General features: G+C 41.9%; 1 protein-coding gene and 1 pseudogene across 1 annotated transcript; one reads left to right on the plus strand and one right to left on the minus strand.

The window, feature by feature from the left end:
* The first annotated feature begins 2,943 nt into the window (after positions 1-2,943).
* Positions 2,944-102,589, plus strand: ADGRG4 (adhesion G protein-coupled receptor G4). Its single transcript, XM_072744321.1, has 23 exons — positions 2,944-3,016; positions 19,954-20,568; positions 34,389-40,253; positions 41,223-41,317; positions 43,371-43,435; positions 44,526-44,565; positions 45,835-45,878; positions 47,761-47,921; positions 49,666-49,798; positions 51,717-51,835; positions 61,368-61,584; positions 63,051-63,213; positions 71,273-71,407; positions 76,411-76,530; positions 80,464-80,509; positions 82,059-82,162; positions 84,120-84,241; positions 86,708-86,976; positions 90,439-90,517; positions 93,395-93,675; positions 98,664-98,765; positions 99,713-99,880; positions 102,307-102,589. The coding sequence occupies exons 1-23, from the start codon at positions 2,947-2,949 to the stop codon at positions 102,432-102,434; spliced, it is 9,141 nt and encodes a 3,046-aa protein (XP_072600422.1). The 5' UTR covers positions 2,944-2,946; the 3' UTR covers positions 102,435-102,589.
* LOC112911358 (protein SET-like) lies at positions 78,920-79,631 on the minus strand (annotated as a pseudogene).
* Positions 102,590-144,179: the final 41,590 nt, after the last annotated feature.

Genomic DNA, 144,179 nt, shown 5'->3' on the forward strand with positions numbered 1-144,179 from the left:
TGAGAGACACACAGAGAGAGGCAGAGACACAGGCAGAGGAAGAAGCAGGCTCCATGCCAGGAGCCTGATGTGGGACTCTATCCCAGGACCCCAGGATCACACCCTGAGCTGAAGGCAGATGCTCAACTGCTGAGCCACCCAGGTATCGCTATTTTGTAAAAATTTTAAAAGTAATGCACGTTCAGTATAAAATACTCAAACAGTACAGAATGGTATTAGCCATAGAGAAAACCTATTTAGTATGCATTCTTCCTCTTATCTTGTCTTCTTCCTCTCTTACTCCCTCCCTTCCTGTCTCCTTTACTTCAGTTTTAAAAATTACATAGGTAATGGATGATAATCATAAAAGAACCAAGCAGTACAGAGCTGTATGGTATATAAAGGAAAGTCCTCAGTGCCCATCCCCCTTCCCCACTCACTTTTTTCATACCTGACAGACATATAGACTTACCTAATTCCTTTTAATGGCTGCATAGTATTCTGTAGTGTGTCCTATGAGTTATTTATTGGGCGCCAGGTAAGTTTCTGAAACATACATTGGAATTATTATAAAAGTTTAGGGGAAATGCAAGACAGATATAAATTGGATTGTTTGCTACTGAAAATTCCATTTTATAGATAGCAATCATATCCATTTCTATAGCACTTTAGACTTTGAAAATTGCCTTTGAAATATCACCTCATTTGATCCTCTTCCATAGCAGCTCTGGGAAATAAGCAGATTATTATCTCCATTCTTACAGATAAGGAAACTGAGGCCCAGGGAAATGAAGGAACAGAAATACGGTCTCACAGCTAGTTATGGATTCTCAGTCTGGTCCTCCTACAGCACTGTAAATTTAAGCTGAATTTCATCTTGCAAGTCATAAAGATTTAGACATCCCTGACTTCTAAGCTTATAGTTTAGAAAATCCATCCAAGTCATACAAATTCTGTTATTATTCTAATGAGAATGGCAGTAGACCGCTTGGTAAATATGAAGAGCTGTATCAATGGCTGGCACTCATAGCAAGCCCAAGATTCATTTGATATCCTAATTAGTTCTGTTACTTTAAATGTAAAATGAGCCTATTCACTCCAAGTCCCACTTAGAAGTGGTAAGAAATACAATATGTTGCATTATCCTATAGGAAAAGAAATGTTTAAATCAGTAGTAAATCATTCAGAAGTATATTTTATTTAAAATCAGAAAAGGCTCATCAGCACCCTACTGCCAAGCTTCTGTAATACAGTTCTGTAAGATTTGTAGTTTTAACACTGTTTTGCCTGGAGAAAAGGGGATTTCCAGTGTATTTCCCAAATAAGCAGCTTTAATTACACTTTCAAAAAAATCACTTTTTTTTTAGAGAGAGAGAGTGAAGGGAGGGGCAGTGGGAAAGAATCTCAGACAGACTCCTTGCTGAGTATGCAGCCTGATGTGGGGCTTGATCTCACAACCCTGAGGTGAAACCAAGAGTTGGATGCTTAACCGACGGAGCCACCCAGGTGCCCCTAATTATACTTTTTATTTTATTTATAAATATTTTATTCATTTATTTGAGAAGAGCACGAGCAGGGAAGAGAGGGAGAAGGAGAAGCAGACTTCCTGCTGACCAAGGAGCCGGATGCAGGGCTCGATTCCAAGACCCTGAAATCATGACCTGAGCAGAAGGCAGACACTTAACCGACTGAGCCACCTAGGCACTCCCCTAATTACACTTTTTAAAGGAGAGGAGCTGGGTAAATGTAAAGAGATGATCAGGCTTCTCTAAACAGATCTACTTTATTTTTTAAAAGATTTTATTTATTTATTCATGAGAGATATATACTGAGAGAAGCAGAGATACAGGCAGAAGGAGAAGCAGGCTCCATGCAGGGAGCCCCACGTGGGACTCGATCCCGGGACTCCAGGATCACGCCCTGGGCCGAAGGCAGGCGCCAAACCGCTGAGCCACCCAGGGATCCCCTAAACAGATCTACTTTTAAAATAGAAATGATTTGATGGATTACTTTTACCAGTAAAGTCTTCTTGCATGGTGCTTTCTTCAAAATGTTTAGGATTGTTGGGGAATATAAAAAATAGTGAAAGGGAATAAAGGGGAAAGGAGAGAAAATGAGTGGGAAATATCAGTGAGGGTGACAACAAGAGAGACACCTAACTCTGGGAAATGAACAAGGGGTGGTGGAAAGGGAAGTGGGCGGGGGGTTGGGGTGACTGGGTGACAGGCACTGAGGGGGGCATTTGATGGGATGAGCACTGGGTGTTATGCTATATGTTGACAAATTGAATTCCAATAAAAATATATGAAAATCAATCAATCAATCAATCAAGGAAAGAAGTTTATAAAAAAAAGGAAAAAAGGGATCCCTGGGTGGCGCAGCGGTTTGGCGCCTGCCTTTGGCCCAGGGCACGATCCTGGAGACCCGGGATCGAATCCCACGTCAGGCTCCCGGTGCATGGAGCCTGCTTCTCCCTCTGCCTGTGTCTCTGCCTCTCTCTCTCTCTCTGTGTGTGACTATCATAAATAAATAAAAATTAAAAAAAATTTTAAAAAAAAGGAAAAAATGTTTAGGATTGTTAAATTTGCAAGTTGTTGGGTCGAAGTCGTGTGCATTAAGGTTGAATTCATCCCACTTTGTAATTATGCCTGCATTCAATGTCTGTCTTCCCCTCTGGGCTAACTTGTCTTCCCAGCACTGTACTCCCCGTGTGTAACACAGGGTCTGGCACATGTAGGCACTCAGCAAAGTTTGGTTGGAAGGATATGCAAATAAATCAATCAGTGAGGTTTCAGCAAGGCTGCATAACTCAGGCAAGCTTCAATATTGTGGCTGGCGGACATGGCTTTAAGCAATTGGAAAAAGCCTTGCATTGGATGGGAAGAAGTGTGGTCACATGCACTTAAAAATTGTTTGTTCTGATTCTCAGCTGGGCGTATTTCTGACTTTTGAACACAGGTTTACACAATGAAAGAATACATCAGATGTCAGAGGCTTTATGGATTGATTCTCATGTTGAGCTTTATCTTTCTCTCAGGTAAGAAAATGGATTCTTATGCTTTTTTTCAATGTCTCATATACCATAGTTAGAAATAAGCCATTTGAAAGGTTGTGAGGCTGTCTCTCCACAGCTTCCTTTTGATCAATTTGGCTGTAGGACAGGTTGAAACTTTAGTCAGTGAATCCATTCACTCAGGATTGTGTTAAGTCTTTTATTTATTTATTTATTTATTTATTTATTTATTTATTTATTTATTCATGAGAGACACGCACACAGAGAGAGAAAGAGAGAGAGAGAGGCAGAGACACAGGCAGAGGGAGAAGCAGGCTCCATGCAGGGAGCCTGATGCGGGACTCGACCCTCGGACTCCAGGATCACGTCCTGGGCCGAAGGCAGGCGCCAAACCGCTGAGCCACCCAGGGATCCCCAGGATTGTTGAAGTCTGATAGAAAACTGGCCTCAGGGATCCCTGGGTGGCACAGCGGTTTGGCGCCTGCCTTTGGCCCAGGGCACGATCCTGGAGACCCGGGATCGAATCCCACTTCGGGCTCCCTGCGTGGAGCCTGCTTCTCCCTCTGCCTGTGTCTCTCATGAGTAAATAAATAAAATCTTTTAAAAAATGAAATAAAAAAATAAAATAAAAAACCCTCTGCCTCTCTCTCTGTGTGTGTGACTATCATGAATAAATAAATAAAATCTTTAAAAAAAAAACTGGCCTCAAGTAGACAGTAATTTGGACTATTGTCTTTGACATTTGTTTGTTTCTTTTTTTTAAAGATTTATTTATTTAAAAAAAAGATTTATTTATTCATAAGAGACACACAGAAAGAGGCAGAGACATAGGCAGAGGGAGAAGACTCCTCGCTGGGAGCCGGATGCAGGACTTGATCGGGAATCCTGGGATCACGCCCTGAGCCAAAGGCGTCAGACGCTCAACTGCTGAGCCACCCAGGCGTCCCTCTTTCTTTCTTTCTTTCTTTCTTTCTTTCTTTCTTTCTTTCTTTCTTTCTTTCTTTCTTTCTTCTTTCTTTCTCTCTTTTTAAAACTAAGTAGACTCCACATCCAACATGGGGCTTGAACTCAGAACTGTGAGATCAAGAGTTGCATGCTCCACTAACTGACTTAGCCAGGCTCTGTTCTTAACATTTCTTTTTCTTTTTTAAAATTTTATTTATTAAAAAAAAAGATTTTATTTATTTATCTATTTATTTATTTATGATTTTATTTATTCATGAGAGGCAGAGAGAGAGAGAGAGAGAGAGAGAGAGAGAGAGGCAGAGACAGGCAGAGGGAGAAACAGGCTCACCGTGGGAAGCCCAATGTGGAACTCGATCCCAGGACACTGGGATCACAACCTGAGCTGAAGGCAGATGCTCAACCACTGAGCCACCCAGGTGCCCCGTCCGTGACAATTCTTTCTTTTCTTTCTTTCTTTCTTTCTTTCTTTCTTTCTTTCTTTCTTTCTTTCTTTCTTTTCTTTTCTTTCTTTCTTTCTTTCTTCTCTTTCTTTTTCTTTCTTTCTCTTTCTTTCTTTCTTTCTTTCTTTCTTTCTTTCTTTCTTAGATTTTATTTATTTATTTATGAAAGACACAGAGAGGCAGAGACATAGGTAAAGGGAGAGGGAGAGGCAGGCTCCTCCCAGGGATCCCAATATGGGACTCAATCCCAGGACTCCAGGATCATGCCCTGAGCCAAAGGCAGACACTCAACTGCTAAGCCACTCAGGAGTCCCGTCCTTGACATTTCTTAATGCAACTCTGAAATGTTATTTGGTAGACAATGCACACTTAATAAGTTTTGAGTTTTCTTTTGGGCTAGTTTCTCTCATGCAAATGCTTTATTTATTTCTTTATGAAAAATTGTATTTATTTGAGAGTGAGAGAGTGCGAGCACAAGTTGGCAGGGGGCAGAGGGAGAGGGACAAGCAGACTCCCTGCTGAGGAGGGAGCCTCCTGACACAGGACTTGATTCCAGGTCCTGGGATCATGACCTGAGCTGAAAGCAGACACTTAACTGACTGAGCCACCCAGGTACTTGTCATGCAAATTCTTTATTTAAACCTCCCTGGAGGGGCACCTGCATGGCTCAGTTGGTAAGCTTCAGACTCTTGATTTCAGCTCAGGTTATGATCTCAGGGTCCTGAGACCCAACCCCACATTGGGCTCTATACTCAACAGGGAGTCACTTGAGATTCTCCCTCCCCCTTTCCCTCTACCCCTTCCCGTGCTTACAAGAATATGCACTATCTCTCCCTCAAATAACTAAATAAATCTTTTAAAAAATAATGCTTCCCAGAACATGATGATATCATCTTTCTTTTCTTTCAAGATACATATTTAATTTTATTTTTTATTTTTTTAAAATTTTTTTTTAATTTTTATTTATTTATGATAGTCACAGAGAGAGAGAGAGAGAGAGAAAGGCAGAGGGAGAAGCAGGCTCCATGCCCTGGGAGCCCGATGTGGGACTCGATCCCGGGTCTCCAGGATCACGCTCTGGGCCAAAGACAGGCGCCAAACCACTGCGCCACCCAGGGATCCCCTAATTTTATTTTTTAAAGATTTATTTATTCATAGGAGACACACTGAGAGGCAGAGACTTAGGCAGAGGGAGAAGCAGGCTCCTCAATGGGAGCCTGATGTGGGATTTGATCCTGGATCTTGGGATCATGTCTTGAGCTGCAGGCAGACGCTCAACCGCTGAGCCACCCAGGCATCCCCATATTTTATTTTTTTAAAAAGGATTTATTTATTTATTTTGAGAGGGTGAGCACAGTGGCAGGGAGGGGCAGAGGGAGAAGGAGAGAGAATCTCAAGCAAACTCTGTGCTGACCAGGGAGCCAGTTGCAGTGCTCAATCTCACGACCCTGAGATCACAACCTGAGCCAAAACCAAGAGTCAGATGCTCCATCAACTGTGCCATCTGGGCACCCCTAAGATATATATTTTAAATCCAATAATTATTTTATTGTGTTATGTGGTCATTATTATTTTCTTGTATTTGACTTTATTTTATTATGGTATCATCTTTCTATATATGTATATAGCAACATTCATAGAACAGAGATGGGGAAACTGAGGTATGCCAAAAGCTGATCACTGATTCACAGGGACAAACAGGCATCTGTTCTTCAATGGCCCAGACCTTGCCTAGAATCTGTGACAAGAATGAAGATAGATTCTGTCTTTGTTTCGATTCTGCAGTGAATAGATGATTAAGATAGTTCAACTGAAGTAGCTGATAATTTGGAGACTTAAGGAAAAGGTTGCCTTGGAAAACTGCAATCTCATCCATATCAAGTAAATTCAGTTGATAACATTGTTCATTTAGCACATCAATCTTTAGCTAAAAGGTCATACATGCCAGTGAATGACAATCCCTGATGAAATAGACCTGGGGTTTAATTTGAATAGCCCTCAGATTGAGAGCTAATCTTCTGGAAAAATACCAAATCATCATCACCATCAACAACAAACACTGACTGGCTTCTTGCTGTGTGCAGGGCCTGATGGGAAACCACATTTCTCATAATAAAGCTTGAAATGGGACCTATGGGGCACAGTGGCAACTCTGTCACTTGGCCTTGACTACCTGCTAAGATGTTGATTTATCTTTCCCCCGTTTGCTTCCTCAAATGCAAAAAACTGTTTTCTCCATTTCTTTATCCAAACATCCAGCACAAGTCTTGACACACAGATTAGGCATTCAGTACACATTTGCTGATTTAATAGATTTGTTTTATTTAATAAATTGATGCAATTTAAAATTACAAATAAAAACTTTGAACACTTGTATGGTATCAGTATATGTGACACAGAGTCTAAGTGGGTTTTTTTTGAGAGCTCATGGGGCATGAAATAGAGGGATCTAAGAACAGAAGGATCTAGAAGTGTAGTGTAGTCATGAAAGAAAGAAGAAGTGTCATGGAAGAGTGTGTTATACTGGAAAATTAGAATGAGTTTGTGAGGAATGTCATTGGTCAATGGAAATTATGATAGATGTGCAGATTTGAATCCTGAAGAGGTCACTTTAAAACAGTCACAAGGTTTTACAGACTAAGTCTCAAAGCCATGGGTCAAAACAATGATTTTTCTAGGTTATCAGACAAATAATTCTAATTGTTCTTCACTCATCATTTTCGTCTAGAGGGGTGGGGAAGATTCTGTCCTTGAAACAACGGTATAACTAAGGTTTAGTCTCCTTCGGGCTTCAGATAAGTCACCAGCTTCCCAACTGTGAGAGTCGTTGTGGGACAGAGGGCTAGGGTCAACACTAGATCAGGCAGAGGGTGACTCAGATGCTCTAACTGGATGGAGCCAGAATGTGGAGCAAAACCATGTTCTTGGAAGAATATCAAGGGTCAAGAAGAAACCCAACTCTGTCATAAAGTCTAAGAATTGAGAACAGAGCCAGCAAGAAGGGATGAGGACGGGTCAGGAAGTGAATAGGTGCAGAAGGGAGCAGGAGGTAAGGATTTTTTTAGGACTTTATTCATGAGAGCCACAGAGAGAGAGAGGCATATACATAGTGGGAGAAACAGGTTCCATGCAAGGAATCTGATGTGGGACTCCATCTGGGGAGCCCAGGATTACGCCCTCGGCCTAAGGCAGGCACTAAACCACTAAGCCACCCAGGCATCCCAGGAGATAAGGATTGAAGCTCAAATAGCCTCCTCACTGGCCTCCCTGCCTCCACTCTTGCTCTGCTATAGCCCCTTCTCAACATAGTGGCCAGAGCAATCCTTTCATGTGTCAAGTCAGATCATGTCACTCTTCTACTCAAAACCTGCTGATAAGTTTCCATGACAGAATACAATCCAAACTCTTTAATAAGACCTAAAAACAGGGGCACCTGGGTGGCTCCATGGTTGAGCATCTGCCTTTGGCTCTGGTCATGGTCCAGGGTCCTGGGATAGAGTCCTGCATTGGATTCCCAGTAGGGAGCCTGCTTCTCCCTCTGCTTAGGTCTCTGCCTCTCTCTGTGTCTCTCATGAATAAACAAATAAAATCTTAAAAAAAAAAAGACCTAAAAAGTATTGCATGATCTGGTCTTCCACTACTTCTTGAGACTCGTTTCCTTTCATCCTATTCTCACTCCACTCCAGACACACTGGCTTCCTTCTTATTCCTTGTATATGCCAAGCACAGTCCTACTTTAAGACCTTTACGTATGCTTTCATATGCTACTACTCATGTCTGGGTCACTCTTACTCCATATCTTTGTAACCCTAGCTGTTTCTGTCTCCTAGAACTAAGTGCAAAGGACCCTCTCTCAGAGAGGTCTTCCTTAACTATCCTATCTAATATAGATATTCCCATTTACCTCATCCCTTCCATCCCATTAGGTAACTCATCAGCATATTAATTTCCTTCAGAGGGCTTTTCATAATTTTAAATTATTTTAATTCTTTCATTAGAAAAAGGTTTCATTTATTTATTTATTTGACAGAGAGATAGAGAGAGCCAGAGAGCACAAGTGAGGAGGGCCTGAGGAATGGCAGAGAGGGAGAAGCTCAACAGGGAGCCTGATGTGGGGCTCAATCCCAGGCCCCTGAGATCATGACCTGAGCTGAAGGCAGACGCTTAACCGACTGAGCCACCCAGGAGTCCCAGTTACTTTAGTTTTTAAGGTTTTATTTTTATTTTTTATTTTTTTATTTTTAAAGATTTTATTTATTTATTCATGAGACACACACACACACACACACACACACACACACACACACACGCAGAGAGAGAGAGAGGCAGAGACACAGGCCGAGGGAGAAGCAGGGTCCATGCAGGGAGCCCGATGTGGGACTTGATCCTAGGTCTCCAGGATCATACCCTGGACCGAAGGTGGCGCTAAACCACTGAGCTACCCGGGCTGCCCAGGTTTTATTTTTAAGTCACCTCTACACCCAATATGGAGCTCAAACTCACAACTCCAAGATCAAGAGTCCCATGCTCTACCGACTGAGCCAGCCAGGTACCCCACAATTTGTAATTCTTATATTTACTTGTTTATTGACTACCTTTCTCTCTGGAATGTAAAGCTGACTAGGGCCAAGGACCTGGTATGAACATGAGTTTACTCTATTGCTGGACTCTAGCACTGACACATAGTTGGTACTCAATGACCATCATTGTGGAGTAAATAAATTTTCCAGGGTGCTTCTGCTTTTATGAGTAAAGACATCCATTTTTTTTTTGAATGGACATGGGCCTTGGACCCAAAATTTGAAGGAACAATCACGTTACCTATGTGGAGATAATTCTTCTGCTTCCTATTCTGAGAAGAATGCCTGGCAAGCTACATATGTGGCCAATTGCCTAGGTCTTAAAGGAGGGGATGTGTTGGATAACTCAGTGACCAGTGAGACAGAAATGAAGCTCAAAGATGGATGCTTTTATAGATGCCAGATCTGGTTTATCTAAAATCAGATTAGCACAAAACAAAACAAAACAAAATAAAATAAAATCAGATTAGCTGGTTACCCACAAGACCAGTGGGAACTGTAGGCAGTAGGTGGCAGACAGTAACTCCAGTTCTCTGTGGCTATTCACATGATGACCACAGTGTTGTGGGTAATGGAGTTCCCAGTATCAATCACCTATCCATTATATGACCTCAGACGGCCATAGATCTGCTAGACCAGGACTGAGTCTACAAAATTTTTCAAAGCTCCTGATCATTCATTTGCAAGGATTTGTGATATTAAGAGCCAGAAGACCCCTTGTGCAGATATAGGTTTTGTGTACTATGGAAATGAGTGTCTGCCCACTGCCCCCTCTTTTTAAAAAATATTTTATTTATGAGAGAGAGAGCAAGCACAAGTAGGGGGCAGGGGAAGAGGAAGAATCAGAGTCTCTACTTGGCAGGGAGCCCAAAGTGGGGCTTGATCCCAGGACGCTGAGATCATGACCAAGCCAAAATCAAGATGTGGACATTTAACTGACTGAGCCACCCAGGTGCCCCTGCCCATTCCCCTTTTATGAGTGAGTGGTGACATTTCCCAGTTGAGGCAGGCATGTTGAGGTGTACCCTTGGCAGAATGCCCATCCTCAGAATGGCCAGATTCTTGACAGTATAAATGTAGCCAATGCCTCTGGTGGATCCCTTCCCCGAAACTTGCTCTGTTTTATCTCCCTCTTCTTTTTTTTTTTAGATTTTATTTATTTATTCATGAGAGACACACAGAGAGAGGCAGAGACACAGGAGAGGGAGAAGCAGGCTCCATGCAGTGAGCCCAATGCCGGACTTGATCCAGGGTCCCCAGGATCACACCCTGGCCTGAAGTCAGATGCTTAACCACTGAGCCACTCAGGCGTCCCTTATCTCCCTCTTCTAATAGGAGGTATTTCCAGGTGTTTAGCTGGGCCTTGAGCCTTATGCAGCATTATGAGTTGAATTGTGTCCCCCCAGATTCATCTGTGGAAGTCCTCTCCCTCAGCACCTCAGAAGGTAATCACATTTGGAAATGGGGTCATTACAAGTGTAAGTAGTTAAGGAAAGATGAGGTCAAGCTGGAATAGTGTGACCTGTAACCTGACATGACTGGTGTCCTTATAAAAGGTGAAAATGTGGACATAGCATACAAGGAGAAAGCCCTGTAGAGATAAAGGCTGAGAATGGGGAGGCTCAACAGAAGCCTCAGAACACCAAATATTGCCAGTGAACCAGAAACTAGGAGAGAGGCATGGGACACATCTTTCCTTCAGAGCCCTTTGAAGGAAAAGACCCTGCCGACACTTTAATCTCAGCTCGTATATTCCAGAACTGTGGGACAATATTTGTCTGTTGTTTAACCCAACCAGTCTGGGGTACTTCATGCAATGAATATATGCAGACACCCCTGCTTGGTCAGGCTTTCTGAATCAGAAATCTGGAGTAAAATAGAGGAAAGCAGGTGACCTCTGGGGGGAGAAACAGTGACCGGGTCACGCCTACATTGTCCAACCATTATGAACTTCATTTGTCTGCTCCTCCTGAGATGGTTCAGGGCAGCACATGCAGAATCTTGGTCCCCTAACCTTTGAAACACTTTAACATTGCAAGGAGAAACTTGACAGAGATGACAGAGAAACAAATGCAGAATATATCTGATGATTACTCAATGCTGTCTTCAGAAAATTAGGGACTTTGCTGAAAAAAAAAAAAAAACCCCACATCATTTGGATTGCCTATCTCTTAGGGTTCTAAACCTTTTCCTCACTGACTTTTTTCTTTTCTTTTCTTTTCTTTTTTTCTCACTGACTTTTAAAATGAATGTATTGGGACACCTAGGAGGCTCAGTGGTTAAGCATCTGCCTTTTGCTCAGATCATGATCCTGGGGTTCTGGGATCAAGCCACACGTCTGGCTCTCTGCCCAGCAGGCAGCCTGCTTTGCCTTCTCCCACTCCCCCTGCTTATGCTCTCTCTCTCTTTCTGTGTCAAATAAAGAAATTTTTTCAAAAAAATAAAATTTATGTATTTATTACTTTTGGGGTCTGAAACGAAGAGGAAACTTTCCCCCTGAACTTTTCCCCATTCTATGCCCAATGCTTCACTCACTTCAGAAAATAGTTATAAAGGACCCACTATGTGCCAACCATTATGCTGGGCACTAGAAACTGGCAGTAGGGGGGCCAAGACTCTGGTTAAACCACTGCCCTGAAAAATCAGAGAATATAAAAGTTGAAGCATTCTGGGAAAAACTGGCACTGTTGAATGCTCAATGAATTCAGTTCTGCTTAAAATTGTGTAAACATGGCATCACCAGGCAAAGCAGCTTGGGAACTTGGCAAAAGGAAAAATAAAATTACATACTGAGTAACCACTGTGGCAAGAGTTTTATTTTCCTATTCCCCAGGCTCTGCCAGAGATAGACCTGGAGCACAATGTTTTGCTATAGCAATCTGCTAGAGAGTTAAAAAATGTTAACTGGCAGACATAGACATCACAAGAAAAGAAATCTACATACCAATATCCCTTATGAATATAGATGCAAAATTCTTTTTCCTTGAGGATTTAAAAAAATCTTGTTTTGATTTTTAAAATGTTTAAGTAATCTCTAGACTCAACATGGGACTTGAACCCACAGCCCTGAGATCTAGAGTCATATGCTCCCCCAACTAAGCCAGCCAGGTGCCCCCCAAAATTCCTTTTTTTAAGTAAGCTAATATGACCAACATGGGGCTTGAACTCACAACCCCGAGATTAAGAGTTTCATGCTCGACCGACTGAGCCACTAGATGCAAAAATTATTTTTTTGATTGTTAGTTTTATTTATTTTTAAAATTTTTAAAGATTTTATTTATTTATTCATGAGAGACACAGAGAAAGGCAGAGACATAGGCAGAGGGAGAAGCAGGCTCCTTGCGGGGAGCCTGATGTGGGACTTGATCCCAGGACCCCAGGATCACGACCTGAGCCAAAGGCAGATGCTCAACCACTGAGCCACCCAGGTGCCCCTAGATGCAAAAATTCTTAACAAAATACTGGCAGACTGAATCCAGAAATATATTTAGAGGATTATATACTTTGAACAAGTAGAATTTATCCCACAAATGAATGCAAAGGTGGTTCAACATGTAAAAATTGATCAATTAAGTACTACATCACATTTATAGACCGAAGGGGGAAAAAACCACATGATCATCTCAATTGGTGAGGGAGAAGAGTATGAAAAACTTCAACACCCTTTCATGATAAAAACACTTGACACAGTAGAAATGGAAGGGAGGGCAGCCTGGGTGGCTCAGCGGTTTAGCGCTGCCTTCAGCCCAGGGCCTGATCCTGGAGACCTGAGATCGAGTCCCACGTCAGGTTTCCTGCGTGGAGCCTGCTTCTCCCTCTGCCTGTGTCTCTGCCTCTCTGTGTGTGTCTCTCATGAATGAATAAATTTTTAAAAATTAAAAAAAAAGAAATGGAAGGGAACTTCTTCAATCTGGTAAGAGCATCTATGAAAAACCCACAGTAAACATCATTCTTAATGGTGAAAAACTGAAAGCTTTCCCCTAAGATCAGGCATGAGACCAGAACACCCATATTCACCACTTGCACTCAGCATTATATTGGAAGTTCTAGCCAGAGTGCCTGGGCAAAAAGAAGATATAAAAGGCATCCAAAGTAGAAAGAAAAAATATACTATCTCTATTTGTACATGATATGATCTTACATATAGAACATCCTAAAGAATCCCCTCGATAAAGATATTTAAGTTAATAAATACATTTGGCAAAGTTGTAAGATACAAGATCAATACAACAATTAGTGGCATTTCTATGCACTGGCAACAAGCAATCTGAAATAAAGTTAAGAAAACAATTTCATTTACAATAACCTTTAAAAGAATAAAACACCTAGGAATAAATTTAACCAAGTAGTTGAAAGACTTCTACACTCAAATTGCCAACATTGCTGAAAGAAATTAAAGAAGACCTAAGTAAATGGAAAAGATCCTGTGTTCACGGGTTTAATAAAAGATAACAAGTTTTAATATTAAAATGTCAATATTCCTCCAAAGAGATCTACAGATTCAAATGCAAACCATATCAAAATCCAATGGCTTTTTTTTTTACAGATATGGAAAGGGTGATGTGCAATTCATATGGAATTGCAAGGGTCCCTGAATAGCCAAAACAATCTTGAAAAAGAACAAAGTTGGAGAAATCACATGTCTAGATTTCAAAACTTACTACAAAGCTATGATAATCAAAACTGTGTTATTGGCATAGGGATAGATGTAGATTAATGGGACAGAATTGAGAGTCCAGAAAGAAACTCATGCATATATGTATGGCCAATTAATTTTCCACAAGGATGCCAAGAACGTTCCATGGGAAGAAATAGTCTCTTCAACAAATGGTGCTGGCCCAACTGGACGTGTAAATACATATCCATGTACACATGTATACATGCATATACATATAAACACATAAAAAGAATGAAGTTGGACTCCCTCTATATACCAGGTACAAAAATTAAGTCAAAATCAATGAAATATAAAGAACTAAATATAAGAACTACATCTATAGAAATGAGAAGAAAGCACAGACACGTGTTTGGATTTGGTCTTGAATGACCTTTGGGCTTGGATGACCTTGGATTTGGCAATAGAGTCTTAGAACTGACACCAAAAGAATAAGCAGCAAAAGAACAAATAGATCAATTGGATTTTTATCAAAATTAAAGATGTGTGCATCAAAAGACACCATCAAGACAGTGAAAAAGCAGCCTAGAAAATGGGAGAAAGTATTTTCAGTTCACATGTCTTATAAGGTCCTAGTATCTAGAATATATAAAGAGTGTTTACAACTCAACAACAAAAACATGAAAGCTATTTATTTATTTATTTTTAAAAAGATTTTATTTATTTATTCATGAGAGACACACAGAGAGAGTCAGAGATAGAGACAGAGGGAGAAGCAGGCTCCTCACAGGGAGCCCAATGTGGGACTTGATTCCCAGACCCAGGATGATGCCCTGAGCCAAAGGCAGATGCTCAGACATCCTGAACAACACAATTTAGAAATAGGCAAAGGGCTTGCTTGAAAAGACATTTCTCCAAAGGAGATATGCAGATGGCCAACATGCACATGAAAAGATGTTCAATGTCGTTAGTCATTAGGGGAATTCAAATCAAAACCATGATGCGATACCACTCGACACCTTCTGTGATGGTTATAATACTAATTTAACAAATGGAATACAAGTGTTGGTGAAGAGATAGAGAAATTAGAATCCTTATAAACTGTTGGTGGGAATATTGAATGGCTCCTATGGAAAACAGTGGCTGTTACTCAGTAAGTGAAATACAGAATTACTAAATGACCTGTCCTAGATATATACCCCAAAGAAGTGCAAGTACGTTCAAACAAAACAAATAGCACAAATGTCCACAGCAGCACTGTTTCTAATAGCCAAAAGGTAGAAAAAAACTAAATGTCCATTAACAGATGAATCAGTGAACAAAATATAATCTATCCAAACAATGGAATATCATTCAGCCATTAAAAATAATGATGTGCTGGGGTGGCTGGATGGCTCAGTTGGTAGAGCATGCAACTCTTGATCTCAAGGTTGTTAGTTTGAGTCCCATGTTGGTTATAGAGGTTACTTAAAAAAAAGATCTTAAAAAAATAATGTACTGATGTGTGCTAAAACATGGATGAATTTGGAAACATTATGTGAAGTGAATGAAACTAGAAACAAAAGATGACTTGTATGTTCCCATTTATATGAAATGTCTAGAATACTCAAATCCATATAGACAGAAAGTAGATTAGTGGTTGCCAGTGGGAGGGTGGGGGGAAGGGCCGCTGCTGCTTAATGAATATGGTGCTTCCTTTTGGGATGATGAAAATATTCTGGAACTAGATAATGGTGATGGTCATACACCATCATGAATCTACTAAATAACACTGAATTGTATACCGTAAAATGATTAAATGGTGAATTTTGTGTTATGCGAACTTTCTCAGTGCAAATCAAATGGTGCCTGGCACTCTGAGGGCTGTAGCATAGCCATTTGAATGAGGCTTATGATAAGTTTTTCCTAACATGGAAAACACTTATGTCATCACGTTAAGTGAGAAAAGCAGGATACCAAATTTTCCATACAATATGGTCTCAGCCACGTAGAAACAAACAAAACCCATGCCCGGAAGAAAAGAAACGCCAAAGGAAATTTACCAAAATGTTGTCTATGGGTGGTAGGACTCTGGCTGACTTTGTTCTCATCTTTTTACTTTTCTAATATTTTCCTTTTTTAAAAAAAAAAATCATGTACAGTATCACTTTTATAGTGGAAGAAACACCTTTTTTTTTAAAGCGAGGACAACAATAAATGTAATTTAAAATAAAAGGAAGCAGGATAGAGGCGAGGAGACACAGAGGAGCCAAATCAAGAGAGAACACGCTTCAGGGGAGCAATCATGCAATTTGGACTTGAAAATTGCCAGGGAACAGATGGCAACGTCCAAGCAGACATCTGCAATGGATAGTTAAATCATATGCAAAGACACAAGTGGCCTTTGAAGCAGGCCCTGGAGAGGCCCAGCAGAGAACGCTGCTTGCCTGGCCAAACAGAAGGGCAAAGCCCTTGTCCTGCCTTGTCACAGCCTGGGCCCCTCTGAGCTCTGCTGGGGGCCCCGAGGGCTGCAGCAGAGCTCAATGCAGATGTGCTTGGCTGTGTAAGGGTACAAAAGAGGTTGTGGGAGAAGAAAGAGACTTCTAATCGTGATAGTGGTGAACATGCCAGCTGACATTTACCTGGGGCTTCACAGTTTATAAATGTTTCACATACATAACATAAATGGCAGTTGTATTACAGCCTCATCTTTCATGATGGCCCCGCCAGGAAGGTAATTACTATTCCTATCTTAGCATGGAGGAACAAGACACAGAGAAGTGACATGGGTTTATTTTTCATACAGTGCTCACTAAATGCCACTGTCCTAAAAGCTTTCTCGTGCATTAATTGCCCATGTTGATGCAGCTAGTAAGCTGCAGAACCAGGACTCAAAGGCAGCTTTTTGGATTCCACTACCCCATACTTCTGCTCACATCTATGTAGAAATTAGCTCTGCCCACAGAATCTCATATATGGCCACAAGTGGTTCTATCCATCCATCCATCCTTATTTTTCTGATTATAAATTTAACACAGGATTGTATAAAAAGTGCAAATATTACTGAAATAAGTAATATAGAAAGCAAGACCCCAGAACCCCCTAAATCTCACATCTAAGGATACTCATTCTTAACTGCTTGATGTGTGTTCTTCTAGATTTTTTCTATGCATGCTAATGCACATATTTTTCTCTATTGATAAAAAGCAGGATAATACTATATCTACACTTATGTAACTTCAATTTCATGTAGCATCAAGTCTTGGAAATCTCTTCATGACTATGTAGATCTACCTTATATGTTTAATTGTCCATTATATAGAGGTAAGAATTGCTTAACTAGTCACTTATGGATGGACATACAGATCTTACTTTTGCTCAATTACAAACAATACTGCAATGAATATCCTTGTACCTGCATCTTTGTATACATGTAGATTTGTCTAGAATAAATTGATAAGGAACAGAATTGCTATGTCAAAAGCATATACAGAGGGCAGCCCAGGTGGCTCAGTGGTTTAGTGCCGCCTTCGGCCCAGGGCGAGAACCTGGAGACCCGGGATCAAGTCCCACGTCGGGCTCCCTGCTTCTCCCTCTGCCTGTGTCTCTGCTACTTTCTGTGTGTCTCTCATGAATAAATAAATAAAATCTTTTAAAAAAGCATATACACAGCCATATACAATGAAAATGTTCATAGACACTGACAGATTGCCCTTCAGAAAAAAGACTACTGGGGTGCCTGGCTGGTGCAGTCGGTGAAGCACGTGACTCTTGATCTCGGGGGTCGGAGCCCCACATTGGGTGTAGAGAAGACTAAAAAGTAAATAAATAAGGTTTTAAAAAAGAGACTATACTAATTGGTCTTCCCACGGTGTATTAAAATGACTTGTTTCTTCACAAGTTTGTCCATGCTGGGTATTCTCCGTCTAAAATGCTATAATTTCAAAACGTAAAAATAGTATCTTATTGTAACTTGTGTTTTAAAAATAGTAAGAGGCCATCTTTTTGTATTTCTCATTTAGTAAGCTGCTTGTTTGTGTCCTTTGGCAACTGGCTTTATATTAGCGTATTGCAGAGAGAAGAAACCCAGTAGACAACATGGGATTATGATACATTCTCTTTTAAGGGACAAATAAGCCCTGGAGATTTATGCTCACCATAAAACTTGTTCTTAAACGTTGTATTTTATGCTCACCATGAAACTTGCTCTTAAACATTGTATTTGACGTCATTTTGGAGGACACCGTGAAACTCGTTCTTAAACATTGTATTTGACGTCATTTTGGAGGGCTGAACAGAAAAGCAGTTAGCCAACCATGATCGATATTGGGTTTCTTAGTGATTATCACCTTGTAGGGTTACCTTTTGATTTATTAGCCACATGAAAGATGATAAGATAATATAATCACATAAGCCAGGGACAGAAATAAACATTTGCTCATCTACCATGGACAGTTCAGAAATAGTTCCCTGGCAGGTGGATGGTAAGGGCTCCAGCACATGGGGGGGGGGGGGGGGTTGTGCATGCACACGCATGCGTGTGTGTGGGCAGGCATGTACTTGCTTGCCTTTGAAAGATATTCAGTGGAGGAATGAGGGAGAGAATATTGTAGGGCTAGAGAATATCTAGAAGCTTACACCTGGGGATATCTCTCAGAAGCAGGGAAGTGGTCACTTCCTGCCGGCCTTTGTAGTGTGCTGTCCTGGCTATCAGTTTTATAGTGGTGGTCCCAATGTCACATCCCTAATTTAGAGGGAGGTTGGAATTCAGTTCTGTCATAAAGCTCTTTTTGGTTTGTCTTGGGCTGTGCTGGCGCTGGAATTAGGTTGATGTTCAGCAGTTCTCAAGATATTTGCCTAGGGGCCTGGGGTGTGAGGTTTGTCATGATGATTGTATCACGATTCACCAATAGCTTCCTATTGAAACAAAGGGCATACTCCATTTAAATTTTCTTTTTTTTTTTTAAAGATTTTATTTATTTATTCACGAGAGACACACACACACACACACAGAGAGGCAGAGGGAGAAGCAGGACCCACGCAGGTAGCCCGATGTGGGACTTGATCCCAGGTCCTCAGGATCATGTCCTGGGCCGAAGGTGGCGCTAAACTGCTGAGCCACCCGGGCTGCCCCAATTTAAATTTTCATAGATATTGCCAAATTGCCCACCAAATGACTGTACTGATGGGCATGTTCTTCAGCAACGTTTGAGAGGGTTTTGCATGCATCATCTCACTTATTTTTCAAACAGTCTTGTATGATGAGTAGATAGGGCTATTATCTGGTATAAATTATAATATAAATAGTGATCCTCTGAGTTGTGTGTGCATACTGAGCAGACGTTGAGGCATGGGGAGATTAAGCTACTTGATCAAAGTTACACAGCTGACAAATGTCAGAGCTGAGGTTCCAACGCAGGCTTTTTGACTTCAGAGCTGGTGGTAACTGGGTCCATGGCCACCGGAACCTTTTTTTTTTATTTGAGAGAGAGAGAGAGAGAGAGAGAGAGAGAGAGAGAGAGAGAGTATGAGCAGGGGGAGGGGCAAATGGAGGGGAAACAAACCGATTCCCTGCTGGGTGGGAAGCCGATGTGGGGCTCAGTCTCAGGACCCTGAGATCACGCACGAACTGAACCAAAGTCAAGAGTCATTCAATCAGCTGAGCCACCCAGAAACCTGCCACCTAGAAGCTCTTAAAGACATACAGCTCCCTCGGTAATGTGTTGGAAGGAAGGCATCAGGGTACACTCAGGGCAGTGCCATTCCTCCCATTCCTGAGTGCAAACAGAAGCCTTGCAGCTTCACTATTGTCCAACTGGTCATCCCCCAGGTCCCTGTTGGTGCCTTCAGTGAGAAGGAGTCTCCAGAGACAGAATAAATCAAGTAATTTGGCTCAGGAAAAGGCATTGGAGAAATAAATTGCTGTTGCACCATGAATATAATAAGGCAGTTAGGTGGATGGAAATAGCTATCTTTTGATTAGACGAGTGAAGATTATGTGCAGCAGATTTTAAGTCCAAGCTGCCTTTTCCTTGGCCTCCTCCCTGCCAACTAGCTACACACTTCTAACTGCCTCCCCAAACTGTCCAGCTGGTGTGTGCTCTGGGAACACTAATCTGACTTTTAATATTAGCCCAGGCAAAATATAATTAGGAAGAAACTCTTCTGCCAGAAAATGTCACATGCCAATGTCAAATAGAGATGATTTGTGTATATCCAGTATTTGGGCTTTTTTTGTTGTTGTTGTTTTGCACCAGTATTGACTCATGATAGCATTGTGTAATCCGGAATTGACGATGTGGCTAAAGAAGATGATAAAATTGAATTTTTGTTACTGAAATTTCATTTGCTTTCTCTCTCCCCTTCTCCAAATGTGGACAGATGCACTTTCACTAAAAGGAAAAAGACTGGATTTTTATGGAAGAGCTGACACGTACGTGAGCCTGACCAACACGATTCCTGAACTCACTCGATTCACAGCATGCATTGACCTGGTATTCGCGGATGACAAATCAAGTAATTGGATGGCCTTCTCCTATATTACCAGTAATGCCTTCCTGGGCAGAGAAGACATAAACCTTGGACTTGGAGGAGACCATCAGCAGCTAATACTACACAGCTTGGGCAAGACCTTTTATATCCGTTACCACCTGACTCCGTTTCAATGGTATACAGTCTGTTTGATGTGGGATGGTGTGAAGGGCAGATTAGAGCTCTTCCTGAATACAGAAAGGATACTTGTAATGATGGATCAACCACAAAACCTGACACCTAATGGGACTCTGATTCTAGGACACTCTCTTATGAACTGGGACAGCCAGGTTGAAAGTGCACTGCCTGGCTTCACTGGCAGCTTGTACTACTTTCAACTTTGGGACCACATCGTGGAAAATGAGGAGTTTATGAAGTGTTTGGGTGGAAATGTTGTTAGTTGGGACGAAGATGTTTGGCTCATCAACAAGATCATTCCAACTGTTGACATGAGACTGCGCTGCTGTGAGTAACTTCTGAATTGTCCTCCTTAGCAAGGGTTGTCCTTGATGTGGTCTTCTGCTCTCTACTCTGGATAACTCATTGTGGTCCAAGGCTCTGTCTTCCTCAGAGGGGCCCAAGGTTGCCAATTTTGTCATCTGCTTTTTAATGTAGAGCAAATACCATTTTCTTTTTCTTTTCTTTCTTTTATTTTGATATGATTTAAAATTTGCAGAAAAATTACAACAGGACAAGGAACTTCTACATGTTTTTACCTGGGTTCACCGACTATTACATGTTCCCTGCATTTTAGTAGTCTTCCTCTCTCTCTCTCTTTCCTCCTCCCTACACACACACACACACACACACACACACACACACACACACACACATATACTGTTTCTTAATCATTTGAGAGTAAGTTGTGGACATAATGTTTCATTACCCCTACATATCTCAGTGAGTATTTCCTTAGAATAAGGACATTCTCTTACTATAATATAATCCCGGGGTCCTGGGATCAAGTCCCGCATGGGCCTCCCTGCTCAGCAGGGAGTCTGCTTCTCCCTCTTCCTTTACACCCCCCATCATGCTCTCTATCTCTCACTCTTTATCTAAAATAAATAAATAAAATCTTAAAAAATAACTAATTTCTGGGAAGGAGTGCATGGGGGGCTCAGTCGATTAAGCGTCCTACTCTTGGTTTCAGAACAGGTCATGATCTCATGAGTCGTGGGACTCTGCTCTGTGTTGAGCTCTGTGCTCATCCAGGAGTTTGCATGAGGATTCTCTCCCTCTGCCCTTCCCCATTCACCTTCTTTCTCTTTTTCCTAGATAAATGAATCAATCTTTAGAAAAGAACTAATTTCTGGGGAGGTATTTGGAAGCTATGTAAATACCCTGTTGTTATCAAACTTTCACCCAAAAGTTTTTCATCTATTGATGATACTTGCCTCAATGGTTTATACAATGGTCACAAAATGTTGATTTTTAAAACTCCATCAGTTTTCAGCATTTATTAGTTAGTATTCTATTGCAAGGAAGAGTGTTTTCTTCTTCCACATTTACTTCTATATTCCTTCAGTTGTTTATGTGTTTATACCAGCATGAACTCATGGAGTCCTACCTTATTCCATGGGTTACAATATGTTGCTTTTATTCTGATGTTCAAATTGGCCCAGTTTGGGCCAGTGGGAGTCCTTCCAACTGGCTCTAGTGTCCTTTTGACACATTCACATCATTTTTTGAGTACCCCCTTACTGTTAGCATAAGATGTTATAGGCTCATCTTGTACTTTTTCTTCTTGGCACAAGAATCAACAATTTTACCAGAGAGTTCTGGTTCCTTTTAGCAAGGAATGGGATTTATAAACCAATTCATTTTTCTTTCATGAGCAATGATGATGTTAGGAACTGTTTGGGATGGAGTTCTTATAAGAAAACTGGCTCTTTGGAATGACACATGTATTTTTCTCCTTCTTTCCAATTTCAACAGGAAAATATAGGATTGGTTTTCTCTGTACAACCCTGTTCTCTCCTCAAATCCAATCTTTTCCACCCTCAGCATCAGCAGTCCTGAGCATGGGTAAAATCAGTGATAATATCATCAAGATGGGATTTTTTTCTCATTTCCTGAAATGTTCACTCATTCTTAGGTTTTATGAATTTGGGGGGTGGTTATCGAAGAAATGAGGGCTAGATCCATGCCTAATAGGCTCCCACAGACTATGGAGATATATTTTCACCAGCAGTCTGGGTGCTGTTTGAATTAATGGCAAAGGTAGATTCCAGGGGGTTTCTGTGTTTCTTTGAGATCAGACTAATGCAAAGGAACAAGAAAGCAATTCCTTTGAGCAACTACCTAAAGGCATTTGGTTTTTCTCTTTTCTGAAGCCTTGAAAATAAAAGAGAATAGTCCTAGCTGGCTCCGATTACAAAACAGAGCTAGGGACTAGTAGGTTAAGCCTGAAAAGCTCACCCAAAGCAGTTTAAAGTAACTTTATCTTTGATCTAAAGAACCGGAAGCATGGCTCTATTAAATCCACATGCTTAGCAGTGGTCTTTGAAAACCTAATCTGGCCAGTGAATTGCCTTGGCCTTTCCTACTACTTTGCTGGTAACTAACTGATGTGTTAAAGTGCGAGACAACCCTCATTTACTTTACTCTTTTGTACACTCTTTAAATGTACAATGTATCCTCTTGGTCTGATTGGGACCCGGTAGGCACAACACACAAATAATCCAACATGGCAAAAAGGAAAAGAAAACACAACCTAAAATGACAACCAGCAAAAGGAGTAGAAAATGTTATTTTTACTGTTCAGGTTTCTTCATATGTTCGTTCTAAACCGTAGACCAGGGGTCCAGAATGGCCTTGATGGGTGTTCAAAGCCCTTGAAATTGCATGCAACATACTAAAAATGCAAGATGGATTCTTTTCTCTGAGGACAGCATCTACAGTTTCCATCATATTCAAAAATAATATGATAATTGCTACCTTTTATGAAGTTCTTGCCCCATGCCAGGCATTTTATTAAATGAGGAAAGAAAGGCTCCACAAGGTTAAGTAAATTGCTTAATGTCACCTATTAAATAAGCAGTGGAGCTAGGATTTGAGCAAAGATTTGTCCAGTTGCAAAGCTCATGTTCTTTGAACCCCCACACCATGCAGGACTACCTCTAGGGATCTGTGGCCCCCAAAAGATTATGACCACTGTTTTAGAAGCTTCCTTTGAAGGGATTTGCTGGTGCTAATAACCCACCTGGGGAAATTAGGCTACCAGCTGCAGTCACTGCTTGCTCACAACTGAAGGAGCTGTAACACCACAGAATTTCTTCTATCACAGTCCTAGCCTAGCCTTGTGACATCTGGGGAAAAGGGGGCAATTACATAAAAAAATAGGAGTGATTACAACATGTCTAGCTTCAGCTTTTGCCTAATAAATTGGTATTTGTGGTCCATAGAAGGATTATGACCTTTAAAAATAAATTTTAATGAGCACATTGCTAGGTTACAAATCTCAATAAATCTATTTACACGTAAATTATATATGTATATATTTATATATTCATGAGAACAAGGCTTTTGGGGGAACATTTGTTGAAAACCATGAACCCTACCTGGATTTAATAAACAAGTATTCACTATAGTTGGAGATGTCTCAGGAATATTTAAGCAACACAGTGATAAATAATAACAACAGCAAAGTTGCCAGTCATTAGTAATTTAGTTTTGGAGTTGTTTTTAAGCATCTTTTCTTTATTTTTACAACTTACGAATGCAGGGGGTGCCTGGCTGGCTCAGTCAGTGGAGCATGTGACTCTTGATCTCAGGGTTGTAAATTTGGTGTACACATTGGGTGTGGAGATTACTTGAAGACAAAATCTTTAGGGCCTCCTGGCTAGTTCAGTCAGTGGAGCATGTGACTCTTGATTTCAGGGTCGTGTATTCAATCCTCAAGTTGGGTGTAGAGCCTACCTAAAAGAAAAAAAATCTTTTAAAAATATTTTATTTGCTTATTTGAGATAGAGAGTGCTCACCACTTTGGGGAGGGGCACAGGGAGCTTGAGAAGGACAAGCAGACTCCCTGCTGAATGGGGAGACCTATATAAGGCTCCATCCCAGGATCCTGAGATCATGACCTGGGCCAAACACAGATGCTTAACTGACTGAGCCACCCAGGTGCCCCTTCAAAAAATAAAGTCTTGGGGATCCCTGGGTGGCTCAGCGGTTTAGCGCCTGCCTTTGGCCCAGGGCACTATCCTGGAGTCCCAGGATCGAGTCGTACATCAGGCTCCCGGCGTGGAGCCTGCTTCTTCCTCCTCCTGTGTCTCTGCCTCTCTCTCTCTATCATGAATAAATAAATAAATCTTTAAAAATTTTTTTTTAAAAATTCCAAGTGCAATACATCATGGTTGTTTTTTATACCGTGTTTACTATAATATAAAATCAAGGGCAGCCTGGGTGGCGGGGCGGTTTAGCGCCACCTTCAGCCCAGGGCGTGATCCTGGAGACCCAGGATCCAGTCCCACATTGGGCTCCCTGCATGGAGCCTGCTTCTCCCTCTGCCTGTGCCTCTGCCTCTCTGCCTCTCTCTCTGTCTCTCATGACTAAATAAAATCTTAAAAAAAAATAAATTGATTTATCATTTTTGCTATTTTGTTACTCTATTCATTAAAATGGATTTTTTAAAAAGTAAAAATAATAGATATGCTGGTAAAAATTCAAACAATGCATAAAGATATAAATTAAAAGTAAAAGCCTCCTTTCTCATCCAATCTCTTACCCTAAGCACCTCTCCATAAAAGTGATGATTGTCAACAATTTCTATGTATCATTGCAGGAACAATTTAAAACTTGGGTTTACGTGAAAATAGTCTTTGTTTTTCTTTTTCAAAGTTGGGATCATCATTATACACAAAGTCTTTTTTTTATTCACCTAATAATATATTTTTGAGGCATTCTCATATCAGAAAATACAGAAAATAGAACTACCTGATTATTGGGGTGGGGGGGTGGAGAATGCTGATTAGTATGATAGAGTGGGAATCTCCTGTAATTTATTCAGTGAGCTCCCTTTGAAGGATATTTAAGTTGTTTCCAGGTTTTAGCTGCGTCAAAAGTCTACAGTATTTTGAAAATAAATGGATGGTGACAAGAATTTCTTGAAGTGACCATTAGGGACTGATCAATCACAAGCTAAAATTCCTCTCTAGGTATGTTGAGCATAATTGCCTAATCTTAGCTCAGACACATGATCCAACAAAGGATTTGTTCTGACTTATGGATATATGAAGACGAAGTCTTCCTAAAGATACGCAGGTGAAATGACTCCTAGTTATGCATTTGAGAAATCCCCTTTGGAAAGAATGAAATGACATGAACTGAGTCCATCCTGGGAAATCTGCAGGGTCCCTGTATCTGTGGAGCTATTGATTTGCTAAGATTTATTAATGGATCTCATGCTCCAGCTGCTTTGGATTACTTTATGAACTAACCATTCTTCGAATATGGAGAGATTGATTATATAGTTTATGCACTTTCTAAGGCCTTTGTTTGGCCCACTAGGAAGCCCTCTAAGCAATTATCAGCTCTGATAGGAAAGGTTCCATAGCGATGAGCTCTACTAGGTAAAAGGTAATTTGGTTTGGCCCTTGTATGTAATTCTCTGTGCTATCCTCGTTTTTTATCACGAAAGATAAGCAGGAGCAGTTTGTAGTTTGCTCGAACCTCCTTATTTGTATTCCTCTGCATGGGGTGACATTCTCCTATAGATTCAGAGATGGAAGCTCTAGCCTGTCTCTCTTCCTATCTCAGAATTCATTTTTCATGTCCTTGCCTGGAAACAGAATACAGACACCATTTTGAAAAATACATATATATTTTCTCATCATCTTAAAGATACTCATTTCATATTTTTTCTGCCCGCAGGCAAATCTGTCTGTAGCAGTTTCTGGTCACTATTATCTCTAACAAATCTAATAAACACACTCTGAATTATATTTCCAAAGGTCATGATTGAGAGAAAAAAACAGATGCAATATGTAGGCTAGAAAAACACAAGGATTTAATATGAGGTGATATACCCAAATCACACGCAGAATTTGGTACCTTAGCAAATGTTCTACTTAATATTCTGTTGGCAGGTACATCTGCAACAAAATGCCTCATAAATATTCAGCTACTCTATACCTCTGTTCTCCAGCTCCCAATGATTACAATAATACAATTTTGTCTAGAGTGAAGGAGCAAATGGCAATTAAGCCCACAGGCCCCTGTGAATTAGCATGGATTATCCCCACTTTAAAATACAGAGATAGCAAAGCTCATGCAAATCATTTGTGCAAATGATCACGTGTTCACAAATGGGAAGAATGAATGTAGCAAAACATGTTTGCAAGTCCTTCAAAGATAGAGGCCAGACTCTATAGTTTCTGTGGTCCCTCCAGTAGGGATGGACATTCAGTTATCACTCAACTACTTTCATGATGTGGGCTTTTGCACTTGCTTATTTTTTAATTGAGATCATTGTAGATTCACATGTGGCTAGAGATCCCTGTACAATTTGTCCAGTTTCCTCCAAGACTAACATTTCACAAAACTACAGTATAACTATCAGAATATTGATATTGATACAACTCACCAATCTTATTCAGATTTCTCTAGTTTTACTTGTACTTATTTGCATGTGTGTATTAAATTCTATATAATTCTATCACCTGTATTGATTTGTGCATCTACCTCCACAGTCAAGGCAGTGAACACTTTCAATACTTTAGGGATCCCTCCTGTTGCCCTTTATAAACACAAGCATCTCCCCCCTGCTCTTTCTCTCCACTTCCCTTTGCTCCCCACATCTCTAACTCTTGACAACCACTAATCTGTCTGCCATTTCTAAAAGTCTGTTATTTCAAAAATGTTAGTAAATGGAATTAGATGGTATGTAATCTTTTGGCATTGACTTTTTTTTCACTCAGCATCATTCCCTTAAGATTCATCCAAGTTGTATGTATCCATAGTTTGTCCTTTTCCATTGCTGAGTAGGGTTCCATGGTATGGATGAACCACAGTTTGTTTAGACATTCACTTGTCAAAGGACATTTGGATTGATTCCAATTTGGGGCTATATCCACTCCCTCTCCCTAAAAGAAACCCACATTATGTTATGAATCTTTGTGTAGAGGTTTTTGTGTAAACAGAAATCTTCATTTCTCTGGGATAAGGACCCAAGCATGCAATTGCTGAGCTGTATGGTAGTTGCACATTTAGTTTTATATAAAACTGTCAGGCTGTGGCTGTGGCCAGCATTTGATGTTGCCACTACTTTTTATTTTAGCCATTCTGGTAAGTATGTAGTGCTGTTTCATTATGGTTTTCATTTGCGTTTCCTTGGTGCCTAATGACATTGAACATCTTTTTCGTTCTTCTTTTTTTTTTTTTAAAGATTTTATTTATTTGACAGAGAGAGAGAGAGATGGAACACAAGTAGGCAGAGTGGCAGGCAGAGGGAGAGGGAGAAGCAGACTCCCTGTGGAGAAGGGAGCCCAATGCAGGGCTCGATCCCAGGACCCTGTGATCATGACCTAAGCTGAAAGCAGATGTTTAATGGATTGAGCCACCCAGGTGCCCCTGAATATCTTTCCCTATGATTATTTTGCCATCTGTACATCGTCTTCAGTAAACTGTCTATTCATGTTTTTGCCCTCTTTTTTTTTTTAATTTTTATTTATTTATGATAGTCACACAGAGAGAGAGAGAGATGCAGAGACACAGGCAGAGGGAGAAGCAGGCTCCATGCACCGGGAGCCCGACGTGGGACTCGATCCCGGGTCTCCAGGATCACGCCCCGGGCCAAAGGCAGGCGCCAAACCGCTGCGCCACCCAGGGATCCCTGCCCTCTTTTTTTTTAAATTGCATTTGTTTTACTGTTGAGTCTTGAGAGCTCTTTATATATTCTAGTCCTTAGTTGGATATATGTTTTGCAAATATTTTCTCCTAGTCTCTATATTGCTTTTTAAAATCCTTTTCACATGGGCTTTCATGGAACAAAATCTTTTAGTTTTGGTAAAGTCCAATTTATCAGTTTTTCTTTTTGTGGATCATGCTTTTGGTGTCAAGTTGAAGAACTCTTTGTTTAGTGCTAATTTTGTACCCTCTAACCATATTGAACTCACTTCTAAGTTTCAAGAGGTTGGTTTTTTTAGATTACTTGGGATTTTCTACATGGACAATCATGTAATCTGCAATGATTTGAAGAATTTTTTTATTAAGTAAACTCTACCCCCAATGTGGGACTTGAATTCACAACCCTGAAATCAAGAGTTCCATTCTCAGTTGACTGAGCCAGCCTGGCACCCTTCCAATGCCTTTTATTTCTTTTCCTTTCCTGCTGGAATGCCTCTAACTTCCAGTACTATGTTGACTAAAAGTGGTGAGAGTGGGCATTCTTGCCTTGTTCCCAGTCTTGGAGGGAAGACATTCAGTCTTTTACTATTATGGTTGATTTTATTGCTCTTTTAAAAAGATTTAGTTATTTATTTGAGAGAGAGAGAGAGAGAGAGAGAGAGCAAGAAGGGGGAGGGACAGAGAGAGAGGGAGAGAGAGAATCTTAAGTAGACTTCCCACTGAATGCAGAGCTTAACTCATGGCTTGAACTCACAACGCTGAGATCATGACCTGAGCTGAAATCGAGTCATTTAACCGACTGAGCCACCCAGGCATCCCTGGTTGATTTTAAATGTAGGTTTCTTGGTGATGATCTTTATAAATTGACATAAATATCCCATGTTCCTAACTTGCTAAGGGATTTTATCATGGATGTACATGGGCTTTTTTAAAAAAAGATTTTATTTATTTATTTATGAGAGACAGAGAAAGAGAGGCAGACATAGACAGAGGGAGAAGCAGGCCCCTCACAGGGAGCCTGATGTGGGACTCCATACTGGATCCCAGAATCATGCCCTGAGCTGAAGGCAGATGCTCAATGGCTGAGCCACCCAGGCATCCCTGTACTTGGGATTTTTGTCAAGTGCTTTTTCTGTATCAGTTGAACGTGTTTCCTAACCCATGTAATTAATTGCGAGACTTGAGGTTTGAAAGAATCTTTAATTCCTATAAATCTTGGTTAAAAAGATACTGACACTTAATTGGATTGGCTTTATTTGAGATATGAATGATTCTTCAAGGCAGATATTGTTTTAGTGCATGGCTGTAATTTGGGATCCTCTTTGGGTTTCGATGCCTAGGCTTGCAAGAGCACCTTCACATTTTGTTTTATCACCGTGATACTCTCCTCTAGGGTTTATGTCTCATTATTTTGGATGATTACTTATTCTTGAGCTGTTCAGCACTTGCAGAACTTGGTTTTTATTATCTAAGTTTGTCTTTCCTTGTTTTTTTTAGGTAGAGTCTCTTCTTTCTCCTAGGTTTGTGGTGGTTCTGTGTAAATTGAGGGCATGCACTTATGGGTACTAGATAATTAAAACACTGGCACAGACAGAACATGAGAGACTCTTAACTCTGGGAAACGAACAAGGGGTGGTGGAAAGGGAGGTGGGCGGGGGGTGGGGGTGACTGGGTGACCGGCACTGAGGGGGGCACTTGATGGGATGAGCACTGGGTGTTATGCTATATGTTGTCAAATTGAACTCCAATTAAAAAAATGAATAAAAATAAGAACAAAAAAAATCAAAAATAACACTGGCACACACTGTCTTATGTCTCTACATGTTTTATCTTTGGAAATCTCATCCTATCAACACTGTATCTCTCTGGGCCTAGTCTCTAAATGAAAGGATTGAATATAATCTCCAAGACTTAGTTCTATGATTCTGTGATTTTGATTAAAAAATACTTGAGTCTTTGTTAATAAAGATGTTAGAGGAAAAACTTGGTACAGTAATCCCTCTGGAAAAAAACCTCTCATCTGAAAGATTCAAAAGGAGGTTTGCTGAAGTAGAGAAATCCAGGCTTTGGGTTAAAGTGAGGCAATGTAAGTTGCATTATTTTCTAAGAAATACTTGGTACTTAAAATACTACCTGCTTGGCAATTTTGTTCAACTCATTTATTTTTCCTTTTCTAAGCTTTTAAAAAGGATTTTATTTATTTATTTATTTATTTATTTATTTATTTATTTATTTATTTTACAGAGAGATAGAGAGAGAGAGTGGGAGGAGGGACAGAGAGGGGAGAAGGAGAGAATCTCAAGCAAACTGTCTTGAGTGTGGAGCCTGATGAGAGGCTGGATCTCATGACCCTGAAATCATGACTTGAGCTGAAACCAAGAGTCAAATGTTTAACCAACTGAGCCACCCAGGCACCCCTTAAGATTTTATTTCAGTTTTTTAAAGATTTTATTTATTTACTCATGAGAGACACAGAGAGAGACAGAGGCAGAGACACAGGCAGAGGGAGAAGCAGGCTCCATGCAGGGAGCCCTATGTGAGACTCGATCCTGGGACTCCAGGATCATGCCCTGGGCCGAAGGCAGTTGCCAAACTGCTGAGCCACCCAGAGATCCCAAGATTTTATTTTTAAGTAATCTCTACACCTAATGTGGGGCTTGAACTCAGAACCCTGAAATCAAGAGTCCCACACTCCCCTAAGACAGCCATGTGTCCCTCCTTTCCTAAGTTTTACGCTTCTTTTTGAGATGGTTACTGGAAATGTTAATAACAATTAACATCCACAACTCAGCCATCTTTAGATACAAATACCATACCTAACTCCCAACCTCTGTGTTCTGAGTTTCCAGTTACTCATTAGGACTCCTGTAATAGTGCTCTTTGAATATTGTATTAAATAAAATAACTTGGACTTTTGTGGCACTTGGTATTTTATTGTTTTCCAAAAATTTAGTGCAGTTCCATCATGAGTCTTTTGTAAAGGAGTGGGAATTATTGTATTCTTGGAGAGTGATTCAGGCTCTGGGATGCCATACTCCTCAAATGTGGCATAAGTGACCCTTTAACAGGTTTGCTAAGCCAGTTGGCTGTGTAAAGCCATCTGTAAAAATGGAAACTAAAATCCTGACAATTCTCCCTCTACTTGTAGTTTTGAAGGTAGAAAGCTTGAAACAAATTTTGTGCTGCAGAAATATAGCAGTTTCTTGATAAGGCCTAACAGAATACGAATCTCTGATTGTTGAAACTGTATTGTAAAATTCAGTGGGGGAGTACTTCTTATATAACTTTGACTTTTGCCCTTACATACATGTGTTGTGACTTTATGCATGTGTGACTTTCATTAACTCTATCTGTACAGTCAGTTGCAGGCTTCTGAGTGTCGTTCATCCCACTTGCTAATGGCTGCAAAATCCTAAAGAACATCCTACATACATCTCAGAATTTCTATATATGCAAATTAAAAGTAATTCTAATGCTCAAGACAGTGAAACAAGTTAGTAGATTGTCTACCACCATAATTATTTTTACATCTTAAGTAATATGCTTCTCGGGTGGATAAATTAAAAATGCTAATTTCCCAATGGTAAATATGCATGATTTCATTCTGGGTGATCTGCACTGGAGAAAAACTATGACTCAGTCTTGAATTTTACTCTGCACCATTTTCACTTGGATGTTCTATCACCCCAAATTCCACTTATCCAAGTCAGAAGTGCATGTTTTTCTCCTGAGAGAGGCCACCTTCCTAATTTTCCTATTTCCTATGAGTATCACTGCTATTCTCCCAGTTGTCCAAGAGCAAAATTTGAATCTTCTGAGATTTCTCTGTCTTCTTCATCTTGTAAGCTTCTTTGTTATCATAACCTGTCAATTCTTCCTTTAGGAATCCCCACACTACTCTTATTTCATTCCAAGCTCTCATCATCCACTTATTCAGTCAGCCTGCACATATTTACTGGACATCTACTGTGTGCCAGGCCCTATGCTAGGCACTAAGGATACACTGGTTATTAAAGAAAGGTGGGATCCCTGTGCATCCAGTGTAGTGGGGAAGACAGACAGTAATAAACATACACCAATGTAAACCTGCAGCTGTGACAACTACTATGAAGAAGAGGTATGGAGTGTCCAAAGAGCCTAGAATGCATTGGTTTTGTCCAATCATGGAACCTAAGGAAGGTAGTAGGCTTCTCTGAGGAAGCAATCCATGAGTTGAGATCTGAAGGATGAGGAGAAGTTAATCCGATGAAAAGGGACAGGAAGAACATTCCAAGTACAGCTAACAGTGTACGTAGTGGTCTTGTGGTAAGAAAGTGAATGCCAAGTACTAGAGGACTGAAATGAGGATGGAGGGTTGAAGCCCAAAAAACAAGGCAGAAACCTCACACAAAGTGAGGCCTGACAGGTGGGTAGGGACCAAACAGTTCATAGCTTTATAAGCTCTACTAAGAAGCACATTTTTTTTTTTCCTGGAGTAATGGAAGGCCACTAAAGGGAACTAAGTTTGTGTGTGTGTGTGTGTGTGTGTGTGTGTGTGTGTGTGTGTGTGTGACATGATCAAATTTGCATTTTGAAAAGATCATCCTGATTGAATTATGGAACAGATTGGAAGAGGAGCCAAGAGCAGAGGCAGAGAGTTCATTTGGGGGGCTACTGCAGAATCCAGGTAAGAAACTGATGCTGATTTGGTGAGGGCAATAAGTGATCAAGATGGAGAGAAACAGATGGAGTCAAGAGCTGTTTGGGAGATAAGAGTCATAGGACAAAATTATGGGTTGGCTATGACGGGTGAGACAGAAAAGGAAGGAGGTTGAGGAAGAGGGTTTTGGCTTGCATAATTGAATGTGTGATGATGCCATTCACTGAGTGAGAGCACTGAAAGAGGACCCAGTTTGGAGAGAAGACAATGAGTTCAAATTGGGGCATATTGAGTTTGAGGAGTTAATGAGATATCCAAGAGATGTCAAGTAAGTAATTGTGGAACTCAGAATAAGAGTTCTGGTCTAGAGATGTAACTTTGACATTCATCTGCATACAGGTGTAACTCAAATATGGAGGGGTGTGGAGGAACCACAGGGTAAGAAGAGAAGAGGTTCTGGGACCAAGCATTGAGGAACTCTAATATTTAATGACTGGGTTAAACAGGATGGGTCTGCCAAGAGGAAAAAAAGAGTGGCCAGAGGAGTAGGAGTAGGAGAAAGCCCAAGAGTGGGCTATGTCGTGGAAATCAATGAAAAGAGTTATTTTAAGAAGGATGGAGTGGTCAACATTGTCAAAGCCTATTGAGAGGTCAAGTAAGACAAAGACTGAAAAAGTATCCATAGTATATGTCCTCATGAAGGCCACTGGTGACACTAGTGGGTGCTGTGCAGTGGAATGATGACAAAACCCAGACTAGTGTGGGTTTAAGAATGGGGCTGAGGAAGGTGGAGACAGTGGATGTGATGGGAAGGAGGGAGATAGGGCGTGCCTGAAGAGATGTGGGACTCTTATTTTTTGTCGTAAAAGACTGGAAGATGTTTTAAATCAGGAAGGAAAGGCCCTTAGGGAAAAGAGAGATAATTATTGGTGAGGGATAACTGAGGTGGTAGCACAGCTAAGTTTCTGATAACTTCAATTGTTTTTTTCCTGTGAAGTAAGGGGCACAGTTCCTTAATAAACATGTGGGGGCAGAGTTCGATAATGAGAAGGTTTTAAATAGTTACTGCAGAGAGTAGTAGCAAAAATTGACCAGATAAAAGTAGTGGGATGGCTGGGCAGTATGAAAGGCTTATTTGGGGTTGGGGATCATGAATTTATAGGCATATGTGTGACTGTGTCCAGCAGTGCTTGACTGCTCAAGTGCAGGTATGGAGGTGATGGAAAGTCGGGTTGGCACAGAGTTGGTGGGAGCGAGGTGAGGAGGAGGAGTCTACCAGCCTCCTAAAAAGTCTCCTTGCTCTCAGTGTCTTCCCATTCCTACCCATCCTGTACACAAAATTCTTTTTTTTTTTCCGAGAGAGAGAGAGAGAAAGCATGCGAGTGGGGTTGGAAAGGGCATAGGAGAGAGCTAGAGAGAGAGAGAGAGACAGAGAGAGAGAGAGAATCTTAAGCAAGCTTCATGCCCAGTGTAGAGCCCAATGTAGGGCTTAATCTCATGATTCAGAGCATGAGCTGAGCCAAAATCAGGAGTTGGACACTTAACCAACTGAGCCACGCAGGCACCCCTGAAATGGATGTCCTTCTATTTGTTACATAATGAGAGCATTTTGAGAACCATATTGAGATTTTAGAAAGTAGAAAATCATCTTAAGAAAAACCAAGTAATCAAGTGGCTTGATTATATCTGATACTTATCACCTCTTAAAAACATGAGAAAAAATTATAGAGCTCTTTCTAACAGAATTGTCTCTGATTTCTAAAGCCAAATCCAAAGTAACACATACTTTCTAATTTTCCAGCTGTTTCTGAAAATATAACAATTCAAGAAATGAGTACAACTCTTTCACAACAAATAGATTTGACAACTCCATCCCAAGTTACTGGACTAAAACCACAAGAAACTATATACTCTTCTACAATGTTTAAAAGCATGCCTGTATTTGCAGCTGATTATACAGCCATATCATATTCCAACACAACATCTCCACCTCTGGAAGCAATAACTGCACCGAAGTTTTTAAAAACACCTGTAGCTGAGACAACCGGATTCACAGCAGACATTTTGTCTACTTCAGCAGCCATCACTCTGCCTACCAAAAATACCTCCATAGGCACTACTACCAATTTCATGAAAGTAACTAAACCTCCATCTTCAGACAGCACAAGAACGACAAAAATGGCTGAAGCCATTGCTACTGAGACCTTGCATCCGACTACAGCTGCTAATTTTCTATACACATCTGGACTTAGCAAGAATTCAATTATATCCAAAACTTCAGTGACTGAGTCTCAGTCGACCATTATGAAGACATCTTTATTCTCATCTGCTGAGTTGACATCCATATCTACAACATCTTGGCTCAAACACAAATCCACAGGTATTGAGCCACTTTCTATCTCCACAGCTAGACAGGACTTTCTTGCCTCTACAGCTGCTGGAACATTACCTTGGTCCACAGTGGAACATACTTCAGCTACAACCACTCATGTTGGGACTGCATCAGCATTCATACCTGAGTCTGTGCACATCTCCACAGTTGCTCCAGAAGATTCGGTATTTCCTAGAAATCAGACAGCATCCACGTTGGCAACAACCAACATGGAAATAGCATCTCCAGTTCATTCAAAAACGCTCCAAACCAGGCCTATTGAGATGATGCCTGTGCTAAGAACAACTGAAACAAAATTGACATCTACAAATTTCCAAGACGACTCTTCACCCAGGATGGAGGATACACTATCTACCTCCATACCAAAAAAGGCCTCTTCTGTGGCCCTTTCTTTCAGGACATCAACCCCATTCTCTGGAACTCAGAGTTTACAGCCAGTTATTGATGCTGAGACTACACATACAGCCTTGACTCTTGGGGTCACACTTGCCCCCATGGCAACTGACACTCTGCTTCCCCCCATAACACCTAGGCCAATATATACCCAGAATATACCCACAGGTGGCGGAAACATGCTTCCTTTGAATTCCACTAGATCAGCTTCCACATTCAAGGCCTCTGAGTCTGGTCCCACATCAATAACTGATGATGGTGCTCATCTGTTCTCCACCATTGAAACTACACAGACTTCCAGGCCAGACCAGACCCTGTTGACATCAGCATTCCATGCTTCTAATACAGGATATTCATCCACTACTAGCACTCCTATTATCCCACCAGAAGCCCCCCCAGAAAGCAAGGCTACCACTATCACTGGTGCTGGTATTACTGCTGGCACCACTACAGATAGATATGCAAAACCTCTATCCAAATTGACTACTTTGTGGTATGCTAATTTCTCCACAGTTTTGGGAACCACATCTATAACCCAACAGCCTGAGTCTAAACTTACCACTTTACAACTAAAACCTACCCCTCTGTCCATAGCAGCTGGAAGTGAACTTCCTTCAATGCCAAGGGAGACATTTGTTCCACCAGTAGGTGTAATATCTACCCTTGCTAACATTGAACCAAATGTTTCTACTGAAGAGAGTGCTTCTGAGACCACAGTAATAGAGACAAATGGCACAGTTGCATTTGGAGAGACAATAGCCCCTGTCCCAGAGTCTGCAACAACACAAAGGTGCAGTCATCCTGTGATAAGGATAGAAACAACTTCCCGTTATCTTGAGGGAAAATCAACTATAGCGGTGACAACTGAGCTTTCCCCATTTGCAACAATGCTGGAAGCAACAGATGAATCTGCGCAAATGGTAACAGCTTCTGTCACCGCTTCCCCTTTTCCTGACATTGAAAAGTTGACCACCCTGTTGGATAATAAAACTACAACTACTGAGGTGAGAGGAAGTTGGCTTTCTACAAAATTGATGGCAACCACACCTAAGAGCTCCTACGATGGAACCACAGAAATCTTTAATTCCACTCACACCCACACAGCACATTGGACTTCAGAGGCTCTACCTGTGGGGGATCCAACTCCATCTCCCATTTTTGGGAGCACACAGACATTCCCTGAACTCCTGGGAACTTCTACCACAAGGATAGTGGGGACCAGTTTTGCCACTGTCCTTACAGACATGATAGCCATGTCCTTGTCTGCTGGTGTCTCACCTCCACAGCCTACAGCTACCCATTCCTCAGCAACCCCTGCACCATCAGCTACGGTGACCACAACATCGGTGTCACCGTTGGATCAGACTGCTTCCACAACCAAGAATACCGTGCCTACCCGCAGACACTCGATTCACACCACTTCGGAAGTCACAGTGTTCCCTGTCGGGATGACACCCACAACAGTTCCTTCTCTGACAGATACTCCGGTCCCCTCGTGGAGACCTCCCGCTCCTGTGGCAACTATGGCTGAGACCACCTTTCTCTTCCCTTCGGCTGACACAGTAACCCCATTTACACCCACTCTTGTCTGCTCTAAATCTCTCCCTGACAACATTCCTGTTGTGTCCTCCACCCATGTGATCTCAACTGTGTTTACACCAGTAGCAACCCAACCCATGTCTCAAAGGGAGGAGACTTCTACCCATGCTCTTAGCCTTCCATACACTCTCAACAGCAGTGGAGATATTGTTAGCTTGGCTACTAGCACCATAGAAACTTCTGTTGTTGATGAAACCATGCCCTCACACACCTCTCCCAATAAGCTTACAGTAGATGGTCACATTTCTCAATCTTCAGCACGTCTTGGAAACACACTGGTCCCCACCCTATTAGTGACTGATGTTTCTACCTTATCTTCTGACAAAGAGCAGATGACCATATCCTTGGGAAACACCTCTAGAACTGTGGAGGTGACAGAAATGTCCCCATCAGAGAATCCTTTTATTTCAGACTCCCAGAGTACTTCATCCTTGGAAATGACACATTCAGGATTTGCTGAGACCACAACAATTTCCAGTCACCAAACACATTCACCTTCAGAGTTTCCACTTGCCACTTCACCTGACGGGATTTCAGCTTCATCTCCCATTTCTGGAACCACACAGACTATACCTACCTCTATCTTAAGTCACTCAGTAGATGCTCACAATCCAGAAATGTCTACCAGTCTTGGGAAAACAGCCCTCCCTTCACAAGCTCTGACAATCACTACACTTTTGTCTCCTGAAAAAGAAAGCATCAGTACACTTTCAGTATATACTCCCAGAACTGAGAAAATGATAGTAAGTGCCACCTCTATGACTCACCTTTTCTCATACCACCAGGATACCTCATTTGTAGACACCGTAACTTCCAGGACAACCAGAATATCCAATCCTGTAAATGTCAACACAACTCTTTCATACTTGCTTTCCCTGAAAACTCAAACTAAGATGACTTCAGTTGCCTCTTCCATTTCTGAAAGTACGCAGACCTCCCCTGAGTCCTTGTCTCTTTCCACGACTGGACTTTCTCATGCCAATTTTACAATTGTCTTTACTGATGGGATCACTACAGTCCTTTCTACTCCAAATGCACCTACAGCACTTCCTGAGAAAACCCCTGTGGCAACATCCACTCTTATTGACCAGGTGTCCTCACTGCCAGTTAGCGTCACTGCTGTCAGCTCCAAAAGAGTTTCTGCCACTCCCACAATACTAATAACTAAATATTCTAAAACAGCACACCCAGACTGTTTGAAAAGTCCCTCCATAGCCACTTCTGGGCCTGTGTCTGAGATGCCTTCAATGTCAGTTAATGGCTCTGCTTTCTCACCTCCTGCTGTTTCTATTGACACTTCCACAACAGTTGGACCATTCTCTTCGTTATTGTCTTCAACTACCCCTAGGACTACTATGGGCCTACAAGCATCTACATTGGATGTTGCACCTGGGCCTACTTCAAAAAGCACATTGTTTTCCTCTACTTCCATTACTTCAGAAATGACAGAGGTGTCCTCCAGGATCACACCTACATCCTTTTCCTCTCTGACACAGTCAACTTTTCCCTCTATGAAAACCATTCCAACCACTGTTACAGCGGGGATAGTGGCTCCATCCATAGGCACCACTGCCTCCTCTTTACTCAGTTCTAGGAACACTGGAGCTATTTCTTCCATTTCAAAGACCACATTTTCACCATTTCAATCAACAACTCAACAGTTGTCACAAAGAGATGAGACTACAACTCTGGGCATATTATCTGGGACTACTAATGGCTCCTTATCTCCTGTGAGCAGTAGTATAGTAACTGCTCTCACAAATACTTATTCCAGAACTGCTGCCCTAGAAAGTGTGCTTTCATCTACTCCATCAGATAATCTCCATACTTCGTTGAATATTGAGGTTTCTCCATCTTTGACTAGCTCCAAGAGCATTCCTGGACCCACAAAAAGTGTCAAAGCCACCACTTACCTTTCTTTGAATACAGAAAAGATGACTTCCTTGTCAGAAAATTCTTCAGCAGCTGAACTAACAAAAGGTGCTACATCTGTGGATACCCCTGTTTCATATCCTCTATGGACTCCATCCATTGCAACTCCACCCTCTTTGACATCGTTTCTTTTTTCACCTCATAGTACTGAAGCCAAGTTCTCTACTCCAGAGACTTTTCTTCTTCTTACATCCCAAATGGCTGAATTTCCAGTTCTGGGCACAAGAATCACATCTAGTAACACCAAATCTCTGCTTATGACTACCTGGGACACACCCACAGCTAAAGGTTCTCAACTTCCAATTTCTGCCACTACTCCTATACCTACACCCCACAAAGTGGAAACAGAGACTCCATACCTTGTTCCTGGGTCTTTGTTGACATTCACAGCCTCTCAGACTGGTCTTGTATCTGAAGATGTTACGGCAAAATCATCAATTTCCATGCCAGGAAGTCTTCCTACCTTGGGGATGTCTGACAGCCCTTCATCATCAATATCTTCAAGATCTATCCCTATCACGTTGGCTGACATTAAGCACACATTTGAGAAGACAGCTACATCTGTAACTCCTGGGACCAGACTCACACTGAATCCTTCTGTCGCCACTTCAGGATCTATGCTTTCAGAGGCTACCAGTTCACCCATACTGGCTTGGATTTTATCTACGCTCCCTTTGGGTCCTCCACTGGTGACTGTATCCAATAGTCCTCACATAACTTCTACAGTAGAAGTGTCAAAGTCCACATTTCTGACTTCTGACACTACACCAACGCACTCATTCACTAACTTTACAACACTACCCTTTGCTGCCATAAGCACGGCACTCACCAAAACCACTCCTGCACCTACAGTGGGCAGTATCACTGCTGGCTTCACAATTTCTCTCCCTATGTCTATAAAAATCACAAATGCCAGTACATACACTTCCAAATTCGCTGAGGCATCTTCCAGAACCACTGTGACTGCCAACTCCAGGACTGTGTCTCAACCTCTACCCTTTAGCAGAATGAGTAGGTTGCCTCCTACAACTGACCGCACCCTGTCTATTAGTTCCACGTTTCTGCCTAGCCCCACAGTAACATCTGCATGGAGTAAAATCTCACCTACATCATCATCCCCTACTTTAGTTCTTCCTAAGCCCACACTGGACTCCCTTCCAAACATAACCGCCAGTACACTTACTGCTACCACAGCCTCATTTCCACTCACATCCACTGGAGTAACACATCCTTCTACAGCAACTGTGTCTTCACTACTTTCTTCCTCTTCTGAGACAACCTGGCTGGACTCCACATCTTCTTTTCTACCTATGGAAACATCAACTTCACTTATTGCCACTAAGTCTACAGGTATGTTCCACAACATGTGCAGTTAATCACTAACAGAATGCATGCACAACAGGTCATGTGTTCTCTAAGGCGGCCAGTTCTCTGAAGGCAGAAAAGGATAAATGATACAGATGTTTCTTATCTCCTTCAGACAGTGGGTCCAGTGGATACCTTGTCCAAACAGAATTCTTTAGCCATCTTGCTTAGCTTTGCTTTATTGAAATACAATGCAAATATATCTTTTCATTCAACATGACATTTCTTAACACCCTTTCCATCCATTTTGTTCCTGATGCTCTGTCTCTGGCAATGTGAACATGGACCAGGAACTTCACTCTCTCCCAGTAGAGAATGATATGGCATAGCAGCAAACACCAGGAGATACTCTAGCCTGCCTTTTTTGAATTCCTCTTATACAGGCCTCAGCTTCTCCAGTCACCACTTCTTGCCAGCTTAGAATGCTGATCCATAGCCAGGGAGTATTTGGCTTCCATTTCACTCAAATACTGGATATACCTTCAACTTTTAACGTTCCCAAATTGAAATCTGATAGGATAGACAAGAGAAAGAGGAAAAGAGAGAAAACCTGAAGCAGAAAAAAAGGCACAGGAAAAAAAAAAGGCACAGGAAGAAATAAATATTTCCTCAGGGTGATCTTGTGAGATATTGTTCAGCTTGACCATTAAAAGGACTGGAAATGTGTTGGCTAATGAAAATTGAGGATTTGGGGGATTTGCAGAATGTCCATCAACTGTGTAGCAATCAGGAAACTGCCCAAATAATTAAAGCAAAAATGTAATGGTACATCTGTTTTGCTTTTGGATATGGAGCCAAAAGTGCTGGTTCTTGACCTTGGAGTTAAATTAAGCAAAATTTAAGAATGAGACTTCATTGTTAGTCTCTTTAAAATAACAAGCAATTTTGACCAAAATTATGGAAGTTAAGTTTCTTGGACTAAGTGAATGAAATTAATCTCATTTTTAATTACAGTTTCCTTCTACAATATTGAAATGAGCTTCTCTGTGTTTGATGAAGAGCCAAGGATCCCTATTATCAGTGTTGTAAATGAATTTGCAGAAAATTGGGTAAAATAATCTTTTAAATATTTATGGTACATATAAAATATGTGAAGATATATATATATATGATATGTATATATATTTAATATGAACTGAGTAGATTAAAACTAGGCTTTACTTTCTTCTACCCATTATACATTCCACAGCTAATTGGTTTTGATTTTTTTGCCACAAATTTATCTACTCTGTAAGTAACACCATAAGGATGTATGTGGTCTCTCTTTCACAGTGCCAATGCTGAAAGCTTTGATGGGATGTTATTATTTTAATTTGTTTAGAACTGTACATTTCCCTCCACTGACACAAATTCTGGGCCTTTGCCAAATTTTCCTATTTGGAGAAAGTAGGAGAACAGTGATAACAAAGTCTATGCTATTGTATTTACAAATGTTTGTTTCCTGCATTTTAAATTATTTCTCTCCTCCACAAGAAATGTTTTATTTATCTTTACTTCTTTTTGATAATAAGAGTAATACATACTTTCTGTAAAAATTTTTGACACTGAAATCTGAGACCCAGAAAGTAAATGTTTTCTCTAATACTGTTCCTTGTATTGACTCCTCTTCACAGTCTGAGTTATATTCATTCAGATTTTTTCCTATACCTGCAATAACACTGATTCATGTATGTTATTTTACAAAGATAACTGGAATCATATAATTATGCTATTCTGCAACTTGCTTTTTCTCACTTAACTGTATATCTTTTTTTTTTAAGATTTTATTTATTTATTCATGAGATATACAGAGAGAGAGAGGCAGAGACACAGGCAGAGGGAGAAGCAGACTCCATGCAGGGAGCCTGACGTGGGACTCGATCCCAGGTCTCCAGAATCATGCCCTGGGCTGAAGGTGGCGCTAAACCGCTGGGCCACCGGGGCTGCCCTAATCGTATTTCTTTGAGCATATTCATGCTGCAAATATTGACCTACCTCATATCCTTTAACAGATACAGAGGATTTCACTCAATGATTGTAATGTAGTATTTGTTTTTTTAGATCCAGCCATTCATTGGTGGACATCTGGATTGCTTTTATTTTTTTTCTCTATTTGTAAACAATGCTGACAATAATACCCTTGCAATAAATATTGGAGGCACTTGAGTTTTTCTATAGAATAAATACCCAGAACTGGAATTGCTAGATCAAAAGACAGGAGCATTTCACATTTTAAAAGCTAGAGCTAAGTGGCCTCCCAGACAGGTGATGTCATGTCTGTTTCCTCTCTTTCCCCACCAGCATTTCTTTGCAAGTATATATGACATGATTATAAGTGCTTGAAAATAGACAGGTATATTTGTCCACTAGGGCTGCCATAACAAAATACAATTCACTGAGGAGCTTAAACAATAGACGTTTCTTTTCTCACAGTTCTGAAGGTTGGTAGTCCAAGATCAAGGTGTTGGCAGGGTTGATTTCTCCTGAGATCTCTCTCCTTGGCTTGCAGATGGCCACTTTCTCATTGTGTCCTCACATACCATACACACACACACACACACACACACACAGATTGAGAGGGGGGGGAGAGATCTTGGGGTCTCTTCCTCTTCTTATAGGAACACGGGTCCTATCTGATTAGCGCTCCACCCTATGACCATATTTAGCCTGATTGCCTCTTTTAAAGGCCCTACTTCTGGGATCCCTGGGTGGCGCAGTGGTTTGGCGCTTGCCTTTGGCCCAGGGCGCGATCCTGGAGACCCGGGATCGAATCCCACATCAGGCTCCCGGTGCATGGAGCCTGCTTCTCCCTCTGCCTATGTCTCTGCCTCTCTCTCTCTCTCTCTGTGACTATCATAAATAAATAAAAAAAAATTAAAAAAAAAATAAAAATAAAGGCCCTACTTCCAAAAATAATCACATTAGGGGGTTTGGGCCTCAACATGTGAATTTGGCGGGGGACACAATCCAGCCCCAAAATTGAAAAACTGACTGGAGCAGATGGAAATGTTGAACTAACCAAAATAATAAATTCAACTTAATGATGACATTGTCTCAGGTAATTTTCCTGGGTTAAGACAGAGGAGGGAAAATACTAAAACTGATATGTTTTGTCTTTTACAGTTGAATTCTATATTTCAGGACAGTGAATTTGCTGTTGCTAATCTGGTTATTCAAATTAAAAGCAGGTATGTGAGTGTCATTTATTGTGGGAGGAAGGCAGTTTGAGGGCATTCTGGGTCTTTTTCTGAGATTTAGGGACTGCATTTTGAGTTGCATCTTCCCTTCTGAGTATAGATTCTCTTTAGAATATGGAAGAAATTTCTGTTATCTCTGTAGGGTGTAAAGCCAGTGGGAGAACAAAACAGAAGAAAATAAATAGAGGAAACGGTGGAATTGGATTCAGTTACCTTTAATGCCCCTCTTAGCTTTAAAATGCTATGATTCTGTGACTTTAGGGGAAAAATCATGCCTTAAAGGATGAAGGTTAGGAACGGCCAATGGTGAGTGAAGATTTATAAGACCCTTTATTTTCCGATAAATGCGCTTTCATTAAGAGTTAGAAATTCCAAAGGGAACTTGAAATGTTTAAAGTGAGGAATGCAAAAATAAATAAATAAATAAAATGAGGAATGCCGACTAGTCTAAGACTTGCCTGGGGCACAAATTTGGAGAGGTGATTGCAGTGCAACTGGCAGGAATTGAGTAGTATGAAGGAGTCCATGACAAAGAGGAGAACTGCCTTTCCCTACCCTGTCCAAGAACTCTGGTTTATACCTCTAGATTTGTTGCCATATATTTACTAAGAGGGTAGGATTCTACTCCACATATATTGTTTTAAAGCCTTCTTTTAAAAAAAAAATAAAGCCATCTTCTCTTGCTTTAAAGTACATCATGTACATCTTTTCAGGCCAATATGTACAGATTTAGCTTATTCGTTTTAATGACTACATGGGATTCTTTTGCATGGGTGTGCCACAATGTATATATCCAATTACCTAGTGAGGGACATTTCAGTTATTTCCACTCTTGTACATATATTTGTATGCACCCTTACTGTACTGTTATGGGATAGATTCCTGGAAGTGGGGTTGTTTAGTCAAATACTTACTACCATTTTGGTATGCAGATAATGACCAGGCTCTTTTGAAGTGTCTCCTTAAAGCCTTAGTATTTGAATTCCAAGCTGGGGGAATTCTTGTTCTTCCTCACAGTTGTCTTTCTCCTGAGCTTTTGTACTAATGCATTTGGCACCATTTTTTTATGCTTTTGATACAGAAGCACTTCTGAGGGAGAAATAACCACGGACCAAACTGTAGTAAGTAATTTTCAAAATGAATCTACCTGTGACTCCTTCAATACCTGAGTAGATGTAAGTAAAATAGTGCTTCTACCCAAGTGTACATCAAGCAAAGCTCAATTGTGGTCATTGAGGGTCAAATTACATTACTTTCTTTGGCATCTGCACAAGAACCCAGTAAGAAAACCATCTTCTGCTTTTCTGAACTCCCTGCAGGGCAGTTTTTTGAGGTACATTTTGTGGGCTATGGGAGTGTGGAGTGACTTGGAGATTATAAATGGCAAATGGAATTTCTTGGTTGTAGACATCTTGGACAAAAGCCTGGTTCTCCCAAGAATGACACAACTGTTTGCAAGACTGACATTCACATAATAAATCTACCATTTATCTGTATAGATTTGAAATCAGAGTGTGATAAAACTATCTCCCATCATTCTTGCCCCAGTACTCAGTACTTATTCCAGTGCCTCAAAGCTTTACTGTGATAGACTCTAAAAGGATCAGTAAGCACATACTTAGTAAGGTGTTTAGATATGAGATAAATATTTTTATTTTACAAAGTACAATCAATCCTACAATGCCTTCCAAATAATCTGCCAGCATTTAAAATGCTTTCTATAAAGAACTGAGTCTTAATTTCTTAATTTAACACATTATAGATAACTTGACCTAAGTCCTCTCAAATAAATAGGTGTAAAAAGCCTTTTGGTGACAACGTGGTCCCCAGAATCAGGCTGCCCGGATTATAATCCCTGTTCCTCCACTTCCTTACTGGGAGACCTTGGGCAACCTAATTAAACACTCTGTGCCTCAGTTTTCTCACCTGTAGAATGAGGATGACAATATTACCATTCCTCATAGGGCTGTTGGAAAGATGGGATGGGATGATTTATGCCAAGTACTTAGCACAGGAACATAGTAAATGCTTGATAGTGTTTACTATTATCATCATCATGTTAGGGTCCAGATCCAGAAGGCTCAGATTTTGCTCCCAGTTCTGTGACTCGCCAGTTGTGCGATACTAGGCACATCATTTAACTTCTCTGAGACTTAGCTTCATCATCTAGGAAATGGGGTGATAAACCCTGCATTGCCCACACTACATGGGTAATATGAGGACTAGGTGCATTGATTTTTTTGAGGGTGATTTGCAAATGGCAATGAGTTACATAAATGTAAAGCATAATTATGATTGCTGTTGTTAACAATAAGCCCTGTACTCAAATGTGATATTTGTTTAAAGATTTCAGTGACCATGTACTTTTGTTTTGCATTATTTTGGAACAGAGAGAAGGGCAAGGAATGGCTACAATTTCCCATGTACTATCCAGGTAGGAGCTGAGTTTATTCATAGCTGGTACATTTAGTTCTGATTTTCCTTCCATTTAATTCTGTATTTTCAGCCTGTCGGTCAGAGTTGTCAGAAGGAGATCAAAGTACATGCTGGTTATTTTACAGATGCTGTAATTGGGCTTTTGCCTTCAAGAAATAAGTTGTTTCAGTTGGTCATGGTGCAGCCTAGCAGCCTGCCTCCTGCCTCTTTGTAGTGAAGAGAAAATGGGGTTCAAAGAGGCCATAGTTTGGGGATGGGGAACAAAGTGTTGTCATCCAAAAAGTCCATGAAATAGCGAGCAGGGAAGTGGAAAAACAACATGGCAAGGAACCTTGGTCCTGTTCAGACCCATGGTCCAGCTCTTCCTAGAATGCTGGCTATTGGTGCCCCGCTTGGTGCAACTCAGAGGGGCTCACGGGAAGGTCACTGATATGTTCAGGGTTCTAAGAGTAAAGAGTCTGTTGCAGGAAAGGGAGAGGTTTAAAAGTGAGGAGTCCTCTTTAGATTGGCAAAATGAGAGCTGGGAAGAGATGGGCTCCACATGGAAAGGTGGGGCGACAAGGACTCTACTGACCGTGAATCAGTGGAGAGGGAAGCATGACTTAGATTGGACAAAGAGAAATTTTCAGTTAACACAGGCACGTCTAACTTTCAACAGCTGTAGGAAACGTAGGAAATGTGTGCTTCCAAAAGATGTATTGGCAAAAACAAATGGGGAAAAGGTCTAGGTAAGCTTGTAACTCCTTTTTTTAAAGATTTTATTTATTTGAGAGAGAAAGAGAGCATGAGCAGGGGGAGTGGCAAAGGGAGAGGGAGAAGTAGGCTCCCTGCTTAGTGGGGAGCCGGAAGCAGGGCTTGATCCCAGGATCCTGACCTGAGCCAGTCAGCTACTTAACCAACTGAACCGCCCAGGTGCCCCTAAGCTTTTGAATCTTAAAAAATGCTCCAAAATGGAATAGCAGAGAAAATTAGAATGTCTGAGGACCTTGCTCCAGCAGTTAAGGTCAAGCACAGCCCTATTTTTTCTCAATGTATCCTTTAGTGGACAGAATACTCTAGGGATATACTAGGTATTTGTGACCTTGGCTAAGTCTCAGCTCCCTCATCTGTGGAATGGGGACCATAATAGCGCTACTCATAAGGCTGTTGTGTAGGTAACATGAGTCAAAACACAGGGAGCGAGAGTGCTACAAATGTTAGCTACTATCACTACCATTATCTCCATTATTATTCTATTATAGAAATAGGCCTTCTGCAGAACACATCTTTAGAGACTAATTGAGCATGTGCCATTTGCCTTCTTGCAGTAATGATGGATAAATTGGAGACCAGAAGGATAAAAGGTTTTCTCCGAAGTAATAAATCCTGAGTACTCCATCTTCTCTATTAATTAGCACAAGCTCCTAGAGAACGAATGTCTAGTTCATTTTATTTCATTTTAGTTTGCTTTTTTAAAGATTTATTTATTTGAGCGGGGGAGGAGCAGAGGGATTGTGCAGACTCCCCACTGAGTGCAGAGCCTGAGAGTCCGGATTGATCCCAGGACCCTGAGATCCTGACCTGAGCCAAAACTAAGAGCCTGGCTTAACCGACTGAGCCACATAGGTGCCCCAAGTTGATTTTATTATAATGCAAATGTTGCTGACTGTTCTTCTGTTCTTTTGAAAATGCGTTTTGTTTTTTTTTGCATATGAAAATTTATCAGAAGATTTCAATATGTTGTCTTCCATCATTTCTTAAGATTTGCCACTTAATAGATGTAAAATGTTTGCTATTTATGGACTCTCAATTTAGTCATCTGTGTAGAATTTCAGCACCACGGGCCAAGTGGCACTATGTTGACTCACTGCAACATGGTTCTTTTCTGCTCTGCTCTTTAGCTATGTTTGTCGGGCTATCCTAAAGGCCAGCTCTTCTTTAGCAGCCATCGAATTGATGAGCAGGATCAAAAGTAAAATACATGACAACCTCACGCATGGAAACTTCACCCAAGGTCAACTAACGTTATTAGTGAAATCTGAACACGTTGTGGAAAAACTAGGTAACTGGGGGGGGGGGGAAGTATTCCATACATATTCACTCCCATTATTATAAAGGTCATAATGCATGCATAGTAACACATCCTGAGTTCTGACGAGGGGGGGGAGGAATTGTCTTCATGCTCCTTTCCACATTGTCAGTGCTCAGTTGCCCTGACAACCTTCCTACCCAGAAGAGCTGATGAAAAATACGGAGGGGTTACCAGAGACAATTGGTCAGCTCTGGCTATCAGCAGTGGCCAGTCTATCAACAGAGAGGGAAGATTGTCTCTCTTGCATAAATACCCAGAGGCCTGGGGAGCTTCCTCATTCCACACGATAGTTGTCCAATAGATGCTTGCTAATTTATTGATTGATATAGCCAGGCTATTCATCCAGTAAAGTGATTTGGGAACAATCCAGAATTTGTCTCACGGGCATTTCTTTCCTTTAATGGTAAAGAGGAAGGCTATTAGACCACTCCAATCTCCTTGCCCATGGCTGCCAGCTCTCTTACTTTTCCCCAGTGGACTGCAGGAAAAACATCAGGCTAACCCAGATAACACACAGAGGCATTAGAACACACAATCCTTGGCAACAAACTGATTAGGTAGCAGAGGGCAAGGCTGTGATCCCAAGTGACAGTGAGATGGGAGGCAGAGAAACATAGAAGCCACAGGCAGAGCCCACCTTGCAAATGGCTTTGATGGCTGTCCTCAGAGGAAGCTGACATTGCCAGACCAGGCTGACTGGGCCACTTCTCTTGGCCACTCTGTCAATACCTGAAGGAAAGATTTCCGGAATCAGGGTCACAAACCCAGTGGGTGGTCAGTAGAAACTGGAAACTTACCACACACACTTAGCCCAGGTCACTTCTCCCTTAATGTGACACTTGGCAGCAAAACCTTGCCTTTGGCACACCACCAGCAGAGCAGAGCTCTTGTGTCTAATATTGGCAATGGCAGATACATTGGGTTTACTAAAACCAAATCCACCCCAGAGTGCATTAGGAAGGGAGGAACTACCCAGAAGGAGAAGTCAGCCTTTGGTTTCCTGTCACTAACAGTGGATACCTCAGAAGGAGGGCAGTTGGCAGGTTGAGGACTTAAGATTTTTTGGGTGTGGCCTGAATTTTTTTCAATGCAAATGTAACATTTTTATTTTATTTTATTTTATTTAAAAGATTTTATTTATTCATTCATGAGAGACAGAGAGAGAAGCAGAGACACAGGGAGAGGGAGAAGCAGGCTCCACGCAGGGAGCCTGATGTGGGACTCAATCCCAGGACTCCAGGATCACGCCCTGAGTCGAAGGCAGAAGCTCAACCACTGAGTCACCCAGGTGTCCCAAAATGTAGCATTTTTAAAAAACCAAGACAAAAAAACTGTCCTGTCAACTTGTGGTTTTAATGAAAAGGGCCAAGTGTGAGTTTTTCCCAGGAGGCTTATTTTATTTTATTACATTTTTAAACATTTTATTTATTTACTTGAGAGAGCAAGCACAAGCAGTGGGGAGGGGCAGAGGGAGAGGGAGAAGCAGACTCTCCACTGAGCAGGGAGCCCAATGAGGGGCTGGATCCTAGGACCCTGGAATCATGACCTGAGTGGAAGGCTGATGCTCAACCTACTGAGCCACCCAGGCACCCCCTGGGAGGCTTTTTTTTTAAGGCAGCATTTCATGTATTTCAGTGAAGCCTGGTTTAAATGGCCTGGTAGAAAAAGTTTCCTCTTTTATTTGCTGGTGTTTACTTGTGGTGTTTCTCTGTAGAGCCGGGAAAGTGTGAAGCCCAGGAGACAGTCTCTAAATACAAAGGAACCTATAAATGGCACTTAACCAACCCTACTGAGACAGCCCAAACTAGATGCATAAAAAACAGGAATGGAAATGCTACTAGAATCTGGTACGTATTGGCCAAGTTCTAATTGCTGGTTCAGAGACTCAAAGATCCACTTAATTGGGGCCACGCTTCTGTCATTTGTCTGAGTGGGCTCCCGCCTTCCCCTCTACTCCATCCTGCCTTCTTTCACCCTTTGGACTGACTTAAGTATACGCAGGTAACATAAGAGCATTCTAGAAAAATATTCAAGAAGAAAAGAGAAAAAGTAACTTACAATCCCGCCACCTGAACACAGCTGGCTTTAGGTTGGCAGATTTTTTTTTTCACCTCTCTGTTCCCTGTGTGCCTTTAAGTTTTATGGAATTTTATGTAGCAGTAATCACTATCCTCATCTCAATAATGTGATTTACCTTTTCACTCAATAGTTGATCAAACATTTTCTATGTTTTATGTTCTTCTTCTTAATGACCATTTCGAAAAATTGCCTCAGAATCTACCTCGTTGATGGGCCATAATAATTTACTAAATCACCCTTCTATTGTTGCCTTATCATTTTCCTTCTTTAAATCATCAGTCTCTCTTCTCTGACTCTCTGCTGTTAATGGTTTATGCCATTAACTTAAGTAGGCAGACCAGAAGGGCAGCAGGTTTTGACAGAGGCTTAAAAGCTCTCTGTTGGAAGGCAATATCTTGGACTGGGTCCTACTCTCTTCATACATCTAATCAGTCAGCAAATCATGCTGGTTTTGTGATCACAATCAGAGCTCCCATGTAGCCTTTCCTTTCCATCCCCACTGCCACGACCCCAGTGCACACTCTTACTATTATCCCTTGTCTACTATTAGAGCAGTCTCCTCGCCTTCCCCCTGCTCTGGTTCCATGTTGCCCCAAGTATTAAGTCCAAACTCCAAAATACAGTGCTCAAGACCTGCAAGCTCCCTTTTTACCATGCATGCCGGCCAAAAAGGGCCATTTGCTATTCTGGACTCCAATGGGTGCCTCCTTGTGTCTCTTTCTCTGCTTGTGCTATTTGTTCTGCTTCAGGGCAGGGGAGCCTTTCTCCATCTCTGTTCTTTTTCTTTAAGATTTTATTTATTGGGATCCCTGGGTGGCGCAGCGGTTTGGCGCCTGCCTTTGGCCCAGGGCGCGATCCTGGAGACCTGGGATCGAATCCCACATCGGGCTCCTGGTGCATGGAGCCTGCTTCTCCCTCTGCCTGTGTCTCTGCCTCTCTCTCTCTCTGTGACTATCATAAGTAAATAAAAATTAAAAAAAAAAAAGATTTTATTTATGAGAGACACAGAGAGAGGGAGAGAAGCAGAGACACAGGCAGAGGGAGAAGCAAGCTCCATGCAAGGAGCCCGACACAGGATTCGATCCCGGGAATCCAGGATCACACCCTGGGTTGAAGGCAGGAGCCAAGCCGCCGAGCCACCCAGGGATCCCTCCGTCTCTGTTCTTTTAGCGTCCAGCTTGGCTCAAAAGTTGCAAATAAGTTCTCCTTGCTTGGTGGTTTGATAGATTCAGTTCTGTTGATACAGTGTTTCTTTTCTTTTTTTTTTTTTATTTATGATAGTCACACAGAGAGAGAGAGAGAGAGAGAGAGGCAGAGACATTGGCAGAGGGAGAGGGAGAAGCAGGCTCCATGCACTGGGAGCCCGACGCGGGATTCGATCCCGGGTCTCCAGGATCGCGCCCTGGGCCAAAGGCAGGCGCTAAACCACTGTGCCACCCAGGGTTCCCAGTGTTTCAACTTCTACCTTGCCTAATAAATGTAGTTACATTTACAGACTGGAACAACCAAGTTTCGAGAAGCTACTTCAGAGACCAGACTCTACCCTATCTCAGCCCAGAGGCGGGGAGTGGGCAGAGGCGAGGCATGCCAAGGCTACATGGTGTCCCTTCTTTGTTTACTTTAAGACTATTCTGGCCTCATTCTCCAATGAGAAGGCTTTTTGTGCCTCTCTCCTTTCTTTTTCAGCTCAATCAATATCAATACTGGCAAATCTCAGTGGGAAAAACCAAAGTTGAAACAATGCAAACTGCTTCAAGGACTTCCTGATAAGATCATGGATCTTGCTAACATTACTATCAGCGATGGTAAGACTGTTCTGTACACGTTAATGAAATAATGGAACCTTGGTTAGTTCGTCTGCTTGACCCGAGACGAAAGGGTACAGGCAAGCCTCATGGTAGGAAAATCTACCTTACAAAGATCCGATTTCAGAAACTAGGTACTTAATGTTGGTGGGAGTGGGGCATGCTAAGTTGGGACCATCAGTGTTTTTTGCTTTCTAGTGTTTTTTATTATATAATTTTTGGCTAATTATTATTTTTCATTTTAAAACCGTTTTTTTAAAAGATTTTATTTATTTATCCATGTAAGACTCTATTCCAGGACCCCAACCAAGATCATGACCTGAGCGGAGGGCACGTGCTCAACCACTGGGCCACCCAGGTGCCCCTAAAACAGTTTTAATAGGGGGGTGCCTGAGTGCATCTGACTCTTGGTTTCAGCTCAGGTCATGATCTCAGGGTGGTGAGAGAGAACCCACCTCGGGCTCCATGCTCAGCAGAGAGTCCGCTTAAGATTCTCTCTCTCTTTCTCCCTCTCCCTTAGCTCCTCTACCTGCTCACTTGCACACACACTCTCTCTCTTAAATAATAAATAAATCTTTACAAAAACAGTTTGGGGGTGCCTGGGTGGCTCAGTAGGTTAAGCATCTGTCTCTTGGTTTTGGCTCAGGTCACCATCTCAGGGTTGTGAGATTGAGCCCCAAGTGGGGCTCTGAGCTTCGTGTGGAGTCCGCTCTCCCTCTCGTCCTGCCCCTCCCTCCTTCTGTCTCTCAAATAAATAAATAAATAAATAAATAAATAAATAAATAAATAATCTATTTTAAAAACCAAAACTACTTTATTTTTATTTTTTTAGAAGATTTTTATTTATTTATTCCTGAGAGACAAAGAGAGAAGCAGAGACAGAGACAGAGAGAGAAGCAGGCTCCTCACAGGGAGCCCGATGTAGGACTTGATCCCCTGACTGGGATCACTCCCTGAGCCAAAGGCAGATGCTCAAACCGCTGAGCCACCCAGGCATCCTTCAAAACAATTTTAATAGGTAATTCTTCACATAGTTCAATGTTGCAAAACCAAAAAGGATATACAGTGAAACATCTTTCTATTGCTGACACCAGGCATTTAATAAATATCCACAGAAATATTTCATGTATCTATGAGAAAATTTACACATACGCACACCATATGTATGCATATACATATACATGTATATTCTCCCTCCCTCTTAGTACACAAAGTGGAGCTTGGTATCCATTGTACTCTGCACCTTGCTTTTTGTTAACAATATATTGCAGAAATTATCATTTTAGTATATAAAGAGCTTCCTCATGCTTTTTATCACTGCATTATATTATACTGCATGGATATGCCACAATTTATTTCTTTAACCTATTTCCTGTGGGTGGGCGTTTAAGCTATTAATAACCTTTTATTCTTACAAAACTGCTGTAATGGATATTGTACATATGTCATTTTGCAAAAGTGGGTTATACTTGAAACATAAATTCCTAAAAGTAGAATTGCTGGGTCAGTCATACTTTGATGGTGTCAAAATGCTCTCTGTAATGCTTGCACTAGTTCATACTCCCACTTGCAAGGTATGAAAGCACCTGTCTCCGGATACCTTCATCAACACAGTATGCTATCAGATTTTTGGATCTTTGCTGATTTGATAAGTAGAAATTGATATCTCATTGCAGTTTAAAAATTTTTTGGAAGATATTCACATATCATAAAATTTTACCCATTTAACAGGTATAATTCCATGGTTTTTAGCATATTCGCTAGACTGTTAGCAACAGTCACTGCTAATTCCAGAACATTTTGATCTCTCCAAAAAGAAACCCCATACACATCAGCAGGCACTCTCATTACCCCCTCCCTGCAGCCCCTGGAAACCTCTAATCCACTTTCTTTCTTCTTTTAATTTTATTTTATTGTAGTGAGAACACTTACCATGAGATCTATCCTCTTGACAAATTCTTAAAGTACAATGTTTTAAGGCTGACCTCCAGAACTTATTCATCTTGCTTAACTGAAACTTTATGCCTGTTGATTAGCAACTCCCCATTTCTCCTCTGCCAGCTCCCGGCAACCATGGTTCAACTCTATGCTTCTGGGAGTTTGACTGTGTTAGATTCCCCATATAGGTGAGATCATGCAATATTTGTCTTTCTGTGTCTGGCTTATTTCACTTAGCATAGTGTCTCCAGGTACATCCATGTTGTCGCAAGTGGCAGGATTTCCTCCTTTCTGAAGGTGAATGATATTCCAATGTGTGTGTATGTGTGTGACATTTTCTTTATCTCTAGATGGACACTTACATTATTTCCATATCTTGACTATTGTGTATAATGTTGTAATGAACACATGAGTGCAGATATCTCTTTGAGACAGTGATTTTAGTTCCTCTGAATATACATACACAAGTGAGATTACTGGATCATGTGGTAGTTCCATTTTTAATTTGTGAGGCACTTCCATACTGTCTTCCATAATGGCTGCACCAATTTACATTCCCACACACAGTGTACCAGCATACCCTTTTCTCCACACCCTTGACAATACTGTGCTATCTCTTGATTTCTGATAATAGTCATCCTGACAGTTGTGAAGTGATATCTCATTGTGTTTTTAATTTTTATTTTATTTTTAAAAGATTTTATTTATTTATTCATGAGAGACAGAGAAAGAGAGAAAGAGAGGGAGAGGCAGAGACACAGGCAGAAAGAAGCAGGCTCCATGCAGGGAGCCTGATGTGGGACTCGATCCCGGGACTGCAGGATCACGCCCTGGGCCGAAGGCAGGCACTAAACCACTGAGCCATCCAGGGATCCCCCAATAAGTAAAATCTTTATTAAAAAAACACAACAAGGGCTGCCCGGGTGGCTCAGCGGTTTAGTGCCGCCTTCGGCCCAGGGCGTGATCCTGCAGTCCCGGGATCGAGTCCCACGTCAGGCTCCCTGCATGGAGCCTGCTTCTTCCTCTGCCTGTGTCTCTGCCTCTCTCTCTCTCTCTCTCTCTCTCTCTCTCTCTCATTCTCTCATGAATAGATAAAATCTTTTTTTAAAAGATCTTTTTTTTTTAAAGATTTTATTTATTTATTTGAGTGAGAGTGAGAGAAAGAGAGAGCACGAGGAGGGAGAGGGAGAGGGCAAAGGGAGAGGGAGAAGCAGACTCCCCACTGAGCAGGGAGCCTGATGCAGGGCTCAATTCCTGGATGCTGGGATCATGATCTGAGCTGAAAGCAGACACTTCACCGACTGAGCCACCCAGGCACCCCAAGATTTTATTTATTTATTTGAGATAGAGAGAGAGAGTGAGAGAGAGCATAAGCAGGGGGCAGAAGGAGAAGGAGAAACAAGCTCCTCACTAAGCAGGGAGCCCAACATGGGGCTCAATCCCAGAACCCCAGGATCATGACCTGAGCTGAAGGCAGATGCTTAACCCACTGAGCCATCCAGGCATTCATCTGCTCTCTTATTGAAGATCAGTTGATGGTATATTGTGGATTTGTTTCTGGCTTCTCTATTCTGTTCCATTGTTTTATAGGTCTGTCTTTTTTTAAAAAAAAGATTTTATTTATTCATGAGAGAGAGAGAGGCAGAGACACAGGCAGAGGAAGAAGCAGGCTCCATACAGGGAGCCTGACATGGGACTCGATCCCAGGTCTCCCAGGATCACGCCCTGGGCTGAAGGCAGCGCTAAACCGTTGAGCCACCCGGGCTGCCTGGTCTGTCTTTATACCAGTACTATGCTGTTTTGATTACTGTAGCTTTGTATTTATCTTGATATCGAGGAGTTTGATGTCTTTGTTTGAATTGATTTGACTATTTGGTTTGTGTGTGCGTGTTTGTGTTTGTGGTTCCATATGAATTTCAGAATTGCCTTTTCTATTTCTACAAAAGATACCATTGGCTGGACTAGTTCAGTGAAGCCTGTTGTCCCTGAAGTGTACATCTTCTGATGTTTCTCCTTAGAAGATGCAGCTTTGGGCTTGTAAGCATTCTCCCTGGATGCCAGGGATGACTGTGGTCCTAGCTAGGTTCTCTCTGTTTCTTGGATCTCTCTGCTAAGCTTCTGGATGGTTCACTTGTCTCAGGATCACACCCAGCTGTTAGCCAGCCTCCTAATTGCTAGTTGATGGCTCTGGGTTTTTTTTTAAAGACTTTATTTATTCATGAGAGACACACAGAGAGAGGCAGAGACATAGGCAGAAGGAGAAGCAGGCTCCCTGTGGGGAGCCTGATGCAGGACTTGATCCTAGGATCCTGGGATCCACCCAGGTGTCTTGATGGCTTTGTTGTTTTTGACAAAGCCCTGGGGCATAATTTGCTCCAGAATCTGATCCCATTATAGCCCATCCCTTTGGCAGGGACAGAATATTGCCAGTCTTTGAGGCTTTCTCTTACCCTTCACTGTGAAAAAAATATCTGTCCTAAGGGGCAAGACCTTGGGAGATGGTGGGGTAATGAATGTTTCCTTCAAAAGATCCTCCACCTGGGTTTTCCCTGTGGAACAGGGGCTGTGTGTGAGTGTGAGGGGGATGGGGACTAATTGCTGGCAGTCAGCTGCTGCCACTGCCCAGTATGGATCTTCCATAGACTGGAGTCAGAAATATGGGAACTTTCAATGCTCACTGGCCCTCATAATCCACTGAGAATAGTTCTTCTACCCCAGGGACCTGGGGGAGATGGTAACTACCACTCAGCTGCCTAGCCCAGTGGAGCGATTTTTCCACCAGGCAGAGCTCTGGGAGACGGCCACAGTTCCTAGCTCAAAAGCTATGGTTTCCCACTATACTGACCAAGTTTCCAGAGATTTTATTGATTAAATACATCTCAATTGGTTGTAAGATCTCTAATCAACCTCCAGAGACTTTGTGGGGCTTTTTAAGATTATTTATTTATTTATTCATGAGAGACAGAGAGAGAGAGAGAGAGGGGCAGAGACACAGGCAGAGGGAGAAGCAGGCTCCATGCAGGGAGCCCGATGTGGGACTCGATCCCGGGACTCCAGGATCATGCCCTGGGCTGAAGGAGGCGCTAAACCGCTGAGCCACCTGGGCTGCCCACCTCCAGAGTCTTTGAATGATTGTCTTTGCTAATTTTGACCAGTGTAATAGATATAGCGCTTCGTGAACTTTCCCCCAACCTCCCCTTGCAGTCCTATTCTTAAAGTATTGCCCTTCCTTATCAGTGGTTTGAAAGCGTGGGTAAGTTTCCCTCATCGGATTTCAGTCTGTACATATCTTGTCAGACATTGCTCTATCGTGTGAAGCACCCCCCCCCCCCATACGACTAGTTGAAAAGTGAGGCGCAGGCATTCCAGTGCCTTGCAGGACAGGGAATTGTCTTGAGGCAGTGAACTCCTCGGACTTGTCTTCCTTGCAGAAGATGGAAATTTGAGATCCTTGCCAAGGAATATGTAGAAGAATTAGAAAAGTAAGCACAGGTCTGATGGTTTCTAGGTCTGAAATCATGAGTCAGGACACTAGGAAGGGTTGCAACGTGAAGTGAGTGCACAAAAAGTTAGAGAGGTCTGTGTTTTGTGCTGACCTCCCTCCTCTGGGCGACACGTTTTTCCTAGACACGATAATAGAATTTTCTCCATAGGAGAAAAAGTTAAACAACCATAACAATAGGAAAAGCATGGCACTGGGTTAGGATTTTTAGAAAATTAACTGTCCAAAGTCACTTTATTTAAAAAAATCTGCAGAGGATGAGAACAGTCGTGTGGTGGCTGTAATGTACCTAACTAAAAAATAAGTGATCAGATTTATTCACTTTGGAGGAATGCTTCTCCTTGTAAGTTAGGAAGTTAATGAAAAATGAGTACAATGTCAGAGAAAGAAAATGCATTCATGTTGTAACAATTTTTTTTTTAGCTTTCAATCTTGCTGACAAGCATAGATATCTTGGTTGGAGAAAAACTTGTCAGTTCCCCAGTTAAATGCTCATTTCATGTAACTCCTTAATATCACAGAGTTCAAAAAGGTATCTTATTTCAAAGGTCTGTGGATTCTTTGCCCAGTTTTTGTGACCTTCAAAATATTTAAGATGCATCACACTCTAATGAAGCTGCCTGGAGCTTTCCACAAAGCTGTCTCTTGTGTGTGTCCATCCCGCCCCTGGGGTAAGACAGTGCATGGTGGAGAGAGAACGATGACAGGGAGAACTGGGAAGCACAGCTGTTCCAACCCCCAAACTGTGGAGAAAAGGGACAAAGGCACAGATGCTGTAGTAGAAAGTGATATTTAGAAACGCTAGCTTTGGAATCAAAGAGGCCTGAGTTAGAATCTCTGTGTCATAATTTCTTATTTGTATAAAGGGAATAATATTAGTACCCATCACACAGGGCTATCGTGATGATTAAATTGGAGAATGTGTGTATAATGTCTTGGGGTATCTTGTCTCCAAAATGCCCACCATCAAAAAAAAAGGTAAAAAAACAAAACAAAACAAAACAAAATGCCCACCATCAATTCATTCCCTCCTTGTCAATTAGAAGTTGAATCAGGGCTGCCTTGTGACTACTTAGCCCAGTAGAATTTGGCAGTGGTGACACTGTGCCAATTTTGGGACTAACTTTTAAGGGGACTGGAAATTTCTGCTTCCTTTCTCTTGTATGCTCTCATTTGGGATTCTTCCTCTCAGAACCCAGACACCATGCTATAAGAAGCCTCAACAGTGGTGTGCTAGAAAATAGTTAACAACCATCTCTGCCAAAAAAGGTAATTTTGCTCCATTTGTTGATTTCCTTGGTGTAATATCCCCTGATGGCCGAATACAAACTACAACATGCAATTACTGAGCATGAAGTTGGTAAGAGATACACAGGAACCATAGATATAAATAATTACCAAAGCATAGATTATTAAGATGTAGCAGAATTATTAGGAAGTGATGATTCTTGAGTATCACCATTGTTTACCATAAAATTTATTTAATTAAAAGTTGATATAATTTAATTTTCAATAATGGTTGTGTTTAACAACCAGCTCACAAAATTCCTGAAAATTTACAATTCATTCTGACAAGTTGATAGCAGCTGGTTCCAGTATATCACAGGCTGGATCCAGCATACCACTGAGCCTAAGCCACTGGGAGAGGCCATGTGTCAGGAACAGCCTCAATTGACCCTCAAAGGACAACAGCCCCAAGTGACTGGTCCATGGGCATCAACTGCCAGCCATACGAGTGAGCTGTCTCAGACTTCCAGCCCAGTCTAGTATTCAGATGACTCTAATTCCAGCTACCATCTGACTGCAACCAGATGAGAGACTGTAAATCAGAACCACGCAGCTGAAACTGGTCAACACATAGAACCATGAGGGATAATAATGAATTCTTGTTTGAAGTTGTGATGTTTTGGGGTGGTTTGTTATGCAGCTGTAGACAATTGCAATACTGACTCATAGAAATTAATAAATAACAGATATTATTATTGTTTTGATTGCTGCAATTATTGGCAGATTAATTGAAACTATTTGAAGCAATGGGGGGGGGTCTATTTATTTTACAGCAAATAAGGGAGGATTGTTTTTGCTGCTTTTGCCTGAGGACTTAAAATTTTTACACAATGAGTAATTTGTCCTGAATTTGGCTTAAAAAACATATAACTCTACAATTACTTTCCACAATATAGTTAGTCTCCCATTGGCCTGTTGTTTACTTTCCTTCTGAGACAGGAAGGACTGCATGAAGTAAAGTCACACCACTGAGGCCCAAAGAATACTCCAGGTGGGCAGCTCTGGCTCTCCCATTTACAGGAAAGCCTGAAGATTTAATGAGAGTGATAGAAAGATCTGTGAATGGGCAGCCCCGGTGGCGCAGTGGTTTAGCGCCGCCTGCAGCCCGGGGTGTGATCCTGGAGACCTGGGATTGAGTCCCACATCAGGCTCCCTGCATGGAGCCTGCTTTCCCCTCTGCCTATGTCTCTGCCTCTCTCTCTGTGTCTCTTGTGAATAAATAAATAAAATCTTAAAAAAAAAAATCTGTGAATGAGAGTGCTACATTTTTCTTCCATTCCCTGTCTTCTTGTTTTCTGTTTCTTTAACTGACCAGAAGATAGATGTAACAAGGACAAAATATTAATTTAGAAGTAATTACAACCTTGTTCAACCTCCCTCTTTCTTCCATCTAAGTTCCTAGGGGAGGCCGTTGTTGGACAGATTGAAGTAAATTGTTAAGGGGGGGAAATTGATAGAATTTCAGTTAAGATTGCTTAATTTACATCGACAAGGACAGAGTTGTTTGGGGGAGAGAAGGGAGAGAGAAAAAGGAGGATGTTTATGGTAATTTATTTTTTATTTTATTTTATTTTGGTAATTTATTTTGTTCTCTCAAATAGACTTGGTTATTTGTTATTTGTTTTTTGGGGTTTTTTTAAAAAAGATTTTATTTATGTATTCATGAGAGACACACACACACAGAGAGGCAGAGACATAAGCAGAGGGAAAAGCAGGCTCCATGCTGGAAGCCTGATGTGGGACTCGATCCCGGATTCGGGATCATGCCCTGAGCCAAAGGCAGATGCTCAACCACTGAGCCAGCCAAGTGTCCCCAGACTTGGTTATTTGTAATGTAATCCAGGTTAAGTGTGTTATGAGTATAATCTCTCTCTGGACTTTTTCTCAATGCATTGTTATTTCTCGATTATTTTCCATTGTATTTTGGTTACTGGACTTAAGTGTGAATGCTTTAAGCTAAGAGGGCACCACAAGGAGCTTAGCTTTATATCGCTTATATTGAACTAGAATTTAATTTGTGTTGTATTAATTTAACAAATACTGGCACTATGGTTATGACAAACAGGTCTTTTGTTTTAGAGATGCACACTAAAGTATTTATGGATGAAATCATATGTCTGGGATTTGCTTTAAAATATTCTGGGGTTGGGGGAAGGTGGGTGAGAGTGTAGATAAAATAAGATTAGCTCTTCATTGACACTTGTTGAAGCTAGGTGATTCATGAGGTACATGGGGACTCATTATACTATTCTTTCTACTTTTGTGCATGTATGAAAATTTCCATAATAAAAAGTGAAGAAAAAAGTGGGCGAGTTAATATCTATTGTTCTTACTCTCTCTAAAAAAATCTAAATTAAGATGCTCTTTATTATATGTGGTCCATATTTGCTTTTCTTTTCTGTGGTTGCTGGTTCTTGACAGACAAATATCATCACCACCCTTGATTATGAAAACACAGACTGAGTGTTTGCTGATATTTTAGTACAGGTGGGATCTACTTAACTCAATCCAATACTCAAAAGTCTTAACTTAATTAGAATCTAATTGCAAGATGATCTTCAGTGACAAAAAGGTTTCCCTGGTGTATTTTAAAAAGGATTTAATGAATAAAAACTTGACTTATGTGCTATTTTCTGGGACTCTGCCTATTGTAGAAATTGAAGTCCAGCATTTTTTTACTGTAAATTTTGCTGCCTGGGTAGATATTTGCATTTGACTGCCTTTACTTTTTAAAGGGAAGGAAGTAGACCAGCATGGCCTCAAACTAAGTAATGCAGGTTTTCTATTACAATTTTCTTTCCCCAGAGAATGCGGATGATGTTGCAGAGCACATTTTAAATTTAATAAATGAATCCCCTCTTCTGGATGAAGAAGAAACAAAGATTATTGTTTCTAAAGTATCTGATGTTTCACAATGTCATGAGATAAGTATGAATCTAACCCAGGTTATATTACAAATAATCAATGCTGTTTTGGGAAAGCAAAACAATTCAGCATCTGATCTGCATGAAGTAAGAAATGAGTAAGTACTAATACTTTGGTAAAATAAGTTATTTCATAACATGTATAATATTTGTTATTCATTCCTTTGCATACAGTCCACCAAAATTTCAAGGTCAGGTGGAAAGCATAGAAAGCTGAGTTATTACAATGCAATGAGGACATCCACTCAAATCTCAATTGTGAAGAATGCATCACAAAATTCTTTTTTTTTAAGATTTTATTTATTTATTCATGAGAGACACAGAAAGAGAGAGAGAGAGACAGAGACAGAGACACAGGCAGAGGGAGAAGCAGGCTCCATGCGGGAAGCCTGAAGTGGGACTCGATCCCAGGTCTCCAGGATCACACCCCGGGCTGAAGGCAGATGCTCAACTGATGAGCCACCCAGGCGTCCCGCATCACAAAATTATAACTGATCCTTAATCACAGCAGCTTTTCAAATAGATAGTTGCCTCAAGCCAAACCTCCACTCTATTTTCCCAGTCCTGGTGGTCCCCCAACTTCTTTTTTTTAAAGATTTTGTTTATTCATGAAAGACACACACACACAGGGAGAGAGAGAGAGAGGCAGAGACACAGGCAGAGGGAGAAGCAGGCTCCATGCAGGGAGACTGATGTGGGACTTGATCCCGGGATTCCAGGATCATACCCTGGGCTGAAGGCAGGCGCTAAACCGCTGAGCCACCCAGGGATCCCTGGTCCCCCAATTTCTTTCAAATGCATCCACCCCATGCTCAAGCAAAAAGCTTGGGAATAATAAGTCACCTCCCTCTACCTCATAGCCAATCAAAAACCAAGTCTTGTAGGAGACATTGGATGTGACATTGGATGTGATATCACATTGGATGTGACATTGGATGTGTAGGAGACATTGGATGGATGGAATATTCCTGGAACCCATCTACTTGTGTCCATCCCCACCATCACCACCACCCTAGTCCCCAGCCTCATACCTCTCAGCTGACCTACAGTAACCTCATAATTGGGCTCCTTCCCCTCTATGCTTGCTTCTCTATGGTCTTTCTTCTATATGGCAGCCAGGAGGATATTTTAATGCACATATCAGATCATGTCATTCTTTTGCTTTTAAAGCCCCTCGGTGGCTTTCTGTTACACATAGAATAAAATCCAAATTTCTTGGCCTATGGGGCCATGCAGGATCTAGCTTTATATATAACAATGTCATTTAATCTTGAGAACCACCTTGTGAGAGGAGTGCTAGTATTACCTCCAGCTTGCAGGTGAAGAAACTGAAGCTCAACCACGTTATTTTATTGGCCCACGCAGTTAGAAATTAGAGGAGCTAAGATTTAGACCTCAGGTTGTCTGACTCCAAAGCCAGTGCTCTTATTTAATAATTCCTAAACAATATAAAGACAGTGAATAAACCTAAAGGAAAAATCTTTCATTGAGGAAATCTCATAAGGAGAATAGGTTTTATATTAAAGCAGTAGGAGTGCTCTTTTCTCCCTGCGGTTCCTTGCAGAATCCTGAGGATAATTGAGCGTGCTGGTCACAAGATGGAGTTTTCTGGGAGGACAGCTAATCTGATGGTAGCCAGGCTGGCATTGGCTGTCCTGCGGGTGGACCACACATTTGAAGGCATGGCCTTCAGCATTCACTCCTATGAAGAAGGCACAGACCCTGAGGTGAGTCCAGCCCAGGGAACTGAGAACGAATCAGGCAAGCACTATTGCAAAACTTCTTTGGGAGAGAGAGGAGATACTTTTTAAAGAGTTTAGTCTTCAAGGGACCCCTATGAAAATACAAATATCCCAGGGTAGATTCAGATAGAACCTTTAGTAGGCTAACACTTTGTTTTGAATGGTGTCCACAAGGTGTGCAATGACACCACCTTTGGCTCTGTGACCCAAAATCACCTCATGTTACTTTATTATTAGGTACTATTTCTCGAGTACTTATTATATGTTGGAGCATTGAGCTACGGTCTATACAGATAAGGAGATAGAGCAGTTAAGTAACATGCTCAAGGACACAGAGTCTAATGGCTGAGCCAAGATTCAACCTATGCCTGGCTTTAAAGTCTGGGCCCTTTCCATCACACCACAATCCCCACCAGCTACTACCTCCACTGGCAACCAAGTTCTGATATTTTCCACCATAGTTTTGCCTGTTCTAGAACTTTGTATAAATGGAATTATATAATATGTACTGTCTCATATAAGATTGCTTTCATGTAGCAGTCTTTTGTTTCTATAGTTTATTCTTTTTTATTGCTGAATAATATTCCATTGTATGGATTTACCAAAGATTATTTGTCTAGTCTCCTGTTGATGGCCATGGGGTTGTTTCCAGTTTTTGGCTATCATGAACAATAAATACTGCATTGAACATTCATATAAACATCTCTATATGGATATATATTTTCATATATCTTGAGTAAATACCTAGGAATGGGATTGCTGTTTCATAAGATATAAGTTTAAATTTGTAAGAACCTTTCATGTTGTTTTCTAAAGTGGATTGTGGAGTGATTTTTCTTTTTAAAAAAATCAAAGTATAGGATGCTTGGGTGGCTCAGTTGGTTAAGCATCTACCTTTGGCTCGGGTCATGGTCCCAGGGTCTGGCATCAAGTCTCACGTTGGGCTCTCTGCTCAGTGGGGAACCTGCTTCTCCTTCTCCCTCTGCCTGCCACTCTGTCTGCTTATGCTCTCTCTCTCTCTGTCAAATAAATAAATAAATAAATATCTTTTAAAAATTGAAAAAATAAAATCAAAGTACAGTTGACACACAGTGCTGCATTAGTTTGAGTTTTCATTTTTGTATTGACCATTTGGGTATTTTCTTCAGTGACATATCTGTTAAAATCTTTTGCCTACTTTTAAATTGGATTGTTGTCTTCTTATTGAGTTGTAAGTATTTTTTTTTTATATATTCTGGATACAAGGCATTTATCAGATATATGTTTTGAAAGTATTTTCTCTGTGACTTGCCTATTCATTTCTCAGTGTTATCTTTTTTGTTTTGGGAGACGGAGGGGGGGGAGCAGAGAGAGAAGGTGAGAATCTCAAGCCGACTCCATGCTGAGTGCAGAACCCAACATGGAGCTCCACTTCATGACCCTGAGGTCATGATCTGAGGTGAAGTCATGAGTTGGATGCTTAACAAACTGAGCCACCCAGGCACACCTTCAGTGGTGTCTTTTGATGAGCATAAGTTTTACCATTGATGGGGTATAATTTATCAGTTCTTTCTTTTATAAACAATCTGTGACTTGTCTAAGAAATCTTTGCCTACTAGTAGGTCATGAAAATATTCTATGCTTTCCTTTAAAAATCTATGGTTTCAGCTTTAATGGTTAGGGCTATAAACTTAATTGAATTAAATTTTATGTATGATGTGAGGAGATATAGTGTAGCATATGGTTTCAAGTTCATTTTGTTCCATATAGATACCCACTTATTCCAGCACTATTTATTCAAGACCTTTGTTTCCCCATTGGCTTGCTTTGGTGACAAAAAATCAAATACGCTTGCAGATGTAGGTCTGTTTCTGAACTTTCTACTCTGTTCCATTAATTCTTTTGTAGATGCTTATGCCATTATCATACTGTCCTGATTACTGTAGTCTTGAAGTCAGGTAGTGTGAGCCCTTCAACTTTGTTCTTTTTCAATATAGCTTTGGTTATTGTAGGCCTTTCCTGTGTCCGTAAGAATTTTCAAATGTGCTTATCAATGTGCGCAAAAAAGAAACATGTGAAAAGTGATTGGGGTTGAGTTGAAGCTATTGATGAACTTTGGGAGAATTGATTTCTTAGGAATATTAAGTCTTCTCATCCAGGAACATTTACTCAGGTTGATTTTAATTTCCCCTAGCAAAGTTTTGTACTTTATTTATTTATTATTTTAAGTTTTAATTTTCATTCTAGCTCATTAGCATACAGTGTTCTATTAGTTTCAGGTGTACAATAATGTGATCTAGTACTTCCATACATCACCTGGTGCTCATCACAAGTGTACTTACTCCTAGATGATAGAGATAGACATAGATATAGAATATCAACTTTATTTTTATATTCTTGCAGCAAACAATTGTAAAATTAAATTAACAAAAATTCCATTTGCAACAACATCAGAAAACATAAAATATTTAGGAATAAATTTATTTATTTATATCTAACATGGAGCCCAATGTGGGGCTTGGACTCATCACCATGAAATTGAGACCTGAGCTGAGATCAAGAGTTGGACAGTTAACGGAGCCACTCAGGTGTCCCTATGTTTTATAGTTTTAAGCAGAATAGTATCAAAATGTTTTATAGTTTAAGTGGAGTAGTATCACATGTATTTTGTTAAATATGAAAATAAAGTTGATATTCTATGTCTCTATCACCTAATTTTGGATCCTATGAATTTGGTAGTTGTAGCAGTTGTTTTAGAGATTCCTTAGGACATTCTATGTAATGTTATCTGGTAATAGAGACAGTTTAATGTCTTTCTTGTTTTTATTCCTTTCATTTCTTTCTTTTGGCCTTTTTGATATTAGTGTTTCCCAAAAAATGCTGAATTGTAGTAGTTAAATTGACATCCTTGTCTTGTTCTTGATATCACAGAAAAAGTATTCACTATTTTACCATTACTGTGATGTTAGGCATGATTTTTGTTTTGTTTTGTTTTTAGATGCCCTTTATTTGATTGAGGAAGTTACCTTCTGTTCCTAGTTTGCTGAAAGGTTTTATTGTGAATGGTTGACAAATTTTGTCATTTTTTTCTGTATCTCTTGAAGCAATCATTTGGCTTCTCTCCTTTATCCTTCTAATATGGTGAATTACATTGATTTTAGGATGTTAAGCCAATCTTGCATTTCTGGGAGAAAACCTACAGGTCATGATTAATTATCTGAATTATCGTGTTTGTATAATGCTATTTTCAACCTGCTTATATTTTAAGTATTTTTACACTTATGCTCATGAAGGTTGTTGGCCTGGAGTTTTTTCTAATTTTATCAGGCTTTAGATGAGGGTTGTGCCAACTTTAAAAGTGAGTTAAGAAATGGTCACTGTTCTACTTTTGGAAAGCATTTGTGTGACACTGGTGTTATTCCTTTATCAGAAGCTTGATAGGGTTCACTAGGAAACTCTCTGGGTCTGGAATTTCTTTGTGGGAAGTATGTTGATAGCAAACCCAATTAATTTAATGGATGTAGAGCCATTCAGGTGTTCTGATTCATCTTGTGTCTGTTTTGGTAATTATATTTTTCTAATGCTTTATTTGATCTAACTTGCCAAGCTCGTTGACAATAGTTGTTCATAATATTTCCTAATTATTTCTTAATGTCTATAGGATTTATAGGGGTGGTCAGCAAAGGGTTTCTGTAAAAGGTCGTAAATATTTCAGGCTTTGTATGTCACAGGTGGTTTCTGTCTGGTGAACGTTTTTTTTTAAAAGCTTCTATTTATTTATTCACTAGAGACACACAACACACAGAGGCAGAGACACAGGCAGAGGGAGAAGCAGGCTCCATGCGGGGACTCAATCCCGGGTCTCCAGGGACACGCTCTGGGCTCAAGGTGGCACCAAACCACTGAGCCACCCAGGCTGCCCGGTTTCTTCATATTTAAAGTGCACTTCTTGGGGCAGCCTGGGTGGCTCAGCAGTTTAGTGCGGCCCTTCAGCCCAGGGTGTGATCCTGGAGACCCCGGTTTGAGTCCCACGTCGGGCTCCCTGCATGGAGCCTGCTTCTACCTCTGCCCCTCTTTCTCTCTCTCTCTCTCTCTCTCTCTCTCTCTCTCTCTCTGTATCTCTCATGAATAAATAAATAAAATCTTTAAAAAAAATAAAGTGCACTTCTTATAGATAGCATAGAGTTCGTGTTTCACTTTTTTATCCATCCTGAAAATCTCTGCCTTTGTTAATTTTTTTATTTTATTTATGATAGTCACAGAGAGAGAGAGAGAGAGAGGCAGAAACACAGGCAGAGGGAGAAGCAGGCTCCATGCACCGGGAGCCCGATGTGGGATTCGATCCCGGGTCTCCAGGATCGCGCCCTGGGCCAAAGACAGGCGCCAAACCGCTGCGCCACCCAGGGATCCCAAATCTCTGCCTTTGAATTGGAGTATATAAGTTCTTTAACATTTAATGTAATTTTTGATCTGGTTGGATTTAGGACTACCATTTTATTTTATTTTCTACCTGTCCTTCTGGTTTTTGTTCCTCTTTCCCTGATGACTTTTGGTTTATTTTAATATTTGTTACAATTGAATTTTGATTTTTATTGACTCTTTGATTTTATCTATTTGCATTATTTTCTTGATGGTTGCTCTAGAGATTACGATTTGCATCCTCTAATATTTTTGCAGTCTACTTAGAAGCAACATTGCATCAATTCATGTAAAACACAGAAACTTTGGCCATACATATCCATTCACACCCTCTATATTTTATGTTATAGTTGTCATATATATTATATCTAAGTTTAGAAACACCATAAGATGATGTTATCATTATTATTTTAAGGAGCCTTATGAAATTGAAAGAAAAAGCTTATATTTTATATTTATGTAGGTATTTATAATTTTTAATGATCTTCATTCTTATTTAAAGGTCAGAGTTCCATCTGGTAATATTTCCCTTCAACCTGAAGAGATATACTTAGCATTTCTCGTAGTACAGGTCTGATGGTGATGAATTTTCTTAGTTTTCATTTATCTGAGAATATCTTTCTTTTTCATTTTTAAAAGGTTTATTTACTTATTTTAGAAAGAGAGAGAGAGAGAGAGAGAGAGAGAGGGAGAGAGCACAAGAAGGGGGAAGGGCAAAGGGAGAGGGAGATGCAGATTCCCCACAGAGCATGGAGCCTCCTGCAGGGCTCAGTCCCACCACCCTGAGATCATGACCTGAGCCAAAATCAAGAGTCAGATGCTTAACTGAGTCATCCAGGCGCTCCTCTCTGATTGCTTTCAATCTTTTCTTTGTTTCTTTGCAGTTTGGTATTATGCATGTAGGTGTGTTTTTCTTTGCATTTATCCTGCTTGAGGTTTGTGAGATTCTTGAATCGGTAAATTTACATCCTTTATCAAATTTGGGGAAATTTCCATCATTATTTCTTTAAATATTACTTCTTTACCATTCTTTCTCTCTTCTCCTTTTGGGACCCTGATTACATGCATATAAGATTTTTGGATGTTGCCCCACAGGTCCCTGGGACTATGTTCATGCTTTTAATCATTTTACTATTTCTTTTGCTGATAGTGTAACATCTATTGATTTCTCTTCAAGTCCACTGACATCTGTCATCTTCACGTTACACTTGGACCCATTCAGTGAAACTAAAAATTTTTGATACTGTATTTTTGGTTCTAGAATTTCCATTTTGTCCTTTTTTGCTTGCTTCTCTGCTGTTATTTCCTCTTTTGACATTAATTGCAAGCATATTTTCTTTTAAATACCTGAGCATGGTTCCACTAGCTGCTTAAAAATCCTTGTATGCAGATTCCAACATCTGGGTCATGGATCTGGATATTGTGAAGGTTATGTTGTGGGGATTCTGGATTCTACTATTTTCTTCAGAAAACTATTGGCTTTTGTTACACCAGGCAAATGACTCTGTTGGAATTGGACTGTAGATTCCATCTCTTGGATGGTAGCTTAAAGCTCAGTTAAGTTCCTTTATCCTTAGTTGGAGTCTGTCCTGTACATTGGTGGTTCAGAGGCCAGGCAGATTTTCTTTTCTTTTCTTTTCTTTTTAATGTTTTATTTATTTATTCATGAGTGACAGAGAGTGGCAGAGACACAGGCCGAGGGAGAAGCAGGCCCCATGCAGGGAGCCCGATGTGGGACTCGATCCCAGGTCTCCAGGATCACGCCCTGGGCTGAAGGCAGCGCTAAACTGCTGAGCCACCCAGGCTGCCAGGCAGATTTTCTACTAAGAATTTTGGCTCCTCCTGATGGGACATCTGGGTGGCTCAGTCGGTTAAGCATCGACTTTAGCTCAGGTCATGATTCCCAGATCTTGGGATGGAGCACATTCTCTCTCAAATAAATTAATTTTAAAAAAAGAAAAAATTTTGGCTCCTCCTCTCCAGCTTTCTCCTTTCCACAATTTCCTGTCCACCTCCCTCCAGCCCCACCGTCACTGCCCTGACTTTCTAGTAACATGCTGTGGTTACCCTGACCTTTGTTTTATGGTTATTTATGCCACTAAGACTACAGGTTTTCTATCAGAGTTTTCAGTGTTCTTCACAACATTAGTTTCACCTTGCCATCAGGTTAAGAGTTGTAAAAACAGGTAACTCACCTTGTAATGTTATCTTTTTCCAAGTGTCTAGTCTTATCCAGAATTGGCCTGCTTTTGTTCATTTTCTAGTGCTTTTGAGTTGTGGTTATTTTCTGTAGTTGTTATAGGTAGGAGAGTCAAGTCCATTTGGAGCTACTCAGTCATGCTGGAGGCAGATGTTGGGTTCCCATTGTAGTTTGGTTACATGTGGGGTTTTCTATTATAGACTTTGGGGGAGAAGCAAGTCAACCAACCCCAATCATGTTCTCAGTACCAAACTGCTTGCACGTTGAATCTAAATCATAACTTCTCCATGGTACTTCATTGCCTTAGCAGAGTTTATTTGTGCTGGCAGAAGAGCCATATGGCTTTGGGATTCACAAATAATTTTTAGAAATATTATAAACTCTCATCTCCTCTACCTCTACAGCTAGCTAGATAGTTCCTTGATAGGCCACATGGATAATGGGGAAAATGGAGGCCCAACTGACATATATCTTTGTTCAACTACATCCCAGCTGTGTGACCCTAGACAAGTCACTTAACCTCTCTGAGCCACCATTTCCTGATATCATAATGCAACATACATTTCAGAGCTAATAGAGGGATTAAATGAGTGAATACATGTAAGGGTGCCCATATACCCTGAGAGAGTTCAGGTCCCAGTTTAAAGGTCCCCATTCACTTTCAAAAATGTTCTAGTGCTTATAAAATACTATTCTCAATCAAATCAACAAATTTTCCTACTAGTGAGCCTCTAACAGAATTCCTAACGCCTTACTGCCTTGTTTCCTGCCTTACTTTTCTTTTTTTTTTTAACGATTTTATTTATTCATGAGAGACACAGAGAGAGGCAGAGACATAGGCAGAGAGAAAAGCAGCTTCTCTGTGGGGAGCCTGATATAGGACTCAATCCCAGGACTCTGGGATCATGCTCTGAGCCAAAGGCAGATACTCAACTGCTGAGCCACCCAGGCATCCCACCCTGCCTTACTTTTCAACAAAAGCATTGCCCCATAAAATATGGGCCAATGCCTAATGCTATTGTATTGGTTTTTTGTTCCTTTTCTTTCCTCTCAGAGGTGTATGGGTGAAGGAGGACTGCTTTCAAAGACTGGCCTTTATTTCTGAGAATCATGGCAAATCATGTGACTTGTCATTTCCCTTTCCACCTCTATGCATACCCAGAAGGAGAGAAAGTCAGGGATAAGTTTGGGAAGAAAAAGGAATGTGTGTGTGTGTGTGTGTGTGTGCACGTGCACCCTGGTCACATCTTGTCTTATGATCTGAGTGAGGATGTACCTGTGTGTGTGTGCATAAAAGGTGTGGCATACCTTGTGGAACTACTTCCCAGCCTTCAGCTTTCCAGCGTGATGCTCCGGGGTTGTAGCTGGGGCTGCGGTGGGAGGTAGGGAGGGCTCCAGGCTCATGGGTGATTATTCCAGTTACCATTTCCTGGCTTGCCTTGGCAGATTTACCTTGGTGAAGTCCCTCCGGGAAGGGCTTTGGCTTCCATCTATCTGCCTCAATCACTGAGGGAGAGAATTCCTCTTAGCAGCTTGCAGACCATCTTGTTTAATTTTTTTGGCCAAACTTCACTGTTTAAGGTAAGTTCTTGCCTCTGGTGACTGCCATGAGCTGACATATTATGACTCATTGTAATTATGAGCTCTTGCTATTTTCATGATGTTCTGTTTATTTTAGAATATGCTCTCTGATTTATTCTGCAAGTCTCCTGGCACAACCCCTGGCCCTCAACATGATTCAACGTCTTCTTTAATGATGTTCTGCAGTTTTTAATTTTCACAGCTTCTCAGCTTTGCAAGGGACCTTAAAGATCATGTGGTGACCAAATAGAGGCCTTAAGATGTTTTAAAACCAGAAAAGGACAGCAAGTTCTCCTGATGAGTGTTGTTTCAACTTCTTGGTGCTTTCCTCCTGAATCTTCCCTGGCTCCTCCAAGCCGTCATCCCCCCTCTTTTGTGCCAATTCATTTGAAGCTGAGTGGTGTCCAGTAGGACACTTGACCTCCAGCATTTGTTGCTACTTCCCACCATTTCCACAGTACCTTCTCCAAGGCCTCTGGCCCTCACCCGTTATTAAAACAAAGAGGGAGTATGATATGGTGGCTATAAGCATGGATTCTGGAGCCAGACTGGCTGAATTTAAAGCTGGCTATGTCATAGTCTACCTGTGTGACCTTGGGCAGGTTACTCAGCCTCTATGGGCCTTCATTTCCTCCTATGTAGGATAGGTTAATAGTAGTACCTCACTGGGCTGTTGACGAATGAAAGGAGTTAATACATATAAAGTGCTTAGAACATTGCCTAGCATGTAATAAGCACCAGGTAGCTGTTTGCATTGCTATTATTATTTGCCTATTTGGAGGCTCTGCCTAATAAAAGATTCATTTATTCGGCCCACTCTGTCCCATCTAGCTGTGGGGAAGACAGCAGTCAGAGCTAGCATGAAATGGTCGATGATCACTATTAATCGTTAAGGTTCACACTTTATTATCTCATTTACTTATGAGAAACCTTGACTCAGAGAGTTCTGTGGTCTGAATGTCTGTGTCCCTCAGAATTCATGCATTGACACCCTAATGCTCAAATGATGGTATTAGGAGGTGGAGGCTTTGGGAGGAGATAGATCATGGGAGTGGAGCCGTCATAATGGGATGAGTGCCCTTATGCAAGAGGCCCCAGACAGCTTGCTTGACTTTTCCTCCATGTGAGGACACAGCAAGAAGATGCCATCTATGAATCAGAAACCTTCACCAGAACCTGACCATGTAGGCACCCTCATCTTGGACTTCCAACCCTCAGAGCTGTGACAAATTTCTTTTTTTTTAAAATTCTTTATTTACTTATGATAGTCACAGAGAGAGAGAGAGAGAGAGAGAGAGAGAGAGAGAGAGGCAGAAACACAGGCAGAGGGGCAGAGGGAGAAGCAGGCTCCATGCACCAGAAGCCCGACGTGGGACTCGATCCCGGGTCTCCAGGATGGCGTCCTGGGCCAAAGGCAGGCGCCAAACTGCTGCGCCACCCAGGGATCCCCCACAAATTTCTGTTACTCATAAGCCACTCAAGCTGATTTTTTGTTCTAACAGCTCGAGTGAACTAAGACAAAGAAGCTAAGTGATTTTGCTCAATGTTATACAGCTAGGAAGTGGCATAACTAATAATCAAATCAAGGCTGTCTGACTCCATAGTTCAAGTATTTAAGAGGTCCATACATTAACAGCTATGTGTGTTTTCATTTTCTAGAGAGGCTATCCAAAGGAAGGAATTTATAATGGTCAAATATTCAGAGTTATTGCAGGGAGATTGCAAAGGGCCAACTTAAATATGCCACATACCACCTCAAATATAATACATTGTTTCCAGTTACATCTGTAGGATGTTTTTTTTTCTCCTGGAGTTCCCTAGTGGTTCCCCTTTCTATGTACATTATATTTGTTCCTGTGGGTTTAGCTTAAATCCCACCCAGAAAGCCTGCCTGGAGTTCATGAGCCCCTGCTTTCATCCCCACCCCCTGCTTGCATTCTTGTCTTACATTTCCACCTAGTTTCTAGTCTGGTTTCCCTAAGTAGATTGTGGTGGATGTCATGGGTCAGGCATGTTTTATTTTCATGGCACAGGTACCTGACGTGTTTTCAGTAGATACATATTTATTAAGCCTTGTTCTTAAGTGAAAATAAATTGGTTATAACTGGGACAAGACAGTTAGTGAACAAAATTTTTAATAAAAATTAAGAATGTGGTTCATAGCTCTCTGACTCTTTTGGTAAACTTGAAATTTCTCTGTATCATCTGGCATGCCATTATTTTTGTCTTAATTTCTCTCTTTTCTTTAGAAGGCTGTGCTTGTCTCATAGAATAAAAGATAAACTTATTTTGCATAGATTTCACACCTAATAAGTAATTTTTATTCACTAACATCTTCCACTGAAGGGGATTAAAGATCTTTGCCAAAATTAGCCTACGGACGTCATAGTACCAGATAATGGATTAGAAGTAGCCTGCCATCACATTCAGAACGGGAAGGGCCCTTGTAACTCATAGTTACCAGTGAGGATATTGAGACTCAGAAAGGGGAAGGGACTTGCTAGAGGTGACACAATTTATTTATTCAGTCATACAGTTATTATTCAGGCAGCAAATACTTATCAAAATCCTGCTATGTGTCCCATGTGGTGCTGGGTGATGGGGGTATGACAGTGAGCAAGACAGACATAGTGTGGGCCCCTCATGTAACTTACAGTCTGATGGGGGAGAACAGAAACCCACAGATCCTAACTTTGAAGGGCATGACCTGAGCTTGGGTCCTGTGCCACTGGTTGTTGGGGAGGGAATACTTATAAGAGATGCCATCCTCTAACTACCTTTTCCCCTAAGTCCCAAGTCTCACAGCCTTGCTTTCATGCTGCTTCTTCCAACATCTTTTGATCAAAATCTTAACTGCCATCGCAACATATTACTTTAAAAAGTGTTGATAAGGGGCACCTGGCTGGTTTGGTCAGGGGAGTGTGCAACCCTTGATCTCAAGGTTGTGAGTTCCAGCCCCACCTTGGGTGTAGAGATGGCTTAAAAACAAAATCTTTAAGAAAAAGTTGTTGATAAGACACCATTACTGGAAAACGCATACCTCCTCCTCCACCAGTGGCAGTTCTCTAGGAGAAGGACAAAGCATTAAGCAAGTACAACATGGCATAGGGGTTCTGGGAGCATAGACGAGGGCACCCATTCTTGTCGGTGAGGTCAGGAAAGGCCTAGAGAGGTGTCTGCTGAAACCCAAGGTTGAGTAGAAGCTAGGAGATGAAAAGGGGCAAGGATGGAGGAGTGCTTCAGGCAAAGAGAACAGCTTCTCTAAAAGGTCCAGAAGCAAAACAGGTAAGACTTGAGCCTTGAGCCAAAGAGTAGAAGAGTGAGAAATGACATAGCTCCTTTTTCTGCATGGCCGCCATTTTGTAAGAAAACCAGAAGACAGATTAAGTCCTGGGTGGCTGTGTGTTTCCCCTCTTTTGGCATTTCCACTCCAGAAAACTGTTATTTCTTAGACTAAGTTGAAAGGGTTGTTAGATATCACCTGGTCCACTTTTCTTCCCGTTGTCAGTGTACCAGAGAGAGGAAGAGACTTTCAAGGAACAAGAGGGCTTGGGCTAGCACTTGGTCTTTTGATGGTCAGCCAGGGCCCTTGCCACCATATTGTGTTGTAGATCCACCTCTGCATGAGGCTACCACAGGGAAAATGCTCTGGGAAGGCAGTATTGAACAAACAGGCTGGTTTTGGATGAACAGAGCTGGTCAGGAACAGGAAGTAAGTAGCTTCCTAACGGAACCCCAGGCTGTGTTCACAATTACCCAGTTCTCAGTGGCTTTAGGACTCAGGAATATGGGTACTTGGCATCTCCTGAAAGTGGCCCGGCAGGCTCTCCAAGGGACATAATCTGGGCTCACCTCATCTAGGCTTTCTTGGCAAGTCCTCAGAGGACTTTCTTCCCATCCCTCCTGTCTTCACCTATTGCCTCTTCATGTGTGCCCCAGCAGAGGCAGTCTCCCAGCTGCCTCGCACCCCCTGGGGCCTTGGCCTATGGCACTTTGGCCCTGTGAATTAGCAAGGTCCACATCCCAACAGCCACATTCTACTTGATCTCCTTTGAATCAACATTTATTAGGCATCCCTGCCCCATCATGCACTAGCTGTTTGATCTTTGTCCAAGCCTTCCAGCCTCCCCGACCCTTGGTTTATCCGGAAAATGTCTATATTGTTTCAGTAAGGACTGAAGATAGTGCATGTGGAAAGCATTTAACAATGTAACTGGCTCATTTTGGGTGTAAGACAAAATATGTGCAGTATGTCAGGCCATGCAGGGGACATGAGGCCACAAATGCCTCTGCTCTGACCTGAGAATTCATGGTCCCCTAGGGAGGAGATGATGGTCCTCAGGAGCCTATTTCAAGCTGGACGTTTATCAACCTGCTTCCACCTTCAGGGACGATGAAATGGGGTGGCTTAGAACTAACCCACGATGAATTTATGTTTCTTATGAGGAGGGGCCTCTTACAAGTAAGTAAGGATGGTTTGAGGTTAGACTCAAACTAAGGTAAATTGTGAAATGTCAGGGTTCAGGGTTAGGAAAGTAGGGATAGTTTTACTTTGTTGTAGTGTGCTCCTGAGTAGCAAGTAACGACCAAGTTGTAGCAACAAAGCCAGTGCTTGCTGGGTACATATTTGGTTGTAGGGCTGGGATTAGTGCATTGTTCTGGCTTGGTAGAATTGAGACCTTATGTGAAGACAGGAGGTGAACCAAATGGCTTCCAAAAACAACTTCTCAGGAGCTCCTGGCTGGCTCAGTCAGTAGAGCATGCAACCCCTGATCTCAGGGTCATGAGTTTGAGCCCCACGCTGGGTGTGAAGTTTACTTAAAAAGAAATGAAATCTTAAAAATAAATAAATAAATACAAATAACATTTCTTCTCAGCTTGTGATTTGATTTTCCATATTTCTGTACTTCCTGCCATGCGTTAGTAATTCTGAACTGATTATTGACATGCAAGAAATTGGAAATTTAGGATTTGAACTCCTCTTCCTTATGTTTCATCCACAGACCAGAAATGCCACAAAAGCATTAAGCACCTTCGTTGTGAGTGCCAGCATTTCAGATACGTCCATTCAAAACTTGGCTGAGCCAGTGGTAATCACTCTGCAGCATGTTGAAGGAAACCAGGTAACATACCCATTTTCATCTCAGAACAGGAGGGCCTCTGAACTCCTCCTTGAACTTCCTGTTAAAGATAAGGGGCTAGTTAACAGATGTGATTCAAAGACTTGAAGAAGATTGTCCCATTCTAGGCAGTAGAGGTGTGTTGTAGTTGAGGCCTTCTAGAAATAATGCCATTGCTTCAAGGGGTAACTAATGGTGGGCTTCTAGCACTGTGACAGATTGGCAGAGGTGTGACTAGGGCAGGTGGGTCTTTTGGTTGTCCCATCACACTAAGTGATATTTAAATTCCATTTGTTTTTGAGTGAGGCAAACAATTTAAAATAATTGAACATTTTGATCCTTTTGAATTGCCACAAAGAACATTAAAATATGTATTAATTACCACCAAAGAATTAAAACCATAGTCATATGGCATAACATACGGTATATATTACTAAATGATCAAATTTAGCTGTAATATAAGAATGAACTACTATTCCATTCTTTGATGTTAATGTATGTCCAGTGTGAAGTCTTAATAGCTTCCTTCATTCCCAATATAAAAGACCATATGGTACAGCATATTTTTCACAGGTCTTAATTCTAGGAGGGAAGAAGGAAGAGTGCAAGAGGGATATAAGAAAAAACATGTTAGAAAATGAATGAAACATGTTAGATGGCTAAGATCTCTCAGTTCCAGCAAGGGCCTTGGCTTTCCAACAACCAATTTCTCATGCTTCCAGTTCCCTGGAGGTTGTAGGAGCTGGTGAGGCCCCAGGAATGCTCACTAGGCCTAGTGAGCAAGCAGCTCAACTTTGCATCCATAAGGCCAGATCTCAGCTGTGAGCCCCAAATACCAAAGTTCTGCAAAGAACACCTGCCTACATTGGACCTGCATGGACCATCCACAGCCTCCTTCTGGGCTTTACACCAGGAGGGCGTGGCAAATTCCAATGTTGCCAAATATTTGTGTGTGTGTGTGTGTGTGTGTGTACGCATTTAGTTTTATTGTAACAAAGCAACTTGTACACCTTTTTAAAAAGATTCCATTTATTTGACAGAGAGAAAGCAAGAGAGCACAGGCAGGGCGGGGGGCAGAGGGAAAAGGATAAGCAGGTTCCTCACTGAGCAGGGATCTGATGCAGGACTCTAGGACCCTGGGATCATGACCTGAGCCACCTAGGCACCCCAACGTGTATACTTTTAACATTTAAAACAGCATCAAGTGGACCTGGGTGGTTCAAGTCGTTTAGGCATTTGCCTTCGGCTCAGGTCATGGTCTCAGGGTCCTGGGTTCGAGCCCCACCTTGGGGTCCCTGCTCAAGGGGGAGTCTGCTTCTCCCTCTGCCTCTGCCCCTCTCCCTGTTCATGCTCTCTCTCTCAAATAAATAAATAAAATCTTAAAAACAAACACACACACAAACCCTGAGCATCATCTTTCCTTTCCAGTGAAACAAAATTTAGGAATAAATAGGAACAAAGTTACAATAGAGAATGTCAATTCCAAATATGATTGCACAGGTACTACTGATTCTCCCATCAAGTGGCAGGGCTCAAATCACCATTAGGAGAGAATTTTATTTTAAAAGTGTCTTCTTAAACTGCAAGGATGTCCATTAAACATCACAATTAAACATGCCAAAAGAGAAGCCATGTTGTCAAAATGCCCACTTGACCCACCCAAACATCTCAAACCCACCCTTTGCTGACCTTCTATAACCCCATTTTTAAAAAATATTTTATTTATTTATTCATGAGAGACACAGAGATAGAGGCAGAGACATAGGCAGAGGGAGAAGCAGGCTCCACATGAGGAGCCTGATGCAGGACTTGATCCCAGGACCCCGGGATCATGACCTGAGCCAAAGGCAGATGCTCAACCACTGAGCCACCCAAGAGCCCCCGAGAACCCCATTTTTAAGTTTTTTTCTTTTCCTTAACCAAGAGAAAGTAGACAGATGCATGTTGGTTAGTGCTAACTGTCCATATTCACATAGAGATGCAGTGTAATCTCTGAGCCTGATATCCAGAGAAAGGAGAAAAACTAGAACTCTATGCACTACTGCACAGGGGCCTTGCACCCTTCAGCTTTCAGCAGAGCTAAGGGAGCAGAAGGGTTCCTTCCCCCCCCACCCCCACAGAGTACAGTGGTGTTGATTCCAGAAAGTTCTTGTTGAGACAGGAAGGAATAAAAATGAATTTGGAACAGAAAGGGTAGAGATTCTTTTCCCACTGCATCCTGCTCTGGACATTTCCCCCCAAAATAAGTTGAGAACCATGGTGTAGAGGGAGAGAAAAGAGACTTGAGAAAACAGAGTGAATGAGCACAAGAAGAGGGGAGAAAAAGACTGCAACTTGCTGCCAAGGACTGTAGAACATTTAAAAAGGAAGTTTGAAATCCATTGGTGTTCCATTACTCAGCTTCTCCTTCCTCTTCAGTATCTTTCGATCCTTTTTCATTATCATCTTCTTCTCCTTCCCCCCTTCATCGTCTATATGGGGAACCAAGTGGTAGGGTCAGGGATTTGGCCAAATAACATCTTTGATGACCTCTGCTGGTTCATTTGCACCTGCATCAGAATGGTCAGGAAACCAGGTGAAGAAGCTCTCTGGTTCCTCCTGCTGTCTCTTCCTGCTGGCTCCATTCTGCATTTGCCTTGAATGTTTCAGCAAATCCTTTCTGGATTTCCATTTGATTTCACTGGGTTTGGAAGATGAATCACCACTCTTGTTCGGATGAAATTCTTTGGAGAGAACTTTATTTTTGAAGTACGGGTTTTCATCAAAATAAAAATCTATTCTGTAACCTGAGTTAATAGCTTCAAATTCTGTTTCTTCAACTCTTGCCAAAGAACACAGCGTCTCTTCATCCTCCTCCCCAAGCAGTGCAGACACTTGTGGATGGTTGACAAGTGTTGTTACCCCAAAATCTGGGATTTGGGCCATCAGTTCTGACCTCTTCTGAAAAAAAAATGGTTGGTGGAGTGTGTTGCATTTCTGTTCTACTTTCAAAATCTCCTCACTGACTTGTTCATTAAGTCTATTTCATTTTGTGCTTCATCCATATGTTCAATCACTTCTTGCTGCTCTTTTCCTCCCTTCAGCAAGAGCTGAGAGGTCAACATCTCTCCGGCTTAGAGGCAGGAGGCAGACTCTGTTTCTTTGAGTCAGAAGTGAAGATGGACATTTGGGGGCCATGCTGTGAGGAAAATCCACAGAAGGGAAGATGTACTTCTGGAAGAAGCTCCAATTACTTTGATGTTACTAATTAATTAATTAATTAATTAATTAATTTTTAAGATTTTATTTATTTATTTGAGAGAGAGAGACAGTATGAGCATGAAGGAGGGTGGGAGGGGGGTGGGAAGGGGCTTAGTGGTTGGGCAGCCCTAGTGGCTTAGCGGTTTGGTGTCGCCTTCAGCCCAGGGCATGATCCTGGAGACCCGGGATCGAGTCTCACATCAGGCTTCCTGCATGGAGCCTGCTTCTCCCTCTGCCTGTGTCTCTGCCTCTCTTTCTCTCTGTGTCTCTCATGAATAAATAAATAAATAAAATCTTTTTTTAAAAAAAAAAGGAGAGTGGGAGGGAAAGACAGAGGGAGAACCAGACTCCCTGCTGAGCAGGAAGCCGGATGTGGGGCTGAATCCCAGGACTCTGGGAGCATGACTTGGGCCAAAGGCAGACAACCAACTGAGCCACCCAGGTGCCCCTGTTACTAAATATTTTAAAGAACACGTAGCCATGCAGTAACAGGGTGTTTTCTCACTTATAAACCCCAAGTCACTTGAGTTAGTCTTAAAACCAGCTCGCAAATGGTGTGGTGTGTGTGTGTGTGTGTGTGTGTGTGTGTGTCTGCTGTTTGTAAAAACATTGAGAAGAAAACACTTGTGTGTAGTTGTCATTGTGTGGTCATGGTCACAAGGAGAGGCATTTACCTCTGATTGTTCTTTTCTCTAGAGTTATGATCAAGTGCACTGTGCCTTTTGGGATTTTGGGAGTAACGGTAAGTATTTTTCTTAGCAAGCTTTGTGTTCAGTTTTCAGTGATACTTTGCCCCTCCCCATTTTCCTAGTACATCTCAAGAATAAGGTAATTTGGAAGACCCAGTGCAGAGTAGCCTTGAGCTGTTTGAAGCAAGTTGAGAAATGAATACCAGGCATTTCATCTGTGTTTTCCCATGGAGATTTGCAACATCTACTATCTTTTTCCTTTTTTCCCTCATCTCTTCTAGACTGACTGTGTGATCTTGTTTACTCTCTTAGGGCCCCAAATTTTTTGAGGGGATAAGACTTCCTGGTTAGTCTCAAAGGGCCCTTCCTTCTTGGTTAAGTATGAGTCTTTGGGGACAGCAAGAGAAGAGGTTAGGGACAAGGATTGCTGACTGGGTTCCTCTTAGGTTTGCCTTCTCCATTGGAATATCCAGGGATATTGCCAAATCTCAAAGTATTCCCACCTAGAATCTGTTTTCCCTGAAATGCCAGGAGTGGCTATGTGCCCCTCTGCCTGGGAACTTTTCCCTTTCCAGTATCCTCGAAATTCTGGGAGAAAAAGGAAATTATACTTCTCTTTGACTCCCTGGGATGTAGGACTACTACTCTTTCCCTACAACAGAGAGATAGCATGCCCTTTGCTGGTCTTCTCCAAGTCTCCCAGGATAAGATTACTGTCAAATGATGAGCCTTGTCACTTGACAGCCTCAATAAATTGATTCACCTGCTCATCAATGTCAGTGGCCAGACTTCCCAAGTCACCCTTTGCCCCCACCATCTGTCCATGGATCCAGAACCTCTGGAATCTATGGAGTTATCCTGGGTGGACCAATTTCGACCACATTTATCCACCTGCTTTATGATAACTTCTCTAGTCTAGTGCTACCCTGGAGATTCTATTCTAGATGCGGTCTAAAATCTAAGGTCTACAGGTTACGGGGAGATATGAAAGTTGGTTTTAGAATCCTGAACAAATGCAGGAGAGAGAAACTACGCAAGTGTCAAGTAAACAAGAGACTTTAACTGGCCCTAAGGAGTGACAGACAGACCATGATCTGGCTTGAACTAGTTGTTTCAGATGTTTATTCCAGGGCCACCAAGTGGGTCCAAATGTCAGCCTATATTCCATAGCTTATGTCCTTCAGAAAGTTCTAGATCTACCTGTTCTTATTTGTGCTACTTAAGAAAATAATCCTCACCCTGTCACTTCAGCATGGTGGCAGGACTGTTGTTCATGATTAGAGTCTGTCCTACACTTGATCTTAGCTAAAAGGCTGAGAAGCGATGATTAGAGTCTGTCCTAATCTTAGAAGGAATCTGTAGAATTTCCACATGCAGGAACAGGAAGTGAGAGCTACAGAAAGTATGCCATGCACAAAGTCCCCAAAAAGTCAATTTCGCCTATTAGGCTTAATTTTATTTCAATGTTCAACTATACTTCTATCTTGCTCTCTTAACAAAGCATACTAATTATAACACACGCTCGGAAGGTGCATATAATGAAAAGTTAAACATTTCTGAGAAAAACCAAATTGCTTTAAAATTCCCTTCTGTCTCCTGCAGATGGACAAGGTGGATGGAATTCATCAGGCTGTAAAGTAAAGGAAACGAATGAAAATCACACAATCTGTCAGTGTGACCACCTCACCCATTTTGGAGTCTTATTGGTAAGTTGTCCCTTAACCACTCCTTGATATAATTTGGGCAAATTTTATTAGATTACAGACCAGACATACATGCATGAACTGTTATGGAAAAGTGGCATGTGAGCAGGAAACAGCTCCTTCTTTGTTCATCCAACGTAGGGCATATTGAAATAAATATTTATTTTTCTCCTTATAAAAGTAATTCTTACTCCTCAAAATTCAAACATTACAGAAAAGGTTCCTATAATCCCCCACCCAAGAGATCACTGTCTTTAACAACTTTATGTAAATTCTTTCACATTCTTTTCCTATATGTATATTAATACATTAATATGTTTTTGTTTTATAAAAATGAGATCAAATTATTCACACTGTTTACCAGTTGCTTTGCACTAACAATGTAATGGGACACCTTTCAGGCAAATACATATCCATCTACTTCAATTTGCAAAATACCTTTATAGAATTCTCTTGTGTGGATTTAACACGATGAATTTAACCAATCCCCTATACGCAGGCATTTTAGTTGTTATTGTTTTTCTCCATTATGAACAATGCTGTAATACACATTTTTTTCATGACTCTTTTAACACTGGTGTAACTATTTCTGTAGGATAGATTAATGGAAGCAGAATTTCTGGGTCAAAGAGTATGGTCATTAAATATTTTAATTGTCAGATTGCAGTGTAGGAAAGATATATTTTTAAAATTCTTGCAGTACTTAACCAAACAAGAGTCAGCTCATCAATTCTCGTATTCAGGCTTAGAGCTTCAGTCATTGTTAGTTAACTCTTCCATCTCTTTAGTGGTCTAGAGCCCTCCCTAACATGAGAAGTTGCTGAGTTTTCCTTCAAAATTGCTCTCAAAGGGGCACCTGGCTGAAGAACACCTGTTCAGTCAGAAGAACACCTGACTCTTGATCTTGGGGTCAGGAGTTCAAGCCCCATGTTGGGCACAAGGTTTACTTAAAAAGAAAGAAAGAAAGAAAGAAAGAAAGAAAGAAAGAAAGAAAGAAAGAAAGAAAAGAAAGACAGAAGAAAATGGCTTTCAAATGTGTTACTTCTTTTCTACCCCTCTCCAAGTACTTTCTTAGTAGTCTTGAGTTACCTTAATATATATACTCTATACTGTCATCTGAATGTGTTGTGCACAAGTTGTTTCTCCTACTCATGGTAAGCTTGGCATTGTTGATATTCTGAACCAAATAATTCTTTGTTGTAGGGGACTGTTCTGTGCATTACATGATGTTTAGCAGCATCCCTGGACTCTCTACCCACTAGATGCCGGTAGCACCTTCCCCAGTAGTGACAACCAAAAATGTCTCCAGACAGTACCAATGTCCCAGGGGGAGACATTGCTTCCAGCTGAGAACTACCAGGGTAGACCAGTGCTTCTTAGCCTTTTAGGATTCATGAATCTCTATAACTATCTGAGGAAAGCTATAGACCTTCTCCCCAGAACAATGCACACAAATATTCAAATGATGTTGCATCCCATTTCAGGTCTTTTATGGTCCACAGGTTAAGAAATTTTGGGATTGTGTAATCTCTAAGGCCCATTTTGTCTCTTAATTTTATGAAAGTTATTTAAGGCCTAAGGAAAAGGAAAAAAAATTGAGGTTCTGTGAAGTGTTTTAGGATGCTTAGTTCAAATAATGATTCACTCTGCATCCCAAATTCACATCTATTAGTTTGGTTATATTTTAAGTGTGGAACATGTTAATGACAATAAAGCCAAGGACTAAATGTTCTTCTAGTGCTGTTGATGGCTCTCCATGACCTGTACACAGTAAGTTGCACTAGGCATATTCAACAAACAATATACAGTCTTACTGTATATTCATCTGCATAGTCTGGTTTTAAAAGACCTATAGCAGAGATGTTATAAATATCCTGAGGACCTCCTATAGTGAGCCCGGAAGTGTTTTACCATGAACTTGTCTGGCAAATGTATAAAATACCACATTTGCATTTCCTAGGATTTATCCAGGTCTGCAGTGGATGCAGTGAATGAACAGATATTAGTGCTTATAACATACATTGGATGTGGAATCTCCTCCATTTTCCTGGGAGTTGCAATGGTGACATACATAGCTTTTCAGTAAGTTGATAAAGTCTTGCTCTGAGTAGGTTTAATTTGGTTTGATGGATGCTGTTGTCATTGTAACCTGTTAATTTAATAAAATGTTCCTATTCATCACAATAGGAAGAGGTCAAATCCATTAGATTATGAAGTGGACAGATTAAAAAAGAAACAACCAAGGCTCCTCTAAAAAGAGAGAGAGAAAAAGAGACTGTAATTGGATTTTTAAAAAGTGAGAGGGTTGTGGTATGGTAAGATTTCTCTAATGGGATACAAAACACCAACCATAAACGAAAAAGTTGATAAATTAGACTTCATTGAAATCAAAAACTTTTTTCTCCAAAAGACACAATTAAGGTAGTGAAAAGGCAAACCATAAATTGGGAGAAGATAATTTCAATGCATATATCTGACAAAGGACTTTTATGCAGATATATATATATATATATATATACACACATAAACATACAAATGAAAAAGATAGACAATACAATTAAAATTAGGCAAAGAATTTGAAAGGGATCTCACAAAAGAGGATATTCATGCCTAACCCTAATCCTTACCCAAATGGCTAATAACCATACAATAATGTTTGCAACATCATTACTTATCAGAGAAATGCTAATGAAAACCACAGTTATATGTCTATGCACCTATCAGAATGGCTAAAATAAAAAATATTGCAAAGAACAAATGCCAACAAGGGTGTGGAACAACTGGAACACTTATACATTGGCAGTGGGAATGTAAAATAGCACAAATGCTTTAGAAATTTCTTTGGCAATACCTACTGAAGGTAGGTACATATCTAGCTATTGATCCAGAAATTTCACTATTAGACCAATACGTATCTGGCTATTGACCCAGAAATTTCACTATTAGAGAGAAATGAGTACATGTGTCCACTGAAACATATATACAAGAATATTCACAGCAGGTTCATTCATAGTGGCTCCAATTTGGGAACAACCGCAATGTATATTAACAGTTGACTGGATGAATAAATTGTGGTATACTCATAAAATGGAATGCTTTGCAGCAGTATAAAAGAATGGACTACTCCTGTACAGTGCAGAACATAACATCTAAATCATATAGACGTAGAATTGAACAAAAAGAAAGTCAGAAAAAGAGGAGAGCATACTGCATCGTACCACTTATACAGAGTTCTAGGTACAGGCCAAACTTAATCTATGAGGACAAAAGCTAGAATATTGGTTACTTCTGTGTGTGTGTTGGCGAGGGGAGGTTATTGAATTAGAAAAAGATTGAAGGGGCCTTCTGGGATTTTAAAATATTCCCACAAGAGAAGATATTTACAAATGACGTATCTGATAAAGGGTTAGTACCCAAGATATATAGAAAACTGGGGCACTGGGCTGGCTCAGTCGATGGAGCACGCGACTCTTGATCTCAGGGTCATGAGTTTGAGCCCCAGGTTGGGGGTAGAGATTGCTAAAAAAATAAATAAACTTTTTAAAAGTGTACAATAGTTTAAAAATGCATATAAAAAGGTGATGAGGGATCCCTGGGTGGCGCAGCGGTTTAGCGCCTGCCTTTGGCCCAGGGCGCGATCCTGGAGACCAGGGCTCGAATCCCACGTCGGGCTCCCAGTGCATGGAGCCTGCTTCTCCCTCTGCCTTTGTCTATGCCTCTCTCTCTCTGTGTCTCTTATGAATAAATAAAATCTTTAAAAAATAAAAATAAAAATAAAAAGGTGATGAAACTCAACACCCCCAAAATCAGATAATGCAATTAAAAATGGGTAGAAGACATGAACGGACATTTCTCTGAAGAAGATATATAGGTGGCCAACAGATACACAAAAAGATGCTCGGCATCACTCATTGGGGAACTGCAAAGCAAAACTTCAATGAGCTATCACCTCACATCTGTCCGAATGACTAAAATCAAAAACACAAGAAACAAGTAGATCCAGCCCTGAGTCTGCTGAAGGAGTGATGACATAATGGTGGTGTCCAGAAAACTCCTTCCTTTCTTTTTCCCAAAATTAAAAAAGAAAAGGAAAAAGAAAAAAGGATGCTGCTTAGCTCAGAGAGGCTACTATTATTCCTGTTAGTGAAGGTCACTGTATTTAGGATACTCTGACTCCACCTGGAAAAAGGGTAGGGAGCTCAAAAAATCCAGTACATTTAAGATAGAAGGAGTAGGTTAATTTTAATAGGCACTTCTTTTCTTTGATTTTTTAAAAAAGATTTATTTATTTATTTTAAAGTGGGGGAAGGATCAGAGTGGGGAGGGAGAGAGAATCCTCAAGCAGACTCCCTACTGCGTAGAGTCTTACTTGGAGATCAATCTCATGACCTCAGCCGAAATCCACAGTCAGCTGCTTAACTGACTGAGCCATCCAGGTGCCCCTAGGCACTTCTTTTTTTTCCTCCACTTATTAGGCAGATACGATGTGGCAATGCTTGATTAAAACCAGAGACCCTGCCTTCCTAAACGCTATGCCTTTTCTTTTAGCAAACTTCGAAAAGATCATCCTTCCAAAATCCTGATCAACCTGTGCACAGCACTACTGATGTTAAACCTGACCTTTCTGGTCAATTCCTGGTCATCGTCATTTCAGAAAGCTGGACTGTGTGTCACAGCTGCCATGGCCCTTCATTACTTCCTGCTCGTTTCCTTGACTTGGATGGGCCTGGAGGCGGTCCACATGTATTTGTCTCTTGTCAGAGTCTTCAACATATATGTCCCCAATTATATACTTAAATTTTGTCTAGTTGGTTGGGGTAAGTATATCTGCTTGTCCTTGATGTCTCTCTTGATGTCTGTGCATTTCTAATTCCAGCTTCATTAGACACATTATTCAGAACTAAATTCTGTTATTATCATCAGTAAGGAATTAAGGATTGCCTCACTGGTGTTTGGGTGTGCATCTCTTTTTCTGCCTCTATTGCTCTATGAATTCAACTCTTAACCTCTATGGTGAGGAATGGTTCCACGAATATTTATTGAGCGGCTGCTTGTGTACTGTGTTAAACGCAAGCACTACTGGAAGGAACCGGTCAGATTTTATCCTTCCCTCTACAGAAGTTAGAACCCCAACAAATACTTAGTAGTATCACAGCCAATACTTACGTGTATGGTAGTACTTGTGTAGTAGCACTTACAAGTGCCAAACACTGCTCTAAGTGCTCTGCATACTTATTCAGCACTCACAATGTCTCTATGAGGAAAATTTCATCATTAATCCCATTTAATGGTGAGGACACTGAGGCAGAGAGATTGGGTAATTTGCCAAAATGCACATAGCTAGTAATGACCCACCTGGGATTTGAACCAGAGATTTGGCTCCATAGTTTGGGCATGTGACCTCTGTGATATGGCCATATTGTTGAAGGGACAGGGAAAGGACTTGCAAGGTGTGAAGGGCTGCTGGGTCAGACGCCCAGATACACACCACACCTCATGGTGGTCACTGTCACTGCTCCCCGATGGAAGAAGCCAGGAATGGAACCCAGCACGAAAATTTCCTCATTTAAATGTTGTTTCATTGGTTTGCTGTCCTGTATTTCTGACATGGTCAGCTCAGTGCCTCCCTGCCCCCCCCCCTTGCCTATTCAAAACAGATTTTGAGTTCAGAGAATGTGTTGGATATACAGGAGGTACACTGAAGAGGGGACACATAGGATCCATGTGAGGATAGATTTTATCTTCCACTGCCTTTGTAAAGACAATAGCTTCCCAATTAGCTACTCATCCTTTTAATGAGTTCATTAACATAGCACATGCTTTCCCTGGATCCACAGTCAGTGCTATTATCCAATGCTAATGTGGGGACCAGAGACAGGCAAACACCGAGCAGAGCATAATCTAAAATTGTTTCAGCACACTTTACAATCCATCAGAAACACAGAGCCCAAAGCAGTCAGTACACTCCTCCTGTGCCTGGCAGCCCTCGTCTCAAGTCAACCGGGAGATTGAAAAATGTTGTGGAAGAGGCTTCATGAATAATCCCCAAAGCAGATAACCCACATATGGCTAACTGGAAAGGGGCTGTAGATAACACTCCGTGCTGGCTTTCCTTCCCCCTTCTCATCTCTCTTACTTGACTTCCTTCTCAGACTCCTCCTCCTTCACTCTCCCCTTAAATGGTGGTGTTCCCCAGGGCTTCCTTCTTGTCTCTTGGATAATCTCATTCTACACACACTGGCTGGGGTGTCAAGTACACACTACAGCCAAGGCCAAGCCTGACTGGCTCCACTGGTCAGGATGCTACAAACCGCTTTCAGGTTCACTTGATTTACTTACAGAGATGGTGAATGGAAGAGTAACTAGAGGTGCCAGCTCCCAAGTCCTTGTCCCACACACTATAAAAGAACGACACCCAAACAAAGGGAACAGATAGCTGCCATGAGGGTTGAGGGATTCCCTGCCGCTGAAGAGCCTGTTCTAAGCCGAGGCTGTGCATTTTCGTATTCTGCAGCTCTGTTCTGAGGGGGGCAGGGTGCAAAGCCCCACACCTCCTCGGAACCTGGGAGGGATGAGAACCTGCCTCCTGATGGCCTCCTGGAGGAGATGGAAAGGCGAGTAGGGGAGGGCCTCAGAGTACCCCTCACACGCCCGCGATCTTCTCCACTCATGTGGGATCCTGGGAAATTCTGTCCAAGTTCAGATCAGATTCTGGGCAAGCCTTTACCTGCTCTGCCTAGGTGGCTACCTGCAAGGTCACCAGGGAGCCACTGCAGAGCTTTCCAGCTATGGGCACTTTCGGAGCATTTAAATATTAAACAAATGCAATCACCTGCAAGGAAAACAAACTTAGCATCTCTTTATGTTTGAAGTTCTGTCTTCCTAATGCCAAAGCAACCTGTTGAAAAGGTTTTACTCCTGTATTTAAATCTCTGTCCAAGGCAGTAGATTGGTCCACATTTTTTTAACCAGTAGAGATCTTTTTGTTTACTAATCAATAATTTATTAATTTGTTAATTACCAAAGTATAAACACAGCTTGGGGACTGCCTCACAGCTTCCACTGTAAATGTGATACCTCACTCCATCCCTCCTTTCTGGCCTCCAACAGATTAAAGCAATTTTTTTAAATTGAAGTCTAGTTAATACTCAATGTTATGTTAGTTTCAGGTGTACAACATAGTGATTGGACAAGTCTACATTATACTGTGCTCATCACAGTGAGCAGCCACCTGTCCCCATAGAGTCCTATTACAGTGCCATTCACGACATTCCCTATGCCGTTCTTTTCATCCTCGTGACTTACTCATTCCATTAACTGGAAGCCTATACCTTCCACACCCCTTCACCCATGTCTCCCCCACCATCATCCCCCTCCTCTCACCACAACCATTTGTTTGTTCTTTGTATTTATGAGTCTGTTCCTGTTTTTTCCCCAACAGATATTTTTGTAAATATCTACATCATGCTAGGCACTGTGCTAAGTGTGTGATATACAGATCAAAAGGAACTGTCCTATTTACAGGACAGCAGAGGATTTTTCAAGAGACTTGGCACTCTGGGGTTTAGAACAGCCTCACAAAGCACCTTACGAAACCCTAAAATGTGTGCAGGTGCAATGCTCTTAGTTTAGGAGAAATACATTGGTTAGATATAAGGAAATCATTTAAGTTTTGCAAATGTACATGAAATTGGATTTTTTAAATCCTGTGTCTATACTCACATCACGTTTGACCACTTTGAGTAAACTGATTGCTTTATTATAGTCTGGCTGAATTGACTGGTCGTTAACTGGTCGATCTAGTCAAAATGTCAAACTAGTAACGAGTGTGGAAACAGCCCCCCTGTCAGAAAGCACTGAAGGCCACAGCTGATTGCCTGTGCCTTTCCTCCAAGATGACCTAGACAAAAAGATCCTGGGAACTAAGGAGAAAAAATTGGCAGCCCATCATCTGGGAAGAAATGCTTGATGCGAACCTGTATTCCGATGAACTAGATACTTCTAATGCCAAGTTGATTTTTTGGCACTTGAGTTATTTTTAATAATCAGTGGGCGTTGTATTGGAGCCTTTGGCATGCTGTTTAGTTTAGCAGATTGGAGCATTCCTAGAAATGTTTAACTTGGAAAATTTCACAAACATTTTGCAAACAATGGTATTTTGATGCCCGCACATCTGTGGCTCATTTAAACAGCGTCTTGGTGTATCAGGGCCCACAGTCAATGATCAGGACCTCTCCTGCTTCCTAATGGGACTCCTTTGGCTTGTTTCCCCACTCTAGGAATCCCAGGGGTCATGGTGGCAATCACACTCAGTGTGAAAAAAGATCTGTATGGAACGCTGAGCTCAACGACTCCATTGTAAGTACTGGCATCTCTGCTTCTCAGGTGGTGATGCTCTTGACCATCAGGGGCTGCGGAATGGCGGGGGGGGGGGGGGGGAGGTTGTTCCTGACCTGCAGCTTGGTCTTGGCGACCACTCAGGGGGACACTTAGCCTCACTGTTTTTGGCCTAAACACAGTCACGGGTGCACTCATATAACTGTTAGGTACCTTGGCTCTGTGTGACCTTGGACAACTTACTTTACCTCTTCCTTCCATTTCCTACCCTGGAAAATGGGGACAATAATGTTTGCTCTCAATGTAGTATGCAAATTAAAATGATATCACATATATAAAGTGCCCAGCATGTGGCCTGTTCCATGGTAAGGGCTACATAACTGGCAGTGATTATGATTAGAAAGCTTACAGGATGTGGGGGGAGTTGTAGTGACCACTGTAAGGAAATATGGAGACGGTTGGAAGACATTTTCTACCTGTCAACAACCATCTCCCCTGAAAGACTCCACTGCTTTCCTTTGTAAATTGGTTCAGCTTTGTTGTCCTGTTGTTTTTCTTTTCTTCTTTTTCTCTTATCTCCTTTTTATTCTTTTTTAAAAAAATTTATTTTTATTTGAGTGCAGTTGACACACAATGTTACATTAGCTATGGTTGTCCAACTTAGTGATTGGACAAGTTTATAAATTATGCCCTGCTTACCATCTTTTGTTTTCTTCCCAATGTATAAGCCCATCTCTGTGGTTCTCTCATCCACATCCACAGAGAAGTAGCCATTTGCCTTTCCGTAACCTTCTTTTATAGGCATGTAGCTAGTTACCATATAGTCCTTTAGACTGCATGCTTTCCTTTCATGCTTCTGATTATTTTTTACTTACTTAGATTCATTCTCTTTATTGTTGCCTCTAAAGCTGGGTTGTTTTTTTAACTACAGATTTCCTCTCCTACTGGACTAGAATCAAATGTAGGAGGTCTCACATACAGACCCCCAGACTCCTCCATCTTTTACATTGAGATGACAGTTTCTGGGGTGTCAAAATTATATTGTCCTTTCCAGCAGGTGCCTTCTAATTATATAATTATTGTTACCCTTTCTTTCTCTCCATTTTCTCTTCCCTTGCTTCTCATCTCCTCCTCCATCCTTGCTCCTCGCCTGTTCTGTGACTTAAAGGGCCCCCAGTGTCTATCTATTGGTGATTCTTCTTCAAGATCAAAAGCAAAACCAGCACAGAACCAACTCCACTCCTCCTGAAAAGAGCCCTTTCATATGTGAATTGGTTAGTAAGAGGCAGAGTGCTGTAAAAGCTTTTTTTAAATAATTATATTTTGAAGAAGTAATACATGCACGTGGTACAAAATTCAAACACACAAAAGGGTAGAGGATGAAAAGTAAGCCCCACTCCCAACCCCCAGCCATGCCATCTCTCTTCCTTGATGAAATTCTTATTACCAACAATCAGACTTGTATAGATATTCTCCTGTACACTCTGTCATCCACATGGTAGATATACACTGTTTGGTACTTAATAATGTGTCTTAGAGAGGATTCTGTATCCAAACATATAGTGCTGCCCCTTTTAAAATGTCTTCTATAGCCTCCTTTAAGGTTTAAGATGATATTCAGAAAATACTAAGTATTAGACTTTATTAGGTAAATTAAAGATTTTTTTAAAAATTTATTCATGAGAGACACACACACAGAGGCAGAGACATGGGCAGAGGGGGAAGCAGGCTCACTTTTTGGGAGCCCCATGTGGGACTCGATCCCAGGACCCTGGGATCATGACCTGAGCCAAAGGCAGACACTCAACCACTGAGCCACCCAGGCATCCCTATTAGGGAAATTAAATGCTTTTTTTCCTCACTCCCTCCCAACATACACATAAACCACACACAAACTCACAAACATGAAAGTATCCACACCAATATAAACAATATAATCACAAGGACTTTTCCTTGTTCTGGAAAAGAGGTCTCAGCTAATTGACACACAGTTAAATTAGTTAAGCTTGTCCATGTTCAAAACTCAGAGGTAATGCCCCTGGTAATTGGAAATGCTATTAGATGAAGTATTTGTTCATATGAATCATCACATATTTCTTCTTTAATAGAAACAGTAGAGCCATTAAGAGTCCAGTGGTCAGTGTTGCCTTTTGTCTTTCAAACCTGAGGCTGCAGAGGGAGGTTTAAAATATACATCATTAACATTGATGATCTCTTCATTGTTTGATATAGCATTCAGGAAAGCCAGTCATTGCTCATGTCCTTTTACTGTGATATTTATCATGCAAAGCAGAATTCATCCTGCAAACAAAAGCTCAGGTGTAAAGTGGTGGGACGGGGTAGGGGGAGAGCCACTTTGGAGGAAAATACATAATTTGTTCTTATGCTGTTGAGGAACAGAATAGCCTGCCAGGGAATTGGACGGAGAAGTTTCTGCATTTCCTCTAGGATTTCTGGTATTAGAAAGAACCCTGGACTGAGGCTCAGGGGATTGGGGTTCGAGCCCCACTCTGCCCCTAATGAGTGTGAGTGAACTCTTGTCAAGACAGCGCCTCTCTTGGGGCACCTGGGGGGCTCAGATGGCTAAGCATCTGCCTTCGGCTCAGGTCATGATCCCGGGGTCGTGGGATTGAGCCCCATGTCCACGTGGGGCTCCCTACTCAGTGGGGAGTCTGCTTCTTCCTCTCTCTCTGCCCCTCCCACTGCTTCTCTCTCTCTCTCTCAAATAACTACATTTTAAAAATCTTTAAAAAAAAAAAAAAAAGACCGTTCCTCTCTCTAGGAACAGATGCTCTCAGGTGAACTAAAATTGATAAGGTGATCTTGAGTGTCTGACTGAAAACTGTAAGTTTGTGTTTATCTATCTCACAATGGCCTTCTCTTCTTTGTCTCTTACAGTTGTTGGATTAAAGATGATTCTATCTTTTACACCTCAGTTGTGGCTTATTTTTGCCTCATATTTCTAATGAATCTCTCCATGTTCTGCACTGTTCTTGCTCAACTGAATTCCATGAACTCCCAAAGCCGCAGGACCCGGCGGAAGATGATCCTGCATGACCTTAAAGGCACAACGAGCCTGACATTCTTACTTGGCCTCACCTGGGGGTTTGCTTTTTTTGCCTGGGGACCTGTGAGGATCTTTTTCTTATATCTTTTTGCCATTTTCAACACGTTGCAAGGTAACTTCTGCTTCTTTGTACTTCTGTGGCTAGCCAAACCTCCACGAAAGCTTTGCTGCTTTGGAAAATAATCTTACCTTTTGGGGATTGAGAGGAGGGAAAGATACTCCAAGAGGCCTCTACTATCAATGGATTGACAGGCAGCCATTGGAAATATTACCCAGATATTAGGACTTCATTAAATGAGCTCACTCTTACTTTGGGATATACAGAACAGCCCAGAGAGCTAACTCAACTCCAGTTAGTCGGCAATATTTGTATCAAACACTGACTGGTGATTCTACAGTATTCATTGAATCACCACATTGTGCTCGTAAGTGTACAGATGTGCACTTATGTTGACATTCTGAAATGCGCAATCCAGTCGAACACAATAATTACTGGACAGTAAAAACACTAAACTTTTGATCCCCTCGACTTTGACTACATCAGACAGAGATCCAAATATTTTGGGAAGGAGTCAGGCTAGGAAATTGGAGAGTCATAAAGAAATGAAGATGAAGAGCAAAGAGCAGTGGGTCAAGGCAAGAGGCCAAGGTTCTCGTCTTGGTTTTGCTACAAATTGACCTTGGAAGAGTCACCACAACTGATTGGATTAGATGATCATAAACTAATGTCTCTATAGCTCTTTAATTTAATCCCCATTTTCTGGTGAAAGAAGGAAATGATAGTAATGTGGTAGGCAATTGATTGGTAGGCCAAAGATGTCATGAGAAGTAAAAGAGAAGGATCCAGTTAATATGCCTCTGACTAATTGTTGATGTTCATTTTAATCTGACTTTGCCTATTACAAATCTTCAGAGGAGGAGACATACAGAATGATTTCCTGAGAGTCTCAAACTCTGTTCTGTGTTCTTCTTGTCCTCAAATTTGGCCCAGTTCATTTGAGCCACAGGGGCAGCTATGAGTGAACTTGGGCAGTGCATTGAATCAGGGCCTCCCTTAGTACTCCAAACCATTTACCCACTCAATAAACCTCTTCACCAGACTCCAGTCCACTGGTGATCCATAGGATGCCCCAGCAAGAGAAGAGTTCTATGGTCAAAGAAGTTTGGGAAAGGCAGCAAACTGTATTCCCCCATTCTTAAAATGGTACAATACATATCATCATGGTAAAAGCTCTGAGAAATTCTGCTGGGGGAGGAAAAAACCTTTAAAAATTTATTTGAACCTCGAATTTTAAAAACTTCAGAGCACTTTGTTGTATGGTTATTAGCCCCTGAGGAATCTTGGGGAATGTGAATTGGTATGTAGTTATTCGATGCCAGACATTTGCAAGGTGCTGCAGGGAGATGGGGGAGCAATCTAGAATAAGGCACAATTTTTGCTCTCATGTCAAGAAACCATCTTATTTTAGAGCAATGAGGTGTATCAGCTGAAACTTTCTGCCCCACCAGATACTTCCAAGCATATTCTGATTGGAATGCTAAAAGACCAAATGCCAGGGAGTAGGATGTGTGCAGAAGTGGATTGGAACCAGATGCCCAGGCAGATTTCTTCCTCAGCAATAAGTTCATTCACTAATTCTGAGAAGAAACACACTCACCCTCTGTAAAGAGGGGCTAACAGGGAAGCTGACAAAAGAACAAGAAAGCAAAGCTGTTTAGAACTTACAAAGGAAGAAGGAATGTCTTCAGAACAGCAAGTGCTCCATTCCTGTGGTGGAAAGGGGAAGTAGTATCTAAGCAAGAGGCCTCCATGGCTTAGAAGCAGAATCCAGCTGGGGATCTCCTGAGGAATAAGCCCCCAAAGTCCCACAGATCCAGCATCAACAGAGCCAAGCTGTCTCTGTCTGTCAGATACGCTTTATGTCAACCAAGCACCAAGCATTTCTAGTTCCTCATCCTGCCTTACAAGATAGAATGTGCCATCTTACAGAGAGGGGTTTGCAGAGCCTTGAGTTTCAAACTCAACTCACACACATACACACTCACACACACATGCATGCACACTCAGAGCAGGAATGCAATGAAACAAGTGAACAAATTAGCCATTTAAAAGACAGATAGCAAGTTTGCAATTTTGGCTGAAGGAGGTTGCCCTATGGTCAGGTGTGAAAAAATTCTGTGTAGGATAAGCCATTTCTGAAGGAGGGATGCACAAATAAAAATGCAGGTGACAAAAACCTGACATCTTCCCTCATGCCTATGTTCTAGTGAGTAAGCAAATCAATCTGTTATTGGAAAGAAAAGGGAAAGCTGACAGGCAGAGGAGAGCTGGCAGGCAGCTCATTGGAATTCACATAATAACCTTTAAGTCTGAGAACAAAATAAACTCCATGAAGGAACGGTAATAGGTGCTTGTTGTCACTGTTGCCCCTTGTTCCTGCTGAAGCTGGAGGAGTTTTACATGCTCCAAGACTGGGGTTTGCTCTCACCAGGTTGCTGCACCGCCTTCCAGGTGGTTGCTGCTCCGAAAGAGTGAGCGCTGCTCGATTCATCACCACAGTTGTTTGGTTACACGGAGATAAAGCCCTCGGGGGAGTTAGTGAGACATGTCATTCCATTTAGCCTCCAGATTGCTGCCTCCCACCTGGAATCAGAGAGTCTCAGGGCTGGGGCTGGGGACCCAAGATCTTTCAATCCAACTTTCCATCAAGTGACAGAAAGTCACATGCCTCTACCTGAAACTTTCCAGAGACAGAGAGCTCACCATTCTATAAAGCAGAGCATTCAGCTTCTCTCTTTTTTAAATTAAAATATATTTGACATTTAACATTGTGCGAATTTAAGGCGTACAACATGTTGATTTGATACACTGATATATTGTAATATGATTACCACTGTAGCTTCTAATCGGCTCTGCATCTTATCTGGATCACCCTTTCCTGAGGGTAGAATGTATAGTGCAGTGGTTAAGACCTTGAGCTTTCCAGCTGGACTGCCTATGTTTGGTCTTGACACTGGCACCTCAATATTAACCCTGTGACTTGGTCAGATTTACTAGACTTCTTGGACTCTGAGGTCTCTTATCTATAAAAATGAGACTAATAGCACAATGCCTATGATATAGTCATTACTTAGTAAACACTAGCTGCAATATGTTACCATGTGGTGATTCTGTGGCTCCCCCCACCCCATTGCTCCTGGTTCTAACCTGGCCACCACACAGAACAAGCCTAATTTGTCCTTTTCATGACAGGCCTTTCAGATCTGCAACTATAGCTACCATCTCTCCTCACCTTGTGTTCCCACTCCAAGTCTTCTCTATGCTTGAATACTTCTATTTGTCATCATCACTTGAAAACCAAGCCTCCCAAACTGAATATGGTGCTGGTAGGAGAAAGAGCCAAACTGGGGCAGGGTGGCAGGAGACTCTCACTGCCTCAACCAAGATTCTTGACTTCCACGAATGCCCTAGCTGAAGTGAGCTTTGGGGGCATTTACTAATGACTTGTGCTCAACTAGCAATGAGTTAGGACCACTCTGATCCATCACTAATCATTCACTTCAGCACAACTGGCCAGTAAGGAGGAAAGCTGAACCTTGTATAAAGAACAGAAGGTTACAAACTGCACTTGGGCCAAAAGAAAGATTTTGAGGCCCAAAAAGATAATATGAAGGTTGCAGAAAACTGTGAGAGTTTGTGTCTCAAGTGCCTTGGAATTCAAGTCAATAAACATCTGTTGGGCTGCTACACATAGAACTGGAGGCAAAGGGAAAAGTGATACGAAGATGAAAAGACTTTACAGTTGGGTGGAGAAATGGGCAACACACGGAGACCGTGGCCACAAATAGCAAGCTGTATAAGAAACAGAGTGCTATCAGAGCTCAGAAGTGGGAAAAATGAATTTCAGTTTGAGGTACCTAGAAAGGCTTTGTTAATGGGAGTTATTTCTGCCAATTCCGCCCTCAAACTTCAGGAGATCCAGTTGGCCCTCCAGAGCATTTGCCATCAGGAAAACCTCAAGTCCTACTTTTTTCTCCCAAGGAGATATTTTAAAGAGTGGGAATGAGAAATGGCCAGCACTGCTGGTGGATACCCTTAGCCCTTCTCTATTCCACTTTCAGGACAAAATCAAGGCTGGCAGTGGGAAATGAAGGCACCAAATTTATGGATTCCACACAGTGTAATTGTGCCAAAGAGCATGTGTATTAGTTTTTTATTGCTGTGTAACAAATTATTCCTAAAGTTTAGCAGCCTAAAGCAACAACACTTATTATCATACCCAGTTACTAAGGGTTGGGAATTCAGGAGCAACTTAGCTGGGTGGTTCTGGCTCAGGTACTCTTTTTTTTTTTTTTAAGTGGGCTCTATGTCAGAGCCCAATACAAGGCTTGATCTCAAGACCCTGAGATCAAGACCCGACCTGAAATCAAGAGTCAGATGCTTCACTGACTGAGCTTCCCAGGTGCCCCCTGGCTCTGAGACTCTTATGAAGTTGCAGTCAAGCTGTCAGCCAAGGCTGTACTCATGTAGAGACTTGACTGGTTCTGGAGAATCCATTTCCAGGGAGCCTCAGTCACATGGCTGTGGACTGGAAGCCTCACTTCCTCACCATGTCAGCCTCTCCACGGGACTGCATGGTGTTGTCAAGTTATAACACTTGGATTCCTTTGGAGGGAGTAATCATAGATAGAGAGAAGCCACAATGTCTTTTATTACCTATTCTTGGAAGTGACATGCCATCACTTCTGCCATACTCTATTGATACAGTGTAGGAGGGGATGACACAAAGATACAAATGTCAAGATGCAGGGATCATTGAGAGCCATCTCAGAGGTAGACTACCATTGCAGGGCTGCTCTCTCAAACTTTAGGATAGATAGTAGCCCAGGGAGGAAACTATGGTTGATATGAAGTCTTGATACATACCTTCTTATCATCACTGCCTTTGAGAGGGAAGCTAGAAAGATGAACTCAGAAAGCCATAATGGCCCTGGGGTTCCTTAGGAGGAGTATCTATGGTAATAAGAGTAGACCTGGGTCTGGGCATTGGTGGCCACTGGCAAAAGAAGCTGAAACACACTGACCTTCTTTTGACTTAGGATTCCTCATTTTCATGTTTTACTGCGTAATGAAGGAGAGTGTGCGGGAGCAGTGGCAGATACTCTTCTGTTGTGGGTGGTTACGACTGGATAACTCTGCTGGTAAGATGCCAGTTTGGGTAAGGTTTTGAATTTTAGAGGTTCCACACAATTGATCTGATTAACTTGTCTCCTGACTTGAGTTCAGAGAGCATTGGTATCAAAGTGGAGGCTGTTTCCACATCATGAAAATGATTTGTACTTCTGTGCTGAGATGAATGAAGTCAAGTGAGGAATGTGACTTGGGCCATATTTTAACTTAGTGAAGCTTCTCTTTTGGCCCAGATTCCTTGGATTGCTTGTCCTGGCTGTCACCTCAATCTCAACTCAATTAAAAAGAATGTTGATTGAGTGCCCTACTGTGTTTCAGGCCCTGGGTCACAGGGGCTTTCTGGCCCATAGCCAACAGTGGGTTGAATGGATATGGGAAGCAAGGAGCAATAGTGGAGAAGCCTTGCTGGATGGAGTGATGGACCATCCTGCACAGCAGGAGATGTGGTGAACCCTGGTGCTGCCTCTGAGAATAGCTGCAGTCCAGGCAAATTGATTTTCTATGTATCAAAAGGCTCTTCCATACAGTTCAGAGGGCTTCTCTCAGCCTCAATGCAAAGCCCAGTCTGTTTCTTCTAGGGAAGGCAAATGTTTGAACTTGAAGATTTTATAAGTAGCACAGAAATCTCCCTCCTTTATGCTATAAGTAGCACAGAGATCTCCCTCCTTTATGCTGGGAATGTCAGTAACCTGCTGGTTCCTGTGCCAGGCTCTAAGGAGAGCAGGCATCCTTGGTAAATGAATTAGCTCTGCCTGTATCACACATCACAGTATGAATCTACTTCTCACAACTTCATAGAGAAACTGACTCCTTGAGGTACCTAGAACAGATGCTCTGTGCATTAAACTTATTTTTTAATAGGATTATTGAGGTAAAATTTACACATCATACAATTCTCCCATGTTAAGTATAGAATGTGATGGGTTTTATGGTTTCAATTTTTCTGGTGTCATTTCAGACAGGGACAGCAGGTGTGGGCTACATGTTGGGTGTAAACAAGAGAGATTGAAGAAAACCTTCCAGAACAAATTGTTGACACCATCCCTCAAGTCAACTATGACGAGTTCCACTTTGAAATCTTTAGGCTCTGCACAATGCACTCTTTCGGAAATATGCTTTCCAAATGGTGAGTAAAAAGCTACATTGTCTACATTTATACTCCAGAAATATTGAATTAATGTGAGGCCACATACATGGTCTTGGGAAATCCTTCCTCCTCAAAACTAAAAGCACATGTGCATATATATACCTGGGCTCATTCCTGGCTGAGAGAGCGCATATAGAAGAACCTAGTGAACTTAGTATGTGCAAACCTGGTGGGTTATTAGACTCAGGCAGGAGGGAAGAGACTAAAGGTCAAAACAAATTCATGTGTAATTCAAAACAGTTGTCAGAGATGGTTAAACCCAGAAGGAACCTTAGACAATGTCTAGTGTGATCTTGTTTTCCAGATGAGGAACCTTAAATGAGGAAAGGAAAATGCCTTATGGCCACTCACTCACCATCAGCAGCAGAACTAGGGCCAGAATTCAGGTTTCCTGGCTCTCAGGCTAGCGCACATCACACACCACCAAGAGCACCAAATGTGCTGCACGACACTCTTAGAGGCTCAGCTTCTCCCACAGGAAGCCAGATTTTTAGGTACAGAGGCAGTTGTTGAGGTGGAGGTAGGTGTTGGGAGGGAAAAAATGTAGGGAAAGGATTGATCTAAAGGCCCGAAGTGAAGAGAAAGGCAAAGGGAACAAGGACTTAGGAACTCAGACTTATGTTGTGATGCCTCTGTGTTGTGTACTTCCAGTTGGACAATGGTGCAGTAACCTTTGGTTGCCTTTCTTAAGGACCAAAGTAGATTCCAGTTCACACATCTAGAACTCACCTTTGGTGGCCTGACTGTAGTCACCCTCACACTTTCTCATTGCCTGTGGTAGAATTGCCTTATCCGCTTGTATTTTACATCATGCTGATTCCACACAGCAGTTCTATTTCCAAGGGCTGTGGCCAATCTGGAATCAGCATGGTGAGTAAAAAAAATAAAGGCAACAAGGAACACCTGGCAGCTTGATTGGCAGAGCATGGGACTCTTGATCTCAGGGTCATGAGTTCAAGCCCCATGTTGGGTGTAGCGATTACTTAAATGATAAAAAATAATAATAAGTAAATATTCTTAAAAATGAAGGTTAAGGTCCTTTGGTTCAAGTCTCAGCTCTGTCACTAACTCTGTGACCTAGGGCACATCACTCCCCTACACGAAGCTGCATTATCTCTACCTTCAACATGAGGATGCTAGGATGGATGGTTAATCTCCAAAGTGCCTACCAGCTTCAGGACTGTGTGGGGCAGCATTGTTTCCTAGTTTAGGCTTGATTGGCCTATGTGCAGTCTCAGGCTCCTTCGCTGTATGGGGAAGTTGGTGCATATGGAAAGACTCGTTCCATGCCCACAAGTGTCTATCACTCTGGCCAGCTAACTTGCCGATATGCTCTGCTGCTCATGTGGAGGCACGGGGGAGCCATAGCATATAACAGAGGGCAGGAGTTGCGGAAGCTGCTTAGTAGAGAATAGTTGAAGCTGATAGGGAACTAGTTTTGCGCAAGGGTTAATTAGTATTGGCTCTTCTGCTGTCCCTGAGGGATATTGTTTCATTAGCAGATATATGGCTTGAATGTACGTGTCTTTCCTCAGGGGGGAGATGGTAGCCCCCTGTGCCCAGGATTTTAGGGTTGTTTTTAATATTATGCCCAGGATTTTTTTTAAAAGATTTTATTTATTTATTCATGAGAGACACACACAGACCAAGAGGCAGAGACACAGGCAGAAGGAGAAGCAGGTTCCATGCAGGGAGCCCAATGTGGGACTCAATCCCAGGACCTGATCCTGAGACTCCAAGATCACACCCTGAGCCGAAGGCAGACTCCCAACAGCTGAGCCACCCAGGTGTCCCCATGCCCAGTATTTTAATGTTGTTGTACCAAGCAATAGATCCAGAGAGCTGAGGGGCCTGAAGTTGTTGACCAAGACCTGGCTGGTGGGGCAGGTAGTCTAGCCTCTTGGGCCAGAGGTTCTAAATCTGCAGTCTGGATGTTGCCACAGTCAGAGCCAGGCAGCTTAATTTCCATTAGCATAGAGTGAAGCTTGCCTTCTGTACCACTGGGCACTCTCAGGCTTTAGAAACAGCTAAGGCTTCTGAGCAAGAATATCTGATTCACAGGGGCTGTGGATATGTGTGTGTCACCAGTTTGTGTGGTCCCTTCCTGAAGGCATTCAACATTTGTCCATGAATATCCTTCCCTAGGTCAAGGTTCCTATGAATAACACAGCCTGCTATTAACAATGCAGGAAGAACATATGCACTTGTAATTGCCTAAACGGTGCTGTCAGGATGAATGAATTTACTCTGGATCTGTAGAAACTACCCAAGGAAAACACCACAACCTTTACTTCCTAATTCCTCTTATTCACTCCTTTGTTCGGTAAAAATTATCTGATGCTTCTACTATCTGTGAAGTCCCCAGTGCCACTGCTGAGAATGTCCTTTTTCTTTCTTTAACGCAGGTAACTTTGATGAAGATCCCTACTGTTTCTCTCCCTTGAGTTGCGAAGTTGTGCCTAATTATGTGAGAAGAATATTACCTGTGGAAGTCAAAATGAGTTCCACACACAAACAGAGATTTCTTGAATAATTCCCAGCAGAGATACCCACCTCCCCCTGCTCCAGATTAGGGAAAATGTTGAGTTTGTGAAGTCATCTGCTCCAACTTTGTATTCTAAATATTATTTTGGAAGGAGCAGAGTGAAATAGCATTTAGTAGATATTAAAGTCAGAAGATTTCTCCTATTCTTTGTTATAGCTGTTTCTTTCTTTTTCCAGATGAGATTTGAGCCTATGGTTATAATATATTATGGGACGCATGTCTACAGTACTGGAGATTTTGTTTCAAAAATTCTAAATGTCCCATCCTGAAAGAAAATAATCAAGTTCAGGGTCCTCACTGCACTGTGAATGAAATAATTTAAGGCTGCCAAAGTTTTCGGATATCCAGTGAGCTTGACACCCACAGGGGACGTAGAAAGAGTCACAAGGTCATACCTTCTGGGAAAAAAAATACCCTGTTGGCCTGTCATGACAAAGCATCTGAAATCCCCATTATTCAAGTCACTCTTTGATTGAATCCCCTTGTTGACATGTAAACATGGTTTGTGAAAAGGGTGGCTCATCAATCCATAGACACCAGTGAACTCCTTAGTGGGGATGAATTTCTTAGCCAAGACAGTCCCTGAGGGGACAGCAAGCAGGGTTCTGAGGAATGTGACAGAACAGGAGCTGTTTGAAGATGGTGGTTCTCCTTAGGGAGGAAAGGACAAGTCAGGGTGAACTGGACAGTGCCGGGATAGAGGTGAAAAAGAGTCACCCAGAGGCAACAGAGTGAGCGCTGAGGATGAATTCTGCCTGCTTTTTGCTCTGTGGGTAAGCATAGTGTGTGGCCTTCTTAATCCTCTCCCAAATATTGCTACTGAGCCTTCCTAGCCAGGCAGGTTGCTCACATTTGGCCTTGGGTAGCAAGAAGTATGGAGAAGAACATTTTGGAAAGATACACAAGCAACTGATTATCAGTGGTTGCCTTCAGGAAGGGGAACTGGGTATCTGGGAAGAAGGGAGACATACTTTTCACCCTCTACCTCTTGATATCTTTGAATATTGTATTGAGAGAATATATTACTCTTTATACAATAAATGAATGAATACATACATAAATATGGACAACTGGACCTTTCCAATGAGAAAGAAAAGTGAACTCTTGGGTTTCAATACCATAAATCAAATCCCCCATAATCCTTGGGAATACATATGGTACCGCTAGTGGGCTGGGGCAACAGCAGAGCTAGGTTCAAATCCCAGCTTTGTCACTTCTTAGAGTTGAGACTCAGGGAAATAACAGTAATAGTACATTCATTATAAAGTTCAAATGAGACTTACATGAAGTCTACGCATTTTCTAATACAGTGAAACACAGTAAATCTTAACCACTTTCTCTTTACAACGCACATCCGCTTACCTCTCACCTTTTCATGGCCCACCTGCCATATCTCCCCATTGGATGTAGTATCACATTGGATCCGGTAAGCAAGAGTTAATGCTGACTACGAAATAGACCAGAGCACTGGCGCCAGGCACTGGTATGAAGCTCCTTGCCTCCCCCCCCCCCAGTCCCCTCTACCATCTGAAGTAACATTAAAAAAAAAAGTAGGAAAAAAAAAAAAGTAGGCAGGCCCTTAGGCCTCCAGATACCTGCCTCAGAGTCAGTTCCCTTGCCTACAAAATTTTGTTTTTGAGGTAATCTCACAATGATTGTTATCTGTGGGTCTATATGTGTACTTTTTTGTAAGAGAAGGTGAGTGTGTGAGTGTGCATATGTGTGTGAAAGGACTAACATAAATAATGAAAAAATTGTGTCTTGAATGTCGGAAAATGTCTTTGAACTGACAATATTTTCACCTTCATTTGAAAACAAATTTAGGGACAGGACTTCAATATAATGAACAAATCTATAAATATATACATTCTGCAAATGCTTTGACTTGGAGAATCATTTTGGCTGTGAAAGTGCCCATGACTGTTCTGCTCCTGCTGGAGTGATGAATATACAGCCTGTCTCTAATGACCTGACATGCTGTCAAGAACAGAAACATTATTTCATAGAAAAGTTCATGATTCCTGTCATGACTCCTCCTACTAATTAGTAAAACATGGGTTTTCCACAAATTAGACAATTTGAAATTCTAGGGAAAACACTGACTAAGCGTCCTTTGGGCATCCTTTGGTTTGCTCTTCCTGGGCCCACAAAATGGCTGACGTTGTGTGAAGGCAGGCCTGCATGATTACAGAAAAGAGACCCTAGAACCTTTGTGCTGCTTTCAATCAACAATCCACCCCCAAGTATTCACTGAGCCATAATATGGAGAGAAAGATTCAGACATGTCATCCATAGGTCACTACCTCCAGCAGCTTTTACCATCCACTTGAGGAGACCAGATACACACACTAGAATAGCCAATGATTGAAGTAGGGAGGATACGGTGAAGAGTAGTGCTTCACAGGCAGGAACTGATGCAGTGTTTAGTCAAGCTGAAGGTGGAGTGTCAGGTTTAATCCAATCCGTAGTGAAATGGAATAGAGAGGCCAGGCCAAAGTTGGTCAAAACAGGCTTTTACTGGGACGCGCTCTCGGGCGAGGTTCCGCGGCCCACAGGGGAGGGAGAGAGCCGGGAAGTCTCGGGCTGGCGGAAGTCATGCCCAGGCAAACCGCGGGGTGGGGGTTGGGGGGCTATAAAGAGTTTTCACTGCTGGGGATTTACCCCAAAGATACAGATGCAGTGAAATGCCGGGACACCTGCACCCCGATGTTTCTAGCAGCAATGTCCACAATAGCCAAACTGTGGAAGGAGCCTCGGTGTCCATCGAAAGATGAATGGATAAAGAAGATGTGGTTTATGTATACAATGGAATATTACTCAGCCATTAGAAACGACGAATACCCACCATTGGCTTCAACGTGGATGGAACTGGAGGGTATGATGCTGAGTGAAGTAAGTCAATCGGAGAAGGACAAACATTATACAGCCTCATTCATTTGGGGAATATAAAAAATAGTGAAAGCGAATAAAGGGGAAAGGAGAAAAAATGAGTGGGAAATATCAGAGAGGGAGACAGAACATGAGAGACTCCTAACTCTGGGAAACGAACTAGGGGTGGTGGAGGGGGAGGAGGGCAGGGGGTGGGGGTGACTGGGTGACGGGCACTGAGGGGGGCACTTGATGGGATGAGCACTGGGTGCTATGCTATACATTGGCAAATTGAACACCAATAAAAATAAATAAATTGTACATTGAAAAAAAAAGTTTTCAGCGGGAAGATGGGGGCAGGGTGGCATTATGATTATGGCAAGGGTTACAGGTCTTGTAAACTAAGTTAGGGTAGGGTGGCAAGGCAGCATTGGTGGGAAGATGGGGGTGGGGCGGCAAGGCAGCGTTATTGGGAGGTTGCCAGCCTGGGGTGGCTGTTTTGAGGTTCCCAGTCTTGCCAGCCCAACATGGAGTATTCTAGGTTTGGAAGGGAGCAGCTTTGGTAAGGCAGGATCTCATTTCTCAATATCACAGGCAAATGCTCTGTATGAAGTAGGAGCCAGAAAATCTACAAAACCCCTTTGGAGCTTCAGGGTATGGGCTCTGTCTTCTTATTCTCTGCTGTGTCTTAGACACCCTGTGGGCAAGCCCCAAAATGCTAAACAGTACTAAACTTTATCTGGACCAAGTTTGAGGAAGCTCCTGCCTGGTACCTGAATCTTTACTTGTTTTGTCAGAAGTCCCAAAGGTGACGGTGACCATGTGTGATGGTCCACTTCCCCTGAACCCAGAAATATGGGAGGGTCGGTGGTTGGAAGGGTAAGAGGAGGTAAGGCTTGTATCTTTGATGGCTCAAGCCTATGGTTAATCGATGTCTTTCTCATCCTGACCCTCAAGTATTTAGGGGACATGATGAGTTTGAAGCAATGGAGAAAGGACCTAGTTATACTTCTGTTGATTAGACAAAACAAAGAGATGGATTAAATTCATTCTTAGAATATCTGATACCATACATATTCATCATATGCATGGGTAAATGAATGAATGGTCTACAATACAGAGTATATGAAAGCAATAGCTGACTTCCTTATCTAGGGTTTCTTTTTTTTTTAAGATTTTATTTATTTATTCATGAGAGACACACAGAGAGAGGCAGAGACATAGGCAAAGGGAGAAGCAGGCTCCCTGAGGGGATCCTAATGTAGGACTCGATCCCAGGACCCTGGGATCACAACCTGAGCCAAAGGCAGACACTCAACCACTGAGCCACTCAGGTGACCCTTATCTAGGATTTCTTTTTTTTTAAATTTCTTAATGATTTATTTATTTGTTCATGAGAGACACACAGAGAGATAGAGGCAGAGACGTTGGCAGAGGGAGAAGCAGGCTCACCGCAGGGAGCCTAATGAGGGACTAGATCCCAGATCCCAGGATCACGCCCTGAGCCAAAGGCAAATGCTCAACCGCTGAGCCACCTAGGTATCCCTAGGGTTTCCTATCTTAGTGCTAAGTAAACCTATGTTACCCACTCATACATGAGCCTCATGAGGGCAGAATTCTTGTCTGCCTTGTCAATTGCTATACAGTCAGTGCTTGGCACAATGTTTCATTAAAGGTTCTTTGGTGGCCAGAAACAAACAAAATGTCTTTAAATTGACAATATTGTCAGTTCTGGTTACCCAAGGGGAAGGGAATTGGTGGAAAGAGTTTGGGGAACTCATATAAGTTATGGGAAGGTTAAAGAATAGGGCTTGAAAAAAAAAGAGGTCTACAAATCAGGAACCATACAGGTAGCTTCCTAGCCAAGAAACATCTTGTAAGGGCATCAAACCTGAGAAAAATAAAGAGTAATTTCTTCTATCCTCATGTTGTCAGTTTAAGATTCAGAGTCTCGCGAGACTGCTTCTGATCAGCTGAGCTTAAATTTTATGCTGTACTAAGCAGTCAGATGAGAAATGTGGCAGAAGAAACCTTCAGGGAGCCTTTTGGTCTTGCATACATTCTTTTTTAAAAAATATTTTATGTATTTATTTATTCATGAGAGAGAGAGAGAGGCAGAGACACAGGCAGAGGGAGAAGCAGGCTCCATGCAGGGAGCCTAATGTGGGACTCGATCCCTGGTCTCCAGGATCACACCCTGGGCCTAAGGCAGACGCTCAACCACTCAACCGCTGAGCCACCCAGGCATCCCAAGCCCTCTGGTTTTGATAGTGGTAGGATAGGAGCTTGGATTTACCATCCCACCAAGAACACCCCCCAGCGGGAGAGAAGTCATTCTGCAAAAAAAATGAGGATGCTGTTAAAAATGGACTAGTAGGTGGCAGAGGGGGGAACTACACATTTGCCCACTATGCACAATACAGGACTGAATGTATTTTGGCTGAATGAATGGCTCATTCAGTCACATACTTCTTCAATGAGGGTACAACAATGCTTGGAAGAGGAGATTCTGCCCCCCTAATCCCGGCCATGCCTCATTCATGTATTCACTTGTTTTTTAAAGGCTAAGGTATATCAGGACATGTTGAGAGTTCAAAGTAAGCATCCCAGAATGATGGAGAAGAGTGCTGTTATAAATGGTGACTTTAAGAGATCTTAGGTACACAGGTTGACCTTACTCTCAGGAAAATCAATATACAAAACCGAGCTTGGTTGTCTATGTTGTTGCCACATCTCTCCAGAAGACTTCACAACTCATTACATTCCTCAGTAAAGCTGCTTCACTCTATTGCTCTCTAAAATTTCCCCCATATATTTGAAAATATATTGTGATCCCAACTTCTAGGACCCTTCGGCTCTGATTAGGGAGGGCTTGGTTGTCTGAAAAGGAAATGAGAAGGAATCCTGCTTCCATTCTCCAGCTCACCATACTATTGGCAGGGTATTCTCAAAGTGAGGTTCATAGAAAAGGGGGAGGCATATGGCCCTCAGGGCCCTGCACTGGAGGACTCTGGTGTGAGTATAAAAAAAAAGACCCAGGGGCATCCCGGGTGGCTAAGCGGTTTAGCGCTGCCTTCAGCCCAGGGCGTGATCCTAGAGACCCGGGATTAAGTCCCACATCGGGCTCCCTGCATGGAGCCTGCTTCTCCCTCTGCCTGTGTCTCTGCCTCTCTCTGTGTATCTCTCTGTGTCTCTCATGGATAAATATATAAAATCTTAAAAAAAAAAAAAGGACCCAGAAGACACGAGTAAGTGGTAACTTCAAATATTGAGAAAATTCATCTCATCTAAATATATAAGAAAACTACAGATGTTTCCTTAACATATGTAATCCTATGCAAATAGTTATGTAAATTAAACAAAAACTTGGGACTGGCAAATTCCCAAGTTTCCAAGATTTACTTATGTTAACCTAGTATTCATCATAAAAATGAGTTTGAGGATTTTTGCTTACACCCCATACATAACACTTAGATGTGGGGAACGGGCAAGAGTGAAGAATATGCTCCATTAACAGGGTGGAGGCACTCATGTCGGACAGGCTGGATAGATGGTTATATGGAAGAATGGATAGATAAAATGGAAGGGTGGATGGATAGACAGACAGACAAGTAGATAGATACACAGGTAGATGGATGTCATTCTTGCCTTTAAAATGTTAGCCAACTCATCCATCATGCTTGGTTGTAGACAGCAATGGGACTAGAAACGGAAATGAATATGAGTTGCAGTGAATTTTGATGAAGGCCTAGTTCATGCAAGAAAGATTTAAAAAATTACTCAGCCCACAAATTCCCAGAGGAATGGAAAACTTTAGAAACAGTTACAGGGGAAGAATGAAGACCTAGTGTAACAGGCTCCATCCAATCTTCAGACACTGGCCCTTTCGGGAGTAGAGACAGAGGGGGATACTTTGTGGGTCAGACTTCCCCAGCCAGCATCATCTGGGTCTTTCATGGACTGAAGAAATGAGTTTGTAGAAGACTCATAGTGAGCTGGCTCAGATTCTAGCTGTCTTCCATCCAGAAAATATTCTTCCCAAGTCCTCTCCTCACCCTTTATTGACTGCAGATGGTAGTGTACAAGACATACTCTTCTGCACCTTGACTTTTTTGTTATTGTTTTTGTCGTGTCACATTCAACAATACACAGGATACAAAGAGCTTCCTTTTTTCAAAGGCTGCATTGTATTCCATGGTATGGCTATACCAGAACTTTTCTTTTTTTTAATTTTTATTTATCTATGATAGTCACAGAGAGAGAGAGAGAGAGAGAGAGGTAGAGACAGAAGCAGGATCCATGCCCCGGGAGCCCGATGTGGGATTCGATCCCAGGTCTCCAGGATCGCGCCCTGGGCCAAAGGCAGGCGCCAAACCGCTGCGCCACCCAGGGATCCCTATACCAGAACTTTTCAAAGGAGGTTCCCTAAAAATGGTTTCCAAACTTTTGCTCTTTCAAATAAATGCTGCAATACATCACCTTATACATGTGGGAAAGAAAAAAAAAACAGAAATCAGGTTGTGGACCAGAGGTTGGGGGGAATATTTCCTAATATGAGGGCCAGTAGCTGTGTAGTTAATGAGTGGTAAAAGAGGATCCCTCTCTGCCTCCTTTCAACCCCAGTCCAGAAGTGACAGTGAGTAAAGGTTTAAGGAAGGTCTGACATTCTTTTTACCAATTATCGTACCATGTATAGAATGTCGGTCATTACAGGCACTTCCTCTGTGTCCAGCTCTATGCCATAGAAGATAGAACAGTGAATAAGCCACAGTTCTACCCATAACAAACTGGGACCATCTTTAGGGTAATGACACATCCACACCTGTAACAATTTGTCCACAGTGACATATGTTAACTCTTCAAATTGTGTGATAGAGACCTTTAGGCATAATACACAGTAGCCCCTTAATTATGAATCTAATTCCACAAATACTTATTGAGCATCTGCCTTGATAGGTACCAAACAAGACAGACACAGTTCCTATAATCATTTGGGAAGACAGAAAGTGAAGTATGCATCACAATCCAGTGTATGATACTCTCATACACTATGAGTGGGGGTTCCAATTTACACAGCTGGTGGGACAACAAACAGGTTTGACATCTTTGGAAAACTTTTTGTAGCTTCTAATAAAAAGTTTAACACACTCTCTGAGCCACCCATATCACTCCTAGGAAAATGTAAACATAAGTCCACCAAAAGACTTGCTCACAAAGGTTTGCAGCCACTTTATTCATAACAGCCAAGAAAGTGCAAACAACTTAAATTACTCACCAAAAAGTGAAGGGAGAGACAAACTGGGATGCTCATACAATAGAGTACTATGTAACAGTAACAAAAGAATGGACACTGGATACACATAACCACATGGATAAATATAAACAATATGTCAAGTCACAGAAGCCAGACACAAAAGGGAATATAGTGTGTGATTTTATATATAAGGGCAAAAATAACTAATAATTATGGAAGTCAGGACAGTGGTGATCTCTAGGGGAGGGGTATGTGCTGTGAAGGCATAAAAGGGAACTTCTGGGGTGTTTAGAAATGGTGGATATCTTGATCTACATGGTGGTCACACAGGTGTATACACCTAGAGAAGTCCATCCAGTTGCACAGTTTAAAAAGTGCACTTTATGCATTTACTGTGCATATGCTGTGTCTCAGTTGAAAAGTGAGAAGAAAAAAGCCACACACTTTTTTTTGAGGGTACTTTTGCAGTACCCATCCAAATGGATGTACATCCAAAAGTATGTACATATGCTTGCCCCAGAAATCCCATTTCTAACATTCTATCCAGCACAGGAATACAAAGATTAATGGACAAAGGTTTTTCTCATTTTATTTATTTTTCTATATGTTCATCTTTTTTTAAATTGAATGTAATTAGCATACGATGTTATATGAGTTTCAGGTATGCAACATAGTGATTTAACAATTCTGTATATTATATTATTCAGTGCTCACCATGATAAGTATAGTCCCCATCTGTCACTACACAATGATATTGCAATATTATTGACCGTCTTCCCTCTGCTGTACTTTCCATTTCCATGACTTATTTATTCTATAACTGGAAGTTTGTACCTCTTAATCCCCTTTATCTACTTTTGTCCATGGGCAAAGCCATTCACTGAAACCCTGAAATGGTAAGAACTGGGAATAAACTAAAGTCCAGCAATATCATAATAGGTAAATAAATGTGGCCTATACATAATCTGGGATGCAGCTGGTAAAAAGAATAAATTATATCAGGCAGCCCTGGGGGTGGGGGGAGCGGTTTAGCGCCGCCTGCAGCCCGGGGTGTGATCCTGGATACCTGGGATTGAGTCCTACATCGGACTCCCTGCATGGAGCCTGCTTCTCCCTCTGCCTGTGTCTCTGCCTCTCTCTCTCTCTCTCCGTGTCTCTATGAATAAATAAATAAAATCTTTTAAAAAAAAGAATAAATTATATCAATATGATTAAAAATATAAAGATATCCACAATATATTTTTATGCTAAAAAGGAAGTTGCCAAACAGCACATATAGTATAATAAAGTACGTGTACAAACAAAACTGTGTGTGAATGCCATCCATATACATGCAGCAAGATAAGTCTATAAAGGCACAGACCTCCTTGTCAATAGAGGCTTACCTCTGGGGAGAGTAAGTGGTGAGGGCTTTCACTTCTTAGTTTAAATACTTATGTACTGTTTTCATTTTTATAACAAGCTTCTATATTTTTTGTAATTTACAATTTTGGTAATGATTGCAATATATACAGTGCTATGAGTTTCCCTGGCTTGGGAAATCAAATGGCTGACGATGCCATTCACTCACTAAGATAATAATAGTGAGGTGATTGAAAGGGGGGGAGTTGGTGAGAAGGATGATGAATTCAGTCTCAGACATCTGGTTTTGAGATGCAGATGTCTGGAAGGCAGGTGATGGGGCAGAGGGGAGCGATCAGGGTGGAGATCGAGATTCAGTGATATGGATGGCAATCAAAACCCAGAAATGAGGGATCCCTGGGTGGCGCAGCGGTTTGGCGCCTGCCTTTGGCCCAGGGCGCGATCCTGGAGACCTGGGATCGAATCCCACGTCAGGCTCCCGGTGTATGGAGCCTGCTTCTCCCTCTGCCTGTGTCTCTGCATCTCTCTCTCTCTGTATGACTATCATAAATAAATAAAAAAATTAAAAAAAAAACCAGAAATGAGGAACATCAAGGAGCAGACAGAAGTGGATCAACCTGCAAAGCATACCTTGAAGGAATGACTAGACAGGTAGGAAGAAAATCAAGAGTATGGTGTCATGCAAGCCAAGGAAAGAGAAGTTCATGATGGACACAGTACTCAATAGTGACAAATGCTGATGCAAATGGACATACAATAAGCAGAGAAATGTGTGTTCTGGATTTAGTGACAAGAGAGCTTTGGTGACATCCAGGAGGTTGTGTGAGTTTGGGGGCAAATATAGCTCTTTCAATAAATTTAATTGCTAAGTTGCAGGAGTTGGTGGTAGAGATGATGGTCACTGGAAGGGACTGAGGTTGAGAAAGATTTTTTAATATGATGCTTAAAAGATTTTATTTTTGGGCAGCCCTGGTGACTCAGAGGTGTAGCGCCGCCTTCAGCCCAGGGTGTGATCCTGGAGACCCGGGATCGAGTCCCACGTCAGGCTCCCTGCATGGAGCCTGCTTCTCCCTCTGCCTGTGTCTCTGCCCCCCCCCCCCCCCGTGTGTGTGTGTGTCTCATGAATAAATAAACAAAAATCTTTAAATAAAAAAAGAATTTATTTTTAAGTCATCTCTACACCCAATGTGGGGCTCAAACTCACAACCCTGAGATTAAGAGTTGGAAGCTTTACTGACTGAGCCAGCCAGGTGCCCTGAGAGAGATTTTTTTAAATGTAGTCTTAAAATCAGAAAGACTTGAACACATTGACATGGTGATGGGAAGGAGCTAGTAGAAGTGTAGAGACTGAAATATTGAGGGAGACAGGGTGTGATTTAGCCACTAGAGCAAGGAAGGAGGGGATGGGATCTATAGGAAGGAAGGAAGGAAGGAAGGAAGGAAGGAAGGAAGGAAGGAAGGAAGGAGAGGGTAGGTGCTGATGCAGGCAAACCAATAGAGTTGGTAAAAGGAATTCAAGGGTGCTCTCATCTGATAGCTACTATTTTCTCCACAAAGTAGGAGGTGATAGAACCTGCTGAGAGTGTGGGGAGAAGTGATAAGATGGAGAACAGGAGGAAGCGCTGAGAGAAACAGAAGAATCTGTAGGCCTCCTTAAAGCTCCACTTGCAGTGAAGGACCATGGTCTGAGTCCTTTGCAGGATCGTGGGAGGCCATCTCCTGGGAGTAAGGATAGAGGTAGAGAGTCTAACCAATGTCAAAATCTCTGACAAACTAGATTGATAGATTCAGTGCAGAAAACCTACTCCCATAGCTTCTTGGCACCGCAAGACCCTCAATTCTATTTACTGCCCTAGCTGAAGCATTTGCATGTCATTCTGTCACCCAAAGGAGGTCCTACCAGAAGCATTTTGCCATTCTGGTCACAGCTCAGAAGTGGCCCCTTTCCTATTCACTTCCCCACCTACAATTCTGTCCTAAATTGGAAAGTTTCTTATTGCAACATTATTTATGGTGACAGGAAGTCAGAGGCAATCTGGTATTCATCACCAAGAGAGTGGAGAGGAAAAATGTGGTTGGATGCATACTCCGGAGTAGTTTTCAGCAATTAGAAACAGGGGATTCGATGTACATAGAGCAACATGCCTAAGCTTTTAAAACATCGTGCTGGGTAAAACAAAAAAATAGCAAGAAACAATAATATGTATAGCAATATCATTTACAGAAATTTAAAAAGCCATTTACTGAAAGTGAGAATACATACTTTGTAAAAACACATACAAAGAAAAATAGAGTAATTAAGCAGAAGAGAAACGTTGCCGGTGAGGGAGAGGAGAGAATGTAAAAGGGGGTCTCGGGGATGACAGGCAATAATAAATAAATAAAACAAGATACCAATGATGATAAATTTGTCACGAGCTGGGTTTGATTTACTCTACCCTCTGCACCTAAGCCATTAACTAAATGCAGAGATATAGAAACAAACGCCTAGCCTCTCAGAAGACTTTATTTGAAGCAATACCTTTATCTCCAAACCAGAATAACAGGCTCCCCGAGGAGAGGGAGCTGGGGGAGAGTGTGCAGGTCATGTAGGGCTGCCCTCCCCTCACCATTTATTTTATGGATGGGGACACTGAGTCCCCGAGAAGAGAAATGACCAGGCCAAAGCCACACCCTCAGCTGCAAAACTTAGACTAGATCCAGGCCTCCTGAGCCCAGTACTCCCTTCTACTGACCATATGTATCCACTAAGGAGAATTTTCCTGTGTTTGGCTGTTGTTGTTTGTTTCTTCAATGAATTCAGCTCCATCCTGTCATTTCTGCTTCCCTCATATTTTTCTTAAGTTTAAAAATAAAAGCAGGAAAAAAGCATTCTGCCCTGACCTGTCAACATAGAGCCAGTGAAACCTAGCTGATTGCACTAATTCTCAACTATTTCTTTTTTAATTTATGGTATACTATTGAATATTAGGATTTTTGACAGTATGCTTCAAGGGGTTTCAAAAGTGTACTAAGCAAGTCAGTAATAATGACAATGCAATCCCTTCTGCATTATAACAATGCCTCACGGGGCCTGAGGAAGCATAATGATGTTTATCGATGTGCTTCTCAACACATGTCAACCTTGGGTCACAGTTTGAGTAGAACAGTTCTCTGTCCTTGCCACTCTTACTTATATACCCAGGAGATAAGTAAACATGAAAGCTTTCTTGAGACCTAGGTGATGCTTTTCTGCAACAGTTGTTTAATGCTGTTTGATGTTGCCCTATGCATCTTCCTCCTTGCAACAAATTGAATTCCAGTTCATTCTATATTGCTTGACCTACTCAACTCAATGTCCTTTAGGATAGCCATCATCATAACATTTTGTATGCTCAATTGTAGCAAAACTACGTTCCTTTCTTGGCACACAAGAAGGGTTCAGGGTACACCTGCTGAGAGCCATTATTCTAGGCAGCAGTGGGATATAGTGGAATAGAGTCCTCAAGGGCATGAGCTTTAGTATCAGAGACTCCAGAGTTTAGATATGAGACCTATCACCATGTAACCAAACTTAGGCAAGATACTTAAGGTTTTTAATTTGAGCCAACAAACATTAATGGGTCTGCGATATGCAAGGTACTGTTCCAGGTCCTTGGGGGTATGGTAGCAAACCAAACAGATGAAAACTCCTGCCCTCATGGAGCTGACATTGTAGTAGGGGGAAGTAGGCAGCAAACAATTAACACACTAAGTAAGTAAATTATGTGATGTGGTAGAAGGTGGTGTCGTGGGCTAAAGGAGAAGGTGAGAAGGATGTTTGGGCATTGGGTTGCTGAGGAGAGGGTGCAGGTGGCAGCTTTATTAAATGGGGTGACCAGGGTAGGTCTTACTGAGAAGGTGACATCTGAACAAAGAGAAAAGGGAATTAGCCACATGGCTACCTGTGGTAAGGAGAGGTATTCCTGGCAAGATCAAGGAACAAGGAGGTAGCAGCAAGAAATGGTTGAATTCTGGATATATTTTAAAGATGGATCCATTATGATTTCAGGACAGATTGGGTATGGTGATCAAGAAAAAGAAAGCTACCAATAATGACCCCAAGGTTTTTGGCCTGGACGATGAGAATGGAGATACTGCCTACATCTGATAAAGGGTATAGTTTGGAGCAGGTTTTTCTTTTTTCTTACTTTTTCATCATGGAGAAAGGTCAGGGGCAGTGTTTCAGACACACTGAGATGTCTATTGGAAATCCTAGTGGAGACAATGTTGAGTAGGAAGTTGGATACACAAGTTCAAGTGGCAAGTCAGGGCGAAAGATAAAAATTTTGGAGTCATTGGTATAGAGATGACTTTGAGACTAGATTAGAACACCTTAGAAGTGAGTGGAAATAAGAGAAGAGTCCCAAGGACTGAGTCCTGAGGCCCCACAGCATGGAGAAGTCAGAAGAGGGACCCTAATGGCAAAGGAGACTAAGGGAGTGTCAGAGATGTTGGAAGAAAACCAAGACAGTGTGGAAAGAGACTGCAACAAGGAGGAGTGAGTGATCCAACATCTCAAATGCTGCTGATAGATCAAGAAAAGACTCTGACTGAGAACTGGCCCCTGGGCTGGCAATGCAAAGGCTATTGGTGACTTACCTAGAGTAGGTTTTATGGAGCAGTGGAGGCAAGAACCTAATTGAAGTGGCTCAAAGAAAAACAGTGGAGACAGAGAATAGAGACAGCTCTTTAACTCTTCAAATGTGCTGTGAATGGGAACAAATGGGTGGTAGCTGGCAGACGAAGCCCTAACTTTCTCCTCTATTAAAAAGGATTAATTGTCTTGCCTATCTCTCAGTGGTTTTTTTTAAAGATGTTTTATTTATTTATTTGAGAAGAGAGCAGAGCAAATGAGAGAGAACACGGGGAAGAGGGTGCAGGGGGAGAAGCAAACTCTCCACTGAGCAGGGAGCCTGATGCAGGGCTCAATCCAGGGACCCTGGGATCATGACCTGAGCCAAAGGCAGATGCTTAACCCACTGAACCATCCAGGCACCCCTCTCTCAATGTTATCGAAAAAATTAAGAGATTCAACAGAAAGATTTTGTGTACTGAAACAATACACGTAACATGCCTGTCACATAGCAGGTACTCAATAAATGGCAGCCACTATCTTTACATTTTTTATACTAGAATCAAAAGCATGCTCTGATACCTTTTTACATAATACAGACTTTAATGTCTTAGACTCATGTCTTAGATGAGTCACTGTGTGAGGAAAACAAACAAACACAAATCTCAGAATAAGTTTTGCTGTAGTGCACATCAAACCGCATCTCACAAGATGACCTCCAAAGAACACATCTGCTGAGTTTTCATCACATTTGTGTTCCCTAGGATATAGTAATTATATGTAACTACCAAAGGCCTAAGAAAAAGGCTTCTTTTGAAAACACAATCTTCTCTCAAAATGGGACAAGCCTCTCTATTAGCCAGCATGTCTCTTGAGTATCACAAGGCCATAAGGTTGCCTCCTTTTTTTCCTGTACATACAATATTTTTCCTCTCTCATCCCCTAATTGCCAAGTTAAGTGCCAGAGAAGTAAACTGACGTCTGAGACTTTTTTTTTTCTGTCCAAGCCGATGCTCCCTCTAAACCTTTTTTTTTTTAAAGATAGTGAACAAACATTACATAAGCTATGGGTTATGAAGACTGTGCAGTCCTGAAGAGAAGTGAGTTGTGAAAGAAAACACAACTGAAAACAAAGTGAACCTGATGAGTACGTATGGGTACACAGAATAGTGAGGGTGCCGTATGTTCATTAGGCGTAACTGGTGAGCAGTTGGCATGAGTGATTTGAATTAGTTATTCTTTGATACAGCCAAGTCTGATTGCATGTTTCCTCTGTTAATTTTCCAGGCACTAATATTTCTATCGATGATGAGGATGTATTCCAAAACACCACATTCTATTGTGTTGTGTTTATTTGTGAATTCCTTCCTGTTTCTTTTTTTTTAAAATTTTATTAATTTATTCATAAAAACACACAGAGAGAAGCAGAGACATAGGCAGAGGGAGAAGCAGGCTCCCTGTGGGGAGCTTGACATAATGCTCCATCCCAGGACCCTGGGATCATGACCTGAGCCAAAGGCACATGTTCAACCACTGAGCCACCCCAGTGCCCCAATTCCTTTCTGTTTCAAATAGAAGGAGTTCTTCCTTTCTAACACACACCCTCCCATTACCCCCTCAGCGACCTACCTCTTGTGATGCAAGTCTGTCCCTCTCTGCTCACAGCGCCCAAAGCGTGGGCACACTAAACATCCTTCCCCAGATCCTGGCTCCTTGTCCTGCCACTGCTCCCTCTTCTTTCTGCCAACACCAAACCCCTCACAGTCCCCACTCTTCCTTCCCCTGCGACCCAGCTCTGTGGTCCCCTGCACCACTGAAACTGTTCTCGCAGAGATCACCGGGTACCTATGAACTGATTGGCCAATCTGATGACTCCTTCTCAGCCTCTATCCTCTCCAATCTCTCCTATCATTCCAAACCAGTGACGACCCCTCCATGCTGACATATCATCCTCCCTCAGCTTCCTGGACAACTATTCAATCCTGGCTCTCTCTCAGCTTTTCCCAGGGCCCTCTCCTTCTTCTCGTTCTCTTGCTTTGTGTATTCTCCCTGGGAGAGAGACTTCACCTCCAAGGCTTTCCTTGTAGGCAAGAGGCTTGTAATTTTGATGTCTGTATCTGCAGCCCAAAGCTCTCTACTGAAGTCCAGCCCAATATTTCCAACTTTTCTTGGACACCTGTACCTAAATGACTCATAGATACCTCAAACTCGATGTGTTGACGTCCAAACTCATTAGCTTCATCCCCTCAGCCCCAGCTGGGAGTCCATCTCTGGTGGCTCCAACATTTGGCTGCCCACATCTAATTTGTTCCACAGTTCTGAAATGACTCCGGATTCCTTACTCCCTCCCCTCTTCTTCTCCAGGTATCATCGATGAATTCAGGGTCTCCACATCTTTTCCCCTCGAAGTCCCTCCTGCCCCTCCCAGCCGGCCCCCAAATCTGCTGATTGCAACCGCACTGAACTACATGGCCTTCCCCCAGTGTCTGGTCATCTTTTACGCTAAGGAGCAGAGTCTAACTTACTTATATTTCTGAAATGTATTTCTTATATTGTAGAAAACGCCATCTGTGTTCAACCTACAGTATATGCAGGCTCCAAGCCAATTATGCTACATAACTGAATATTCAGTACAAGGAGGCCCCCCAGCTGGTGGGCTGCAATGTGCGCGTTGTGCTAACAGGGCCTGGAGGAGCTCCTTTGGGTCCCTGGCTCCTCCGCCTGGGACAGCCTCCCTCCGCCCCTCCCCGGAAGTATTATGCAGATCATAAAAGGAAGACTAATGGCTGGACTTCACTCAGGGGACTCCTGCCTTGTTCTGTGCAATGGAGGTGTGTAAAAAGAAAATGCCCATTCTCTCACCCAGAGCAAAAATGGAACCCTGCAGCGAGCTGGAAAAAGCAGGTCTAATTCCTGACAGCGGCCTTTCCCAGCGCCCTCCACTCAACCCATTTGGAGAGAATGGATCTGATTGCGGTTCGCTCAGCTCATTGTTCAGGAGTATTCAGATTTAACAAAGGTGTATTTTAAAAATGTCTTTGTCTCATTGTTACATTTTTTTCTTTCAGATGAGAGATCCTGGCATCCTACAGTATTTCTTAGACTTTTCCCTCATTTCTCCAGGCATCACCCCAATGCAGATCTTAATTACCTCATTCCTGAGCAATTATAAGGTCTCTCCACAGCGCGCGTTTGCATGGCTCCTCCCCACCCCCCAAGCCAGATACTCATTCAGCTGGCCTGCGGGTTAATAAGCCCTAAACTGAGTTAACAGCTCTGACATCGACCACCCACCTTTGCCCCAGCACTATGCCTGGATTTTGGGGAAGGAGAGTGAGCAGTCCCCAAACCAAGTGCCCACAAAAAGGTCTACAGGTCAGCAGGGGCCTTGGACACCTCTGCCTAGAGAGATACCCTTCTTTGTCTGAGCAACTCCTAAGGTTTCAACACCCACCTTGAAGATCACAGGCAGAGGTGTTTGCTGCCCATCCATGCCCCCACCCCTAGCGCTTTTTGTACACTTCATTGGGGGTGCTCGTTGCATTGGATTGGACATTCTCTCTTATCTTGAGACAGTGACCTCCTCGAGAACTGGGACTATGAGACGTACAGGGCTTAGTGCACCCAAGATGGCTCTAGCAGGGCGACAAAACCAGTAAAAGCTAATGCTGAACAGAGTTGCAAGCCAAGTGTCGGAGGGCCAGGGGCTTTTCTTTCCTGAGCACCTGGAAAGGTGGACTTCTGCAGCTGGACTAACCTGCCCGCCATTCCCTGAACAATCATTTCTTCACCCGTTGGCAACTCGCAGAAATCCTGTTCCTGGCCTACCTCCTGTCTGTCTGTGGCCCAGAGCTTCCCGTACTTGCATGGGCACATAGGTCAGCTAGGGATCTTATTACAGCTCAGGCTGGCAGTCTGGAAAGATCTAGAAGGGGTACCTGAGAGTCTGCATCTCTAACAAGCTCCCAGGCGAACCCTATGCTTTTAGCCCAAGGATCCCACATTGAGCAGTGAAGACTTAGCTCGCATTCCCTATCTTCAGGCCTTCTTGTCATTGGAGTCAGGACTGCCGGGTACAGTCAGGTAGAGATGCCTGCTACCAAGGTAGCCAGCTAAGGAGGATGGTGAGGGTTGAAATCTGAACCCTGCTCACCAAGCCCTGCACCCTGGTACTGGCCACATGTGTTGGAAGGAAAGGGCACTTTTACCCCTTTGTCTCTGCCACCCGCAAAGCCTCAGGAAGCTCCTTGCACCCCCGGGACCTCACCAGAAGCAAGCACCTTTTCTCTAATTCATAGAAAGGTGCCATATAGTCTAGCCACCTTGGCCATGGGTGATAACCCAGCCCACTGCACCCTTTGTCATTTGCTCCCTTCTGACCCATCACTCAGGTTGATGATTCTGTGTACAATTGGATTTTGCTCTGCCACTGTCATGTGTGCCCTGCATTTGTTGATATGAAGGGAGCAGCAGGATGTAAAAGAGCACTGTACTCTTCATCACAGGACATGAGCTCCAGCCCTGGCTCCTTTTTTACTCACTTCATGACTTCAGGCAGGACACATAAACCCTCTGAGCCTTGGTTCCTCACTTATCAAATGAGGATTGGCAAGACCTGCTGTACTGGCTTCTCTGGCTTATTGTGAGGATCAAAAGTGATAACCTAGGGGAAAGCCCTTTGTAAATTGTAAGGTTCTGTACAAATGTTAAGGATTATTACGAAGGGGTTAGGTGGCATATCTTTAAATCCTTTTGTAATTCTCCCTGGCTCCGAAGAATGGTGCCCTGTCTGAGGTGGCTTCAGAGCCCACGACTGGTTGACGAGCTGCAGGAGCGAGTCCTCTCCACATTCTTTCTAAAGCAGCACAGCTTACCTCGGTGAATAGCACGGCATGCCAACTTCGGAAGGAAGTGTAACTCGACTCCATTGGCTGGCAGAGTGGGCAAGAGGACAATGTCTGTAACACAAACACAGTGGCACAGGGAACAGGCAGTAGAGAGACACCAAAGTAAAGACACCATTCCGAAGAAATTTTCTTTTTTAAATTTGGAGGTTTGACTCACCTGTTTATATGCTAAAAAGAACCCCCTTATTTTGATTTCGGAATACTTTCTCTCCTAGTAGTCAAACTTATTATGGAATAAAACATTTTGATAATTGCTTTTTAATATGATGAAAGGTTGGAACCTTTTCCAATGACAAGGAAATGAGAGAATATAATGGAATGATGTCTTGTAATTTTTATAACTTCCAAATAGCAAATGAGAGAGTCGTTCATTTATTCACTGAAGTTTCCTTCCAGAATCACAGAAGTACTCCTACACAGCAATTAGGAGGGGGAGATGAGTGTTTAAGCATTAGCTGTAACTTGTCTTTCTGGGGAGGAGGGGATTAGGTTTAAGTTGTTGGCAATGGGGAAAGTTAATTAAGAAATAGAAAATTTCAGTTATTACTTCCCTGTTTCTGCAAAGGTTTTCTTAATTGAGAAGTGAAATAAACCATCACTGTAATTCTCAAGAATTTGTTTTTAAAAGGGAAGCCAAGGTAAATAATCAAAACGTTTGTATTTTATTTATTTTTTTTTGTTTTTTGTTTTTTTTTTTTAAAACGTTTGTATTTTAAATATTAATCTTTGCTTTAAAAATATGGTTCTTCGTGGGTATGTTTCTTATCTACCACTTGTCAAAGTCCATGGCTGGGCAGGACAGTGGGTGGGAAGCGTGGAGCTGGCAATGTTCGATCCCCCACCCCACCCTGAGGTCACAGCCAACCCTGTGGGTGCGTGTCACAGCTCACAAAGGGTGCTGGCCACGGTCAGGGAGGGCTTCGAACAGAGCCGTCCTCCTTCCGAGAGACAACTAATGGAGTTTATGACTCTCAGTGCCATGTTTTTAGACAAGGAGAGATTTGTAGCCATTGTGAATTTTGTGGTGGTAACTTCCTACAGTCCCTGCCCCATTTCTCCTCTCCTGACGGAGTTGTTGATGTTTCCTTCTATATTTCCTCTAACTGATCTGGGTATATATTTTCTGGATGTGTGTGTCTGTCTCTGTCTCTGTCTCTGTCTCTGTCTCTCTCTCTCTCTCTCTCTCTCTCACACACACACACACACACACACACAGTAAGCCCCTTCAACTCCTCTTTAGAAGTTGGTTTAAATGAAGTTGGTTTGGAAGTTAGGTTTAAAGCCAGCTGACTCACCCAACAGCATATCCCAGCGGGCAAAGGTTACTTCATCTTCCTTGAGTCTTTATTTCTTTTTGACACTTCTCTTCTTCATCTCTACTTGCCATTTGTTTTCTCACCTATGTATGCTGCCAGTTAGCTCTGAGAAAGGAATAACAAAAATTTAATGGAAAGGGCAATGTGTGTTCGTATCCTGTGTATCCGAGCTGAGACTAGTGTGCTTTTGCCAAGAATGAAAAAGCAGAAAATGGGATTTGGAAGATGGATTTTTATTTCTTACTGTTAAACTAGGAGATTAGTTGTTACAACAAAATCACTCACTTGCTGTCTTCTTCAGCAACGTCCTAATTTTATATTTGCCCTGATTTAAATATACATGACTTTCAAGCTACATCAAATTCTTTTGGGAAACAAGATGTGTGCAAATAAAACAGGTTTTTGTTGAGCAGGGGTGGGGAGGAGTTGGTCTTATCTGCTGTTTTAGCGATTTACGTGCCACAGTTTGCCTCTATCATTCATTCATTAGCTCATCATTCAGATTCATTCATTCATTCATTCATTAAACATCGAGCAATAGCCTCACTTTTAAAAAAAAAATTTTTATTTATTGGGACGCCTGGGTGGCTCAGCGGTTTGGTGCCTGCCTTTGGCTCAGGGTGTGATCCTGGAGTCCTGGGATTGAGTCCCTCACTGGGCTCCCCGCATGGAGCCTGCTTCTCCCCCTGCCTGTGTCTCTGCCTCTCTGTGTGTATGTCTTTCATGAATAATTTTATTTATTTATTTATTCATGAGAGACACAGAGATTGAGGCAGAGACATAGGCAGAGGGAGAAGCAGGCTCCCAGTGGGGAGCCTGATGTGGGACTTGATCCCAGGACCCTAGGATCATGCCCTGAGCCAAAGGCAGACGCTTAACCACTGAGCTACCCAGGTGTCCCAAGAGCCTCACTTTGTGCCAGGTCCTCTGCCAGGCTCTGGGGACACAAAGATAGATAGGACAAATAAAAAGTCCCTGTCCTCAAGGAATGGCATATAAGGGAGAAACAAAAGTGCCCTCATGGAGTTCACACGAGTAAGAGACACAGACATGTTCACAATAACTGCCATATCACGTGTGATTTCTGTGTCCTGAAGGATACAGTTAAAGCCGATGATGGCAGATGGGATGCAATGGTGACTAATTCTGGGTTGAGGAGGATGAGGTAGACTTCTCGGAGGAGGTGGCTTTTAAGTAGATCCTTGAAAGATGAGTTGGTTTCTCCAGACCGAGGTGTGCAAGAAAGGTATTCCAGGCTAAGGGAATAGCATCTGGAAAGGCTAAGAGGTGCAGAAGTACTTGTAGGATTCCTGCACTTAGGTGAGGGGAGGAAGGTGAGAGGGGAGATGGAAAGGAAGTTGGATGCCCCCAGAATGTTGAACTCCAGTGTTTGTAAGCACTACTCAGCCCTTGGGGACCTTCTCAGTTGGCTCCCAGGCTTCTTCCCATTCCATTCTGTCTGTCTCCCAGATTCCTCCCCACTTCTGATGAGGGTGAGTGTAGGGGTGGGGATGAGGCTATAGTGACTGCACCTGTTCCCTTAGCCTGGTTCTCAGTACCCATTTAAGACTTGTACTGATCCTTCTGCCTCTTTCTACTCCTGGCTGCCTTGGGAAATGCCCCATCATAGCCTCTAGCCCTTGGGATTCAAGTTCAACCACTTTTGGCCAGTATCCTCACTGATTCTCTGCCTTCATCTCCAGCTTCCCTGCACTAGCAAGGAAGGACAGAGAGTATGGTGCTCAGACAGGAGCCCTGATGGTTGCACGGTGCTGCAGGACCATTATGGCTTTCCTGTGCAGTCTACCTTGCCGTAGCTAGAGACTTGGATGGGGGAGAGGAGTTCTTGCACCAAAGATCACCCCCAAGAGGCAGAATAAGAATGCAATGAATTTAGGGCACCTGGGTTAGTCAGTTAGGTATCTGACTCTTGACTTCTGTGGAGGCCTGACTTTCGTCTGAAATATAGTTATTTTTCCTGTGCTTTTTAGTCATACTGAGGGAGAGAGAAAGTCTGGAGACACATCACTGATATCTTCATACATTTCAGTATAACAGCTTATGTTTTATCCATCGTCATTCGCCTTCACTTCCATTTCCTTCCTTCCAGGTTAGCACAGTGAACACCACATAGTGTGGGATTGGGTGAGACAGATCTGGATTTGGATTCAGGCTCAGCCACATATTAGTCCCATGAACTCAAGTCATTTCATCTCTTGGAGCTTTAATGTCTCCTCCTCTAATATGGAGTCAATAAGTAGCACTCACCTCATAGGAGATGTGGAGATGAAATGGGATAATGCACATGAGGCATTCCACGCAGTGCCAGTACAAAATGCCTATTCAGTAAGTATTTGTCATTGTTGTTGTTATTGTGATCATTGTCATTTCGCTATGTTTTTTCTGATATCTACATTCTCAATTCTATTCTTAAAGTGTTATCCCCAAGGTGACCAGTATTAGGATGACTGAAGACAAAGTAGTTCTGAGATCTCACAGATTGAAGTATAAAGGTCTTTGGTCGTCTCTATTTAGAAGTTCTGTACTATAGGGGTGCCTGGGGGGCTCAGTAGGTTACGAGTTGGACTCTAGGTTTCTGCTCAGGTCGTGAACTCAGGGTTGTGAGATGGAGCCCCACATCACACTCTGTGGGGAGTTTGCTTGAGATTCTTTCCCTTTGCCCCTCCCCCTGCTCTCACGCACACACTCTCTCCCTCTCTCTCTCTAAAATAAATAAACAAATCTATTTTTTAAAGTTTAGTACTGTAACTGACATCAGTTAGACAACAACCATTGACCATCATGTTCCCATGAATTTATCTGATATTATCCCCAAGAGATGATCCAGGAGTGATGGATGCCCAAAGATATCAATGACATGTCCCCAAACTTCCTCCCCCCACCCCTTGTATACCTAAAAAGCTCAGCACCGGGTATTGTATGTAAGTGATGAATACTGAATTCTACTCCAGAAACCAATATTGCACTCTATGTTAACTAAAATTTAAATAAAAAATAAATAAAAAGCTCAGAAAAAAATATTGTAGACTTAAATGGGAAATGCCTATTTCATTGGCCAGAGTTACTTTATTTTTTTTTTATTTTTATTTTTTATTTATTAGTCACACACAGAGAGAGAGAGAGAGAGAGAGAGAGGCAGAGACACAGGCAGAGGGAGAAGCAGGCTCCATGCACTGGGAGCCCGACGTGGGATTCGATCCCGGGTCTCCAGGATCGCGCCCTGGGCCAAAGGCAGGCGCCAAACCGCTGCGCCACCCAGGGATCCCGGCCAGAGTTACTTTAACAGAAATCTTTTTTTTTTTTAATTTTTTTTTATTTATTTATGATAGTCACATAGAGAGAGAGAGAGAGGCAGAGACATAGGCAGAGGGAGAAGCAGGCTCCATGCACCGGGAGCCCGATGTGGGTCTCGATCCTGGGTCTCCAGGATCGCGCCCTGGGCCAAAGGCAGGCGCTAAACCGCTGCACCACCCAGGGATCCCCAGAGTTACTTTAATAATCTCTTAAGGCTCCATAGTTTCAAGGGAGCTGTCACTATACCCCTGGATTTCTGCACAGAAGTCTGATACTCGGGGTGCTTGGGTGGCTTAGTCAGTTAAATATCTGCCTTGGGCTCAGGTGATGATCCCAGCATCCTGGGATCAACCCCCATGTTAGGCTCTTTGCTCAGCAGGGAGCCTGCTTCTCCCCTTCCCTCTCCCCCTGCCCAACCCGTGTGCTCTCCCTTGCTCTCTCTCAAATAAATAAATGAAATCTTTTTAAAAAAGTTTTTTTAAAGATTTTATTTATTTATTCATGAGAGACACAGAGAGAGAGAGAGGCAGAGACACAGGCAGAGGGAGAAGCAGGCTCCATGCAGGGAGCCCGACGTGGGACTCGATCCTGGGACTCCAGGATCATGCCCTGGGCCAAAGGCAGGCGCTAAACCACTGAGCCACCCAGGGATCCCCTGAAAAAAAGTTTTGATACTCTCTTGTACTTTCATCTAATAGCACTGGCAATGACTTTTGTTGGACATGATTGCTCCTCTGTCTTTTTTTTTCTTTTTGAGAGAGAGGGAGAGCGGGGGTGGAGGGGCAGAGGGAAAGGGAGAGAGAGAATCTGAAGCAGGCTCCATGCCCAGTGCAGAGCATAACACGGGTTCGATCTCAGGACCCTGAGATCATGATCTGAGCCAAAATCAAGAGTCAGACACTTAACCCACTGAGCCACCCAGGGGCCCTGTTCCTTTGTCTTAAGGAAGACAATCTGGCCCAGGTAATTGGTCCTTTGATAAAATTACAGAAACTTTTACTTGAAAATATCAGTTTTTAAAATCCCAAGCCACTGCTAATGGATCAAAGTAGAGGGCCACTCTTAATTTAGAGTGGTTATCTAATCATATCTGAGTTGTTTAGAAAGCTTTGCAAACTAATGGACTAAATGTACTGACTCATAACTATTTTTTTGCCAACTATGTTCCTTAAAATTTCCTCAAGTAAATACTGATTGCAAAGCGACTAATGTTCTCTTCTATTTATTAGTAGTGCTGGGCAAGTAGTGAAAAGCACTTTTGCAAGTCAGAGGCAGACACAGATTTTGCCCCTCCTTCACTTGTCAATATCTTGAAAAGCACCAAATAGAAAATATGTAGTAGTCATGACTATCTTCCACTGCATCTAGCATACCAAAGCTATGCTACTCTGCTTCCCAGTGGGAGAAGAGATGTCTCTTCTCTTTTGGTTCTGTTGTTACACCCTATCGAAGGGGAAATTAAAATGGAGATATTAAGCCCTCATGCCTTCCAAGAGCTCTCATTGACACATAGATGGTCCCTAAAGCCATGGGACCAAATAATAATACCTGGTCAGAGAGTGTGCATAGACAAAGAGGGCCTAGGTCCAAACTCTAAGGAATCATGACATTCAGAGGTCAGATAGACAAGAAGAAGCCTACAAAGGACACTGAGAAAGAATGACCAGTAAGGTAGGAGGAAAAGCAGAAAGTATGATATGACTCATAGACATCATGAGTGGAGAGAATTTCAAGGAGTAGTCAATGGTCTTGCATGCTGCCGTCAGGTCAAGTACTTTGAGGACTCTAAAGTGTTCATTGAATTTTGGAACACAAAGATTGTTGACAAAATTATTCAGGGCTGTCTCAATGGAGTGATGGGAAAATAAGCCATATCCTGAGGGAGCTGAGTAATGGATGGGTGGTCAGGAAGTAGAGATAGCACATGTGAAGACAACTCTAAAGGACTTCTGCCATGAAGGGGAGCAGGAAAATCTTGGAGGGCATGTGGGGTTATATGATTTTTCTAAGAAGGGAGATAATAGAGTATGTTCAAATGCTGAATGGGAATGTTCTACTAGAGATGGAGTGAGTGGGTGGGAAGAGTTGGGATTCAGGTCACAAGTGGCGAGTTTAGTCTTTTTTTTTAGGAAGAGGGAGATGTCTTTCATCATATCAAGAGGAAGGAGAGTCAGTTGCAGATGAGAATCATGGATTTGGTGATGAGAAGACTCATTCATTCAATGAACACATACCACGCATTGTTTGGGGCTATATCTGAAGATACTGTGAAATAGGCAAAGTCCCCACTCTCATAGCATGGAGTTTTCATTCCAAGGGAGAAGACATATAATAAAGAATTTAAAACACATCATATGTAATAGAATTTCAGAAACAGAAGCATTATGAAGAGCCATAAAATAGGGCAAAGGGTTAGTGGGTAGTTGTGTGCATGGGGAAATGAAGTGGTTATTTTTTCAAGGGTATCCACAGAAAGCCTCTCTGAGGAGCAGAGACCTTTAAGAATATGAGGGAAGAATGTCTCAGGATGGCTTCCATTATCTCAATGAAATACAAAGTGAGGTCACCAGATTAGAATGAGGAGCGTAGGAGGGTTGAGAAAAGAGAGGAGAAGATATGGTATAATATGATATAATTATTCTGGAGAGTGTGAAAATTAATTTACCAGGGAAATGTACCAGGATTACCTGGTAGGCTTAAGTGACATTCGGTCTTTGTGATCATGACTTGAAAGTGAAGGCAGGCATCCCAATTCTGTGATTATGTCCAGAAACATTTAGTGGCTCAAGTGCTGAGTTCAATCAGAGTTGGGGCTTTGCCAGATGAACACTACAGTGGAGTGGAGGGGTGAGAGAGAGAGAGAGAGGGAGAGAGAGAGAGAACGAGCCCCAGGGGTTGTTAAGTTGTAAAGAAGTGATTATAATAATGGTTCGTGGAACCTGAGCAGAAGAAGGGAGGTTGAGAGAAAGCTAAGAATTGAGAGGAAAGGCAATGGAGCAGTGGATTACAGGTCTCCATGAGGTCAAAGAATGTAGACATGTCTGAGTCCTTACTTAGATTCAAACCTGAATGACCTTCCCTACACGTACATCCCACTGACAGAGCCAAATCCTAGCATCTACCCAGCCAATTGAATCCCTTGTGCAACAATAGATTAAGACATCTGTACAATGGAATGTTTTAAAGTCACTGGATACTTTTATAGCCTTTAGCTTTATTTTAGCTAGAGACCCACGAGTATTAAAGACCTAAAGACCTCCTAAATCCCGCTAAGGGTCAAATTTATTCAGGTTTTGTGAACATCATTTCTTAATGTCCCACCAAACCTGAGGACATTCACAAAATTGGGCTCTGAGACCTTGTACAGTTTTGCCACTGAAACTGCAGTTCTCTGCTTTGCAGTACACTCTGTAATTCCTCTGGGATTGGGGCTGGAAAGCCTTTGATTGAGACCACTTTGGGTCACAATGTATTCTTTGATGACTTCAAACTCAAGACCCAAATCACCACAAGTATTTTCTCTTGTTTGCTTGCTTCTTACTCTCTCTTTTCTCTTAGCATAAACCCCCTGTCATCCTGGGGCATGACCCCACTCTACCAGAGGTGAGGACACTCTTTGCCTTCCTGCTTTAGCTCGGAATTTTAATCCTAATGCGGGGGACTGTCCATCTCTGAATCCCTTTTGTGATTTCCCTCAAGAGGCCAGGGGTCATTATAGATAGGAATCCTTGTGTTCTGGCTGGTCTACTCAGAGTTTCTGATGTGACTCTGCAGATTATTTGCTTCATTTTTAAAAAATGATCAGAGCACCAAGAGATTCTTTTTAAGCCAGTTCACTATAACTGTATGCTAGCCAGTTAATTTGTTATAAAGTCCTGACAAGGAAAATAGCATAACATGAGCTAGCATGTGAACTCTGCAAGAAGATAGATCTGGACTCTGCCACTAACTAGCTATGACCTCTGCTAAGTACCTAACCTCTCCAAGTCTAGTTTCTCATCTATACAATAGGGCTCATGATTGCTGTAAAGATTAAAAGGGATAAGCCATGTAAATGACATAGCACAATGTCAGTGGTCTACCAGCGTTTGTCAGGATCATTATTGCACTCTGCTAGAATGTGAGCACCACAAGAGCAGGGCTTTCTGTTTTGTTCACTTCTGTATCCCCAATGACTTAAAAAGTTTGGTACATAGTAGAGACTCATTAATTGTTCACTGAATAGATAATGTGTATCTTATACTGTCTTTTGTCATTGCAACAGTGTTAGGTACGTGTAAATGTCTCTTAAAACTAAGAATCCTCAAATATTATAGCTATAAGCACCTGAGCAATCAAGACCACAGTTTCATCTTACAGATGAGGAAACTGAGGCTCAGGGAGATGGAGTAGGTTGTCCGAAGTCAAAGAATCAGTTAAAGGCAGTACCAATGGGGAAGAGCCCAGACCTCAAAGCCAGAGGACGTGGGTTCAAATCCCTACTCCCATTTACTAGCTGTGTGATTTGAACAAGTTGCTTCATTCACTTCTCTGCACCTGTTTCCCTATGTGTGAAGTGCGGGCACACAGGGAATATAGTTTATAATATTGTAATAACATTATTTGTTGACAGGTGGGAACTACACTTATCATGGGGAGCCCTGAGAAATGTATAAAATTGTTGAATTGCTACGCTGCATGCCTGAAACTAATATAATATCATATGTGAATTAAACTTCAATTTTTATTTTTTATTTTTTTAAGATTATTTATTTATTTATTCATGAGAATACACAGAGAGGAGAGAGAGAAGCAGAGACACAGGCAGAGGGAGAAGCAGACTCCATGCAGGGAGCCTGATGTGGGACTCCATCCTGGGTCTCCAGGATCACACCCTGGGCTGCAGGCGGCGCTAAACCGCTGAGCCACTGGGGCTGACCTAAACTTCAATTTTTAAAAAGCCCCTAATGCATAGAGATTTTATGAGCATTGGATGAGTTGATACATGTGCCTGGCATATAGCACATGCTGTATGAATTAGCTGCAGAGCTAAGAACCTCCCCACTTTCAGTTCTAGGTGCTTCCCAGTACATTGGTTGGTTGAGTTCGGTATATCTCGGCTGGAATGAGTGACATTTTCTAGGTTTCTAGAAAGTATGTAATTGCTTCCATGAGGGGCAGAACAGATGAGTCTGCCTCAGATCTCCATCCTATGTCTGGTGGCTCTTCGTTGTAACATTTAGATTCCAAATGCAGCATTGTTTACCTTGTCATCGGAAAGGAGAATATGTACTTCCCTTGGTGCCGAAAGTAGCTCTTGTACAAACACTTCGCAGGATCTTCATCATCTTTGAATTCCTAGTGTCTGACACATAGTGGAGTTCAGGTAAACATTAGTTGTTGTTTTTTTTAAATATTTTATTTATTTATTCATGAGAATACACAGAGAGGAGAGAGAGAAGCAGAGACACAGGCAGAGGGAGAAGCAGGCTCCATGCAGGGAGCCCGATGTGGGACTCGATCCTGGGTCTCCAGGATCACACCCCGGGCTGAAGGCGGCGCTAAACCGCTGAGCCACCGGGGCTGCCCAACATTAGTTATTTGTTGAAGGAATGTACCCTCCTCTGGATCCTTAGTTACATGATCATGCAGAAATATCAGGAATTAGGGAAGTTTTTCTGTAAAGGTCCAGATAATACATATTTTAGGCTTGTGAGCCACACAATCTCTGTCACAGCCACTCAGCTCTGCTGAAATGAAAACATTTGAAATGAAACTGAAAACAGCCGCAGACATAAATAAATGGATGTGTCTACATTCCCATGAAACTTTACTTACAAAGACAGGTGACGTGCCCAGGCATGCCTCACAGTTTGCCCACTTCTGGTTTATAGTGTGGCAAGAAACTGAAACAAAATTAACAAGGCACCAATCAGTGTGGGAGCCAAGAGTGCAGAGGTTCAAACTTAGTGGTTATGTATTCTTTCAGGTTCCTGTACTCGATTCTTTTTGAGTGTTCGTAGTTGGAGACCACATGATTTAGGGCATAGTTGGTCAATGGCTCAAAGGCACAATAAAGCACTCCTGGGGAGTCCTGCTTGCTCTCTGCCCTTACTTCTACCCCCAAACCTACACAATAAGGTCTTTACTCTTGCTTTTTAAAATGGGGCAGAAAACAACAGGGAGGAGGTACTTATCCATTCATTCGACAACCGACTGAATATCTTTCCTATGGCGACAATTATGGGAACCGAGAGCAGGAAGCTGAAAGGATGACAAAATGCACCATCCATGCTCTCATAGAGCACACTAGCTAGTAGGGAAGGTGGCCCAGCAAACTGGAAGCAACACTTACGATGGGGTTTGATATTGTTAGTGTCTTTGGAAAGCAGTGGTGAGTCCTAGAGTTTTTTTTTTTTTTTAATTTTTATTTTTATTTTTTTATTTATGATAGTCAGAGAGAGAGAGAGAGAGGCAGAGACATAGGCAGAGGGAGAAGCAGGCTCCATGCACCGGGAGCCCGACGTGGGATTCGATCCCGGGTCTCCAGGATCGCGCCCTGGGCTAAAGGCAGGCGCTAAACCGCTGCGCCACCCAGGGATCCCGAGTCCTAGAGTTTTAAAATCATGTAGTATATTATTTGGATACTGGAGACTTACACTGCACCTCAAGGAAGTTCAGATCTAGTAGCCAGCATAAGTAAAATTAATCACTATTATTACAGTTAATTTTTATTTTTATTTTATTTATTTATTTGAGGGAGAGGGAGAGCGAGACAGAGTGGGGAAAGGGGCAGACCGAGAGAATCCCAAGCAGACTCTCCACTGAGCATGGAGCTGCCCCATGGGGCTCCATCTCACCACCCTGAGATCATGACCTGAGCTGAAATCAAGAGTTGGTCGCTCAACCAACTGAGCCGCCCAGGCGCCCCAACAGTTAATTTTTTATGTGTATAGATGTGCTTTAAATCAAATGCCATCCCTAGAAACAATACACTCAGAGAATAAAGAATTTTTCTCATTTCATTAGCTTATGCAGCAGTCATTAATGATACCAATTTCTCTGATATTTGTCTGGAAGGATGACAAACCAAACAGACCTGGGGAGGGACAGAGTCCTTCATTCTCCTGTGATCAATACTAGGCTGCACAGAACAGGATGCAGAAAATAAGGGAGAAATATAGCTCATTATAAATATGTCATAATTAAACCCTATCTGATGTATTTGGCACAGGAGAATAATTGGAAATTCTATTTATGGTCCTATTTACACTTCTATTGTCAAAATTAATGATTCACTATAAGTGAGAGGTTTTGCCTATATTCATCACCGTCAGTGCTGAGACTAAATGAAAATGTGTTTATATTTCCACAAATCTTGATTTTCATTGCAAAGCCCCAGACTCAATTTTTATCTGCTAACATTTTTGTCCGATAGTCTACACTCTTCCCTAAATTAACAAATCCTTACCCTTTGGGCATCCCGGTGGCTCAGCAGTTTAGCGCCGCCTTTGGCCCAGAGCCTGATCCTGGAGACCCAGGATCGAGTCCCACGTCAGGCTCCCTGCATGGAGTCTGCTTCTCCCTCTGCCTGTGTCTCTGCCTCTCTCTCTCTCTCTCTCTCATGAATAAATAAATAAAATCTTTAAAAAAAAAGAATAAAAAAAGTCCTTACCCTTCAAAATAGACATTTATTTTTAATGGGTTTCATTAACTACTGAATAGATAGAAATGTATGCCATAAGCATAAGGAATGGCAAACAACCCTGAAAGTATCCACACACATTTAAAGAATTAAATTTAGTTTCGTACAAGTAATGCATCACATGGAACAAATTCCAAATTTATGAAAGATTATATGAGAAAATTCTACCATTTTTCCTGCCCCTGGTCTGTAAAACACTCCCTTACTCTTTTTAATGGCTGCCTAGTATTTTATTGTATGGATTTAGCATTATTTATTTAACCTGCCAACTGCTTATTTATATTTTGGTCGTTTCGAATATTTTGCTGTTATAAAAAATGCTGCAGTCATTAGCCTTGTATGTAAATTATTGAACACATACATGAGTATTTCTGTAGAATAAATTTCTAGAAATGGAGGTGTTCAGTCAAAAGGGATGAGTATTTTTATATAGAGAAAATTTATACTTCCACCAACAATGCATGCGAGTGCTTGTCTCCCCAGACCTTTGTCAATGAAATGTGCCACTAAGCTTTGTCAGTGTTATAGGTGAAAATGGTATCATTGTGGAATTTAAATTTGCATTTGTCGTATTATTACTGAAGCTGAACACATTTTCGTATGTCAATAGCCATGTGTATTTGCTCTTCTGTGAACTACTCATTCACCTGCGCCTATTTTTCTGTAAGGCTTGTTGCTCTTCTTCCTATTCACTTGTTAAAGCTATTCCTTTAGGGAAATCTGCTCTTTATCTAATATTAACCCCCCGGCCCCCCAGTTTGTTTGTCTTTTGATTTTGTTTAGGTGGTTTTTACCATGTAGAAATTCCGTCTTATTGTATAGTCAAATGCATCACTCTTTTCTTTTGTGGTTTTGGGTATTCTGGCATATTTAGATAGATCTTCTTTACTTTAAGAGTGAAACACTGTGTTGAGCACCTTGTGGGATACAAAGATGAAAGACAAAATGCATCCTTCCCTCCAAAGAGCTTGTGGCATAGTGTGGAAGAGAGGTATGCTTAAAAATATGGGAGTGGGTGTGTGTGAAGAGAACGATGTGTAGGGGCAGGAGTGGGGATTAACGTAGGTTGAGTGTAGACCTAGTTAGCCTTTCTTGGCCTCCATATCGGGTCACTGATGCTCTTATATCGAGCAATGATCAGCAAGCTTTAGATGTAAAGGATCAGATAGGAAATATTTTCAGCTTTACAACTACTCAGTTTCGCCTGAACAATGGGAGTCTATGTTCCAATGTAACTTTATGGAAGGACACTGAAATTGAATTTTATGTAATGTCATGTGTCATGAAGCAGGATTCTTTTGTAAAAAATTTTTTCCAAACATTAAAAAATATTTTTAAGGGATCCCTGGGTGGCGCAGCGGTTTGGCGCCTGCCTTTGGCCCGGGGCGCGATCCTGGAGATCCGGGATCGAGTCCCACATCGGGCTCCCGGTGCATGGAGCCTGCTTCTCCCTCTGCCTGTGTCTCTGCCTCTCTCTCTCTCACTGTGTTCCTATCATAAATAAATAAAAAAAAATATTTTTAAAAAACCACTCTCAGCTCGAGGGCCATACAAAAACAGAGGGCAAGCCAGATTAGACCCATGGGTCATAGTTTGCCAACCCCTGATGTAAAGGAACCATTGTGAAATTCTATCCTGGGAGCAAAGTTAATTTTAGAGAAACCTATCAATTATTGAAAGCCTCACAAATAACTCTAAATTCATCACTTTATTTTTAAGTTTTGCAAAAGAAATCTGGAAGTGGTGAATGGGAAAGCACTGAATATGTGACCCACTGCTGCTCAGCTAAACACTGCTTCGAGGTAGAGAGAATGGAGTTCTTTGAATCAAATTCACTGATTCCTTCTGTTAAACTGCCTTTCACCTAATATTTCTGTCAGAGAATCTAGAAACTATGGTGATTGATGCCATAGAAACACACAGCGAGCGAGCAGGGTGATGAGCTTGTGAATTGCAGCATGGCTGAGAGGCAAAAAGCTTTTTAGCTGCCAAGCTAGAGGTAAGGTAATAGAACAAAATGCAATGCAGCTAGCATGCAGCGAGCTTCACTGTTTACAGAGCACTTTTCACATATATTATCACAGTTAATTTTACTCAAAATGCACAATAATCCTGTGTGGTAGGCATTTTTATTATTTTACCAGTAAGGATTGGACTTTTCTTCTGGCACTTATTCAGGACCAGAGAGATGCCCCTTAATGCTAAGGGTAAGATCACAGTTAGCAAATAATAGTGATGAAGATGATGATAGGAAAAATACGCTGGTCACTGGGTGTTGGTTATGTTCCAGACACGGAGCTAGGCACTTGACACATGAGGCCTCATTTTGGTCTCCCAATTGCCCAACTACAGAGTCATTATAGCATTGCATTTTTAATCACAAGCTTTGGAATTAGATAGACCTAGATTCAAGGCTTAGTTCTGCTGATTATAACTCTGTGATCTGGGGCAAGTTACTGAACTTCTCTGATTTCCAGTTTCCTAATCTATAAAAGGCAGGTGACATGCTATCTATTTCTTGGTCCAGCTTTGGCATAGATCAAATGAGATGAGTGTGAAATGCTTAGCATAGTGGTTCATCCATACTAAGTGCTCAGTAAATCCTTATTATTATCACTTAGAGCTTATAACACCTCTGATCACCCTGCTAAATATGATTACGATACTAGATTAGAATCCACACACCTAGCATGCAGGCCTTAAAAATATATATATACTTTGAAATAATTATATACTCATAGGAAGTTGCAAAAAGAGTAGAAAGAGCTGGGATCCCTGGGTGGCGCAGCGGTTTGGCGCCTGCCTTTGGCCCAGGGCGCGATCCTGGAGACCCGGGATCGAATCCCACGTTGGGCTCCTGGTACATGGAGCCTGCTTCTCCCTCTACCTATGTCTCTGCCTCTCTCTCTCTCTCTCTCTCTCTCTCTCTCTCTGTGTGACTATCATTAAAAAAAAAAAAAAAAAAAAAAAAAAGAGTAGAAAGAGCTGCATACCGTGCACCCAGATTCCCCCAATGGTGACATCTTATCTACTTGTAGTATAATATCAAAATCAGAAAATTGACATTGGTGTAATACTGTTAACTAGATTAAAGACTTGATTCAGTTTTCACAATTTTTATTTTTATTTTTTTAGACAGAGAGAGAGAGAGAGAGGACGTGCATGTGAGCAGTGGGGGGAGGGGCAGAGGTGGAGGGAAGGAGAATCTTAAGCAGGCCCCATGTTGGGCATGGAGCTGGACTTGGGGCTTGATCTCACAACCCTGAGATCATGACACGAGCTGAAATCAAAAGTCAGATGCTTAACTGACTGAGCCACCCAGGTGCCTCAGTTTTCAGAATTTTTAAACCTGCATTCACTTATGTGTGCATATTACCCCAAGTATAGATTCCTGCCCACTCCTACAAAGATGCAGAACTGTTTCCATTACTACAAAATAACTCCCTGATGCTTCCTCTGTGGATTTGCATCTAACTCCCATCCTTTGTCCCGTGGCAACCATTAGTCTCTTCTCCATCTCTAAAGTTCTGTCATTTCAAAATGTTATATAAATGGAATCAGATAGCATATACCCTTTTGGGATTTTTTTTTTTTTCACTAAACATAAAATACCATTGAGGTCCATCCATGTTGTGTGTATCAATAATAGTTCATTTCTTTTTATTGCTGTATGCCACTGTGCGGATATACTAGAATTTGTGCAACCATCACCCACAGAAGAATGTTGGAACATTTCTAATATTTGACTATTACAAGTAAAGCTGCTATGAGTAACAGTGCACACTTTTTTGTGTGTGTAGATAGAAGTTTCCATTTATTTATGCCCAGAAGTGTGATTGCTGGGTCATATGGTTTAAGTGTTCAAATTTATGAGAAACTGGGGTGCCTGGGTGGCTCAGTAGGTTAAGCATCTGCCTTCGGCTCCGGTCATGGGTCCTGGGATTGAGCCCCACCCACATCAGGCTCCTCACTCTACAGAGAGCATGCTTCTCCTTCTCCTTCTCCTTCTCCTTCTGTGCTCTCTCTCTCTCTCTCTCTCTCTCACTCCCTCTCTCTCTCTATCAAATAAATAAATAAAATCTTTAAAAAAATAAATACATTTATGAGAAACTGACAAACTGTTCTCCAGAGTGTCTGTACCATTTTACATTCCCACCAGCAGTGCATGAGTGGTCCAATTTCTCCACATCTTCACCAGCATTTAGCACGGTGACTATTTTTTTTATTTTAGCTGTTCTAATAGGTGTGTAGTGATCATTCCTTTTGGTTTTAACCTTCATTTCCCAGGTGGCTAGTAGTATTCAACATTTTTTCCTGCATTTATTTGCCAGACATGTCTCTTCTTTGGTGAAATGTCTGTTGATGTCTTTTGCCCATTTTATAACTGGATGCATTGCATTTTTACTGTTGAGTTTTGAAAGTTCTTGGGGATCCCTGGGTGGCTCAGTGGTTTAGCGCCTGCCTTTGGCCCAGGGTGCGATCCTGGAGTCCCAGGATCGAGTCCCGCATCAGGCTTCCGGCATGGAGCCTGCTTCTCCCTCTGCCTGTGTCTCTGGCTCTCTCTCTCTCTCTCTCTATGTCTATCATGAATAAATAAATAAAATCTTTAAAAAAAAGAAAGTTCTTTATATACCATGATTATAAGCCCTTCATTGAATATATGGTTTATGTCATGGACTTAATTGTATTCCCCAAAAAGATATGTTCAAGTTTTAAGCCCCAACATCTATAAATGTGACCTTATTTGAAAGTAGGGTCTTTGCAGATATAATCAAGTTAAAATGAGGTCATATTGGATTAGGATGGGTGTCCAATAAGAGGGGGAAATTTGGGCACAGACGCATAAAGAGAACACCATGTGACAAAGGAAGCTGGGATTGGAGCGATAAGTCTACAGCCAAGGAGTGCCAAGGAGTGCCAGCAAGCACCAGAAGTCAGGAAGAGGCAAGAAAGGATCCTTCAGAGAAAGTTGCTGACACCTCTGTCCTGGACTTCTAGCCTCCAAAACTGTGACATGATAAATTTCTGCTGTTTTAAGCCACCAAGTCTGCAGTGATTTGTTATGGCAACCTTAGTAAATGAATCCAGTTTGTAAATATTTTCTCCAGTCTTTATCTGGTCTTTTCACTGTCTTGACAGGGTCTTTCCAGAGAAAAGGTTTAATTTTGAGGAAGTCCAACTTACTAAGTTTTTCCTTTTCTAGATCATGCCTTTATCATTATGTCTCAAAACTCTTTGCCTATTATTCCTAGACCCCAAAGATTTTTCTCCTATACTTTCTTCTAAAAATGTTTAAAGGGGGCAGCCTGGGTGGCTCAAGCGGTTTAGCGCCACCTTCGGCCCAGGGCCTGATCCTGGAGACCCAGGATCAAGTCCCATGTCAGGCTCCTTGCATGGCGCCTGCTTCTCCCTCTGCCTGTGTCTCTGCTTCTCTCTCTCCTTTCTGTGTATTCTCAGAAATGAATAAATAAAATCTTTTAAAAATATAATTAAAAAATGTTTAAAGGATCTTATGTTTTTTTTTAAAGATTTTATTTATTTATTCATGAGAGAGAGAGAGAGAGAGAGGCAGAGACACAGGCAGAGGGAGAAGCAGGCTCCATGCAGGAAGCCCAACATGGGACTCGATCCCCGGTCTCCAGGATCAGGCCCCGGGTTGCAGGCAGCGCTAAACCGCTGCGCCACCGGGCCAGCCCTTATGTTTTTATTTAAATCTATTATTCACTTTGAATTAATTTTTGAATGTGACATGGGGTTTACATTGAGGTTCATTTTGGTTTTGTGTACAGACTTCCAATTGGTCTAGCACCATTTGTTGAAAATGCTATCTTTTCCCCTTTTGGATTGCTTTTGCATCTTCGTTAAAAAAAAAAATATATATATATATATATATATATATATATATATATATATATATATCAATTGGTCATATTGGAGTTTGTCTACTCTAGGATCCTTATTCGGTTCCAATGATCTATGTGTCTATTTCTTTGTCAATACCATGCAGTCTTGTTACTGTAGCTATAAGTCTTAATATTAGGTAGAATGATTCCTTCCATTTTAGTCTTTTTCAGAACTAATTTAGCTATTCTAGTTTCTTTGCCTTTCCACATATATTTCTGAAATAATCTTGTCTATATTTACAAAACATCTTGCTGGGACTTTGATAAGAAATGCATTAAGTAGGGTGCCTGGGTGGCTCAGTTGGTTAAGTGTCCAACTCTTGTTCTTGGCTCAGGTCTTGATCTCAGGGTTGTGAGCTCCACCCTGGATATGGAACCTATTTAAAAAGAAAAAGAGGAAATGTATTAAACCTATAGCCCAACTAGGGGGAGAATTTACATTTTTATTACGTTGTTTTCCAATCCGTGAACAAGATATGTTTATTTATTTAAACCTTTGATTTCTTATATCAGCACTTTATAATTTTCAGCATAGAGATCCTATACACATTTTGTTAGATTTACATCTAAGTATTGCCTTTTCTTTGGGGTGATTAAAAATGGTATTATATTTTTAATTTAATTCCACATGTATGTTGCTACCACATAAGGATGTGAAGGAATCTTGCGTGTTGATCTCGTATCCTGCAACATTACTAACTCAATAATCTTACAAGCTTATTTACAAGCATTAATTCCTTGGTATTTTGTATACACTCTGACCCAAGTAGTTTTTCAATAATCAATATGCAAGCTTGCACAGATCTAGTGGCACATATTCAAGGAGGAAGTATCAGAACTATTGATAGACCAGCTCAGAGTCATAATTCTACCTCCTCTTCACTCAAGTCTTCTGAGGGAGGCAGCACACATGAGAATTCTTTGTTGCAATAACTTATTTTAAAGTAACAGTAGCTCTCTAATAGAAAGACAAGAGACCTGCCTCTCATGTGTGCATTTCTAAACTAGAATATGTCTTAGCAGATAAGCTCAATTCCATTGATCAGCATGGGAGCCATGTTCATTTCATTTCATTCATTCATTCATTCATTCATTCGTTCAATAAATAATTACTGAGAACCTACTCTGTGTAAGTCACCAGAATAGATGACTGTGGACTCAGAAATAAACAAGATAGATATATTCTCAAATGCATTTGCCAAGCAACATCTTGAGCTCAAAGTAGAAATTTTTTTAAAAAGGATGTTTTGCTGCTTCTAATTTCCTGAAGATTGAATTATTCATTCAATTAACCAGTGGGTTCCCAAAGTATCTTATGAGATGGCATTTCAACTGGGAAAAGCATGAGAAAAAACACTGTGGGTATCATTCTATTGACACAATGCTGTACCTCACAACAAAAGGAAGGAAAAGGGAACACCCAGTGGTTTGATACATGTGGTCACTTACCATCCCCCTACCCCTACTTTTGAAGGTTCTGGCTCATATCCAGGGCCTTCAGGGCTCCCTTCTTCCTAGGCTATAATAATCTGACCCTCCGCTGTAGCCTTAGCAATATCTTCAGGCCCTAACATTGTTCTCAACCTTTGCTGCACTTTAGGAATCACTGTGAGATTTTTAAAAATACAGATGCTGGGGACCCAAAGCAGATCAATTGATTCAGAGCTTCTGGGGCTGGGGCCTAGGCATAGGTATCTCTTACATGCTCCCCCAGATGATTCTGGGTAATAGTGAGAACTAAGAATCACTGTAAACCCAGTCCAACCTGCTGATCATTGTGGCGTAATTCTCGTCTTTGTGGACCAAATTGTATAACTGGATTTTGTTAAGGTTCTACTTACTACCTACCAGGCACTGTAGTAAATCCTTTACACACACTGTTACTTTGTTTTATCCTCACAAAGTGTTTGAGTCAAGAGGTAGCTTGAGGGACTGGGGTACTTTAGCCTTCTTCCCCCATTCCCATCATATTCCTGAAAACAACTCTGAATAAATTCTCCTGGGTGTGCCTCTTTTCCAGGGTCCCTCCTGCTAGCAGGTGGGCTTACATACTTAGCTAGACATGGCAAACCAGCACCACGTATGTGCAAGGATACTTCCAAGAGTCCTGGCAGGGTGAAGCAAATGTCAGGGATGAACTGGCAGGAAAATGGAATTGAGCTTAGTTAAGTAGTCACTCCTAGAAAATGACATTTGACCAAACTATTTACATCTGTCACGTCAGAAACTGTCAGAAGCCCTAGGTGTACTCACTTCATCCAATAAGTCCCTTATAAGACAAACTGCCCTGATTCTTTTAATCTCTCCCCCAATCTCTGCCCCACACCACAATGAGTACCCAGCATTATTCAAAAATCCTGTAGGTAGGATCCTGTCCTGTGTGTGTGTGTGTGTGTGTGTGTGTGTGTGTGTCCTGAAGACCAGGCACTTACTCTCTTTTCCTCTGCCTGAACATCACAGAGCCTTCTAACCAGTGGGTTAGAAGCAACAGGCAAAAGCGAGAGGAATCCCTAGGTAGGGGTGCAGGGGAGGGCAGGGATCACCCAGGAGAAAAGGCCTGTGGGAATTAAGGGCATCTCCTGTGAAATCTTAGTTATCTTGTTAACAGTTTTGGTTTGGCAGTGTGTCCATCAGGCTATTCGTAGGGCCAATTCTAAGATGTATTGTTCTTCCAAGATGGTTTGTACTGAGATTTAGTGGTTGGCAAAGCCCAAATTTCCAAGTTTCCAGTGCCAGTGAGTGTGCTGGAGGTCCTGCAGTTTTGGCCCCGGAAGCCCTTATTAGTACCTTCTTGTTCAAAAGGCTTCTTTTGCACTTGAATTGGGTGGGACTGAAGTATTGGGACAGCCTCATGACCACCTGTAATTCTGATCCCTCAAGGGTCCTTGTTATAGCAGCTGCTTGTCCCGTTAGGGGCAGCAAACACACCCTGTAATTTGAGGGAGCACTCCCAAGAAAGAGTTGTAAAGTATCTATACCCGAGGGGGCCTTTTCCAGGCTAAGGGGGTATTTCTGCCTTCTAGGTGTTCCTCAGGATGGTAGACCTATTGGACCATACTGATTCTGCTCAACAGTGGTCTGCCTTCTTCTAATGAGATTGAGAGACTAAGGACACTAGTACTGAGTACTGCCCTGGTGAGGTGGGGTGGGCTGTCAGGCCAGGAAAACCCCACGTAGGAGATAGATAGATAGGGTTCCCCTTTAGGGACTATTGGATTCTAGATGAGGCCCTTCCCTCGACTTTTTTTTCTTTTCTCTCTCTTGTTTTTTAATTTTTCTTTTTATTTCAAAGTAATCCTAAACTTGTCTATTGTCATTCTTGGACTGCTCATCTGGCCTGGCCTTTCCATCAGGCCTGAAGTAAAGAAAACACAGATGTTTGCATTAAACAGTTCCAAGTATCTCCTGCTTCTGATAGTGTCTGGGTCTTCCTGCTCCCACAGTAGCTCTCTGGTGCTGCTCCTCAGACCCTCCCAGCTCAGGGCAGCTAAAGCACACCCAAGAAGTCAACACATACCAGGCCTTCCAAGACTTTCCACAACCCCCCACCCACCCACCCAACAGCCAACTTTTGCACCAAGTCTAGGAAGAGAGAATGTTCCTGAAAAAGCCAGACAGAGAAGGTCCTCTTTAAAGCACCAAGGCCCCACCCACCTGCAGGAAGTCCTGCTCTGGGGTGAGGTGACCAGACCACCAGCTACACAGCCAACAAGAGCTAAGGCAGGCTGCACATGCCGCCTTATACCAGAGGAAGTGAGCTGCTCCCCTGGAGGGGGTCCTCTGGTCCCCAGCCAAGGCACCAAAGCCCAATCCTGGGCCTCAGCCTACTGTTCTAGGAGAGCCAAACTCACAGACCTGAAGAGAAAGGAAGGAAGGCAGAGAGTAGGAGAGTGGCAGGAAGGGAGGGAAGAGGAAGGAAGGAGAGAGAGAGGTCAGCCAGGGGGCCTGAGGTGCTGTCTTCCATCAGATGCAGTCAATGGGGACCAAGGGGCCTGCTCTCTGAGAAGAGGCAGTCTCATAGACCCGGGGGGGGGGGGCATGGACCTAACCTAAAGGCAGGGGGGTCCCTGGAGGCTAGTGCCTGTGCCAGATCCTGTGCTCTCCCACATGAATACTCCCCCTTTCCTGCTCCCCAAAGCCTTAGCATAGAGGAAGGGAGAGCAGATGTGGGCTAAGGTTAGGGAAGGGTGGCCTTGCCCTTGGACCCTAGGCCACACCTCATTTGAATAGGAATAGCCCTATATGGGAGCCATCATTCAAAAAGGGTTGGGGAGCATTGGGGAGTGATGTAGGTGAGGGGAATGGAGGTTCGAGTGAGGGTGGGGAGGCAGAGGGCTTTCCCTAACAACCAGAGAGTATGTTCCTTCTGAGCTCCGGCTCTCTTACTTTTGGCTGGTTGTATTTTTTGAGATTCTCTGATAAAATGGGATGGGGTGAGAGTGGAGGGAAGCCGGTGGGGTGAAGGGCGGCACAGCTACCGCTGACCAGGGCTCAGAAAGAGTTGTAGCCTCTGCGGGCTCAGTGGAGGTG

Source organism: Vulpes vulpes, chromosome X, assembly GCF_048418805.1.
Source record: "Vulpes vulpes isolate BD-2025 chromosome X, VulVul3, whole genome shotgun sequence".
Classification (NCBI taxonomy): domain Eukaryota; kingdom Metazoa; phylum Chordata; class Mammalia; order Carnivora; family Canidae; genus Vulpes; species Vulpes vulpes.

What these genes read in the sequence shown, in the direction of transcription:
- ADGRG4 (XM_072744321.1), top strand. Translation starts at nt 2,947, where the DNA reads ATGAAAGAATACATCAGATGTCAGAGGCTTTATGGATTGATTCTCATG. An exon ending in ACACGTTGTGGAAAAACTAG is followed by an intron (nt 47,922 to 49,665) that starts GTAACTGGGGGG and finishes GTTTCTCTGTAG; the next exon opens with AGCCGGGAAAGTGTGAAGCC. An exon ending in AAGAAGGCACAGACCCTGAG is followed by an intron (nt 63,214 to 71,272) that starts GTGAGTCCAGCC and finishes TTGCCTTGGCAG; the next exon opens with ATTTACCTTGGTGAAGTCCC.